Raw genomic sequence first — 133695 nt, 5'->3', positions numbered from 1 at the left:
GGGGTGAACACAACTAGAATAACTTGAAGTCAGCATGGTCACTTTCCCAAAACACTTGCAAAGCTATAGAGGCCCACCTCGTGGACAGTAGTTTGAAGGTCGACTGCATGTGGGATTCTCTTCCCCAGTACAAGATCTGTGAATGCTACTTTGAATTATAGATGTGATAACACTAACGTGCAAGGCAGGGTATAAGTACAAAGGGTGAGATGGTTCCTCTTGAAAAGGCCTATGAACCAAACAAAAAGAAGAACAGATCTGGTGATGTAGCAGTGCTCCAGGTTTTACTCAATCAGAGAAGTTTCTTCCAGAAAGGCAAATGCAGAACAAGAAAAGCCAGGAGAAAAACCAAAGTATGATAGGCAGAAAAATAAGGTAGAAATTAGGAGGAAGGGGCAGGGAGAGAGTGTAGGGGCTCTTTGGCAGTTACCTTTGCAAGACATGTTTTTTCCAGGCAATGTCACACACAGATCAGGGTATCGTACCCACAGGTGCCAGATCAAATGGATAAGTCAGGATGTGACTCTACCACCAGGTCAGGCAGTAAGGTTGCAGTTCACTCCACCGAACTCAGGCTGAGCGCAGAGGCACCTAACTTAAGATCTGGGCTTTGTTTCTCTTCAAAGGAGAGGCATGAGCACTTCCAACTTGCCTAAAACCTGAATTGCTCTCGGGATACTCCTGGCTCTACCCTTTATGTAGAGAGGCAGCAGCTATATTCCATGAGGAGGCACTTCAGGCAATTAGCTGCTCAAGCTAGGCAGGCAGATCGCCCCCACCAAGCGCCCTTCCTTGATTCCAGCAGGCTTTTCTTCAGACCCCGACCCAGCAGCTTGTCACTGGGTATTACTTAGTATTCATCCCAGAGGCGCAAATGAGCTTAGGGATGAAGTGGTTAAGCCGCTAACAAAAAGACTTTCACTATAATCCAATACTATACAAAAGGCATGGAGAAGCGCAAATATTACAGCTTTTTAAAAAAGACAAAACACCAAGAACCAGCAGGAGCTGGTTCTGTGCTTGAACTAAAATTCCTTCAAGTGAGGGAAATTAATTCAGCAGCATTTAGGAAAATGTTAAGAGACACCTGAATGCACATAGTGGGAGTTTACTGTCCAGGCTATGCTTCTCCAATCTACCAAAAGTCCCGCCAAAAGTAGAGGATGAAAGAATTAAATTTATCCTGAGAAAAGTGGTCATTAATTAGACACCAGCTAAGAGGAAGCAATAAATTACAGTAGTCCATTTTCATCTCAGCAATGGAAATTCCTACGGTTTGGTAATAGGGCCCTGAGTCCACTTCAGCATGGCTCTTTACTCCATCACTCCTCACTGAATTTGTTAAGGCAGGCTTAATTATAAACACAGATTTATGTCTTGGAGAAGAGAAGGCAACCTAAGCTGGTGTTTGCACTTAAGCATTCACATATCTGCTTAGCTAAGCTGGAACTTGAGACCGGTATTGCTCTCTGAAAATATTTATTGCTTGGGAAACACCCAGTGTAGTGATGCCAGGGGAAAATGAGGGATTAACTGGTGCCCCAGTTACCTGCTACCATTTCATCCTGCCTGCCTTCCCATCTATCTCCTTCCTACCTGCAGTGCTGACTTTCCCTTGCCTGATCATGCCCCCAGGAGAGCATGTTCCTGCCTCACTTTCCTCTCTTCCCCAAACAGTTTAAGATGAGTTTCCAGGTGTGCCTGAACTATGCACTCAGCATCAGATACCACCTTTTGATGCAGACCAATTAAAGCAAGATGCTTTCCTTTTCTGGTATTTCTTGTCATTTAGGAGATGCTTTAGATTTCAGGGGAGCCCTGTGCAGGCTGTGGATGGCAAGTCACTTAGGGAGAGTTGGCCTTTAAACAAAAGTGGCCGTGCTGACCTGTGTTAGGATCACAGGAGTAGGCACAGCTACGTCAAATCTTACACTGAGATAATGCATTTTCATTCTTTTTAGTCCTTAAAACAATCACCAATCACTAATACACAGCAAAGACATGATGACTTGACTTATCCTCTCTGAGCACACCGGTCTGTGATTGTTTCATCTGAAGGTTTCTTGCTCTTTCCTCCGAAGCCTCTGAGTTTCTCACTGGCAGGGCACCTGTAGGGGTGAGCCAGTGCAGCAGTTTCTGCGTCCCCCATCTCAGCAATGGGTTTCTCCTGTTTTTTTTTTTCATTCTGTTGACTGCAAGAACATTTAGGGGATGAGTGCATGAGTGCTGCTTGGCTGTTAGTCTTTAATGGTGTTCCAGGGCATCATTGTCACCTCCTCTCTGCTGAAGTCACCACAAAGCAATTTGACCTCTCCCTTCGCACCAGTGACAGGCCACTGTCAGGGTTGGCTTTCCCAACAAGATCATTTGCAGACAGAGTGAATTCTGCCATGATCTATTTGTAGTGGGGAGAAGAGCCAAAAGGAAGACAGAGAGCCCTGTCTTTAACTGTCTGTTCCCTGTGTCCAATTTGTCAGGAACTTCCCTTGGCAGGCAAAACCAATGCAAGACCTGTATTTCTCTAGCACTGGCTCAGCACAATCACAACAGTTCATCTGCGTGGTTTGACAGCAGGGCTCCTAGGAGCAACAAAATAGCAACAATGACAACAACAACAACCAAAAAAGCAAAAGCTCATTTGGCTCAAGTCGGCTAAGTTGTCACTGTGTTTGGAGCGAAAAGGTCTCGTGTCTATTCCTGCTGTTGCTTTGAAGTTCCCAAATCAACATGACAAGCTGCATAATGACACAGATGGCAGTCATAAATAACCACCGGCTGGTAACAGCCACTTCCCTTCTCCCTTGGCTTCTGTTTCCTAGTGCTCTACAGACAGATTAGTTTTAGACCACGCTATGTATAAAAAGCTGCAAAGCTCTACTTTATTTTCCCTAATTCTCCCTAAAGTGTTATTTCACAGCAATTCTTTGGAACCAGATCCCTTAGGATTGCCCCATTTGAGGTGTGTTTGAATCCTTGGTGGGATTTTCTATTTTGGATTATTGAGCCTGATGCCTGCAGCTGATGCTTTAGAGAAAGGATTGTCCAAAATGCAACCCATAGGAAACCTGTGTTCAGCAAAGCCATTGCATATGGCACACAGAAGGTGTGGCCATCCTCAAGGGAAACATCACCACATCAGCTGGAGTCCCTTCATGAAGGTCACCGCATGTGGCTGGCTAATGATTCTGCCTTTTCAGCCTATCTAATAAAAAGTGCAGCATTATCGGGCAGAGCTAGATTTAGCAAGAACCAGGAAAAGAGCATCATTCAGGAAGCTGAAAGAGCCAAAAGATCAAGCAGTAAATGAAGAGCTGCACTTCTTTGTTAGAATGCAAAATTAAAAGTTTATTTATTCCTTTTGTGTCTAGTACTGTGAATTCAGGTGCCCAAACCATCTTAATTATTTGCTACCTCTCACGGCTTGAGTATAATCTTTAAGGAACAGGTAGTCCTGAGTGGATGGTCCATAATCCAGTTTAAGAGACTGTGGGCTGGTAGCACACATATAGTTTTTAACAGTTGATGCTTACACTGAATTGCAGACGTCTGTGCCTAACTGTATTGATCTGACGTCAAACCGACACAATTACAAGATTATCCCATTGCAGCAGGGAAGGAGGGGGTGTTTTTCACCCTGTGGTGTGTGAACAATCGTAATACAAGTTCTCTGCAGATGAAGGACTTCAAGGTAAATGGGTTGTTGTTATGCAAGCCTCCAGGAGGTACTGAGCAGCTCTGTCTTGGTAAATCCAGGCCAGCTGGAAACCTTTACTGTGTTCTGTGTCCATGTAACCAGTGGACATTATACCAGGGAATGCCCTGAAAAGCCTGTTAGAAAACATGAGTGAAGTGTGTGCTGAGAATCCAAATTATACGTAGCCTGAATGACTACTGTCTTGGAGGACGGAGAGTTCGTAGCAAAAAAGGAAGATGATTAATGTGACCAGCCTTAAGGAGAAGCAGCTGGAGGGATGTGCCATCATGGGTTATCAAGACTGGTTAATTTTTTTTTCTGTGAAAATACAGATTTGACAAATGCTGTGGATGTACCAGAAATGTGTCTGCTTCAATGTTTTGTATTTCATAAAACCTGAACTGGAGCCCTCGTTAAACCTTTTCAAAACAGAAAATTTTAACATTATGTTTTTAAATACTGGTGATTCACAGGATCATTAAGGTTGGAAAAGACCTTTAAGATCATCAAGTCTAACCACCAACCCAACACCACCGTGCCTACTAAACGGTGTCCTGAAGTGCCACATCCATATGTTTTTTGAATACTTCCAGTGACGGTGACTCCACCACCTCCCTGGGCAGCCTGTTCCAGTGTTTGACCATTGACCATTCAGTTTTGATATGGTGCAATTTTTGGAAAATCAGCATTGAAACAGATGGTATGATTTTGGAAAATACAACCTAGCAGCCCCAAAAGGAATGTAAAAATATCATTCCATTAAAAAGTTTATCTTGTGGAATTTCCACCAAGTAGAAAATCCTGTGCCAGGTCACTTCACCTGATGCCAGGGACATGCCTTCTATTCATGGACCTCGCGCGTCTGAGAGCATGACAGATACTTGTAGTGGCAGTAAACATCAGTAATCAGCGATAATAATATGCTCTCCACCGGCCCTGCTCCTGGGCTTTGTGGGGCCTGTGTCCCCCCGACATTAACATGCAGATTTCACTCCCCGCCGCAGATGCTACTCATCCATTTCTGCAGAACAGCAGCTCCTTGCAGCAAGCAGCCACTATGTGGGTTTCACAGCTTCCACTGCTAGTGCTAATGTCTATTTATGGCACTAAAAATCTCCAGCACCTTCAAAACAGTGGGAGATGCTGTGCAGAGAGTGTGGTGGGGCTTTCATCCTTTGCTTCAAATAACAAGGAATAAATATTTACCCAAAGTGCAGGCCTAGAATCCCTGGAGAATGTCCAACAAGTCCCAGAGAAGTAAACGATACACAAAAACCACAGCAGCTTTTCCCTGAATTCTCTTGAGAAAATTAATCTTAACATCTTTAGAGAAAATGCAGCTGGGGGTAGATTTCCAGAGCAGCTCCAGGGATCTGACCTTGCCGCTCTGGCTGACGTAAACAGGAGTGGGACAGGCAGGGCCTGTGTGCTGCAGGATTGAGGAGGTCGGAAGCGGTCAGCTTTCTGATGCAAACCAGTGCTAAAGGTTGGTGCAGGAAGCAGTACAAGCAGAAACCAACACTTCTTAATGCAGTTACGGAGCTACCAAAGAACATAGCAGTTTCCTCAAGGTTCAAGAGACAAGAAGATACCATCTGCTGTTATGTCTTGGAAGTTGGCCTAGGATTGGTGGGCTGAGGTCTCAAGGACTTGACTTCAATTGCATTGGCCTTGCTGGTCTTCCTGCAGCCCACACCACCTTCTGAAGCCCACTATCTCGCTATGGGCATTTCAAATTCCCAGAGGACATCTTAGCACCATGTACCACCAAAGTGTAAAGTTTAGTCCTCACGCAGAATTAGGGAGTTTATGCAGGACTTTATGCAGTTATCATCATACCTCTGGAGTGACAGAAAGCCCTTCCCATGGCACACATGGAAAAATACTATTAACGTTGGAAAACACAGGGATTATGTGAGAATGGTTCAAGAGAAATGTACTTGGACGGAAGAAACACAGGGAAGAACTCCAGGGATGTTCAGGGAATGGTTGTTTAGTCTAGCAAAATGAAGGCACAAAGTGATGGAGTTGAGATCTGTATAAATACAGTGGGGTGGTAAACACCAGTGAAAAAGAAACATTCAAGCCAGAAAACAATGCTGTTGCAAGAATCAATGTACAGAAGAAGTCCATGAATAAATATGGGAAAATTCAAACAAGGTTACTACCTGTCAGAGGACGGATGACTTGGCAAGCATGCCATGGTTGAAGCAGGATCTCTTGTCACCTTCAAGGCTGGCCTGACCCGCATGCTTTGGCAGGGATTAGGTAACGTGGTGTTTGTGACAGCAGTGGGATGAATTTGATGACAAAGTTGTGTATGCTCCTGTCAAAATTGGTGACCACTGTCAAAGCAGATGCTTTCACTGACACCCAAAAGAATTAGTGTATACATCCCATCTGGAAATGTAGGTTCTTTGCTCCTAAATCTCTCCAGCACTTTGCAAGAGCTTCTGTCTCTTCTTTTGGTTTGGCATGGTGACTTGTGGAGAGGAGCTATTAGAAGATGTTAACACGTTGGGAGTCACAGACCAAAGCACCTATGCTTTCTTATGGCTACTTACTGAAGTGTAACAAGGCTGAACATAATTTAGGGTTCTGACTGGCAAGCTGTTGCCATTGTAAACATTGAAAACGGAGCTGCTCACCCTGTCTTGCAGCCTGTGGTTGTTGCTGTTACCGCAGAGCTGGCAGAAGGGAGCACGTGCCCCATACCACAGCCACCTGTGTTAACCCTCTTAATGTAAGCCGCAGATGAAAAGGAGTTAGAGATAAATGTACCACATTGTGGTCTGCCATGCAAGGAGCACGGGCACATCTTCCTTCTGCCAGCTCTGCTGTTGAGAAGGAATAGACAGACTGTAGAGAATGAGAATACCTTAAACCCCTCCAACAGGAATCTCCACCCAAGACTGTCTTTATTATCAAGGGTTGCAGTGGTAATTTTTCTACCAGTGGCAAATCTAGACAGAATTAGGGTTTGGTTTTTTTTTTGTCTTAAAGAAATCAGTCCTAATTCAAATGGGAATTAATTCAGGGGTGTCCAATGGTCTGTGCTAGGTAGAAGATACCTCATTATCTTACTGGTCTTGTTTCTGGCCTTACAGTGTGTGTTGGAACAGCTGATACATATATCTACTTTAAAAAAGCTAAGTGAGAAAATCTGGTATAATGATGTCTAACAGATGGTCCTTACACATTGTGTCTGAGTTTGCCTTGTGGTATTTCACGAGACTGTCTGAGTGGTCTACTAAGAACAAAATTGTCTCTGGGAACTCTGGACCTGCCCCAGGAGAGACCCAACAAAACTATGTCTTCCAACTCAAGCAGAGGATGAGATAGTGCTAATCTCAGCTGAAGGAAGAAGGGCCAAATAGCCAGACTTCATCAGCTATATTCAGCTGTAGTCCTCAGGGACTTCATGTACATCTGCCTCCATGACATGAGATTTAACTGGTAGGTCCTGCAATGGACTGTTGTTGGCTTGGCTGTGAAAGTCATACCAGTGATGTCCCACATGCCGTCAGGCTCCGTCAGGCCGGGAAATGGGAGGCAGATGGGGCCTTTGAGATAGACCACCAGCGACTGGCATTAATCCTCTCATGTGTCAGTGACACCATGAGTGAAATTTGGCACTGCATCCCTTTGCTGCTGATGGCAGAGTCAAAGGCAGCAAACAGCCACCTCACTCTCCTGAGCCCCGACTCACAACAGTCACGCCAGTGCGGAGCTTGCGAAATCTCTGACCGGCCCTTCAGTTATGCATGGAAAAGAGGATACAGTATGAAATGTGGGAAATGCTAATCACTATGTCTAATTACTAAGAGAAGTAATGACTTTAAAGCTCACCAGTGTCTTGGCTGTAAAGACTCACTCATGAACAGAAAGAAGGTGTCTGTATTGAAGGGATAATATTGCAAAACAGGAAAGAGAACTGTCAACCATCACTAATAGCACAGGACTGTCAAAGAGACTTTTGAAAACCTTAATAATAAAATATATTAACAATAAGCAGAGCTAGCTCTGGAGTCAGTTCAGACTTGTAAAACAGATTATTTTTCTATATTTGGACCACCAAGGACAACCCTGAAAATCTGCTTCCTGGCCCAATAGTGTTAAATCCCAGAAGCATGCTGCTGCAGCACTGAGCACCCCCCTCAGCAGCAGGATACGGCCAACCCCGTCCGTTGCACACATACAGGACAATGAAAAATGTCTCCAGCAAGGCTTAGAACCTCCTCTCAGGTGTACATAGCATCAATGATCTTAGTACCTCAGGTATGATTTCAATGCAGCCCCTTATTAGATATCTGTGACTGTGTCCTTAAACAATTCCTTTAGAGGTTTCCTTTTTTACACAAGCCAAGCTTACTCTCACCTCTCCTGCCTTCATGGTGTTTCATTTGTTCTTCTTGTATCTCCCGTCTGCCCTTTCTTCTGAGCTTTTGGTGCTGAAGTGTGCATCAGCAAAAAGCAGATCTGTGGATTTAAAGATGGATGCAGGAAAATGCCACGTCAGCAATTCTGAGCAGCAGCCAAGCATCTGGCAACTGCAGGGTCGGGGGAGGGGAGAGAAGCAAGCCTGCCTCTCCCAATTAAAATCAATATATCTAGGTCTGAAGGCAGCTACAGGACAGCAAGCTCCACTCACAGGTTAGCGTTTTCACTAGAGAAGAGCTGATACACTCTTCTGCCCTTGGTGAGCAAAAGTGCTGCAGCCCCAGCCCAGGTTGCACGAGAGGAACATAAAGCCCTACCCAAAATCAACCCCTGCTCTTGTTGCTCCAGGTGCTGTACAAGCACACATGAAAACATGTAAAGATTATTGGTCTTGAGACAAAAGGAGAGAGTGAAGTAGTCTTACCTAACCCAGAGGAAGACTGGGAGTGCGTTTCATCCAGACTCATATATTCAGTTTATCCCCCAGGCTGTGGAGCCCCCCCATTGCTCCCATTGGATTTGGCAGGTCGGTGGTGGCACCCCCCAAACAGCCCCAGCCATGCAGGAAGGTCAGCTTGAAGCTCAGCAGACATTTTTAATTTACTGCTCAGCAGTTCCCTGAAGACTGATAATCCCGCTGCTGTCTCTGCTCTTGTTTTGCCAGGATAACGTGCTGAAGGCGGTGGATGAGAAGAGGAGCACAAGCTTGTCCTCACTCTTTGACCTTCTATGAAACCAGCTTTCAGCACCTGCCCTGTGCCCTTCAGCACCCATTCACAACACGTGGGGTCCCCCATCACCATCTCCCACTCCCTGCTCATTTTTGGCATCACCCTTTCCTGTCCATGTACCAAAGGACAGGGAAGGCGACACATACTCCCAACCTACAAAGAAAACACCATCACTTACCTTTTGTATTTGTTTTGCCTATACTGCAGCTGTGTGGCAAGCCAATGAAATGTCTACTGGATGCACTTTATTTTATTTAATAACTAATTCTGTTTAAAGTTAAGATTTAGGTTTCTGGGCAGCCCACCCGTTTCCTCCCCGAGAGGCTGGCCCGGAGGACGGCAGGGGCTGCGCGAGCTCTCCCTTGCTGTTGGGCTGGGAGCAGGCAACTGGACAGAGCATTAGGAGATGTGGTGAGAGGCATTACGTTGTAGTTCAGTAGGTGGACTAAAAAGTAGTGTTCAGAGCAGCTCTTGTACTAGAGGTTTGTATGTGGTTGAAGTGTTGGCAGAGATGTACGGTAGTTGCACGGGTCATGGGGCACAAAGGGGATGGAGCATTGTTGAGTTACACCGTGGGGCACAAGTGCTTTTGACAACCGCACATCAACCACAGCATTTCATCCTTTAAAAGCTTGCTTTCTTCCTCCTGTTAGATGTTGTAGGGCACAAGCAGCAGAGGCCGAATCAGCACATCAGCAGACTGTGCTTTTTTTCTAAGGAAGGGGGTGGCTGGGTTGAGCAGGTATGTATGCAGCTCAGCAAAACACCCTGCCTAAGACCAGGAAGGCTACGGTAACTGGAGATACTTGCAGCTCTGTGTGCCGTGCAGGGCAAGGAGGAGGACAGCACAAATGCAATAACCTTCCTTCTCCACCACACTGCACAAAGGAATCTGCAGCAGAAGCCAGGCCAAATTAGAGCTGAAGGTCTAAGGATTCCTGTCAAATGCTTTCACCTTCCTGATTGTGCCTTTCATAGCCTTGCACTTGAATAAGAGGGCAGCAGTTCCCCTGGAAGCTGCCATGCAGACCTTCTGACCTGGCCTTAAAAGACACCTTTTCAATCAAGGATCTGGATGAGCATTTAAGAGCACAAACAAGCAAGAATGCCAGCTGCTTTTATTTCCAAGCAGTTAGGAGATTTACAGCAAACTAGGACCTAGCTGAAATATGACTACCAATTAAGAAGGCAGACACAAGGAATAACATAACATAATTTCCAACTTCCAAATGGCAGAGCAGAGAGGATATCACCCTTATTTTGAAGTGCTGCTCTAAAACTCAATGCAGGAGTAAATGTATGTGCAGACACATATGCGTGGAGATTTACTGGATTTCACTGCAGGATGCATTTGCTAACCAAAATGGCAGACTGTCTTGGTGATAAGGTTAGCATGTGTGGACTGAAATACTGTACGCTGTTTGAATAAACTAATATTTGCACAGATAAACATTTTGGTTTTCCACGTAACTTAGGTCCACAGTACCTATGTCATGAAGGACAAGCCTGGGAATTTCCTCTACATGCCAAATTCAGGAGAGTTTACTGGCTTCAGACCAGGTATTATCAAGAAACAGAGTGTGCAGCTTTCATGTCTATCAATAGAAACATCTTCACCTCGCCAAAGCCCAGACTGGGTTTATTTGGACTTATCCAACAGATAAGAGCTAGATGAAAGGCAGACTGTAAGACTGCTCCAGGTCCTGGAGATTCTCCATCACTGTTAAAGGCTGATTTTCCTTATCTGACTGGCTCAAAAACCTGCTTACAATTGTTTATTTTTTTAATTTATTATTATTTTTTACATCAGGTCACTGACCTCAATTCTGGTCCAGTCAGACTGAGTCATTACCCACATATACCAGGAACTGGCTTGTCTCGCACTCCATGCAAAATACAGTCTCAGACCAAGAGCTTGTTGCACCCCAGCAGCAGTCGGGCACACAGCCAGGTAGACAGAAACTTTTACATTGCCCCTGGTCTAGCGCTCAGTTGTAGAGATAAAAAACCCAACTGCAATTGTTGCTGTATCTCATCACCCTAGACTCCTTTTTGAAAGGAAAACTGTCACTTTTCTCCCATTCCCTCCTCCTTTTTCTCCTGCAAATCCAAGTAACATTGCATTTAATGATGCCTAGGAAGGACGGAGTCTGTACCAAGCTCCAGGGATAGGACTGTACAGATAGTGCCTGTTCTAAGTGTAATTTTTTCCTGCTCATTAACACTTTGCTCGAATGCACTTTGGTTGGTACCTGGATTGCAATTTTTCAGAAAACTGTGGCTAGCTGTTTCTTCTTTACAGTAAGAGAAAAGACTGAAGGGTTGAAAAATATGATGTAGAGGGATTATTTATATGAAATAAAAGTTGTAATGAGGAAAAAGCTCCAGTTTCTTAGTGTTTCTCAGTCCCGCAGGTAGACTTTCCTGAACTGAATCAGTAATCTCTGCTTTTTAGAGCAACAGCTCCAATACAGACTGCTTACCCTTTAGGAAAGCACTTAACTCTTGGGCTAGCTCAGCTAACTCACCTGCAAAGCTCAGTGCAGTGATGACAGCCTGCATTGTAACACAAGGCTCACTTTCATAGAGGCATTAAAGCCTTCTCATTGCCACAGCACATTTCTTGCAAGCAAATGTGATGGCAACTTGCAGAGTGCAGTCATCTGCCTGTAGAGGTACCCGTTTCCTCCCAGCAGTGGCTGGTAGCTCAGGGATTTTGTGAAAGTTATTCTAGCTCTTCCAGACAACAGGAAAGCAGCAGTGATTCTCAGGCAGAACATCTTTTTCTTTGAACCAAAGAGCAAGCTTGCCACCAGACACTCTTCTAGTTAGCAAAATTTATGATTGGTTTCAGCACAGCAACTCTGTAGCAACAACTGATAATCAAAATTTATTTCAGACTAGTGAATCAACTCCTGTAGAGAGAGATCAGTTTAAAAAAATCTCAAGCCAAGGACAAAAAGTACATCTGGATAAAGTTGGAGATACTTCAGTTTCCAAAGCGCTACCAAGCCAATCACTGCAGGAGGCGACAACATAAAAACCTGATAGCAGTTCCAGCTCTCCTTTCCTATCTCAACAAGTCTAATACCTACAGCAGAAGCATAACGCACAGATTACCAACAAGTAAAGCCCTGTACAGTGTCTAGAACTAGAAATAGCACTAACATTCACTGATTTTCCACACCAGCTCCCCTCCAGATAAATTGGTTGCACATGGCATAGGAGCCTAAAGCTAAACTGGCATTTAGTCAGAAATCTTTGTATTTAAAGTGCGTAATACAGTAGTCAGTGCTTTTTAAGTTACACAGAAAGCTTTTTAAGGCAGTCAGGCACAGGGCAGGAGCAGGGTACAGCACCGCTGTGAAGTTCAAAACATTGCCTGCTGCCTTCCCATGGAAAGGTGGTACAGCATCAGCTCAACCAGTTCACAGGCTGACTGCGCAGCTACTGGCAGGCAAAGCTAATGCACTGGGAAGTCCGCAGCCGTTTCCTAATCACACCAGCTTACTGCAGCGACACAGCAGATTGACCAGAGATGAGGCTCTCCCAAACCTGCCTCCAAACTCGTGTGGAATAGCCAGAAGCTTCACCTCCCTAGCTTTACCCTCCAGCTTGGGTACACCTGTTTCTTACACCATTCCCCTCTCCACACACCTCAGCACCTCCAGGACTCACAGCCAGCCATGGGCAACATGCACCCACCCATGCACCACCCTTTCCACAGCAGCCCACTGAGACTAGTTTGGCCTTCTCCGAAGGAGATCCCCAATGCCCAGAAGCAGCCACTGATTTTGTTAACACTACACCACAAGCCTGCTTTTCAGCTATACTCATAAATTAAGGCAACACCTGGAGTAAAAATAACACTATGTTCCTGGTCAGACATACAGCCCAGTCCCAGGAACCTGGGATTAAGATGGTACGCGTCACATCTGTTGAGATCACGAGAGAACATGCATAGGGAAAAGGTAGCTTTTCGAAGATGAAAATGTGAGCCAGCTGCTGGAGCGTATTACATGCTCCAGTAACTTTTTTTCCAGTTATTTCCCTTCCTTCTGGTTCTTCTGCACACGAGTTATATTGATGCACTCTCCTTGAACAAATTGAACACAATGGGACAAGACCAACATGTACAGGCAGAGGGCAAGTATTGTATGTCAATACATAGGTGTAAGCACAGAGGCACCTACATGCAAGGAAGGAACCAAGAAGGTTTGAAAAAAACATCCTCTGATCTAGATATACCGTTGACAAGACATCATTAATAATTCTTCACTTATTACTCCTCCTTTTAGGGAGTGCTTCCATTTGACAGAGCTTGCAGTTCAAATCCTTCTGCAAGGATCTAAGCAGAGGTGGCATTACCCAGTGCTGGAGGGTCACCATTGTCATGTGAGAATTGGACAAGGCAGTATTTGCAGAAATTTTCTCACAAGAAGTCCGATTCCTCCCCCATGAGACTCTTAGTCAGAAAGGAAAAGCAGAACATGGCCTGGTCTTCTCTCCATCCTCTTAAGCGATTACTGTGATTAGGAATTGGAAAATCAAAGCCACCATGGTATTTATCTTCCCTTGACACTTAACGACGCATTCTGTCACCACGCTTCAGAACAAGTTGCGCCTGAAGCACAAATGTATGGTGACTTCTGTGCTCTGTGACACAATTTTCAAAGGCTCTTAGAGGACAAATCTGGAACTCAGGCCTTAAATTATATAGAGACTCAAAGCTTGGAGGACAAGTTGGAATTACAGAATTATCAGCATGTTTAATCAATAAAAAACTGAAGTAAAAAAAATAGGACAGATGCCACTATTCCAGCCATATTCTTATAGCCATCATGCTTTTACAGGAGCATCCCACAATTCAAAGTTTTTAGACTCTTGTTAACTTCCTTATATCACTAAAGCAAAGGGCCCAAGACCCAACATTTCACTCGTGTTTGATTATCATCTTTGTCCAAACATCACTCAGACATTTCCAAGGTCACTTCAGACAACTCCCTTTCCCACTGATGCACACACACTGGAAATACAACACAGTTCTGTTTGCAAGTCATGTGCAGGACAGCATTTGTGTAAAGGGAATAACCCTTGCCAGCAATTCCAAGGAAATAACATTACAAATCATGAGGTTACAGCGATTTCTATCTAGAAAGCCACACAAAAGCTTGTGCCTTATCTTGCCTAATACAATTACACTAAGTGAACTGAACTTTTTTTTTTTTTTTTTTGAGGAGCAATGAAGGGAAAGACCGAATTGGAGCTCAAGTAATACAACACATAACAAGACAGTCTGCCTTTTAAACCTCAGTTTTACCTGAGACTGGTGACCGCATCATTTTAGGGAACTAAAAAATTACATTCAGATGCAGATGACTGCCTCAGTACAAAGATGGCAACATAACGCAAAAATTCACAGTCCAGCTGTTAGCTGTTGCAGCCAACATCCTTCCCAAGAAATCCCTAATACCCTGAATTTTAAAAAGTTAGCTTACACCTAGAAACCAGCCCAGAGGAGCCATTTTTGTTACCAGAAGTATTTGCAAAGTGCACTTAGTCACGGATTTCTTGGACAGTCTGCCATGAAGAGAGTAGCAAGCACAGAGACTGGCTCATCACAGGCTAGCAACAGTAGTATCTCAAGGGCAACATACCTTCCTCTGCAAGGACTATGATTCCTAGCTAGGGAAAGGATGTAAAGAGAGTTTAGCTGAAGAACCTAGGTACAAAAAGCCTTTGGGAAAACAAGGCTGCTCAAATCCCAAAAGCTCCCTGGCCGTTAGGCCAGCAGTCCGTGATCCTTCTGCATCTTTACAAGCCAGAGTTTCCCCCCCTTGCACGCTTAGTACAACAGCGGTGAAGTAACAAGATGCTCCAAAGACAGTTGTAACAAGTACAGAAATAGAAGCATTTCACTTAAATCTCATTTTGTCAGCAGAGACCATGCAAAAACACAGTCTGGGAACTCATCAAGCCTGCACTTTCATACAGGAATGAAGACAGCCACAACCATCTTCAAATGATGGCTCATCAACTATTTTTAGCACCAGAAAGGGAGGCAACCACCAGCAATGGGGCTATTCCCTTTGATAAAGCAGATCTAAACACTGTCACTGTACCAGAGGTCCTTTGCCACCAAAGCCACAAACCAGGTGAAGAGCTTTAAGTTGTTCCTGCTCCTGAATACGAGGCATCTCTCTGCAGTTACATGACGGGTTGGAAGAGGGCCATGAAGCCCATTTAATTCAATTCACTTCCTCTTCCATCTGCTCTATGCAGCCATGCTCTATTAGTCTTCTCAGAACAATTGTATTTAAAGTGAAAAATGCCAGAAGTCTGCATATATCCAGCATACACTGAGTGCACTGTTCAGAGCCACCAGTTCTGAGCTGCAGGCCAGGACCAGAGAAATCCCAGCATCTGTGTAATTCCACCCAGCTTTCATTTATCTTCAAACATTTTAAAAGTTAAACCCAAACTCCCTCCCAGAGACACTTCCGAACTGGTTCTGCATTTAGCACCAGAGTCGAGAAACTAGAAACTAAACTCCACCAGCACCAAGCAACTAGCCTTTTACTATTCCTCCCTTAGAGAGCTGCAGAAAGCCTTTCCCCCTGCAACCAGAGGTGTATACTAAGGAAGGCAAACAGCATCTTTACCACCAGGACCCAGAGCTACTGCATGCGTGTGGCAGCCCCATGAACAGGTATCAACATGCTGCCCACAGAACTGCCAAGGCAACAAAAATCACCTACTGCTATGGAACAGATACACACAGACTAAACCCAGCCAACTTGCTGGCCAAAGCTACAATCTGGTGCTGCTGCCAGGATACCATCAGTCCTGCCACAACAGTAGGGAAATTCGAGTTTTGAAGCAGCTCATGAGGTACCAGGGTGGCAGGGCAGCCACCTGCTACAACAGTGGCTTTGGGCTTTCAGCTCCTTCGCCAGCTCTTCTACCTGCACTGCAGAAAGGTGGCAATGATCACATGCACGTTTTTGGCTAAAATAAGCGTGCTCTTTTTTCCTTCTCACCAGTTAGCCTTCTTTTTTAGTGCATTAACAACATACAGACTTTCCTGTAAGCTCTCCAGAAAATGGAAAAGGAAGGTGGAAGATCACACTCAAACTGCTCCCTCCTTTTGCCTAATTTTATTCTGGGAGCCCTCTGCTCCTGGTTTCTACCTTTAACAGATGCTATAAAGAAAATGCCCAGCTGACGCAGGCTTAACGCAACACGACCCGTCTAAAGCACACCGATTTAGGTATGAAACAGCTATTCCTCCCCACTTTGAAAAAGTCCAGCGCTCTATTTTACAGTACCTTCATGATTTGCACAACTGAAAATGTACACATCAGAGCACATTTTTATCCCTCAACACAGGAATCCTGTGCTCCAGGGATCATTTCACAGGGATGCAGAAGAGCCTAGCAGCCTCGCAGTTAAGGCATTCAACCAAAATCATCAATCTGAAAAACAGCTCCTCAGAATGACACAGGTCTTACAGATTCCTCTTTCACAGCCCACATCCCACAACCACTAAAGGTCAGGGCTTTTTTTTTCTGCTATTCATCAAGGAATAGCACAGAACATTTCTGAAGACTACAGGGCAGGAAAACGTGCCCAGGGCACGTCGGGAGCTGGCCGGCACTGACCTACCTCCCGATGGCACCAGCTCCGGGGTGCCACCGAGGCACAGTGACCATCTGTAAGCTCAGCCATCCCTTGCAGGCAAGAGCACGTGTACAAGCCATGAAGCACCTCAGAGCACGCTGCACCGCACACAGCTGCGGCTGCCCATCGGCACCCACCGCAAGAGCTCCACCTGCTCCTGTCGGGAAAGATCAAACCTTCTTTCATCAACAATGCTTAGCTGCCGTGATTAGCGGGAGTTTGGCATGTATGGAGGTTTCTCCAGTCTCACCTAAGGAGACCAATAACAAATGAATCAACACCACAATATGACACAGTTGCCCATTACAGCCAGCAAACCATCTTGGCTACGCAGCATCCTTCCAGTTCAACATTCCTCCCAAATCCTCCTCCCACCACCAAAGAGAACATACTGTATTACAGAAACTTTCATATTGGGAAAATATTTTAATATAGTAAACAAGTCATTTTACCTTTCACGTTTTTAAATAATTTTATGCTTATTGTTAAACAAAACTGTTTTTACTTAAACAATGGATTACAGCCTCTAAATTCATATTGTTCCCAGCTGGTCCTGTAAATAGTGAGGAATTGCAGACACCAATATCCTTTTATAGGTAACAGACTGGCATAAATAGCACAGGAATTGAATGCGGGTTCGAAGGCAGAAGCTAGCCTCGGTGAGAAAAAAAACGAAGTCACAAAATCCCTTTTGAGGAAAATCGGGGTGTGGGGGGGAGACAGCGCAGTTCTACCGAGTAAAAATTCTTCCTCCTCCTCCTGCCGACCCCCGCGCCGGGTCAGTCTCCAGCCCGAGCTCTTCGGGGCTCGTCCGCGCCGGGGGTCGCGGTGCTGGCGCCCCCGCCCAGCGCCAGGAGCGGCCGATCGCGCCGAGGGCAGCCGTGCCGCCGGCCGCCATCCGCCGCCTCAGCGCAGTCCCCCGCGCTCCGCCGGGCCCGTCGTCCCAGCCGGCCAGGGGGCGGGGGCCGACGCCGCCTCAGGGGCTCCCGCGCAGCGCGGCGGCGCCCGCCTTGGCCCCGGGCGGCTCCGGCGACGCCTCCGGGCGGTCCGTCTCGGCGAGGCCGGGGCCCGTCCGCGGCAGCGCTGGCGGCGCCTCCCGCGTGGGGCCGGCGGGCGGCTGGCTGGCCGCGGGGCCTGGCGGCGGCGCGGCGCGGGGCGGCGAGGTGGCGGCGGCGGGGCCGCCGCCGGTGCCGCCGCCGCGCACCGGCTGCCAGATGAGGCTGTAGTAGACGGCGAGGACGATGGCGGCCAGCGAGACGGAGAGAACGTAGGCCAGCACGGTGGCCAGGCGCACCCACTTCTTGTTGGTCTTGGCCGCCATGCGTGCCTTCTTGTCCCCGGTGTAAGTGGCGGGCTTGCCCCGCTCCGCCCCCGCCTCCTTCTCCTTCATCGGGGCCCGGCCCTTGGCCCGCTGCTCCACCGACCCCTCCGTGGTGGGGCCCGGCTCCGCACCGCCGACCGCCGCCGCTCGCCTCAGGACATGCCGCTGTCCGGCTCGTGCTGCGGCCGCCTCGTGCCGCGACCCGCGCTGCTCCGGCAGCGCCGCGGGCGGGGGCGAGGGGCGGGACTTAAAGGGGCAACGCCGGCCCGGTGCGGGCGGTGAGGGTTGCGTTTAAAGGGGCAATGGCCCCACGCGCTGGGGCTGGGGTGTGGCCGCCGCGCGTGCGTGGCCGTTGGGCGCGCCTGAGGGGGCGCGCGCGCGCGGCGGCCGCCTGCCCGCCCGCCGCTGTCCGTGTGTGAGGCAAGGGGATGGAGCTCCGCGGCTGCAGCGTGGCCGTAGGTCCGGCGGTGTGCCGGCGCCCTTCCCCGGCGGGCCGGCACCCCCCGGAGCGCCCCTGCTCTCTGCCGCCGTGCGGGGGGCAGCGGTAGGTACAGCGGGTGAAGGCGTCTTGGGGTTCTGCCTGCTGCTGCTGGTAGCCCCCGGGGCCTGAGGGGCTGGGCGGCGTCCCACTGAGCCAGGCCGAAACGAAGGCTTGCTTTTAGGGCTCCGTGAGCACAGGGAGCGCCGCAAGGAGCAGTGAGTGTGAGGAAGGCTCCTGGCAGAGGCCTGGTGCAGGAGGAGGAGGAGGTCAGCAGTCTCCCCTTTGCTTTCTCTTCTCCATCGGGCATCCCTGCTCTCAGGTACGCGGTGCTGCCTGCAGCTCTTGTGAAGCTTGAGGGATGCTCTGGCTAAGCAGCAATGCTTTAGAGAGGGGCTGTTTCAGTTTCCTTCACGCTGGGCTGATCCAAACCTGTGGAGTTAGTCTAAAACTCTGTTATTGCTGGTAGGGTTTGAATTGGCCTTATTCCCTGTGTGCTAGTCCTTCACAAAAGCATTATATTGACTTAGTCTGAAGACAGCTGATACACGGTTCCAGGGTATAATTAGCCTTTTTTTTTTATTTATGGTGCAAGACATTTACTTTTGAGAGTGATTTACTGCTCCTTTTCAGTCATTTTTTCCCTCTCTTAAATCCTAGGCCAGTCAGGTGTGTTGCGTCAGAAAACCTCCTGTTTACAAGGAGCTGCAGTTCTGAGAGAGGCTAACAGCAGCTGGAGAAATTACCTTCGCCCAGAAAGGCATCAGAGGAAGTGAGTTTTGAGTTAACAGTAGCATTTTATTTTTACTCTCAATAGCAGGAAAAATGTGGAGCGTTGGGAGAGAGAGGGAAAGCTTTGGAGTTTTTGTAGAAGTATGGAGCTTGCAGTTCTAAGGAAGACTATTGGGGCAGCAGATATGTTAGGGAATAAAATGGAGTAACTTCAAAATAACTGTAATTCTTGGAAAAATGGTGGACTGTACTGACCAAAAGCTGTATGCATGTAGGAGGGTAGCACTGCAGTCCTAATCTGTGCACACTGACCTTCAGCTGGGCATGGCAGGGAGCTCCCAGTGCCCAGCAGCAAAGGGAGCCTTCCGCACTGAGCCCTCAATGAGGGGTGTCTGAGGGCTCTGGCTGATTGTTCTTACAAAGACAAAGGAATTTTGGGGACTAAACTTTTTTGGGGATTAGAGCAGCTGTGCAGACAGGGGATGTTGTGTATCCATCTTTTGCCTGGATGGAAGGGCTAAAGGGTCTGACATCCTGTGCCAGCTGCCTTTGGAGAGCCTCTGCCTTTTGGCCTCAGCACAAGTCCTATTCATCTCATTTATTCTACAGCTAATGGCATGCTCTATCCTCATGAAAGATTTAATTTTCATGAAATGTTGCTGTAACCCAGTATGTCCAGGAAACATTTGTTAGTAGGTGTTACAACTTTTCTGTGGGTTCCTTACCTATTTTACTCTGATTTATTACACCTGACTGCATTCTTCTTGAAGTCAAGTTTCATACACCTGAATAGCATGAGCTGATTGCAGCCTACTGGTAAAGTTTTCCTAAGGCACAGAAATGCATCTTCTATGTTGTTCTATAGATTCTGTACACAAATTCCCCTGGGCTGTATATGTTTTAAGTTATGCAGTACATTTGGATTTATAGCGATTCCTACAAAATGGATTTTCTATTTATTTTTCAGGGTATTTTCTCTCGATGATGTGTTTGCTCCAACCCCTTTTCCCCTTGCTTCTTGTATTTTGTTCAGCAGCTGTCTGCAGCTCCATCTTTTTTCTGCATTTAAAAGAAAAATCCTGTAACTCGATTGTGACTTCAGCACACCTTTCCTCTGCTTTATATGTGTTGCTCTGAGCTGCTTATCTTGAGGTCAGAGACTTTTTGGTTTCTATGCTACAGAGTATTTTAAGATTGAGTTTGGACCTTGTTGTCTAGCGTATTTCTTCAATCTTCAGCTTGTTTTTTAATCCATCCTCTCAGCTGCTGGTCTGTACTCACATTCTTGCTGGCCTTCTCCTGCTCTTGAATGCTGCAGAGTCAGAGCCTCACTGGGCTGCTGCCATCTGTGCCCACTCATAGTTCTTCCTCAAATGATCTGTGCAGAAATCTGTTCATTCCAAACACTTATGCTATCTGCAATATCTGTTGCCGCTGATACAATTTATCATTGCCTCTGGTGAAAGGATGATGAATTGCTGCCTCCCACAAGTCCTTTCCCTATGCTCTTCCTTAATTCCAGTTCTGGAATTTTGGGGGAGAGGATTGGCGTATACAGGCTGTTCCGCTGGGGCTGAATGAGGCCTTGACAGTTTTTGCCTGATGCTTGCCTAGTCCATGTTGTCTTCCTGCATTTTAAGTCAATCCTTGGAGGTGCTACATTCTCCTTTATTACTTAACTTGACTCTGTTGTAGTGTCTAAAAGTTGGTAGAGAGTTGCTAGGTATTCAAATGTATATTATGTTGAGTTTTATAAAGGATGTTTAAAAGAGTCAGCAGGTTGGTACAGGAAATGGGCACAGTGAGGTGGTAGGTATGAGTGTAATAAAAAGTAGTTATAGGTACATATCTTAATCCTATGTCCCCAAAATTAGTTTCCCCTCTCCTGGGAAGGAAACCATCCTCTGTGCAAGTGATTGCTACTCTTCCACTGGTCCTGCCTTTCTTTTTTCCTCTACTCACCAAAACTCTGTTTATAAATCCAGCACTTCTTTTTCCATCAGTAGAGATCTTGGCAGACTGGATTTGTTAAGGACATGCAGTGGAGTCATCGAAGCAGTCCCAGCAAAGGTGGAGAGTGTGGTGTGGTTGAGATCCCACTGTGCCTCATAGCACTTGAATGTAAACTCTAGGAGCAAGTAAAGCTGCTCCAGCTAGAAAATGTGGCAATAATTCAGCACAAGTTACACTCCTTCCTGCCTTCCCAACTCTCTTGCTCCCCTCCCCTTCGCACCTCAGACTACAGCTCTGTAGTTGTCTTAAAACTGAACTGTGTCATTCTAGAGACGTTCTGCCTTCAGCCTAATGTCTTCATCTCCCCATTGCACTTATTCATTGCTTATTCAGGCTGCAGTGTAGACTTACCCTTCACAGAAGACAACAAACGGTTCTACCACATTACTAAAGAAATTCAGTGTTTTAAGGCGCTCTCCTCTATGCCAAGCTCTCTGCTGTCTCAGCTTTGTATAAGACAAGACTTGCCTTCATTAAATACTAGGTCTTGTTGGCTGTTGGCAAAGTCAGGTGTAAGCTTTTCTTTTTACTGTGAATGAATAAATGGGTGTGAGTTTCTCTCTGGGTCCTTTTGTTCAAGTACAGGCAGCTGCCAGAAGGCGTGTGCCTTCTGCTCCTAAACTTAGTTCCTTGCTAACAACTGCCTTTAAACGCAAATGAGAGCCAGGAAGCCAGAGCTGCAATAATGATATTTTCTTTTTGTCCTCTGGGTTTTAGTAGAAATACCAAGCTGTGCGTTGAGCAGCCTCCCTGTGGTGTGGAAAGAGCTCTGGGGTGCAGAGCTCAGAGGTCTTGTAAAGTCAGTGAATGTGTCAGACGCTAGGCAAAGCTTGCAAATTTGTCCTTTCTGAGATTTTTGCCTAAAGAACACAAAAGAGGTCGCTCACCCGAGACAGAGTCAAGGGCACGTGGTCCCACCTGGGATTGGCCCTGCCAACAAAGGAGAGCTGTATAGCTCTGGAACATCTAGTCTTTCTCCCACAAGAGTCCAAACACCATACTCTTCAGGGTCCTTTTGTTTATAAGCTTCTCTGTTTTTTTTACTTCTCTTGTCTAAAGGTCTCCACTAGGAAATTTGCTTACTTATGAGCCTGCTACTTACTGCCTTACACCTGTGTTTAGTTGAAAACCAAAGTGCTGAGAGAGATTGTTGAAGATTTGGTGGTCTACCTACCTGCTTGAATTTTGCTGCTACCTGTTGCAATGGGATGTTTGTTTTCTCTCCCAGGGCCCCTGAAGGATGTAGCTAAATAAACTTGTATTATTGATTTTCCCATGTGCAGAGTCAGTGGATAGTATCTAGTGCTTCAGGACAGAGAAGACTTAATTAAGAGAAGATTATTGGTCTAAGGTATTACCTCTGTACAGACCTTGCTTCTGAGAATAGTGAAACGCTGGACTGGGTTGCCTGGGAGGGAGTTGAGCCTCCATTTTTAACGGAGGCTTCCTGAAGTTCTCTGGACTAATGTCTGTCAGCTGAGCAGTGTCACAGCTGATCCTGCCCTGGGACAAGCGATGGGCTGGATAGTTTCCCACAGTCCCGTCACTCCTCTGCTTTTGATACAGCAAAGGCAGCTACTCTGCCTTTCCTTCCTGTGGCCTGTCATTAGGAGGTGATCTGATGTGACACCCTACAAATGATCAGCTTATTCTGTGAGGTGCGCAGCTTGATTATTCCACTTAAGCTAGCTTGTGTAATTCTAAAATTATAATTCACTACCGTGATTGTATACTCCCATGTCTGAGCTCTGGCCCTTGGTTTTTGTTCTTGGTGTCTGCCGCAGCAGCGTGACTTCTACAAGCAGATTATAGGCTTCTAAAGAATTGTAACTCACTGTATTGGCTCTGTGTTGCTTTTTAAACTCTAAACTGTGGCCTTGGTCCCATTTGTGAGCTGGGGAGGGGAGAGATGGTTGAGGTCTTTCTACAAGCCTCCTAATGTCTAAAGGATGGAAGAGGTATGTTTAAATTAATCTCTCTTGTCTGAAGTCCTTGAGCAAATACTTTGTTAGGCTTGAGCCCTCTGTCACAGGGAACGTCTCTGCTCTGACAGGGGATAATCTCTCAAGCTCTGCTGTCCACTCTTCTAAAGGAAACATGCCTTATTTCACGCTGTTGTTCCAGTCTTCCGTTTGGAGTCTTGCAGGGAATCAGATTCTGTTCTTTGGCATTTTCCTCTCACACTTCAAAATCTCCTGTGTCTTATGTGGGAAGGTGCTGTCTCTCTTGTTAATCCAATAACAGATGGGAGGAGGTTGGGGATGTTCTTTTAATTCCTTCAGCTTCTGATTTAGCTGTGGTAAGTGAAGTTTGCACAACCCACTGTCTTGCGCAGACTTGGAAAGTGATCTGTAGAGGTTATAGGGTGGGTGGGGAAGATAGTAAAAGCGATGCTGAATTTGAGATACAACAGCAAGACATTGGGTTTTGCTCTGTTGGATAGAGGCCTTGGGCAGAAAGCTGGTAGCTCAAGGTAGCATGCATCAGCAGCTCCAACCTTGCATCATCAACTTGGTGAGTCCCATTTTGAGCCATTTTATTATCTTGTCATCTGCACAGTACAAGGAGTATCTCCTACTTGCAGGGGAGCCTTGGACAGTGAATGTTTCCTTGGTGGGAAGACTCAGAGAGTGAAAAGTATGTCTGAAAAGGATTTATTGTTTTGTTTTTAATGTTTAGAAACTTGTGTAAGTAGATGATGGTTCAGACTCTGGAGTGGGGAGAGCCACTTGGCTAGCTTTATAGCAGAGGTGTTCACAACATTTCGGAAGCTCTGTTTTTATTTGGTGTAATTTGAGGTTTAGTGTACTGCTGAGTAGAGACAGATCTCAGTCACCTTTCTGGAGGCAGGGAGTTCTCCCAGATAACATGAATTGTCTTTGCCCTGTTGTTTCCATGACACATTTCTGAAACTGAGAAAAGGCTGACAAGGGTGGCTTGATAGTGCCCTGGGTGTTCACTGAAATAAGAAACCTTGCCATTTGCTGGAATGTGAAGCTCTAGTCCCAGGGGTTCCCAAGTGCTCTGAGCTGTAGGTTTCACACATCAGTTTGTGGAGAGAAAAGTTGCACTCATTTCACTAAGTGCAGGACTTCAAGAGGGTGAATGGTGGGGGTTTTAAATAAAAAAAGTTTCTCTTTGGGTGTGAACCTGTGCTATCTGTGTTCGTTGTGACTCTAAACACGCTCTCTGTGCAGGAATCTAGAGTCAAAAATCGGCTCTTCATTGTTCATTTTGCAAGGAGGAAATGTGCATGTACACACACCCACACACACTTAACATCTGAACACAGTTCTGACGGCTGTATTTCGAAAATAACCACCACTTGTCAAGCAATAGGACAGTGATGATTAATGGCCACGTAATCTGACTGTGCATCTTTGCCTCTGGTTTTTATGGTCTGAAGAAGCTGAACTCACCCACCTTTGTGTGGAGGATGAATGTGTATGAGTTGTCCTTCTCCCTGGTGCACACAGATATATGTGGAGATATATATAGTATTTGTTCACGTGTAAGTGTGTAAGAACACTGACATAGCTTGTCTGAAAATACAACCTATAATGATTGCAGAATGATGACACTTTAATCAGAGTTGCACCAACTTGTGATTGCCCCTACAAGCACTGGAACAGGATTTCTTGGAAAACTTTATCCACAATCTCATGATGCAGCCCTGAAGCTAAACTGGTCCTGGTTTAGCCTGGGTTACTGCTGTTTCAGTCTGGGATAGCTGTCAGGAATTTTTTTTCCCCAGGATGGACAAGGGTGCTTTTTCAGTAGTTCATGTGTGTGTGATTGCTCCAGCCCTCTTTGGGGCCAGCCCTTAATGCAGCCAAGCTCTTGGTTAAACCAAACAGCTTGTCCATTCTTCAAAGTTGGCTTGACTTAGCTTTAGTTTGGGTCCTTGCTGGGTTACACTAACGCAACATCAAGTTTTAACTGCTTTAAAGAGCCAAGTTTATATGTGGGGTTAGCATGAGTTTTCACCCTAGTTAAAATAATGTAACTTTGAATGTGATAACGCTCCCTGATCTCACAGTAGTTCTTCCTTGCAGAAAAAAATCAAAAGCGGCTGTTACTTTTTGACTTTCGCCATTTCTGTGTGCTTGGCTTTAGCAGCTGAAGGAGGAAAATGTGCTGGACTGAGGCTGATAACCCTGTGCAAGGGAGTTATTTAACTGAATTAAAATAGCAGCCTGAAACCTCTCCTAGTTCTGCTGGAGCTGATTCTTACTTGTTACATCTTACTGTTTTCCCACTTCTGTCATCCTGGTTCAGGCTGTGGCTGGAAATGGAGCTGTAGATTCCTAGGTGAGGGGCTGTTCTGATGCTTCCAGGAGCAGAAAGCATGGAAAAATGTCAAAAAATTCAGTCCTGCTATGTTGTACACCTGTGAAAAGGGGGGAGATTTGTTTGCTATGAGCTTAAGTGGGATTCCTTGTTAATGCTGTGTTGTCTTTAGATAATCTTGTATTACAAGCCATGGGCCATTCTGCTCAGGCAAATATTTCTTCCAGATCCAGTAGTTTGATAATCATCCACTCTTCTGGATGTGTACATTCCCAGCAGAGGTGTCCAAACACTTTTGGTTATGTAGCAGTATTATTTCTCAATTTTCTGTGGACCACAGTGCATGTGTCATTGTCAACTGAAAAATACGATGAGGGTCATGGGGACCAACTGCACTTGTTTACTGGGATCCTAAAGACCACCAGTTGTGAACTGCAGAACAAAATCAAACCTGACATCTAACCCAGTTGTGTGTGCCCTGAGTACTAACAAGGCGGCACATGTCAGAGCTGGTGTTTATATCTGGGAAGCTGTGCTGCTTTTTGTGAACATGCCTCATGAGACAGAAGCCTCCTTTGATACACCTTCTTGAGCCTTCACTGTTCCCACCAGTACACCCAGCCTTATATTTGTCAGTGTATCTCATGGACGTGCTGCTGCCTTTGGCCACTCGTACACCATGGGTGCCACAGAACGACCTTCCTTACGCTCTCATCATCATTTTCATTGCATTTGCTGCTTTTTCCTGTTCCCATGTTTATCTGTTCCCATGTTTATCTGTTCCCAAGAAAGCGTGGCTGGAGTTGCACAGTGTTGAATGTTTCCTAGAGAGCTCTTTTCCAAGAAATCTGTAGTCATTTTGTGTGTTTGCCTGTTGTTTGTTCCCTGGTTGATAATGTGATGAAATAAAAATTAATTTTCAAGATCTAATTTTGACTTCTGGAAAGACAGGAGATGATTTAAAATATACTGCACTGATTCCACTCATCAGGGCTAGAAAAGCTATGTAAAAAGCACAAAGAACAATAAATGAGGTAAAAAGAAGGGCATTTCCTGGAAAGGCAGCGAGATGAGTCTCACGGAGAGCAGTGACGGAAAGAAGCGCTGGCCATGCCATGTAAGTTAATGGCACCGGGCTGAGTTGGTACTCTGCCTGTGTACACAGCGGTGTTGTGGGCAGCAGTGATGTGTCAAGAGAGCAAACCTTTCTGCAAAAGTGAACAGAAGTGGGTTTCATCATCTCTTCAGGGTCTGATGTAAAACCCTTGTCCCATCCACAGGTGATTAGCAAAGGACAATGCCCGGGTGAGGTCTTGCCCCTTTAGCTTCAGACACCTTTAGTGTCATTTTCCAGTTGCTGGGGCAATCAGCTGGTGTAAATACCTTCATCTGATAGTTTCCATGGGCTGTGGAGCCACTGAGCCTTTTGAGATTTTTCTTTTTTTTTCCCCCCACAATGACATAGGTAAAAGTTAGTGAAAAAGCTGTGGGGGCTGAAAGTGGTCCTTAGCCTGAAAAGCTTGTGAATCTCTTATTTTGCACTATTTACTTAAAACAGTGGAGGTTGTAGACCTACCTGCAAACTTACCTGACTTTTCCCTTACAGCCTCTGATGGAAAATGCATTCTTTTTTGAAGGACTGAACCTGAATATGTCATTGCTTCACAAGCGTATTTCGCCTCAAGGAGGTGAAGGGTTTGGAATATAGTGTGCAAAGGCCTTTGTAGTGAGGAGGGGAATCCTGGAAGGCTGAGGCTGGATATTGCAAAAGCAGATTTTTGGTCTAGCATGTAGAGAACTGAAGTTTATGGAAGGGTCAGGGAAGACCATGGCTGAAACCTATTCAGCTCCATTAGCTGAGCAGGCAGAGTGGTTCCTGGGTAGCAGTCTGAGGCTGCTTTAACTTGGAATCAGCTGCTAGGGGCAGTGCAAAGAAGGTTTATAGCCTTTTTTTATTTTTATTGTTCTTTCATCCCTGACTCTGAATACTGCTGCACCAGGGTGTAGTCTGAAATGGGAGCCTCTGTTTCTTGAATGGGATTCATTGGGATGCTTTGCCTTTCAAAGTCAGTGCATTGGGGCTTATGTATATGGACACAGGTGTCTAAAGCCACGTAGAAAACTTGGTGCATTTGTGCTGACAAAAAGCTAGCCATGGGCTGAAGGCCACATAACCTGCCTTAGCTTGATGATGGAACCAAGCTGATATCCTTTGCTTCTCAGCCAAAAGATCTCATCTTTCTGGACCCACACGTGCAGACATGCCTACTCTCAGGGAAGTATGGATTCAATCCTGCCCTGAAGAGTGGACTAATCTGCTACTTTATCCTGGAAATCCTGTATCAAGAGGCTGCCTCAGAGCTCTCTGAAGGGGAAGAGTCAAAGCATGCTCAGTACCCGAGTCTGCGTGCAGGCCCTTGGCTGGGCTCTTGTCTGGATGGGGCAAGAAGCATGCCTCTTTCCAGTGGATCTTGTCTGCTGGTTTGGACCTTCCACAGGAGATTGTACTTGTAAAATATGCTTTGGGACGTAACCTTCTCACAGGTGGAAAAAATTACGCTGAACCAAGGGAAGTAGAGTGAGTCAAGTCCAGGTTCTAGGACTAATAGACTGACTGTGAAAAGCAGAAGCAGTGAGGCTGTGAGTATGACAGAAGTGCTACAACAATACTAAAGTCTCAACTAGGATTGGGAATCTGCTGTGGCAGGCAGCAAATACTCCACAGAAAGGGGCAGCTTGCAATTGAAATAAGTTGGGCTGGTAGAGTAGGAAGAAAAAAGGAGCAGCAGGATGAGCTCGGTTTTGCTTAGCTGTGGATTTATTACTGGTGTTTGAAGGAAATGTGTGTGCAATATCACAGCTGTTCACTAGAGGACAGTATTACACATTGTAAAGTGTAATTATAATGGCACAGTGCTGGAAGAGATTTCTTCCAGATTTTGTGTGTGCTAGGAATAGGTCGGGATTGAGGTTACAAAATGATTTGCTAGAACTTGTGAGCCATCCAGTCAAGGTGGTTTAATAGACACTGTGGCTTAAATCACTGTCTACAGACCCTATCTTGTAAAATCTCTGAAGGGTAATGCTGACTATCTTGCCTCTGTGTGCACTTTGTGGAGGTGGAGGCTGCTGAATAGGTAGGACAAGGGAGATAAGGGAGAGTCTCCAGCAAAAAGAAAAAAAGGGAAATTTTTGCATATCAAAACTCTTGCAGTGGGTGGTGGGATGCACAGCAGTGAAGGGAGGAAAGCAAAGGAGGCACAGGGCCCTGAACAGAGGGGATGTAGGATGAGTATACACTGGGTGATGGGCCTTGCAGGAGAAAGAAGCTAAAGGTCAGTTTTAATAAATGCTGCTGAAAGTGCTGCTGCTTCTGCCTGCTCTGATATCAGAACTTTCAGCAGAGGGCAGGACTGTTGCTTTATTCTATCGCTGCTCTATCAGCCATCGCTTCATGCAAGGGACAGAAGCTCCCACGTAGAGCAAGGAGTGTGAAATGTAAGATAAGGAGGCTGGGTTATGCAAAAGGAAGTAAGCTTCAGCTTTTGTGACCATCTTTATGCAAGTGGGGATCTTGGCAGTTGATGTTGTGTGGTGCAGCCTCACAGGACAGCTGCTAGCTTGGTTGCTGCTCTTCATGGGTTTTTTGAATTATTATTTCATCCCTCAGGGAAAGCTGACCTTGAGTGATAAGCAAGTAAAGCTGTGGCAGGGTTCTTGCTTACTTTAGGTTTGTTGGTGAGACAGAGAATCCTGTTGACTATCCAGGTCGGAGAGAATGCAGGACAGAAGCAGCCTTTCCGTGAGGCCCTGCTTCTGGTGGGAAGCAGACATGGCTCATGAAGCTATGATGATAACTGTGGTAAATACTAGATGGGCCACTGGAACCAGTAGCTGTGACTGACTGATCTCACCTGCATTCCCTCTTCTCTTGGCAGTACCAGGTACCAAAACTCATCCCGCTTTTCACTTCACAGCTGTGACCTCCAAGGCCTTCCTTTAGTGCTCTCTGTTGCAGAGGATGCACTACTGAGCAAGGCCAGTGCTCTTTATCCTTTTCCCAGCTGCTCCCTAAGTTAAAGTTAAGCAGCCCTGAAATTGCTCTGGCCTTGCAGAAGGGATCAGGTGAGGGTAAAGAAAACTTTCAGTCCTCACTTGCAGCCTCCTGTGCTCCCATGGCCTTTCTCTATACACACCTAGGCCTCAGGGTCTGCTCCTAAGCTGCTTACAAGAATAGCACAGAGAACAAAACCTGCCCAGCCATGCCTGGTGTTTCACTGGCATTTATGCCAAGTGCCAGGCTGTTGCTGATGTCCCTGAGCGCTTCCAGCTCAGCCTCTGAGATCTGGGCAGACACTGTCTTCTGCTGCTTTGCTGCTTGGGAGTAACAGCATTCTCTGAGAGGGGTGGTCCTGGTGATGCTGTTTTGGGTGGGCTTGGAGCACCCCAGTGCTCTGTTAGCTGGCTGCCTGAGAAGCATGTGTCACTTTGACACATGTGCAAAGGAAGCTTAATACCATGGGCGTGGCTTGGTTATGGGACAAGGGGTGATGGATTGCCATGTCCCTAGTCTCAGCCCTGATACTGAGCAACCACAGCTACGGGTAAGCCACCTCAGTTTGCTGCCGTAATAAAATAGACCTAACAGCCTTAGCTTGGATAGTCAATTCTTAGAAAGTACAGTGCCTTGCAAAATATGTTGGTAAGTACAGAAAACTCAGTGGTAGCTGGAAACGTAGAAGCTCTCTCCCTCACAGTTTGTCAGGCAGATAAACCCTTGAAAGAAACGTACAAAGGATGTTAGGTTTGTTCAGGGTTCTCTGTTTCTGCAGCAGGCATCTCTCCAATATCTGCTGCCATCTTTGTTCTTTACAGCTAGGGCACTTGCTACAGGTCCACTTAATCTCTCCTCCCTCATGCCACTAACATCTGAGAATGCCCTTAGGATTCTTTCAGTCAGCCTTCCCCCAGCTGTCCAATCTGCTGTAGAGTTTAAGAGCTATCTGCTTGATAGCCTTATAAAACTGGGTGAGTCAGGGGTGGGAAAGAAGCAACAAAACCATGCAGCCAGCTCCCTTTGCGCAATGGGAGTTTTTGTCCACCCTCCTCACAGAATCTGCACTACTTTTGACAGCATCTTGTCCTTCTTGGGCAATGGCAAATGCCTCACCTTGACTTTCGTAGGAGACAACGAGGATAAGAGCTTATCGTGTGGCTGGGAATCCTATTACAGCAAGTGTAGCACAGTTATCTCCACTTCTAATTAGCTGTAGGGCTCTGCCTTTTTGACTAAACTTAACCTTGCCCATGTCAGTCCTTTTCACAACTCGCTCCCCTTCTACCACCAGAGGTCCTTTTCTCCTCTGCTGTCCACACGCAATTCCTTCGTTCCAAAGTCAGGAGCAGGGACTCTGTTTTGCCCTGTTTGCCATTAACCTTCTGTTCTGCTTTCTGTCACTTCCCTGCAGCTTCATCATTATAATCCCCACCTTACATGTCTCTCCCACTCCATGTTCCCACAGTATCTGCAGTAGACCCAAGTGAATCTGGAGAATATTGCAGTTCCTAGGGCCTCTTGTGAATGTTTCATGTAATCTGTCTGTGGAATTTCCATCTGCTCTGCTGGTCTGTCTCACTTTTCAGGTTGACATTCAGAAGAACCCATATGAGAAAGGAAAAAAGTTAGACTGGACAGTGCAGCAAGTGGCCCCAGAAATGGAGTCTGTACGGAGCAAAGAATAAGTTTATTTTACGTGATATTTGGCCCGTTGCATGAAGGGGGCAGTCTCCTTGTAGCCAAAGCCTGAGCTGTTCTGTAATCACATCTGCTGAAATAGTTTGAGTGTCAGCTGGCAATGCCTGCACTTTGTCAAAGAGAACATTTAAGGAAGTTCAGTTGCGGAAGCGCTACGAACTGTGCGCTTCACAAGTACAGCTCCAAGGAGTAGGTCCCTCCTGGAGAGACGGCGTGCATGCATGACTGCCCACGCGGGCATCTCAACCCATCGCAAGCTTTCCTCTAGGTGACCTTGGGCTGAGTTTCTCCTGTTTGCTTGGAGTGCTGTTGATTTACAATGCAGATTCATTGGTCCTTGCCTGTCTGCCCCTCCTAAATTTGGCTGGGATATAAGAGGCAGTTTGCTTTCTGATGCCAACAGTGGCAATGGCAGAGAGCCCTGCCATGTGAGAGGCAGAGATAGAGGAGAGGGGGCCAAGAAGGAGCAAACTGTGTGGCTGCTATTGCTTCTGGCAGCTGAGGAGCACATCTGCGGGACAGAATGTCAATGCTTACCCCTGTCCTGCAGCCCCCGGAGGTGAAGGAGTATCTATCCAAGGGTGAGCGCTTCATCAAATGGGATGATGTGAGTACCGGGGTTTTTGCTTTGCTGGGTTGTGTGCATGGTGGCAGGGCAGATACCATGTTTTGGTTGGGGTTTCTGGGGAGACTGGGAGCTTGTACTCAGTGGAGGGGATGGGACATCGTGTGTCGTACCTGGGAGCAGCGATGTCTGGATAGGGAGAGTGAACTGAAAAGAACAGGAGGGCTAAGGGCTAAAAACAGAGGGCATACATGTTTGGGGCTGGTGATGAGGCTTCTGCACCTTTTGTTATTGTGAAGGCTGGAAGTAAATGGAGTGTGCCACTGGGTTTGTGTTGCAGCTTCTCTGGTGTAGGACCCAAGGGTCCTGTCTGTGTTTGGGAACCCGCCCTCAGGAAGGCAGTCACTGCTGGGAGTCTCCTTGGAGTGAGGCATGTGCTGCTTTCAGACATGTCCGGAGGAGCGTGAGGAGTAGGATTTACTCCAGAGCTGAGCAGACTCTCTGTGCTTTGCAGATAGAAAGGAAATTGGGCTCCGAGTTGCTTCCTCTTATGGCCTTGTTGCTGGAGTGGATTAGAGGGTGAGCCATGTCCTCCCACACCTGCCCAGCTTGCAGGTCTGTGAGCTACCAGGTGTGCAGTGACCGAGCAGCGAGGGGCCTGTGCTTTAACTGTGCCGGAGCCTTGGAGGGTGCTGCAAAAAGCTGCTTCTCTCTTCAAAACACATGGTTTGCAGTTTCTGTTTGCCTTTCATTGTGAGGGGGAGAAAATGTGGAACAGCAGAAGAGAAGTTAATTTGAATGTAATAATCCCCCTCCTCACTTCAAGACAGCAAAAGAGTACTTCCCCTAATACCCACGTACCTGACCAAGGGGATAGCAGCTGCCCATCCATTTTGCCTGGAGTACAAATTGTCTGCTATTGAGCATGAATGTTGATAAAATGGGGGGCAGGCCAGGTTATGATTATTCATCAAGATCTGGGGGAAACATCTGATGTGGTATTGCAAACGAGACGCATTAGAAGAAGCCTCCAGCAGCAGTGCAGGAGGGATTTGTGCTTACTCTTGTGGGCGTAAAGCTGGAATGGAGTTTTTAGTCCCAAGGCAGCATGTGCGGGGGAGGTAGATCACTTGTGTGCAGCATGAGCAGGGGTGGTCCAGCGGCACTGAGAAATGAGAAAGCAATGTAATACACAGCTGACAGAAAGGATGGATGCTGAGGAATGCAGGTTGGAATATCACTGGGCAGTTATTGCACTAGCTGTACAGAAACAGGAGGATGACACCAGGCTACGGTGGAAAGCGCAGCCTTCCCTTTCTTTCCAGTGGGGCCACTGCCTGCGGAATGCTCTTGTGGCTTTGAATTTGAAGAGGGATTTGGTTTCTGAGAATAACAGTAGCCAAACTTGTCTAAAATTGCTGCTGACTTTCTACGCTCAGTCCTTGGGGACCACTTTTCCAAAAACTTGAAACTGTTAAGTACTTCACTGGGAATTCCTGGGATAGTTAGGCTCCCTCGACACCCAAGGTGAGTCAAGTTGGGCTTCTCCAAGACCCACCAAGTGTTTATTTGCTGCTGCAACCGTGGGAGTTAGGGACCTCAAGTCCTGTGTGGATTTTTCCTGAAGGTTTACAGACTTGTAAACATTTCCAAAAGGTTGCCTCTAACTATTAAGTGGTTTACAGACTTGAACTCCAACAATAATGAAAGCCCTCTCCGCAAGTGAGCTGTTCTGGTCACGTTGCTCCACCTCATTGTGCTTTCCCACTCCACAGTTAGAGCAGGCTGCGAAGGATGATGGCAAGAGCTCCAGGCTGCTGCAGGATTGCTAGTGGAGGGTCAGGATAAAAGCAGCTCTTCAGAGGTCTTGGGCCTGTGGGGTTTTTTGTCTCACTCTTTGAATTGACTTGGCCACGCTGTTGGTAACAGTTTTGAACTCCTTCTGCAATATCTGAGGCAAAGGAGTGAAGGTAGATCAGTTTGGGGCTGGACTGGAGCCTTCACTGTACCCAGCAGTTTCTCAAGTAAAGCAAAGTCACACTTCTGTTGATGCCTACATCTTGTCCAGCATTTGTAATGTATTCTCTAGAGGAAGGTGCAGTAGGATCTCTGACAGGTGGGACTGTTCTGACCTGTCCCATTGTGTGAGTTACAACATCTTGGGGTAAGGAGCAACTCTCTGCTGTGCTTTGTTTAGCATCCAGCAAGCTGGGGCTGCCAGCCAGACTAAGGAGGCTAAGTCATACTTCAGGGATGGTAATTTATTTCAAGAACTGGCTTGGGAACCTTTTCAGAACCTCAGGTAGGTCACAATGTAGTAGCTGACCTCTGAAGCCGAGCAGACGTACATGGATTGGCTCTCTGCTGAGTCTTAGCCCTCTAAGCGCAAGCAAAAATGTTTGCTATCCTTAAAAGATGATGTATTACAGGATTTTACCAGACAACGCGTGCTTTCTGCCCTCGAGTTGAACTCCACAGTGTGAGCAGCAGCCAGTTTGGCTGCCAGGTGGTCTTGAATTCACCATTTCCTTTGTTGCAAGGAGTCACCCCTTTGGAAAGTCTGCCTGCACCCCATGGCCATCCATGTGCCTGATCAGGAGGCCAGAGGTCAGTGGTCCTTAACGCAGCCTCAGCTAGCTTTCAAGAATGCTGCTTTGCAGGAGATAAAGTTAATCTAGAAACATGGCACAGTACTCAGTTCTTAGCACTACAGTGCCTGTTCTGCTCATCGTGGCTTGTGGCCATGTGTTCAAGGAGCTAACCAAGAGAACATGGGCATGATGCTGTGCAGATCAGCATTGTCCCTAGTACAGTGTGAGTAAAAGGAGAACATACGGTGCACTGTGGCATGGGCAGAGGACCCTGGAAACAGATACACTCTGGAGTGAAGAACGAGTTCAATAACAGACTGAAGAACCCAAGTCCAAGTGACAAATACAACTTCCAATATCCATTACTTGTTTCATCTTGGTAGCTGGGTATTTCAGCTTCCTGAATCAAATTTGAAGACTTCCTAGAAATGGCCAATAGGCCTTATGATCCTATCTTCTGCGACCGCAGAGGTGAAATGCAGCCAGGAGTCATCTAGGCTGAATGAGCAAATAGGCTGGGGCCCAAGCAGAGGCACCAAGTGTTCCTTGTCTGTCTCCAAAGAGCTCACACTAATTCAACTCTTAGCACAGGCTTGCATGTGAGATGGGAATGGATGTTGCCTGCTACGTGTCTGTGAAGTTGCCCTTAACTGAAAATGCAGAAGCAGCATAAGTAGTCAGAGGCAAAGTGAACAACCTCACAGCAGCCTGTCTCCTTTGCAGTATATGCTTTTGTTGTGATCTGGAGGGCCCCCTGTTACATGGGGTTCAGAATCAGCCCTGAATAATTTAATCTAATTCTGTGCCTGTACTGTGGGTGTTTAAATAGCTGCTTCTGTTTATGGTCTGCATAGAGCAAGTCTATGGAGTTTAAGAATCACCACCTAAAGCAGACTCTTCTGCTGTATCAGATGGATCCCTCCTTGAACTCTTCCTGACTAGGCCCCATTCTCTATAAAGAGAGCCCAGATAACTAGCATGAGCACCAAATGGTAGATGCCACAGGTGAATGCTATCTCTACTTGGCCTAGACTCCTTCTGGAGCTCGTAGCATGAAGTAGGTGCCTTGGAGGGAAGGCAGTTCAAATGAAACAACTAATTGCATCTTCAGGTACTTTCTTCTCTTAATTCATTGTATAGAAAGCTCCAAGAGAGTTGTTCTAGCTAAATGCATAGTGTTAGGTGAGACCCAGGTTTCAGCAGAGATCAGCTTCCATAGCATCATGCTGTTGCTCTGGAGATGTACTAAAATCATCTGGTTCATTTCCATAAATCACAGCGGATGATTGACCCGACTGGGTCTATATTTGAACTGGGAACCTTACGTCCCATGATGGATTCTCCAGGTCATGTAAGGTCCTAACCTTCTTTTGTTTTGTTTGTTTGGGTTTTTCTTGTCAGGAAACAGCAAGTGCTTCTCCTGTGATTCTTCGGGTGGATCCAAAGGGCTTTTACTTATACTGGACTTACCAGAATAAGGTAAGTGCTAAGACTTCACAGCTTGGTCTCCAAATAGCCAGTTGAAGTTTGTGGGAGATTAAAACACCATAGGTGCTTGAGTTCTGCACTCAGGGAGCAAACCACCACACTCATTCCACTTAGCAGGAAACCCCCAACAAAGGACTTGGGAGTCTCGTGCTTATTCAATGGCAGGTTTGTCTTCAGAGTTCCAGAAAAGAGGAGGAAATTAAGCTACGAACATGCCAGAGAGATGAGCACGGCCTTTTAGTGCTTGTCAACACTGGCATCTTATGCCTGCAAAGCTCTTTAGATGTGCTTTGAAGCACTTTGCAGAGAACAGTAGTATTGATATCCCTGTTAACCAGCATGCTAAAGGATTCTCCCAACCAGTACAATGGTGCAGTTGGAAAGAAAATGGCTAGACATATGCAATTAAATGTATGCAGCTTCAGCTAATGTGTACCTCATGTGCAGCCTGCGTAGTAATTAACTGACTTGGTGTTTTAGGAATTTTAATTTTTAAAAAAAGTGACCATAGTGATGTAAGGACTACATCAAATCTGGAGAGTGCGTTGTGCTCCTCTCAGGCCAGGGTGGTGTGTGCACACTGCCAGAAGTAAGCCACAGGATGCTGGCAGCTGGAGGAGAGAGCGGGACTACAAATTTAGGAAAGAAAATTCAGTTCTTTGCTGATGAGTAGCAATGAGGGGTGGAGAGATCTGGCTGACTGAAGGTGGAAAGCTGGCCTTACTTCTGCTTTCCAGAGCAGAGCTGTGGTTCAGCTCTACTTCCTCCTCGTGACCTACATGCTGAAGAGGCATGGTAGATAAAGAGACAGAGACAGTAGTCTTCCACAGCACCCTGGCCAAGAGACCTGATGTGTTCTGGTGAGCTCTGCCTTCTCAGAAGATTGTACCCCAGTGCCAGTGGGGGCAAGGCACTGCTGCACAGCCGTATCCTCCGAGAACAGTGTTGTGAGGCTGGGGACTGTCGCACCCCTCTAGAAGGTGTGCTCTCCTTTCAGCCATCTCTGTCATTCCCATTCCCCTCTCAAGGTCCGCTCCTGGTGGTAGAATTTTTGCTGTAAGGGTTCCAGCCAGACAGCAGGAAGAAGTAGTAGCACTGGAGGAGGTGCACAAAATGGGGCAAGGGGAGCTGTTGGCACCCATCAAAAGTGAGATACTTCACTGCCTTAGTGGTATGAGGGATTTAAGTACCTGGGAAAGGGGCTGGGGTAAGGAAGCATAGCTGACATGAGGAAACCCAGATGGGAGGTGTCTCGTATTCCTGGAAAATGCCATTGATTAGCACCTAAAATAAACTGTAAACAAATTTGTGAGCAACAGCCTGTTTTACATCCTTGGGGAAGCACTTGTCTGGCATCTTTCCTATTCTTTGAGGCAATCTGCAGACAGTGTGAGTTAGCAACAAGGGTGGTGGGCAAATGCTGGCTGTCAGAGGGAGCTGGGGCAGGGGCTGTGAAGGTCATGTGCAGGCTGGCATGAGCACTGTGACCAGGGACAGGAGATGGGCTGATACAGAGCATGGTGTGGTATGGTCAATAGTTTGTCGGTTGAATTCGTGTGGCTTCTTATTCTTTGGCTGACTTCTCTTAAGATCTGCTTGTCGTGAACAGCAAGGAAGAAAAATTGCACCACTTTTGCAGTAGGGATTCAGAAAGTAGTGGGATTAGGAGTAAAATTTCCATCTCTCTTGACAATAAAATGGGAATACAGCCAGAAGACATGGTATCCACATTGTTCCTTATTGTGATCTTGGAAAATAATATTATCTGCTGCAACAAGTATAACTTGTTCTCCAGATCCATGGTGAGCAGACAAATTAGTAACAGAGGAAGGAAATTCAGGTTGGATATTAAAAGAACAAACAAAATAAACATGACAACTAGCCAGTAGTGAGGACATGGAGTGGGCTGCCTAGGGAAGATTGTGGAATGTTCTCCCTGGGAATTGCGTCAGAACAGATTAGGTGAAGGTCTGCTGGGAGTAACCTGGGAGGAGGTGGTCCTACCTGCCTTCCAGCTCAGCTGCTCCATGTTGAGTGTGTGGAGGTAAAAGACAGGCTGAGAACATTAGTGGGCTGTGTTAACACATGGACTGTAACTGGGATAGAGTTTCCTCACGTAAACCTGGATGCATGTCATACACTCCCTCTCGTGGTAATCTGCAGCGAGCCTCTGGCCTCACCTTGAAGAGGACGGTGCTGCAGACCACCGCTGCCTCCACGCTAGCTAGCCTGCCAGCTTGGCATATCAGCAGCCGATGTTTCCCTGGTGGGAAGGCTGTTCCCCAGTGAAGGGCACTGGCTGAGACCTGCTTTGCAGCTTCTGGGGGCTCTGTAATGAATTTCTTTCCTTGCTCCTTTGTCTTTCCTTTATCTTCCTTGTCCTTATTCTGTTGTAGGAAATGGAAATTCTGGATATAACCAGCATCCGAGATACCCGAGTAGGGCGATTTGCCAAAATCCCCAAGGTGAGTGCATAGCTTCGTTTCTGCTGGTTGTTCATATGGGAAAGGCAGGGCTGCACCAGGGCTTTGGCATACGCTGAGGCAGTTAACCCTGGCTTTCCATTACAAGAAGGTGGAGAGGACCTTGTCTCCTTACATCACAACTATGTAAATATAGAAAAGACGTCTTTACTCTTGTCCCTGAACTTCCCAGTGGTCCTCTGTGCACCCAGAAGAAAGGCAAATGCAGACTATGGTGTATGAGCTCGTTAGAGGGAATATGCCGGAAAGCTAGGAAAACAATTACCCTTCCAAGTGCCTCTCAAAAGAGCCGTTTTCTGTTGTGCACAGCAGCTGTGTTCTCCCCACCGCCATGCATCTGGCTAGCTTTAATCTTGGCCTGGCCTTTATGTTCACTGAGCTACGCTGAGGAGTCCTGCAGGAGACTTGTGATGCTTCTGTATTGAGTCACCAGAGCTGCTCTCTTGTGCAAAGATGCACAGGCTGGGTCAAGGCAGCTACAGACTTGTAGTTACAGTGAGATTCCAATGTGGGGGGGGGTGGGGGGGGTTCCCCTTTAAAGGAAAGAAAATGTACTTTCAGAAACACGAGCATTTCTTTCTTTTCTCCCCCCCCAATAATTTTAAATTGTCTGCTTGCAGGGTGGCAGACTAAGGGAAGCACATGATTTTGGCTTTGTTCTTGGTTTCAGTTATAATTTAAGCTTCCTGCAGCAAAGCTGTCCTTGTTAGGACTTTTTTTCTGGGTCTAGGTTTTTTTGTTTGTTTGTTTTTAACTTTTCCATGTATGGAAAAGGCAAGCAGAAAATTGAAGTAAGGCTAGAATGTGAAAAGGAAGCAAAGCAGTAAAGATAATGGCTCCATGTGGTAACATAGGTGATTCCCAGTCTAACGCAAAAGGGGAAGATTTTGCAATATATACTGAGAGACTTGAGCAGCCTCTTTGTGTAAGTAGTACACTGTTTTCTTAATACTGCTCTGAAAATGTCTATTCAGAGCTCCCAGAGACTGGTGTTTCTCCAAAGACCATAATGAGGAGTGTGCGCACAGAGAGCTCAAGAACAGTACCTATCTTACACAATTCTTAAAAATCATAAATCCTTCTGAGAAACTGTGTTACTTCTTGGAAATTCATTAGAATGAAACATATCTGAGTTTTCAACAAGCCTTAAACTTTGACTGCAACTTGTTTTGTGGGAATAATGTTTGGAAAAAAGCTCTGAGAAGTTTTTGTTTCATTTGAGAGAATAAAATATTTGGAGCTGGTAGAGCTAGGTACTACATTCCAGGCAGAATGCACTAAGGAAAAGGCCAGCTTAAGGGAGAGGCATGAGATACTGTTTGCTAGGGTGTTAAACTTTCAGGAACAACCTGTTTACATAATTAATTCAACTTTGATAGAGATCATAAATTGATGGTGTAAGTACTGAGGCCATAGGTGGATGTCCCTCTGGTGGCAGCAGCCAGGCGGGAGAAAAATGTCCTAGATTTTAGCAATTGGTTAAGGAGGACTAATTGGAGATTACTAGGAGGAGAATGCTGGCACAAGTGCAGTGTCAGAATTGCCTTTAGACAGAGGGAATTTCTACTCAAACACCATCTTTCTGTAATGAGCCCCTACTCACAAACAAGGAATTGCCCTGGAAACAAAACCAGCCCCAGTTTTTTAAGAGTAATTCACAGTACAGTTTTGGGATGACCATATTCCATATCCAGAGAAAAACTAAAATGGCCTTTTAAAAAGGACTTTTAATAAAAGGACAAAGTAGTTTGTAAAAAGAATGAGGAAATTCATGAGCAGTACCAGGGTAGCAAAAGAGGAGGGGGAAGCAGTGGCTGTGTTCCATAGTTAGCTCAAAATCTTTTCAATAAAACCAGAAAGAGGCCTGTGTGATTCCCATCATAAGCAAGGGCTCTTAAAGAACAGAATAAGAGAGGACATCTTTGCATGGAAAAATTACTGCCGGAGAATAAGGACTCTTGAGAGGAGTGACAGAACCAGCAGACTCCCAGAAAGATCAGTGCTTGGGCCTGAGACACTCTGTTCATACATGATCTGCAAAAGGTGTATAGAGACAAGGCAAAGTTTGCCAGTGGTACCAGGTTATTTGGGGTAATAAAATGAGGGCTGATCTGTAGAAAGACCTTGAATTGCTGATTGACTGGATGGTCTAATAAGCGATAAAATTTAGTACAGATAAAAATCAGGCAATGCACCCAAGAGAAAAAGAAACCCTAATCCTAACCTTCTGGAATGGTTCTGAGTTGACTATTGCTACTCAGAAACAAGATCTTGAGGGTACGGTAAATCTGTAAAAATATCAACTCTGTGTTCAGTAGTATTTGCTAAAAAAAGTTGTATGTTAGGCATTACAAGGAAAGCATTAGGAAATCATGCCACCGTGTATATCCTGAATGCACCCATGTTTCTGTGCGTTTCTGGTGTCCTCATCTCAAATGAGACAAAGAACTGGAAAAGGTAGAGAAGAGCAGCAAGATTAATAAAAGAATGAAACAGCTGCTGTAGAAATAGCATCTGAGTAGGCAGGGACTGTGGTCTGGGAAAAAAACATGATGGGATGTGGAGGAGTATTGTGGAGTGCTATAAAATCGGGAGTTGAATGGAGAAGGTGAGCATGAAGCAGTCACTCAGTGTTTCTTCCAGTGTTAGCGCTTACACATCAAGTGGAATTTTCCGAAGGCAGGTTCAGCACAAGCAGAGGGAGGTGCTGCTGTTTTACACCTCGTGTCGCTGCTCTGTGAGATGTCTTCCTGCACAAGCCATGAAAATGTACGCATGTTTAAAAAGTCAGGACAAGAAGGAAATGCCCTTTGAGGGTTATTCAATGCAAGATAATGCCTCTGGTTTAGGAAGCTGCTGAATCATAAATTGCTGGAAGCTGCAGAAATATGTCAGGGAAGTATCATTGCGTTTGCCCTGTTCTTATACTTTTTCCCAGGCATCTGGATGGATCTCTGGTCTGACCTGGTGTAGCTGTTGTATTCTAGCCATTGTAATAGGCCAGAGGCAGTATTTTACAGTCCTGGGAGCTGCCTACAGCTCATTTTTTGCAAACGAAGAAACAAAGGTCAAGCACCAAGCGATTTATTAAGTATTCTCAATAGGTAAAGTGATGAACTTGAATGACAACCTCTGCTGTGAAAGTCCCAAGTGCTTTTTGAATTTTGCATTTCACAGAGACCCATTTAAAATAAGTACCCTTTTTATTTCAGGCGATTTTCTGGCATTTCTATGACAGCATGTAGTTAAATGCACTAGGCTGGCTCCTTGTCCACCCTTCTCTCTTGGGATTATGGGAGGTCTTGTGTGGGCACTGAAATGGCCATTGAACCAAAATGGTGGGAGAGATGTGCCATCCAGTCCTGGAATTTGTCATTTACACGTGGCTGTACTATCTGCAATGCTTCTGCAGGGCTTGCTTAAAGCCCTCAGTTGTGTATTCAGTCAGCTTTCCTGAGAACGGAGATTGCTTAAAGGAATGCAGAAAGCGGTGAAAATTTCTTAACCTGAGTCACCACACCCTCCACATAGGGCAGCTACGTCTGGTGCGTCATCACAGAAAGGTATAAATATGAAAAACTGGTATGACGGAGCGAACAAAGATCTGCTAGAGGTGAAGGGTGGAAGAACGAAAAAGGCTGCTGTCTCCATTGTTACAGAGTGGTGGGTTGGCATGGTTGTGGGATATAACTGCTGAAATTAATTCAAATGGTTACTTGTTTCATTGGCTAAAAGTGGAGAAGGAGGTAATGGGTGGTATTTAAGGCAAGGGGAACAAGACCACAGCTGTTGGAAGAGCTTTCGATAGTTCCCGTAAAAAGCCAAGCATCCTTTTCCCCTCCTCTCCCCTTCCTTGCAAGTGATGCCATAGTAAACCCACAGCCTCTGTGAGGCAAAGCTTCTGATCTGCTTTTCCTACTGAATCGTGGCTGAAGGAATTTACAGGGAAGGAAAGCACATTGCTGCGAGCGTGTGCACTATCGCTTTCCTCTGCAAGGTGCCGTGCACTCTGGCTGTGGCTCAAGCTGCTTTTCAGACTGATGCAGGTGAAGTCAGTCTCCCCGCGAACGGTGATTGTACTGTGGATGGGGGGAGTCACCTGCTTTCAGTAACGCTTTCCCGCTGCTGTGAAGCAAGAGGTTTGGGTTTTTTCTTTGTAACCTCCCCATACACAGCAAGAAGAATAACACCAAAGCGCCCATGCAGAAAACCGCTTCTGAAAAGACCTGCTGTCATACACACTCCCTCGCCAGTACAAGTCCCTGCAAGCTGGGAGGCAGGGACTGGTGGGACCCCCTTCCTGACGCTGCAAGTGTTTAGGGAGTAGATGGTCAGCCTGTAGTGCCCAGCAGAGTAAGTGTGGCATTGAAAAAGGGACAAGTCACTCATAGGAGCCACCTCCAAATGAGGAGGGCCACTGCTGTGTGCCCTGAAGGAAACAATTCCTGGAACTGAACCTGCCTGCAGCTGAGGGACAGCCGTGCTCTCCTTGAGCAAAGACTCTCCTCTCTCCCTGCCGCCTCCCGAGCCCTCGAGACCTCCCATGACCTCTTCTGTGCATGTGCAGGTGTCCCCTCCTCACCCCCTTTGCTTTATTTTCTTTGAGAGCTACTCAGTGTTCTGCAGTGTTTTTCTCTGTGGAAATTTTTTTTTGAGAGACAGGGCAGAATGAACTTTGGCGCGTGTTCAAGAGTAATAAAGATAAGAATTAGCAGGGACTTTGAACATAAATGAGACAAGATAAAAAGCTATTGAATGTAGTTCAGCAGTGTGCCGAAGCAGATCAAGATGTTATTTACAATGCAATTCTGTGTTTTCCTTTCAGTAACAAGCAACGATAATGGCTGCTCTGTTTTGTTTTTTCTGATGCACCAAGACCCCAGAACACTGGCAGAGAATGTAATAATTAGGACCAAAATACATGATGTTTTAGGCCAGACTGCTGGGCTGTCGGCTTCATCTTGGGTTTTGTTTAGACATTTCAGCAGGCATTGGCTTTGAAACAAGCATCATTTTTCATAAAAAACTAAGTTATATTTTCTGACTGTCATGATTATAAAACAGTTTCATCCTCCATACACATTTTGTTGTCACTGAACCCAGAGATGCGGACTCTGAACTGAACATGTACAAGGGAGAAAATTATACCAAGGTATTTCACCCATCATATTTTGAGATGATAAAGTAGGAACAAGTAGTGTTGGGAACCACCGATGCAGGGAAGCGCTCACGTTGCGCTCGGGCCTGAGCCGTGGCCTATAACGTGTTGTGGGTAGTCAGTCGTTCCGCTGCATCGCAGGGGGATTGAGCAGCATCTCAGTGCTGTGCTGTGGATTCAGCAATGGGCGCGAGCAAGGGCGGAACTACACGATGTCTGACGTTCAGGCCTCCAAATGAACGAGTGATCAGAAGAAGCCATATGGAGACAAACTGATACATGCGCATGCAAGAGAAAAGTGGGTAGCGGCCTGTGGCTTGCAAAGGATTTATAAATAGTGGAGCAGGGGCCAAGCAAGGAAACAGTCACACCTGAATAATGGCCTTTTGCCATGCTCGGCCCTTTTTCTGCCTCTTCCATCTTTCCACTGTGCAAGCGCTTAGACCACAGGGACAGAAGTTACTGAGGGTGCACAGTCTGCATCTCTCCCTTGCAGTCTGTTCCTGCTCAGTTCCAGAATGCTATGGGTTATTTTGTGCCATGTGAATCTGTGTGCTGCTGCATTTTCCAGTTCCTTTAGATAGGACAGCAATGAGAGCCAAGGGTGCTTCATCTGCGTAGTTTTTTTCCTGGCTCGCTGAGCTGCTTAGCGCGGAGGCAGGCTGGCCCCCGCGGCGCAGGCGGTGGCAGGACAGCCCTCCCCGCTTCGCAGCGATCGGTCTTGTCGCTGAATCCTGTGATGGAGCAGTGCTGCTAACAAGGACGTGAGCATTACTTGCAGAGGCAAGTGCCAAAGGCATTTGAATAATCCTGGTGTTCCATTTCCCTTCTGGCAACCAAACAGGACCTTTCTTCTCCAAAAGAGAAGACTTGCTGTCAAGTCCTGTCTTCTAATACCACAAGCACTGCATCATATAGCACGTTTCATGAGATACCGCATTGTCAGGGTGCAGCGAGTGCGTGCAGCTGTGGCAGATCCCAGCTATGTCCCGTTTCAGGTAGAGAAAGGACTGTCTCTCTCTTGCATTAGGCATGGCTCTTTGTTTATATTTGCATGAGAATTTGCTTGTCTCTGGACTATGAATCTGGTTTGTACAGATGAGGATTTTAGGGAAATCAAGAGGATGGGAAGTGAAATGCAAGCTGAATTTCAGCCACTCTGCTGGCGGGTTGCTTTCCGTTTGTTTTTTGGTTTTTTTAAGTGGATTTGCTAAGCAGGTTTCCTTTCTGATTTGCATGGCTAATAAGGTTGTCCTGCTTTTCATGTAGCAATTCCTCTTTTTCCTTTATGGTCACCTGCACCATGACACGAAGTAGTTACGTAGTGAAGCTGCAGTACGAGGTGCTAAAGGAGTTACAGGTTATGAAAGAGCCAAGGCGTGGCATCAGGGTCGGTGCTCTTGGACACAGTCTCTGGTCCTCTCCCACCATCTTCATTCAGTGGACTTACCCCATGAGGGAGCTAATCCCCCTGTAAAGTAGGCAGCACAAAGTAAGCGGTTACATCATGCTTAAGGGAAGTCGGTCGCTGGGAGAATATGACCCAATTTAGATCCCTAACAGGATCGTCCTTTTCTCTCCCTGCTGCAGTTTGCTTCTCATAAAATGAAGCTGTCAACTTCACCGAAGTGATAGGAGGTTCGCAAGTTGCCTGATAAAGGGCTTGGCATATAAAAAGCTGCACAGGCTAGGGCTAACCGCGAACACCAGCTTTGAGGAGGTGGTCAGCTCTCGGGCCGTCTCCGCACGCGGCATGTGTCAGGCTGGTCTGGCACGCACAGCGAGATAAAGGCAGAAGCTCTGGTGCGGCGTTCAGCTTGCGAGGGACGCGGCGTGAGGCGAGGCGGCGGCCGCCGGGCTGAGCAGCGCCAGCGGGCAGGGGAGGAAGGGCTGGGAGGAGCCGGTTTGTAACAAATACAGGAAATGAGTTCAGCACAAACCACAAGTTCTCTATTGTCTTAGCTTCGTATAATTTACAACGCTAGAGGTAAGGAAGCTGAACAAATGCCAGTGGGTTTGCAAGATGAAGTTAAACTTGGAGTTAAAATCCTAACGCTTTGACGCTTCTAATAGAAAGTTAAGCTCCATCGGGAAGTCGCTAAGAGCGCGGGAAGGAGGTGTGGGCATGTGGGTGCTGTTCACTTCTGCAAAGGAAAATTGCTCACAGAGCAAGAATGAGGCGTTTTAGAAATTCCCTTACTATTAGAAAATAGGCAAATCTGGGTGGATGACTGCTTTCCCCCTTCTCCAAACGCTCTTGGGTTATACAGGTTTCAGAGTTATCCCTGCGGAGAGTCGCTTTTATGAAGCGAGACAGCAGTCAGATGATCCTGAATTATAATCCAGGCCATCCTGTTTTTCCTAAAGCTACCTGTTTGCTACAGATGTATGAAAATTGCAAATGCTCCAGAAACTTGGAAAAATGCAGTGGAATAAATCTGCAGAGTTCCTTATAAAATACATATGCAGCTCTGTGTGTGACATGGTGCAGATGCAGAAGAATGTCTGAAGCTGAGCTGTTTCAGAGTTTCTGCTCTTACAGTCCAAATGTAAAGAGAAAATGCTGTGGCAGAAGTGGAATTGCTTCCATTTGAATCACAGTGTGATGTAAACAGATGGTTGCATATAGGGGTTTATAGTTGGTTTGGTCTAAATTGAGGTCCATGGAAGCCTAAAGTTGGGAAATTCGCTTTCTTCAACTTGGAAAGATTCAGACATTGTCCAGTTGGTAGCAGCTTAACAAGCCACTAAATATGAGCTGAACTGCAGCAACTGATTTAGTACGTGCTCTAAGTTTATGGCAAACACAAAGGTAAAGCCATTTAGCTAAAACCTGTCTTACTGAAGTTAATGTGATACCTAATGTGTTAAGGTGTTACTGATGTTTTAACTTGTTGAAATGCAGTAACTCGGCCACGTGTCTGACTGTGCGTATGTGCATACAGTGAGAGCTCAGATTCCAGCTCCTGCTAAGCTTCCGAGTCTGACCTGCTCTGCTGACAATCCCTGATCATGAATTTTACCCTTAGTTTCTGAAGGAGCAGGTGCTCTGACAGCCTCCCTGTTTGCTTTGATACGGGTTTATCCTGCACTTTGGATAATGAATTGCTGTGCTTTATTCTAGGACATGGAAATTGTATCCTTTCATTATAAACAGTGACCATCAGTACAACTCCAGAATATTTTGGCTTAGTGACACCTTATGTAGGAATGCATAAAATGCTAAATAATTTAAAGGGATTCTATAAATACTTTCATATGGTGATGAAATCCCAGTATGACTAATCGGATGAGCCTTATACTTAACAGAACAAATCTCTGGTGAGCCATCGCTGTAGAATACTGCAATTGCTATGGAAAAAAACACTTCTAGCAGCTGACAACTGCAGAAAATGTGATGTGGAGGGAGAGAACGCACCTCTCCAGTGACCAGGTCTAAAGGTGGTAGACCTTCCAGGTCCCAAACAGCGTCTTCCTTGTGGTGAAGGGAGGTTACAGCAAAAGGTATCCCACTAATCTAAAAGACTTTCTTAGCGTGTGTTTTGACAAATGGCTGTCTGCCATAACCTGGTTATGCACCTCTGGTATGAGGCGGCCAAATAACTCCTCTGCTTGTCTGCAAGTTCAGGATGAAGCTTCAGAAGGAATTTCTTTAAGAATAGTCTCCAACTTTTACTTTTTCAGACCAAAACACCATGTTTGTGCAGTGATGTTAGTCACAATGTTTTGTTCCATGGAGGATCCAGAATAAAAGTGAAAAATAAGGAAAGGAACATTACATTAAACAATTTTGCAACCCTTGAAAAGCTTGTTGTGAATGTGAGTCAATGTTTGGATTGGGTCCTGTTTTTTTCAGGTGCAATTTGCCTCATTCTCCGTTCATCCCCATCTGTTCTGTTTCTTTTGCAGTGCCAGAAGCTCCGAGAGGTTTTTAACTTGGATTACCCTCACAGCACCTTCCTGCTTAAGACTCTGACTATTGTATCTGGCCCAGACATGGTTGACCTCACTTTCCATAACTTTGTATCCTACAAGGAGAATGTCGGCAAGGTATTGGGTCCTGAGGGCAAGGAAGCACTGGGAAACACTAGGGATTGGGGCATTAAGTGGGGAGCAGGAAAGGAGAGGGGAAGACAGGGAACCTAAACGCTGTCCATGTTACTGGCAAGGTTATAAACAAACAGGTTTATGTTCCAGTAAGGTGTAGTACATCCACAGTTCTAGAAACTTCCACCCTGAGTGGAGAAAGATTAGCAGAAGAAATTTAGTATATCATTTTTGTCCTTCATGTGCTTTGTATGGATAAACAGACAGCTGAGAAAACTCAGTGGAAAGGTTTCAGCTGCTAATATATATAGGTGATAGGAAGGTGATATAGCCAAGCCCAGGGCACAGTTGTTAGGATCTGGAGCGCAGAAGTATCGGGACAGGCCTTTTTACCAAGGTGTGTAGTGACAGGACAAGGGGTAACAGTTTTAAACTGAAAAAGGGGAGACTTGGAGTGGACAGAAGGAAGAAATTTTTAACTGTGGGGGTGGTGAGGCACTGGAACAGGTTGCTTAGAGAAGCTGTGGGTGCCCCATTGCTGGAAGTGTTCAAGGCCAGGCTGGATGGGGCTTTGAGCAACGTGGTCTAGTGAAAGATGTCCCTGCCCATGGCAGGGAGGTTGGACTAGGTGATCTTTAAAAGTCCCTTCAAACCCAAATCGTTCTATGGTTCTGTGCCTTTTCCATGTTTGTTGCTGTGTATTTCTTGGTGCAGTTCCATAATGCCCACTGCCTCTGCCTTGTGTGTGTGTGTTCGTTCCCAGAGCTGGGCTGAGGATATTATGGCCATCGTTCGGAATCCCCTCACATACAACGCTTCTCGGTACACCTTCCTAGAGAAAATGTAAGTGATTTCTGACAAACGCTGTTCTCTGAAACATTTGTGTACTTCCCTTTCTGTCTGTACTAGAAAGAAAAGGCTTCTTAGCATCCAGGTCCTTTGGCAGCTTCCAAAACAAGTCCTGTGTCAGCTCAGGAGCCCCAAGGCACAGGTAGTTGGGCCATATGTTGCATGACAACTGACTGGCACAGAAGTGCTTGAACTAGTCAAACACACACGTGGTATTAGATAAACTGAAATTCTGAGTCTTCCGATGCAGTCACAGCACTCACCCCCACAAAGTGCTGCCTCTTTTTCTCTGTTCTGTAATACTGTTTGGTTGGCAACCTGGGATCACTGAGGAACACTAAATAATAGGAGATATCTCATATCTGTATCTTATGTTTTAGAGGAATCTTTCTGATATCTAAGCTCTTATAATTTGCCTGTTTCTCCTTCCCAAGAAACAGGAACAGGTTGTCTGAGGTTAAGCTGACGGCCTGCAGGACCCTGGTTTTCAGTCAACTTTTCAATTGTTTTCCCAATTGCGTACTTTTTCTTTCTCCTTACTTAATAGGACCTCTAAGATTGTACGAGTCCATTTTCATAATCTTGGGGTTTTTTTCAGCCTGGTGAAGCTGAAGATGCAGCTTAATGCAGAGGGGAAGATTCCTGTCAGGAAGTGAGTATGCATATTTGTTTTATTGTGTGTTCAGTCAGGCTAAAGGCAGAGCAGCTGGTAAGAGGAGGGTTGCCCAATGGCTTCAGCTGCCTGCTCTTTCTGCATCTAAGAGGTAGAGAGCATTCACTCTGGATTCAGGCCATGAAAAGACTCCAGCTGCACCTAGGTTCCTCCCAAAGAAGGGCCTGGGACATAATTTGAGTCTGGAAAGGAGACTTTTTGTGACTTTTATCTACAGCAAGAAATTGCCTTAAACATCCATGGATTTCATTTCCTGGCTGTTGCCAAGAAATAATCGACAAAATGAAGCAACTTCGGTAAAATCCGATCACAGATTGTTTTGCAAACCTGAGTTGAAAGGTGGATGAGGCATAGGACTCATTTTTCCTTTCCTAGCAGGAGTTCTGTGTTTGGAGAACTTTTTGCTTGACTCCCCAGCTAGCCTGAAATAGGGGTCCATTGCTTTCGCTTGCCTCCTTTCTTCATGTGTGACTGCTACAGCTGTTCTCCACTGGTGTAATTCCGCTGCCCTCAGTCTTTACTCTGGATGTGCATGAAAGAGAAACAGCCTTTGAGGGCACACCTCTGGGCCAATGTTATTGCTGGTTCAAGTACAGAACAGTGGAGATTTGTACTTCGCTGTCCCCAGGATTGGCTTTGTGCATCAGGATAGGACTGCCATTAGACTAAGTCAAGGCTGTTTTGCTGAAGCAAAGACCAGCCTACTACTTCTTCCCTGCACTGCATGGCATAAATCTAGAATTGATTCTGTGCCACTCAGTGTCTTCCCTAGTAAAATCCACGGCTGATCCTATGGCTCCTCCATTTGATTCCACTCATGAATGAGTGACAAAAGGCTGCGCTGCCATGTTGGATTCCCTTTTGTGTGCATAAATTATCTTCTATTTTAAGAATAAGGACCTGCTGATAGTGCATTTGTGGGTATTCACTGAGAAGTTTTGAACCACTCTGCTTCTAGGTTTGTGCTGTGTTACAGCATCACAAGAGGCAAGCGCTAATCACCCGTAATAAATACGCTACCTACTGCTTATCATGTTGCATAACGATTCTAGATTAAGTCTATGCTGGCTAAATGGGCTCCTGGGTGGTTGATCATTATTCAACAATAAACATTTTTTGTTGTTTGTTTTCTAAACCACCAACCAGTAGAATTTCATTCTGTCAGAAACCAGTGTATTCATCAAAGAGCTTTTAAAAATGTAGGGGTCTGTAATGAATAACTCACACTAGGGAAGAGTACTTTGAATTGATCTTTAAAACGCAAGCCAGGTAGCATTATTGCAGAGAGAAAACAGCTTATTCTTCTTAAATAAGCTAGAAAAAATATCTGGTACAGGCTGTACCTCTCTTTAATGCCCTGGTCTGTCTTCCTTGCAGAGTGGTAAAAATGCTACCACTTTTTACTACATAAAGCATTAGACCATTAAACAGTCCAGATTGAGCCAGATTTGTAAAAAAATATTCAGTATCTCCAGGTGCAGGTATATGTAAGGCTTTCAAAACTCCATGTCTGAATCCTTCTGAAAATTCCACTGAGCATCTGCCTTTCTCTTTAGAAATTTAAATCCCTTTTGAATCATAACAAGGGTGCTGCAATTTTTGCCTTGCAAAGGGCAGCTTGGGAACTGATATGCACTGAGTTTGCATAAGCCTGCTGCAGCTCCCGCTGAACACTATTCCATCTGTCAACACCTTTGGCACCTTTTGTTCCCCTTTCTGGCTGTGAGCACCTGTGATGCCAGGAGCTTAGCAGACCTGATATCTAAATTTATCCACAGAGGAGACCTTATTGCTGCTGACTGGGATATTCTGAAAGTAGGGAGTGTTCAGCTATTGCTACTATTCCATAGTGCAGCAAAGGGGCTGCTTTAAGCTGAAGGCTTGACCAAGTGAATTCTGCCCTGCAGACCAGTACCCAGCTTTCCAAATTGGAGGTGAGCTTTGGTTTCTGCAGCGGCAGACTCTGTACCTCCACCATGTAGTATACCAGCTTCTTTGCCTGTATAATGAGTTTGTTCCTTGAATTCATGGAAAGCCTTTGGTTCCAGAAAATTTTGCCTGCTTTCAAAGCATCAACATATTTGTTTGCTTTGTTGGAATGTTGTCATGACTACAAAGTTATTCCTTGCTAATGCCAGCTACCACGTGGGACAACGTCTTGAAGGGAAGTGTGTCCTGGGGAATTTGTGGCACAAGGCCTGCTACCACAGGGGGCACCTCCAAGAGGGGCAGGGAAGGACAGTGAAGAGGGATTCTGAGAGTAAGCTGATGCGGTTTAGTGATGGGGCTCTTACAGAGTCTGTAGCAGAAATATAGAACCACACAGTAGTTTGGGTGGGAAGGGACCTTCAAAGCTCATCTAGTCCAACTCCCTGCCATGAGCAGGGACATCTTCAACTCGAGCAGGTTCCTCAGAGCCCCGTCCAACCTGACCTGGGATGTTTCCAGGGATGGGGCATCTACCACCTCTCTGGGCAACCTGGGCCAGGGTTTCACCACCCTCGGTGGGAAAAATTTCTTTCTTACATCTAGTCTAAATCTACCCTCATTTAGTTTAAAACCATTACCCCTTGTCTTATTGCAACAGGCCCTGATAAAATGTCTGTCCCCATCTTTCTTATAAGCCTCCTTTAAGTATTAAGACAGGGGTCAAAAAATCCACTGTAGTTATAAGACCTGGTACATCAGTTACTCGCCTGGAGAAACAGTGTCTTTTTTTCGTCTGTTTCATGTTTACAGTCTTCCTGTCAGTCTCCCTTGCTGTGCATTTTGAGTGTCTGGCACTCTGGCTGCAGCTCCCAGCCACCCAAGCCCAGGCTTTCTGACTTCACTCCTGCTGCACTGTGGTGATTTCTTTTTTCCCTGTCTGGTCAGTATTTTTCAGATGTTTCCCGCAGACAGGAAGAGGGTGGAAGCAGCATTAAGTGCTTGTCATCTTCCAAAGGGCAAGGTAAGGGTTTCACTAGGTAGCCAAAGGTCTAGCTAGTTTTAGAATAATCTTTTTGCCTACACTGACTGTGATGCCTTGACTATGAAAAAATCATCAGCCCAGATGCTCTTAGTTGCTGCGAAACCTTTTCCTTACCATTAGCTGCCGTGCCCTACCTGCAAGCCTGCTAGAGTCAGTGCTTACTGTTTGTATTGCAGTAATGCTTGTGACTCCATCACTTGCAGTATGTGGCACAAGAAGCAGCACCTTCCCTTCCACCTGTTTCACTGTCTGCTCTTTGAAGCAACAAATCTGACAATCTTGGCGCTTCTACCAACCCGCAGAGTACAATCCAGGCCTCTGACAGCTCCTACCACTGCATCAAGGTTTAGCTTTATATCATCACACACCAGGTACTGAGGGACAGTTTAAGTAACTGTCTGTTCTGAAATAGGGCATTATGGTGCTTCTCCACTCCATCTGTCCTTTCCTCAACACCTTGCCAGATGTTCCAGTTGCTTACTTGTGTTGCCACAAACAAATGCTGGACTGTGGGTGTTAATGGAGAGGTGGGATCCGTCATGGGTTTGCGATACTGACGTGTTTTTATTGCCTTCTCAGAATGATGCCATCAACCCAGAGGACTTCCCTGAGACCGTGTACAAAACTTTCCTCATGAATCTGTGTCCACGGCCTGAGATTGATGAGATATTTACCTCACAGTAAGCTTCCCTCAAGTCACAGCAGAGAACTTGATCTCTTGTGGAAAAAGATAAGCAAAAAGGAGGGTTGAGGGGATTTTATGCTATGTGGTTTGTCTGGTCTCAAGCCTTAGAAGGGCGGGAAGCCACGTCACAAAACAGTGCTAATGCACTTAACACTTTCACTCACAGCCTGAATAAAAAGGATGAGACCTCACTGTGCTGCATGGCCTCTTAACTGTCTCCATCAGAAGGGTTGATTTCAGGTCAATACTAGATCATGCAAATGTGATACTGCTTGTGGCTAGCCCCACACAAGGCCATGTACAGCGTGAGAACCATAGATCCTCACAAATAGACAGTGACTTTTTTTTCAAGTGGCTAAATCTGTGACTTCTTAAATGAACTTGATTTCATAGGGCAAGCAATTCAGTGTGCTCTGAAATTTAGAGTTCGAGTCAGAGGCTCAAAATATGCTTTGTGCTCCCCTCAGCACAACCTCTTCACAGTATTGAATTAGTGAGGAAGAAGACAGACCACAGTGGGAAGCATCATTTACAGGAAGAAATGTAGAGAAAACAGAAATTTGTGGGCCGAGGGAGGCGGACACCCATTGCTAACCTGAGGGAGGACCAACCTCTCTTTTGTGAAAAGGTTTTGTGGGTAATGCACAGGCCTCACCTCTGCTCCTCTGTCATTCTCTCACCTTAGCCATTTAAAAGCAAAGCCCTACATGACCAAAGAGCACTTGGCAAAGTTTATCAACAAGAAGCAGCGAGACTCTCGCCTCAATGACATTCTTTTCCCACCAGCCAAGCCCGAGCAGGTGCAGAGCCTGATAGAGAAGTATGAGCCTAGTGGGATTAACATCCAGAGAGGTGAGTCTTGTTCAGCCCAAAAGTCTTGCTATATAGGTAGCATGAAAATAACAGAGGATCTCACACCTTCTGCTGCCCTGACTTTCCCAGGGAAGCAATCGGCCTGATTCTCAGGAGTCCCTGTGTTGCAACGCACCGGCAAGGAGGTGCCAGAACCGTTTTGTCTGGATACTGTTAACAGCTTTGTTTCCCGTGTAGGGCAGTTGTCTCCAGAGGGGATGGTCTGGTTTCTCTGTGGCCCTGAGAACAATGTGATAGCACTGGACAAATTGGTGCTGTACCAGGACATGACCCAGCCGCTCTCACACTACTTCATCAATTCATCACACAACACATATTTAACAGGTATGGGCAGTTCCAGAGTCTGCCTCAGCTCCAGTGCGTATGCACCACCACCCGGGATGGCTGACAATCAGCCGGGCAGGTGTACCTGCCCTGAAGTTTGGAGGGCTGAGGGCTGTAATGCACTCTGAGGGACTTGGTACTTAAATGCTGTGTAAGAAGAAGAAATGTCACCCTGTAACCGAAAACATCTCGTCAGTCTGCCATGTACACCTGCTCAAGGATGGCAGAGAGTTCCGTTGCTCCAGTTTATGCAGAAACTGTCCCATGTGACTAGCTAATGTCGAGCCTCCCTCCTTCTGCTCCCCTCCAGCTGGTCAGTTTTCTGGTATCTCGTCTCCTGAAATGTATCGCCAGACGCTGCTGGCTGGCTGCCGCTGCGTGGAGCTGGATTGCTGGAAGGGCCGTCCCCCAGATGAGGAGCCGATCATCACTCATGGCTTCACCATGACAACTGAGATCCTCTTCAAGGTACAGGAAGAGTTTTCTTCATAGATGCTTTCCCCTGCTTGGTTTTAGTCTGATCTCTCTTTGAGGAGGCTGGCTGAGGGAACTGTCAAATGGATGGGCTGAGGGCAAAGGTGTTTGAGAGGAAAAGATTGATGGCAAGATGACAAGTGAACGAATGTGTCGATAGAAAGAAAGCTAAACAAATATGCAATGGGTTGGAGTTTGTGTATATATTTGGAGTGGGAGGACCAGAAGAGAGGTTGTCACGCGGGCAGTCAGGTAGAAGTGATGGAGAGATGGTTGAGCAGATGTGCCTGCATACATAGGGCTGTGTAGCAAGATGGATGCATGGACAGAAAGTTGCATGAGGATGGTGGATTTATGGATAGATGCACATCAGAGAAACAACAAGATGGCTTTTAGAAAACAAACAGTTAAAATGAGTTTATCTTCTAACTGGTGTACAGCAGGTTTCTGTGGCTTACAGCCTCACACAGTGGTGCTTTGGAGGAATAGGTTTCAATTACTTCCTAATTACATGAGTTTGTGGAACGTGTTCAGTGGAGCAACTGCCCTCTAGCATGCTGGGCAGATGGCTTCCCTGAGGATTCAGCTCCCAGGCTTCAGAAGCACAGTGCAAAGCCTGCTTCTCACTGGGAAACACAGGGCACTTAACCACAGAAGTTACAAACAGCTTGCAGGTTAAAAATCATTGCATCATGCTTATTTTTACTGCAGTCCTTTACACAGCTGCTGCCAACAGGCAAAGGCACTTTAGATTCCTTTTAAAGCTATTTATTCTTATTCCATATCTTCCCTCTAGTTCCCACACTTCACTATTACTAAAATATTTACTGGGGAGTGAACCAACAATCCTTAAGACCAGAGGTATTGTCATATTCAGCAGTGTCAGTAATTTCCCAAATCCTGTAGTACCACTGCTGCTTTTTGCACAGCAGTTTACTACAGATAGGAGAAATAATGACAGCTGTAGCTGCTGTAATTGCAGAGTTCTGCTAAAGCCTGTGACCATACCTCAAGGAAATTATGACCTGTTAATACAGCATGTGCCCAAATTTTAGTTTTACATAATACATAGATCCTTCCCTCCACACCTCTCTCCCTTTTCTACCATTGTCTGTGGCCTTTCAGTAGCTTTTTCTGTAGCTTCTCCTCCTCTGAACCTTGCAGGTTTCTGTGATAGAAGGTCCAAGTGGTTCATGCGGGAGCAGCTGTAGCAGCCTCCCTCAGTGCTAAGATCATGGCTGAACCAGGATTTTTTGAGAATTAGGGAATGGTAATTGCAAAGGAGCAAATGGCAGTCCTTTACCATGTCAATTAGCAGCACCAGAAAAGAAAATAGTGGAAAGTTTGTGGCAGTTTAACAGGGGCTTGGGGAAAATATGATTATTTTTTCTCACATCATTAATGCTGAGAACGTTTCCATGGTATTTGCATTTGAAATGTCAGCACTGCTGGTTACTGAACATTCCAGTTTTCTCTGCTGCTAGACAGAAGGATTTTATAAGCGGTTGAAATGATAGAAAATTGGCCAGGTTCAGAGGTAAGTATAAATAGGGTTTGAAGCAGTTTAATCTGCTGCATACACCTTTCTCTCACTCACACAATTCCAAGTGCACATGGCAGTGGCTTGCCTCTCTGGCAAGACACTTTCACATTCATTTATGTATACACTGTGCTGTGTCACAAAAATAAAAACTCAGATTCTTACATCTTCAGCTTTGTTTTTTATGCAAGCTATTGAGTTTAGCTGCATGTTGTATCCTCTGGAGCTGGAAATGGGGGTGGGTATGAAAAAGACAGCACTTCTTACCTTCTTACTGGGAGAAGTTTAGTTACTCCAGAGCTCCTGGCAATGGTCAGTTTGGAGTCCATTCAGTGGGAGGTAAGCTACATGTCTGTTATTAATGAGTGATGATCTTTTCTCTGACCATTGCCTCTCATTTAGGATGCCATTGAGGCCATTGCAGAAAGTGCTTTTAAAACATCTCTCTACCCTGTCATCCTGTCCTTTGAGAACCATGTGGACTCGTGAGTATCTAGAGATGGGGAGAATTGTGTTCTCTGTTGTCCAGAGCAGAAAGTATACAGGCAAGGCCTGCTGGGTTTTAAGTCAGTGCCTGAGCTGAAATGAAACATCGATTGAGATTTCTGAAGCAACCGGGGGTGGGTCAGAGCTGAAAGATAAGCCATAAGCTGCAGAGCCATAAGCCACAATTGTGCAGCCTTTTAGCCTGGGATGGCAGAGTATGAATAAATGGGAATTGGCCTGGGAAGGGACTTCAAGATCTGCGTAGCTGTCTGAGTGAAGGCAAGAGATGGTTTTCTGGGTAGAGTACATGGATCTTGAGATGGTTGTTCACACTAAGCTCGGGATTTGGGCATCTGTTTTCCTGTTCACTCCTGGTTGATCTCTTTGTTCATTAGGCCCAAGCAGCAGGCGAAGATGGCCGAGTACTGCCGAACTATATTTGGAGATATGCTGCTGACAGAGCCGCTGGAAAAATACCCGGTAAGTGGAAGCCGGGCAAGGAGGCTAGGGGAGAGGTGTCTCTGAAAAAATTGGTCTCTCCTGGTGCTAGGAGATGCTGCAACAGATACAAGGACAGTGAAAGAGAAAACGATGCCATGGACAAATAAGGTCTGGTTCATAAGGGTGAGCAACACAGCAAGTGGATGGAAGACCTCTCAGTCACAGAGGTTTTCCTGAGCACTTGCCTGACTCTGCTCTTATTTAACACTTTGACTTGAGTGCCTTTTGGAAACTGAGCTCTAGGTAGCCAAGTCATACCAGTTATACCAAGGTGAATCAGTGTATTTTTGTACATGGTACTGTTTTGAATCTGTCTGCCAGCACTTGCTTTGGAAAGAAACAGGAACAAGGGCTTAGTAGCATTTCAGGCTCTTCCCACCAATGCTTCTCAGTTCCTGCTTCCAACCTGGAAATATTCCCTTCCAGGCATAGATGGGCAGGTCAGTGACATGCATAGCTTTGTGCTCAGAATAGCTGAGTAAAGCTCTTCATCTATTTGACCCTAGTCTTCAGCTTACTTGTAGAAGCATGTATTTTTGTGGACACAGTGACATCTGTGGTGATCCCCATGCACACTGCTACTTCAGCTGCCTTGCGAATGGACACTGATTTACAAATAATGGGCAGTGCCTGTGTTCTGCAAAGCATGAGGCAGTTCCTTGGGATATGTAGTGGAGAGGGGAGCTGAGACACCTAGCCCAAGCATCCATTTTAAAGCACTGAGATCAAAAGATGAGCTGAAAAGCAGCAGTGAGCAAATCAGCAGTTGCCCACTGTCCAGACCCATGTCCTTGTCCAGGCAATAGGGAGAAACAGGGTGTGTGTCTGGGGAGAAACAGTTCGGGGTATTAGCTAAATTATTAACACGCCTGTTGCTATCTGTACAGGGAGTGTAGGTCTAGAAGCACAGAGTCACACATCCTTGTCTTAAGCCACCTAGTCTGGGATCTTTTTTTCAAATCTGCTGCAGGCAGAGTGTTTAAATATGGCCAGAGTGCTGATCTAGGACTGAGGCTCTGGGATAATGAGACAAGTAGGTGGAATGTGAAAGCCAGAGGTGTATGGATGCCTTCAGGCCATGTAGATGTTTTTTTAGCTGTGGTGCAGGATAGGTGGCTGGGAACAGCCTGGCATTTGCAGGCAGCAGAACATGAGAGGGCTGAGAGGTGCAAAATGCTGGTCCGAAATCAAAAGTGAAGTTTTAGAAAAAATCTGCATAGATTTAGTGGTATATGCCAGCAGATGGAGAAATTAAAGTATACAGTGGACGAGAGGTGTGTCCATGTACCAGTAAGTGGCCAGAGGAATGGTACTGGGAGGGACAGGAGAGATGAGTGTGTGAATTCTGTCTTTGTGATGAAAATTGAGTATGAAGTTTATTTGTTGCAGCTGAAGCCAGGAGTTCCTCTGCCAAGTCCTAAGGATCTCTTGGGGAAAATCTTGATTAAGAACAAAAAGAACCAATCTGTATCTGGGAAGAGGCAGAACTCCTTGAAGAAAGGGAGGAATGTGGAACCAGAAATCATCGAGCATCCAACCCCTATGGATGCTGAAGATAGTGGTATGTCTGAAGGGAAAATGGGACTAGTATAGCTAGATGAGCAAGCCTGGCCCACTGGAGACCTTCCAAATCACCCAATACGAGCTTGAAGCAAGCCAGTACTAGTCATTAATTCAGTTATCTCAAGAAGCAGCATAAGCTCGGAAGAGAAATTAAAGCCTCATAGTATTTTCAAACATTTCATTCCAACCAAAAGTGACAATAAGCTTATGCCCTGCCCAGCAGTCAAGGCTTCTCCCTACTCTGAGGTATATGGCTGCATGAGTTAGTAATTCATTGATACAAACTGGCTTTGTTTGATGGAAGTGTGGATAATTTTTTACTGCATGTAGCTCTCTGATAACGACAAATTCACCATGGCCTGGTTCGTTACCCTGAAGTTTTTGAAGGCTTATAGAACCTTCAGCCCCACTCTGCTCCTTCCTCCAGTCTCAAGGCTGTCACCTCTTGGGCTCAGGGAACCTATGGTTGAACAGTGAATTTTCAGTCCCTGTCATGGTGAGAACACATGAAGTCATATGAAGATGAGGTGACCACCACTACAGAGCTCCTAGAAATGGACAGTTATTCCCATGAATGTTCACGACCTCGGTGGGGAAAACAGCATTGTGACTGTCACATTGTGATTGTCATTGTGATTGGGGTTTGAGGGAAGCCTACAGGAGGAATGATTTGGTCTCTTGAGTGAGCTAGTCCAGAGTGTGCTAGATCGTATTTGGATTTGGCTAGTAAAATTGTATGGTTCTTCCACTTACTGTTCCTGCGTGACTTGATTGTGAGGTTTTGCAGAGCTTTCCATTGCTAGCAATCTGCAATGTCTTGTCTCAGTGTGCTACAGATATGTAATACTGATGTGGGCTCTGTGTGCTTAGTCTGGGCAGGTGATGTGGCTGAAGAGGAACCAGAGGAAGAGGATGAACATCACGGAAACCTTGATGAAGAGGAAATTAAAAAGATGCAGTCAGATGAGGTACTGTCACTGTTGTTTCTGTTCCTTTCCTGTTTTGTTGGGGTTTTTTTCTGGCCTTTAGTTTTCTCTGGGGCCTCACCGTATTGAATAGAGATGAGCCCAAACTGCAAAGGGGAATGAACAGTGTTATGACCAGTTGGGGGCTTTCCTTCCCCCATGCAACACAACTTTTGCAAGAGAAACTGAGTAAGAGAAATGATGTTGCAAGCATAGGGAATATGGCAGAAGAGTTGTTATTTCTGACTCTGATATTCCGCATGATTTGGAGATAACTGTCTGCCTTCAGGGTGTTTGGAGAGGCTTGGCCTTAGTCCGATAAAATTTGTTACCAAAAGATGAAGTGCTGCTGCTGAAGGGGGAAGGAGGATATCAGCATTTCCTTGGATTAAAAAAACCAAACACACACATTTTCCATTTCTGTCTCCCTAGTATCACCCAGAGAAGAGGGAAAAACAATGTCTGCAGTTTGTCTCAGGCTCTGTGCTTTGACAGGTTAAAGAGGTCCAGGGCTTCTTACATACTGACTGATACCTCTCCATATGCCTCAGTTTCAGTTTTTTCCAAGCTACCTAGAAACTCTGTGCCCCTGACTACACTGCCCACAGTGTGCTCTGGTCAGCGCAGCCACCAGAGTTCTGTGATTGTGAAGCTCAGGTGTGGTTTGTTTCATTTTTAGGAAAGGTCTCTTCATCTGTCTTCTCTTGCATTTTGTTTTCTGCTCAGGGCACTGCTGGTTTGGAAGTAACAGCGTATGAGGAAATGTCCAGCCTAGTTAATTACATACAGCCTATCAAATTTGACTCCTTTGCAGTCTCTGCCCGTAAGTCCAACTCAGTCCTTTAACGATCCCAAGTGTTTCCATTAAACCAGGAGAGTAGAGCTTTCAGATGCTGCTGTTCTCCACCTGCCTTTGTGACTTGCTTTCACCCATTTTCTGTTGTGTTCCCTCTCCCACAACATGCGCACAGTCACAAGCACTTCCTTTCTGCCCTCCTCCTCCTCCTCCCTGTAGTAAGGAATCGGTAAGGAGAAGACAGAGAGATGTCAGATACGGCTTCCAGTTATACGAGTGAGGATGAAAAGAAACAGCCTAGAGGCCAGTGACATCTCTGGGCTTGCTTTGCTGCTTCTGAGGGCAGGGTTGAGCCCCGTGTTTCTTAATGTATGTGACTGGCCTTCCTCTTCTGTGGTGACTGGACAGAGAAGTGTCTGAAACACTGAAAATGCACGCAATTTCTTTATACATAATAGGCTCCTCTAAACAGTTTCCACATTTGGGTCTAGCTTTGAGTGAGCTAGTTTGATGAAAGAAAGAAAAGTAGGGGAGTGAAGAAGGGGAAGCTTTACAAAGTAAAGAACTTTGTGCAAGACTTTGAACATTTGGATTTACTTGGAACTCTAAGCAGGAGCTATTCTCTAAATGTCACTGAAATCCAGGAAGAGACAGGCAAAACTATTGCCATTTAAGCTTTGTGAGCCAATCCTGTCTGTAGTCCATGAAGTTCCTGTCCTGTAGTGCACAGCCATTGTCTCCCTGGAAAACACAGGTCATCTTTTGTGGGGTATTATTCTTCAGTCCCTTTTCAAGGGACCAGAGAAAGGCAAATTGCCTTGACAGAAAATGGTACCTGGTAGAAAGTGAGACTAAACAGGTCGAGTGCTTCTTGGGTCCATCAGTCCCCACACACAGGATGGGGGCTGGGCATGCCTTTCTTCTGAATGCTTTCTTATCTCCTGTTTCTAGAGAAGAACCGGAGTTACGTCATCTCTTCCTTCACAGAGTTGAAGGCTTACGATCTGCTAACCAAGTTCCCTGTGCAGTTTGTAGAGTATCCTTTTGGTAACTGTTGTCTAGCGCAGTTGGTTGTATGGAGTAGGAGAGCTAATCTGAAGCTTGGGTAAGGCTGGGGCATATCCAACAGGCTTCTGGTTTCAGGACCTGGTAAACTCTTCATCAAAGATATAAAGTGGGCATGTGGGACATGGGATCTTCGAGGGTGGCTTGGGGGCTGTTCACAGAGATTCTTGAGAGGATGCATGCTGCTGTAGTGAACGCCAAGGCTGCCAGATGCTTGTCCTTAAGTGGAAAGGGTAAGGGAAAGGAGCCTGTTGTTGCCAGGGCCTCTCTTACTTCTTATCTGGAAGGCTCTTGAGCATTTGGTAGTAGAAGTTAAAACAATTTTCATAATCTGCATACATGAGCTAGCCCCAGGGTACACAAGGAGTCCTCCAAACTTGTTTCCAATAGAGCAACTGTAGATACAACAAGCGGCAGATGAGCCGGATTTACCCCAAAGGCACCCGGATGGACTCCTCTAATTACATGCCTCAGATGTTCTGGAATGTCGGCTGTCAGATGGTGGCACTCAACTTCCAGACCATGGGTGAGTGTCACATTGTCCTCCAGCCTCTTGAGTCGTTGAGGCTGTGTGCTTGTGTTCACTGTCTCTTCCTTCACTACTACATCCTACCACTGCCATTTCCCTGAATGCGTTTATCCTGTGTGCCTTCTCCCAAAGTGTTGTTGTTCTTTGTCTGCATCTCTCGTAGGCCAAAAGCACTTTTCTAGGCCCAGCACAAACCTGGCACACAGTGTCTGGGATGCCGGTCCTACACACTTGTGTATACACACATACAGGGACTTGCTGTCATCCAGTGTCTGGGTACTGTCTCTGGCTGTCCTGTAACGTGATGTCAGACTAAATAATGTGCATGAATGCATCAGAAGTTCCCACTTCTCCTAAGCTGCGTCCTCTTTTGCGAGGCAGCAGGCAGAGCCCCATCTGGCTACAGGACTGGCCTGTCTATGCTATTATTTCCGGTATTTTGACCTGCACAGGGAAGAAGGGCCTTTCCTTGCTGCATAACCAGCATGGGGAGGAGACAAAGAAAAGCCTCCAGAGAAAGCTATTATTTAGCCCTCTTCCTTCTTCAGAGGAGTATTTTCTGTATAGAGGTTGTAGGAGACTAGCTGTAGGATCAGTAGGAGAAAAAAGAAGCAACTTTAAAAGGGAGAGGTGAGAGATTGGTTATGAAGAGGATATAATACTGAACACAGGTGCAGAAACCACAAGACAGTGTTCTCAAGAGAAGTGGCAGAGGAGAAGATGGACTGAGAGGAGGCCCAAAATGAAAGGGGGAAGGAGTAGAGGGGTTCACACAACTATTTACTTCACACCCAAAAATAGTGGGTACTTCTTAAAGCAGGTTTTAATTTAGTTCTACCCATGAGTTATGGTGCAATCATAAGCAAACCACTTACCTTTCTTATAACAGCTGCTGTAATATTTTTCCCTGTAGGGTGCTGAGAGGCTTAATTAGTTTCTGAAATGGCTTTGTGAGCCTTTGGCTAGCAGGGGCTGTAAAAGTACAGCATCTTTCAGCGCACTTGTAGCACAAAAGCCACCTGATGAGGTCCCACAGAAATTTTTCTCACTGTGTTCCTCTGTATCTCAGATGTGCCCATGCAGCAGAACATGGCTCTGTTTGAGTTCAATGGCCAGTGTGGCTATCTGCTCAAGCATGAATTCATGCGGCGTCCAGACAAGCAGTTTGACCCCTTCTCTGTGGACCGCATTGACGTGGTGGTGGCAAGTACCCTGTCTGTCACGGCAAGTACAAACCATGGTGCTGTTCCTCCCCTGACAGTCAGTTCCTGGCACCACATATATAAGTGGCATCCATGTCCCCGCTATTTATTACCCAGTAGGGTTCTTAGTGGCAAATGAACCCAGAGAGTCCTGTGGGAGAGTGTTACCATGGCAACTCCCTGTCTTTTCACTATTTTAAATTAATCGTAATTGCATGAAAATGGAAAATTAGCATCTGCCACACAGAAGAAGCCAAGGCTGTGATGATGGGGAGGGAGGAGGTGGGAGGAAGTGCTGAAGCAAGAAACATGGGTGGAGGTAAAAGAAAAGCCTATTGTAGATGGGAAGCTGCAGCAGAAAAGGTGTTTTGGGGCGGGATAGTGACTTTGGGGTGAAGATATGGGTGGGTTCTTCTGTTTTAATCTTTCCAGCTGTTGCTAATTATGTTTGTGCTGCTTCATAGATACTCTCTGGTCAGTTCCTCTCAGACCGCAGTGTGAAGACATATGTGGAAGTAGAGCTGTTTGGGTTGCCAAGGGACACAAAACGCAAATACAGAACCAAACTGACCTCCACTGCCAATTCCATTAACCCTGTATGGAAAGAGGAGGCTTTTGTTTTTGAAAAGGTAATAACATTTGATATTAATTCAGACAGAGAATCCTTAAAGACTCTGTTGGCCACAAGCACTGCCTCTTGAGAGGTCAGGGACAACAGAAGGGACTCCCTTCTGGAGACCCCAGCCATGGCTTTAGACACACAAGGAGTTATGTGTTGCGCTCGCAGATAATATCCAACTACTATGTCCGAAACAGCTCTCTATCAGTATTCCCCTGTACAGGCAAGGGGTAGCTGGGAACATTTCTGGGAATAACAGGCATCAAAAGTCTCCTGTTTGTGATGCACTTCAGACTGAATTGACTAATCAGCTTGGACAACTTCAAGCACTAGGAAGCAGAAAGGACCTGAATGTCTGTGGTTAAACTGTAAATGAGAGAGAAACAGGCAAACTGGAGAAGTGATGGGACCAGAGGGACATTCTCAGTTGTGCCAGAATGCGGAAAGCTGCCCTGTTTATCCACAAGAATTCAGCGGTCACTAATCCAGCTACAGGGTACGGGGAAGTTAAGTCAAAGGTGATAGTAACGCTTGGCTTTCTGCAGTAAGTTACAAAGGCAAAATACATGTTACACAATTTACCTCTGTCAAGCACGCTGTGAAATAGCAGGTATTTTCAGCCTACTTGGGATGCAGTAGATAAATATTACCCTCATTTCAGAAAGCACTTCTCAGGCTTCAGATCTGGCAGAATAATTTTTGGTTCACTTTATGGCAGAAGAAAATGGGAGAGGAGGGAGGCAAGAGCCCTTACGGCAAAGTTACCATGCTTGCTAAATTATCCTTCCAAGTTCATTCCCTTCTCTGGTGAATTGCTTCATGGCAGCTGTGGTTTGGAGGGTTTGTTGCACCATTTTTTCTTTAGGTAAACTGCCCTCCTTTGATCCTGTGCAGTCTCTCCTCCGAGAAGCCTGTGTTTTGTGGAGTTCCTGTGAATTTAGTTATGTCTGTGATAAACTGTAGCCATAAATTACAAGATGCAGAAATAGGCAGCGACTTCCTTGGAGAGGTGGCATTGTTTTGGTGGAAAGACGAGAGAGTAAAGTTCTACTTAGTGAAGCCAGTATGCTGTTAGGAGTTAGAGATCAGGACATTCATGCCTTACTCTGTTTTTTCCTTAGATCATGTTGCCTGAGTTGGCATCTCTCAAAATCGTGGCTTGGGAGGAAGGAGGAAAATTCATCGGTCATCGTGTCATTCCTGTTATTGCAGTGCATTCAGGTAAATTTTGTGGAAATTCCTTCAGCTTTTGTGCCCTTGAGACCTATGCACCAGAAGCTGTAAAGAAGATATGAACATCTGGATATTTTGCTACTTAATCTCCATTCCTGTAGGCAGTGGAGCCTTCAAATTCATCCTGTTACAGCCTTGGCTTAATTCTGTAGTATGTTCACCATGCCCCTCTGTAAAGGAGGTTTTACTGTTGGAGCACATAGACAAGAAGGGACAGAGATTCTGTTATCTTACCTCTTCTCCTTTCTGTTTTCAGGCTACCACCACGTTTGCCTCCGCAGTGAAAGTAACATGCCACTCACCCTGCCGTCTCTATTTGTGTACCTGGAAATAAAGGACTACGTTCCTGATGCTTGGGCAGGTAGTAGGTGTTAGAACGCGTGTGGCGGGGTGCTCTGGCTTTGTCCAAACTGTGGTCCAGATGCGTTTTTCCAGCCAGGTGCTTTCCTGCTCCACCTCTAATTCCATGTCGGGGTGGGACCTAAGCACATGCCAGCATCCAGTCATACCCTTGCTTTCATCAGAAGAGAGTGGATGCTTGCCCTGCAACTGTGACTGTTCCCAGTATGGGCCGATGCACGCACCCCTGATGTGCAGTGCAGATGTCACCCCGTCTCTCTGGTTTGGAATGGGTCGGTCTCTTTACTACTTTTATTCAGTGTCAGGGAGAGGTTTCCTAGAGCGCAGAGGTGGTAACTCAGGGATGGGCAGCAACAGGGTTTTAGCACAGGAGTGTTGCTCTTCCCTTTCTGAAGAGAGGGAGGTTGTTGCTGGTACGGGGATACAGTGATCTTCCTTTAAAGAGGGTATGGTCAAACAGCAAGAGATGAATCAGGAAAGAAGGCCCCTGGAGGTAATAACAGCAAAACTCTTAACCATGAACAGAGCCATGCAGAATGTAACAGCCACAGAAGTTCTTGTGAATACTTCTCATGTTTACTTTCTCTTCACCTGTGTTCATACAAATGAACCTTTTTCATGGGGGAAATCCTTTGAAATTGATGGTTTTAACACATATTTGTAAAAAAGACCAGGTTTATACAGTATTGGACTGGAATTGGAGCAGGGAGCTGTGCAGGTTAGGAAAGTCTTAATATTGGCTTTGGATTTTGGGAGCAGTATGCTCTTTGTGGCCTCACAGAGCTGCTCTAAACATCAGCTGTGAGCCATCACCTCAGAAAGTGACTGAGGCGAAGTCGGCCCCTTCCTTTGTGCTGTCAGGGAGAAGCTTGTTCCAAGCAGAGTGTACGAAATACGCCTTCTCCAAAGTTTCCTGTCATGAGGCCAGAAAGGGAGCCAGAAGGCAAGGACAATCAGAATACAATGAGTTATTTGATAATCCGAGCAAAGACCTCCTCTTTGTTTCTAGATCTGACTATTGCTCTCTCCAACCCCATTAAGTTCTTCAGTCTGCAAGACAAGAGATCAGTTAAGCTAAAAGATGGCTCAGTGGAGGTAAGTTTTTCCAAGTGCTGTCACTGTCTCTAAAATACCTTGCATGGATTCAGCCTGAAATAATAGAGCTTTGATTTACCTCTGATGTTCGTTTTAGAGGCTTGGCACCCAGAGGAACTTCCAATCTGCTGAAACTAATGGAATACCAGACTCTACTGGGAAGTTCAGCACTCCTGGTTCTAATGGGCCTGCAGGTAAAGCTGTGGATGTGGGGTCGGCTAAAAGTAGAAGGGACACTCAAAAGGCTGGAAAGAGACAGTGCTGGAGGGTGAAGATCCTTGGTAATGGGGTCAGAAACTCTCAGGCCAAGTCACCAACTTAAATTCTGGTGCTTGTCATTAATGGCAAAAGTTGTAGGTATCCCCCGATGCTTGGGCTGGAGCGAGTGTGACGTGCATACTTGCTTTCACTCCACAACAGAAAAGTAATCTCAGGTATCTACTGAAAATACCAGGAAACAAGCTGTAGGCCCAGCTGGCATGAACATCGTCTTTCCCCTCCGAGGCAGCACTAACATATTGGGGTACTACTGCTGTTTCCTGTGCTGTCCTGCACATATGCTGAGGACTCAAATAGAGGAATGGAGTTTTCCAGGTTCAGCACAGAGTGCCCTGGGAGATAACTACATTAACAGGGAACCACTGTCCAAGGAAGAAGTGGCCCATGGCAGAGATGTAGCCTTTCATTTTAAAAGTGAAATTGGAGGTTGGACATAGATTTTGAGCAAAGACATGATAATTCTGGATGTTTCTGAGACAAAGCTTTTAAGATCTGGCTTGGATTTATCCCATAATACCTCACTGCTTTTCACCTCTTTGTTGTTCTTTGCAAGGGTCTCTTTCTATAGATTACTGTTGATTTCTGAAATTATGTTTAGATCCCCCCGAAAACTCTTATCTTGTGAAACTGCACTTGCACCAGAGTCCAGTTGTATAATACTTTGGAGCTTGAAAGACTAATTTTATTGATCAGTTCAGATGAACACCAAGCTTTTTATAAGATCCATTATAAGTTCGGAGTGAACAGATCCCATAGCTGGCATTCTGCAAGAGTGGAAATGGAGCACGTCCTGTGTTTTGACCACTAGATTAAATGGGGACCCGTTAACATAATAAAGGCAAAAACTACTTCACTCTGACCAGTCAGATGAGTTGGAAAAAAGTTACAGATTTGCTTTCATAGAAATCAAAAGACAAAGTCAGCATTTATTACTAGGTTTAAAGAAACTGTAGCAGATAAAGATCTTCCTAACAGTATGTTTGTTCCTTTCATACTGGCACCTCTTGGCCTTACAAAACAAAATAGCCAACAAACATTAAAGGTGTAGTATTGGTGAAAGTGCCAGAAGGGATGTTCCTCAAACATGCTTCTAATCCAAACCAATTGACAGAGTAATTGCAGGTTAGGTAAGAACATGTCCCCTACTGTACACTTAACTACCTAATTCTGTTCTATTCTGTTTTATAGTAATTGACAGCTAATGAATATTTCTTCCATATTAACTGTATCAGCGTGATTAGTGTCCTTTCAAATATGTTGGTGTCAAAGCAATCATTTTTCTCAAATTTCAGACCAGAACATCCTTCTCACCTAATCAGAAGTTTACATGTGTCAAATCATCACTAGCAATATTCAGCTAATAGAAAGCAAATGCCCTTTTTCTCTGGCAAGGCAGAGAATCCTGTTCCCTTTCTGCTGTGCTTGTTAACAAAGTTCTCAAGTGCCTAAGCATCTCAGCAGCTTCATTAATTCCTTTGTATTCACACCCAACACCCTTCATGTGGCCTATGTTCTTGATGAGCTCTCCATTGCCCGTTTTCAACCCGAAGATCCAAGATAGAACATAAACAGGAACCTTTTTTATGATTGCAGGAGCAGCAGCATTTGCCAAGGATGAAAGTGTGATAGAAGTGATGCAGATTGCAGGTGACTCCTCTCGCGCTGTTCACACGGGCTGAGGCCCTGTCAGTCATCTTACATTCCCTCTCTGCCCAATTTCTGACTGGGACAGAGATGAAGCCTGTTTTGCAAAACCTGAACCAACCCTGCCCGTTGTAGCCAGCACTAAAGACAAACCACGTGAATCTTTGGGCTCGGGGACCTGGTTTCCCTGCCTGTGGCACCGTTTGCCCAATTTGACAACTGCCATGGTGCGTGGCAAGTTCTCAGGCTGGGACTGAGCTCACAGCAGGTCTCAAGGAGAAAAGAGGCTTGAAGTTGCCATGGTCCATGCCTTACACAAGCTGGGCCTCTGTCATCTGCACAGGTAGGTCAGAAGAGCTTCAGACCGCTCCAGCTTTAGTCCTCTGTGGCCACTGGCTGCAGCAACACTGCAGCAAGTCAACGTTATAGCAAGGTAGGAGCTGTCACTTGAGTTCTGCTCTACCAGATTCGATGGTTCCTTTACCCTGGCTAAAGCAGAGGTTATGTGGCTGCAGGGAGTCTTCAGCATGTGTGCACCCTCTATAATAATGTATTGTTCACCTGCTTTTCTGTTCATGCAGTGTGATACTAATAATACAAATCACAAGTAACCAGTGTGCCTATTTGTGCCACAAAACTGAACTGAAGGCACAAGAGTAAACCTTGAGTAAATCCTGAGTTGTAGTCAGGATATGTTGCCAAATAGGTTTTGTTTTTAAAAGTTATTCCCGAAGAAAAATGTTCCCCTGGACAGAACTATGATTACATTAAATATGTACTCTGGTAAAAAGCATCACTTAATATGGAAGCGTAGCAGGCTCTGGTTTGTTGACTAGACTTGGTGACTGAGAGACTCGCATTTAAGCTGTACCCTTGAGTTTCCTCAATATGAGCCTTTTAGATGGAGTTGACCCTGCACAGCACAACATTGTGTTGCAGACACACCCACAAGTTCTGTTAATTTTTACATATTCCAAGCAAAAAAAAAATTTACTTCCCCTGAGAAGATAACTTGCTGTGGCCTTTCTGACACAGATAACCACATCTGACTGACTTGCTACTGCCAGATAACAGGTTCTCCGACAGTTCACAGGCATCCTTCCCCTCTCATTTTCATTTGCCTCAAAAGCCCTTTCATTTATTCCTCACAACTGAAGAAATGCCAGGCATTAAAATTGGAAGGGATGAAAGCACCTGTCATTGTAACTCCATTTTGCAAAAACATGAGTAATGAATAAGCTTTTCCCTTATAATTAGGGCTGCCAAGTAGCTTAACAATTGTGCTATCTTTGGGATGCTTAGAATTGTGGAAAAGGGTGCAAGGCACAAGACAGACAGACTGGCATGTCATCACCAGTGTGTTCCTCTGGCAAAAATACCAAAAGGCAGCAATTCTTCTGGCCATTCCCATGCCATGCATCCACCAGATGGTGAACTGAGCTGCACGCAATGCTGAAAAGAGAGAGGAAAAGCTGAATGAAGGCGGTGCTGAAAAAACCCTGTCTGACCCCAAAAAGCATTGCAGCAGGTTGAGAAATGCTGGGTGAGAGAAAACAGCCTCTCTTTATTGTGTATTTCAGAGCCTCAGACAGCCAGCCTCGCAGAACTGCAGCAGATGAAGCTCTTTCTGAAGCTGCTGAAGAAGCAGGAGAAAGAATTGAGGGATCTGGAGAGGAAAGGAAGTAAGCGGAGGGAGGAGCTGCTGCAGAAATATTCTGTACTCTTTTCGGAGCCTGTCTGCTACAGAGGCAAGAAAAGGATGATACACACTAGGAAAACCCAGAAGAAGAGGTAAATACAACACAGGGTCTCCAGCAGGGCCTGGCTTGTGGGCCACCTCCCCAAACCAAAGCAGAGAGATCCCCAAGAGAAACATGGGCTCCCCTTCTCTAAAGGAAGCATGGAGTGGTGTGGGCATCCACATCTCCCTGGGCTTGTAGTGCCAGATGTTCCACCGAGGGGAGGTAGGAAGGTCAGGATTGTATTGGCATCTCTAGGGGCAGCACAGCTGCTGTATCTGTCCTGCAGGAGTTTGACAGCAGGTGATGTTGGTACATGTGCAAATCCTGTAGAAATGGCAGAAAGCATTGATAGCCGAGTTTTGGAACTGAGGGAGAGGCTGGAGATGGACCTCATCCAACTGGGGGAGGAACACCACGATGGGATTCGAAGAAAAAAGGAGCAGCATGCCACAGAGGTAAGGACTGCGAGCGTCAACAGAAAATGTAACCTAGGAGAGCCCCTGCAAGGACAGCCTGAAAAACAAAGTTCTCCACTAAAATGTAAGCTTGGAAATGTGGCCGTAGGGCAGAAATCACCTCCCAGAGCAATTGTTAGGTCCATACAAGATAATTGAGAATGTAGGCAGTGATGCTTATTTGTTAGAGGCTATAGAAATCCATCAGAAACATTTTTAAAGGTCTGCACTTTGAAAAAAAACTGAGCAGCGCTGCCCTGGAGCACATCAGGCTCCATCTGCTCAAACTCTTCTGGTAGTTTAGCCTGGGGTTGACATGGCATTGATTGGCTTCGTACACTGCCAGGTGCCAGCTCTCTAGCAGCATGGGGACATGAGGCTGTACCACACTTCTTATGGCTCCCTGCTGGACGCTGTACCCTCAGAGCTAGGGTGGCACACAGGTATGCGGACGCCCTGCAGGTTCACCAGTGGCAACCATCGTTACAGACGTGCCATAGGGGCAACCGCACTCACCACTGTCATTCAAGCAGGCCAGATGACATGTGGGAACAGAGCAGCCCCAGTGACGCATTCAGTGCTTGCCATTGCCACATCTGTGCTAATAAAATGAAAGCCTTGCAAGAGACAGTACTCTTAGGACCAGCCCTTAGCACTGACAGCAGGACTGGAGCTCTTTCTTCTTGAGCTCTGGAAAGTGTTTTGTTGTTTGACTTAGTAGAAGTCTCCAGTGAATCCTGAAAGTGCACCAGTGTTTCCCACACCCTCAGACCCCGCCACCTTAAGCAAACCCCAGCAAGAGGCAGAGCAATGCCTCGAGACAAAGTGTAGTCCACAGGATGGTGATGATAAATATGACATACGCCATCTGTTCCAATGAAAGGGGGATGATTCCATGGAGGCCTTTTCCTATCGTTATTTTCCAGAGGAGTTTGCATCATATGCCTTAAATCTTAGGTTCCCTGATGCCCTTTGGCTTGATCAGCACCTTGCAAGCTGTCTACAAGACTGGCTGGTCTAGCCTATATGAACCCTGAGGGGAAAAAAAACCCTCTTTGAAACTAGCTTACCTGGAAATCATGCTTATCACCAGAGAGAGAAGCCAAAGGAATAGAACATCCTTGTCTCACAACTCTGTCAAAGACTGTGAGATTTAGTGGGCAAGGCTACAAAAAGGAAATAAAAACCTTGAGTTCTCCCTGCACAGCACGTAGCCCAGCAGCCAGGGATTTTCCCTTCAGGCTGTCTCTCGGCAGGCAGCAGTGCAGGCAGGTCTGGCACTTACTTTGCTAGGAGCTTGCACAGAACTTTGTTCCCACAAGACAGAAGGCCCATCCTCTTGTTAGCCTATGTTGTTTAAAAGGTAAGCTCTACTGCCATTTCCCACCTACCCACAAGCACAGTGAATCTGGTGCTGCCTCCTGCACAAAGAGATGGGAAGCTGTCCATAAAGATAACCTAAAGGTGAGTGACATGGCTCAGAGAGCACCCTTTGGAGCCTTGGTGGAGCCTGTCCACTAGTATGTGCCATCTGTGTGCAAATCTGAATTCGCTGTTGTGTTGCACAGGTTTCCACAAAGCCTCGTGGATTAGCTGGCGCCTGGAATTCAGTGCAGGGAGGGCTAAAGCTAAATCATGTGGCAATTAGATACAGATGGTTTGCTGTGTCTCATCTTGGTTTGGTTTTGATCTTGTTTTCATCCCTTGAACAGCAAGTTACCAAGATAATAGAGCTAGCCAGAGAGAAGCAGACGGCTGAGCTGAAGGCACTGAAGGAGTCATTAGAAAGGTAAACTTAGTATTTGAATAACAAAGTAATAATGCATAGCTCTTATCTGGGGTGGCATTTTCTGCTAGATCTCAAAGCATTGTACTGCAGTGAGTGACTACAGAAGCATTTCTTGCACGTTGGTGAGAAACTGAGGCACAGTGATGTGACACGGGGTCTCACACAGTCACACAGTGGCAGTGGTGGGAAGACGGCTCTTGTCTTGTGATCTCCAGAACAGTGTCCATGCGCCAGACAGGGCACCAGCGTTCAAGCTGCAGTAAGTAGCCTTGACTGACTGATTCAGAAAGATAGGAAGTAAGACTGCTGGTCACTGGGTGTCATCGCTATCTGCTGTAGTCAGTACATCACATAACCCCTTCCAGGGACTGATCAGCTCAGTCTTCTAAGTGAATTGAGCATCTTGGCTCCAGTACTTAAATAAACTGCCAGAATCAATTCACCAGTTTCTAGCCAGGCATTTATCCACTTGTTCTTGCAATAACATTGTCCTGAAGCTAAAATCCTCACTCGTTCCTCCTTCCCATTAAATCCTCCCTCAGCCTTTAGTTGCTAAGTCAGGCAAAACTTCCTCTTTTTGTGTCCTCCATCAGGACAGATTCTCTGCTTCTCTCAGCTATTCAGCATATTCAGACAAGACTAAGAAAAACAGGTCAGGTAGCTAAGTAATGGCTTGTTAACAATATGATGTCATTTAGTACAGTCACATCTACAGCTGGCTGTGAGGAGCTCTGGAAATATTTAAGGTTCTTGAGCAACAGGCAATAAAATGGCAGTTAAATTCAGTATGAATAAATACAAAGTAATGTGAATGGAAAAAACTAACCATAGCTCAACCATACACAGCGGTGAGCTATTGTCACTTAGGAAAGAGATCTTCAGCTGCTGCAGGTACTTCTCTCAAACAGCTCTTCATTCACAGCCCTGCAGTGGCCAAAGTGGCAAATAAAATTTTTGGAATTATATGAAAAAAAATTATTCCAAGTCAGCATTATGCCACTACATCTATCTCCATAGTGCAGTCACCTTTTCAGTATGCCATCTTGAACAAAAAGCTTTGAAAGAGCAAGAAGGGGGTGGCAAGGATAATCAGCAGTGAGGAGTAATTTCTGCACAAAAAGAAATTAAATTGGACTCAGCCTGGAGAACAGATGATTGAGGGGGATGTGACAGAAGTGGCTAAAAATCATGAATGGTACGGAGAAGAAGAATAGGGAAGTGATTACTCACTGTTTCTCAGAAGAGAAGAAATGAAGGACAGCCAGTGAAGTTCTCAGGGAGTACTTCCATCACACAGCATCTAAATTGAGTTCTTTTCCCCTCAGGGCAAGGAGCTGTGACGTCCAAAAGTAAAGCTAAACTCCAAAGTATGAGACATATTCATGGGAGATAAATGCATAGAAGCTGGAGGATAGACTGGGAAGGTGCAGGAGGGAAGAATTACGCTGCACTTGTTCTTGGTCATATGCTTCTCTGAAGCACATGCTTCTTCCACTGCTGGAGGCAGGACACCAGACTGATGGGCCACAATCCAACGGCCATTCTTACATGCCCCTTTAGCAGCTGTCTTGTTGTAATCATTTTGTGTCAGCCATCTCTTGTGCTCTGATGCAAACACCTTCCTCCATCTGTCGTGTCGCATTCTCTGGCCCACAGTTAGCATTTCTGATGGCCACATGTGCCTCAGTCAGGGGCACAGACCTTTGGTTTTCTGGGGTTTGTTCTTTTCATCTTTCCTACTAGTTGATCAAATGCCTTTTAAGTGTTTATGGTTTCTGCTTTGCAAGTCACATCCCATAGTTTATGTGCCTTTCTGCTTGCTTCAAGTCTTCTTTTTAGCTCTGCTATACAGACTTGTAGTTCCTTTTTTTTTCTTTCACCTTTGTTTTTAATTTAGCAGTGTAAGTACTTTCAGCAAGGCTCCTGCTTCTCCAGAGGAACCCATTGTAGGTACACAATACAACTGTAATTGTCTAACGTGTTTTCTCCTGTCCCTCTCTTTTAAAAAAAGAAAAAGTTACAGGACTTACTTAAAATATCCTTAAGACTTAGGGCTTTCTGCTGCACAATCACTCAGACTTTGCTTTTCTGGACAGCAGAGCACTCCGGAGAGCAACTCTGGAGGGATGCTTCGGTCTCTGGGGTTTGTCACCAGTCCTGTCTCTCACAGCACTCTTTTCTCTCCACAGCAATATTAAAGACATTAAGAAGAAGCTGGAGGCAAAGAGAGTGGAGCGAATCCACACCATGATGAGGAATACTAGTGACAAGGCTGCTCAGGAGAGGTACTGGGGTAGATGTTGCTGGGCTTTGTCTATGCAGAACACTGGCTGTCCTGCTCCAGGCAGCGAACAGTCTCTCTCACCATCAGGGAAACTTTTAAAGCAGCCAGACAGGTAGTGGCAGAGCTGTAGGGGTCAGGGAAGGTGTGCTGGCCTGCCCTAGCTCCCAGCTTAGCATTCAGTACACAGGAACATACGCAGTGAAGCCAAACATCTGCTCCCTAGCTGCAGCAATAATGTCACTCCTGCAATCACTGCTGACAGTGACTTCCGGAGCTTTCTCCATATGCTTAATTTTTTGGTGTAAGGCAGTCAGCAAAATTGGTTTCACTTACTGGACTTCTGAATAGCCTGAGAGGAGTAGTGCCTTCGAAATGGCCCTCGCCCCTCTGCAGGGAGTAGGAGCTCATGTGGAAATGCAGAGGGAGGTCATTGCAGATGGAGAAGTTGTCCCTTAAGACGACCCTTCCTATGGCACGCACTGTCTCTTTGGCTGTCTTACGTGACACGTAAGCTCCTGTGACAATGCATGTTCCAGTCACTTCAGCTGAAGCCTAAGAGCACTTCCAAATACTTCCTGCCTACCCTCATGCCTCAGTGGGTATTTATCTCCCCCTGGAATCAAAGGCAGGTCTTCCCCAGCCTCTCTAGAATCTGTTTGTAATCAGTTTCAGCAGCCCTCTCAGTTAAGAGGTTGTGTTTGGGCATATAATGGCCTCAGCCTTCCTTCCCAGTTGTTGTTACAAAAATAACACTCTGCTACTGAGCCTGTGTTTTCAAGTACGGCATGACAGGAATCAGCTGTAACAGCTTCATGTGTTCAAGGGTACAGAAGAGGGTACGCTACCTCCTTTGCTTCTGGCTAATAGCAAGGTCCTTCTGCTGTCTGTTAAGCTGAAAAAATAGATTTTTGCATCCAATTATTGGGCTTCTGTCTCAGTCAAATTTGAATGGTGTTGTATTTGCCTTTCCTAAAATTACAGCAACCTCTCCATGTGGGAGGACACTTATAAGAATATAACACACCTGTCTTTCTGTGTGGGCACTAGCAGTCCTGTCTTACTGTATGACACTTCGTCAGTATTGATAAACAGGTTTTATATAAAGATAGCAGATGGATTATAGGTTTTTATACATCTCCTTTCTTTAAAGGTTGAAGAAAGAAATTAATAACTCTCACATTCAGGAAGTGGTGCAAACAATCAAACTGGTAAGTAAGTTCTCCTGTGACTGTCTGCCCAGCAGCTCTGTTTTCTGCAAAGTGGGGGTATCTCGTGTGCATCAGCAGCAGCAGCTCTCACAGACAGAGCGCAAGTTCTCAGGGGCATTTAAATCCCATGAAATTGAGTATGTACTTCAGACAGTCCAAGTGCAGCTGAAGACAGCTACTACCGTTACTAAAATACTGCAGGTCCGTGAGGGTCTGGTGAGGCCTCCCACCTGGTCAGAGATGCAGTGCAAATACAGCTGCCCAGGATAGCCCTCAGTTCTAATTCAGGGATTTTTCTGAAGCACAGCTAATTAGCAATGTAACCACACATCTATTTAATAATGTGCAAAGTTTTGCAGCAGGGAAGGAGACCCTAAGGATCTCATCTTTGCCCTTCAGAGACCCAGCCCTTTGTTGAGCAGAGCCCTTGTGCACACGCTCACACAGGTGCACGCTCTTGCAGGGCTTCCCTAGCCCTGGAGTTCAGGGGCTTGGGTACTCCACAAATAACTTGGAGCCAGCAGAAATTGTTCAGAATTGGGGATGGGGGGGGGGATACTGTGGCATGTGCCCTCTAACCCTTGCTGTTGTAAGCTGGGGATGGCTAAAGCATTTATTTATAAAAACTTAAATTTGACTGGTTGTTTTAACTTGTTCTTTTTAAAGGTGACAGAAAAGACAGCCAGGTATCAGCAGAAACTGGAGGAGAAGCAGGCAGATAATCTGAGAACAATCAAGGAGAAAGAAAGTCAGGTAAAGGCAAAGATGAAGCTCAGGGTTAATACTGTTAGTGCAGTAAATCCAAAACACGACAGGGGATCAGTGTTCCCTGCGCATTCCTTAATTAATGCTACACTCATCCTACACACACACTTCAGACACCCACTCCTCAGTATGCTGAGAAAATTAATGACTTAGATTGGTGTAGGCTCCTGTAGAACCACTTTCTAAGTCGGAGGTGCTGCACTCCTACACTCCCTATGCCAGCACTAGCATTCATCTGATCACACAAAAAAACCCTGAATTTAAAGTGTGATGGAAATGCATCTGTAGAGGAGATGAGTCTCAGCCCTGAGCTCCTCAAACTCTAAACACACATAAAACGCCTTCATGTCCTTTCAAGGTGGATGTGCAGCAAACATGCAGTCTCAATTCATCAAACTGTGGTGCAAACCAGAATAATGTAAATCAGCAATCCTCCGTGCTTTCATCTTCAGGGAAGCCAAAGATTGCCTGGGGGATGGAGACGAGTCATTCAATATAGGGTTGAGACGAAAAATCACAAAGTGCTAACATCTCAGCTATTGGTCTCTCTCAGAGCAGGTTTTTATACCATTCTCAGCCTGACATCCACTTAGCTGCAGTGTTTGGAGAATGATCTGAAGTCTCTGTTTGCAGCTCCAGCAGGAGGCACTGGCAGAGTACAAGGAGAAATTGAAGAGTCTGAATATGGAGGTGCAGGAGGTGGTGAAGAATTACACAAGAGCAGGCTTTTCTGGAGAGCCAGACACTCAGAAGGAAGCAGTTCAGAGCATTCCTGAGGGAGAACAAGGCTCCACAGAACAACTGGAAGAAAAGATCCCAGTGGCAGAGGTATCAAGGCTTAAAATAGTCATGGCTGAGCCCCCAGGAGCCAAAACAGATGTTGAGATTGAAGAAAGCGTATTCTGAGAGATGCTTCCCTTACTTACTGTTCCATTTCAAGAAGGTTTACAGAGGTATACAGTGAAGTTAAAGACCAGCTTGACAAACTACTACTATCCCTTTCTACCCTGGGGAACTCCTGAGACCCTTCAGGAATTTACTACTTTATTATATTAAATAGTGGAAGTAGTGTGAAGAGATCGCCCTTCAGAGTGCTTCGCTCTCCTCGTCTTCCACAGCCTTAGCACTAAGGTATTTAAGCAGCGTAAAAGGGCCTGTGGCTGGACAGGCTCGTTGTTGGCATTCACAGCAGCATCTACATTACTATTTTAGTCTGGATTCAGACTTCAGTTTTTAGAGTAAGTAAGTTCCCTCATCGCCTGTCACATGCAACTCCACATCAGAGTGATCTCAGAACTAGATCCCTTTGAACTAATTTGATGGAGAGGTGGCCCACCCCATATGCTCCTGCCAGCTGAGAGCTAGCCCAGAATAAAGCCTCCCAAAATACAGCTAAGCGTGGGTGGCAGGTGCTCAGCAAAAAACGGTGTCTTCTAAAGCGCCGTTCCTTCTGGCAGCACTACCTGCTAATATTTGTAGAAGGAAAGGTCAGTTTGATAGAACCTGATACCATTTTTCTTGCCAGCACACCACTTCCTTGCACAACCAGTGTTGGCTTTTTAATTGCCACGCCCCCCTCCCCCCATCAGCTGAGGACAGTTTTCAGTACATTGGTATCCACACAACATAAACCAGCATTTCCTTCTCTGGAAATGTGCATTACCAGCATAAGTAGCTTTTCTTCTTTCCTTCTTTCTAACTTCCCCTTATTCCCAGGGGCTGATTCTCACTCCTGATTCTAACTTTGACTCCCACAGGCCTTCAGGCAAGTTCTCAGATCTGGATCCGTATCTCCTGAAGACCCTGCCAGTCTTGAGCAGCCTCCTTGGGCAATTACAAGGCATACTATGAGGAGTCAAAGAGCCTCCTCATTTGTACCACAAGAACACTTGCAGAGTTCTCATCCACAGCCAAGTTGACATTTTTAGATTTTCACTGAAACTTTCTCTCACGAAGCCAAATTAGTTCCATATTATGGGCTTAGGATAACAACAGTTAACAACATTTCTAAACTGAAAAGAATGTTGTTGCTCAAATAAAGAGCCAGCCAGTTTATCGCCTGTAAGATTCCCTTACACAGAAAGCTGAGTATGGCTTATAAGAAGAGACATTGAATTACCCATTCAAGTTGCAGAAGGCAGTTCTCTGGAGCTTTTTTTACATGCTGCCATCCCAGTTAATGACAACAGAAGGCTCAGCAGTGATCTGTAGAATCTGTTCCTTGCTGCTGGGAAAACCAAACTCCTCAAGTATCCATGTTCTTTAGGGCCTTGGAGGGAAGAGTACACACTACGCCTGTTGTATGCTCTGCTTTTGCAAGAGTACTGCATACCTCTTCCCTCAGAGCTTTAGTCATTTCCCCTTTCCTCATGCAGTATGTGCACCTGTAACTAAAGTTCAGTTTCTCCCTTTTGGTGATGTAACAGCTAAGTCTCATTCCACAGCCTAACTCTGAATTAAAATGCCCAGCCATATGACTTCAAAGGACAAATTGTCCTCAGCCTCTTTTAGCCCTAGCCCCATCCTTGCTGCTGTCTGTCTTCACTAACACAAAACCTTCCAGCAGAACACACCTGGAGGTCTCACAACAGAAGGGTAGGTTCCTTTTCCCAATCTTTACACTTCCACTTTCTAGGACAGCTGAGCCTTATTTTGCAAATGCAGAACTTGCATCAATGCCCCTGCCTCCACACATACTTCTCTCACCTGTTTTATGTCCTTGTGCACTGAACAGCTTTGACACAGCAAGTTCTCACTCATCCAGCAGGAAGGAACTGGAAACATATGGTCCAACTCTTTTCCTAGCACCATTTAAGACAGACTTTGCTTATGGATCCTAAAAAAGCAGGAAATAGCAGTAATTCAGTACAGAGCAGCCATATCCCAGCCTTTCTCATGTCACGCCCTGAAACAGCATTAGCCCCAGAACTGGGGTTGGGCCTGCCAACATACACTTGCACCAGCTCACAGGGACCCTGCACATTTGGCACTTACTTGTGTTCACCAGATTTCATGAGTAGAGGCGGGGGGCAACTGAGCTGGCACCCCCCCCGTGCCCTCCAAAAAAAAAAAAAAAAGTCAACCCCTCTCCAGTCATAGATCTGTACAAAGCAAGACTTTAATTAACAGAGGGGGAAGAAGAGACAATTTATTTGGCCATTCAAGCCCCCTTTTACAGAGCCACAGAGGGGAGAGTGTCTTTAAACCCAGCCATAGAAGAGAAATGGGTGAGACCATGGTCTAAAAAAGGAGCTTCTCCCATCCTCTTGTTACTAAAATCTTTGCCCTTAATCTGGGACAGTACTAGAAGAGATGTGTGCACCTGACTGGAGCAGCAGTCTCTCTCCCCAAAGCTTTAAGTCAGTCCCATGGCTGCAGCGTAATCTATTAAAGTCCCCACTCACCCCTCAGCTTGTTCTTCGGGGTTTCTGTCTTTTCTGGAAAAGTAAGCAAAGTAAGTCATGGCAAAAGCTACAGCATGCAGTGGTTGTTAGATGAGAACAGCTACACCTCGAAACTGCATTGAGAAACGCATTGTGAAGTGCTGCTATTAAAAAAATAAAAAGCCCAAACAACAACAAACAGCTCAAGCAGGCATGAGAGACAAGATGTTCCAAGCCTGGTCTGACATCCAAGAAGAGACCATACCTCCCCTGTGGTGTTACCATAATACTGGAATTATGTATTGTAAATTTCTGACTTATTTATTAAAAAAAAAAAAAAATTGCATTTCTTAAAAAACTGAATCACCTTTTTTTTAATTGCAGTTAGTGGATATGGGAGCGAGTCCCAAATGTTCCCAGTGTACACACATGCTAACGGAGACATCAAGTGCCCAGAGTTTTCTGCCATCTGTGCTCACAGCTCTCAAATTCAACTCCTTCAGTTGTTAAATTTGCATTGAGGTTATTTTTTTAAACATAACATCCTTCTCACACACATTCTCCTCCATTCTTTATTGTACTTAATAACCAAGCGTAGCAAAGCAAAGCACTCACAGTCCAAATACCGCTCCTGCTTCTCCTACCGTTACAGGCGACCTTGCCTCACTCTAATACAGTGGCCTCCTCCTCCTCACAAGCACAGGTCAGAAGAGTATTTCAACAGGAGTCAAAACTCTTCTGGTGAGTTCATGGACGCACCAGGGCAGCAACACAAAGTCCCACACCTGGAGCTGGTTCTCTCCCACCCTGCAGCAACACTCACCCCTCACACACTCATGGCACGACGCTGTGGCCGCTCACTGGCTCTGACCGCCAGCAGAAGCATCTCCCAGGAGAGATGGGGCTCAGCGCAGAACCTGGGTTCACAAAACTCCAGCCAAGCGATGCCAGGGTACCACAGCATTGGCTCGGTTCCCTGCCTAGCTCATCCCGACAGCAGGTTGGGCTGCATGGGTGCCGTGGAGCTCTGGCATGGGTGTATGTTTTTGTGGCCATTTCCTTCTGCTGAGAACAGCTGCCTTCACTGTTCCAGAACTGAAGCTTTATTTCAGGAAGTGGTAAAATATTACTCCAGTTAGATCAATATTGTTGGCTTATAGAACAGCTTCTATCCCCAAAGTCTCACTCACGCTGTGAAGTTTGAGGGCCTGCAAAAACAGATGACAAACATCACAGCAAGGTAGGACTGCGTCCAGGAAGCAGTTCAATATTTTGACGTAAACCAGCTCGCAGTGTTGGCAGCTCCAAATTGGAGCCCACGTTCATTAGCCCCCCGCTTTCTAAACTGGGGCTGCTCATGGAGATCAAGGACGGTGTCCAAAATGGGATTAGCACAAGGGGAGGGGCTGCTTTCCTGGTAAGAGCACAGAGCCACGGCAATCGTAACAGCGAGGAGAGACTGCAAGCGGAGAAACACACCAAAACCGCACCCCGAAAAGCACTGGCCCTGCATGGGGGTCCCCAGCTAAGCACCGAGCATTTCCAGACCTGAGTAACAGCCAATCCGCATTTCCCAGCCACGCAACGGTGCCCGCAGTTACTCCCTGAGATCAGCCGCGCGTGGATGAAACTGGGAAAACAAGGCACTACCCTTAAGTACACGCAGACCTCTCATCTGTGTAAATACAAAGCCGCAGCGCTCACTGTTTTACAGCCTGAGACTGCTGATACCAAAAGTTGTTCAGAGTCGTTTCTAACTGTATTTTTAGGGGCACAACAGCCACCACCTGCTCTGTGTGTCATTACATGGCTTATGTTGCTCAACACCGAACAAGCTGTTTAGTGTTTATCCCACCCTTCTGCTGCACACATAGCATCCAACACAGCAGAAACACAGCTCTCATGCTGGCTACGTCGGGGTTTGTCACCAGCTTCAGCCACCCAGTCTATTCTGGCCATCCAGAACCCCTCCAGAGAAGTTTTCCAGGGGTTATTTTAAAGGACAATTCACCTCAGCTCTGTCTGGAGGGAACCCAGACATCTAGCTCAGAGCAAGATGCCAGGCACATTGCCAAGGCATCAGGGGTTACTTTTTTCCTTCAAACCCTTACAGTGAATGAACCCAACGGAATAAACCCGTGTTACAGAGACAGACATATAAAGCCGGGGTAGAAAAGCAGGGCCCGAATTAGTGGAAGTTTTCAGTCCTCTCTCCCCTGACACCACCACCTAAAGAACTCGATTCTGTTTCACAGGGACAGGGACAGCCCGAACTGCAGTTGCAGTGAAAAGGGGAAGGATGTGTTCTCTTCCTGCATACAGCACACGAGAGGACAAAGGCTCTAAACCAGGTCAGGCAGGTTCAATCTCACTTCAAAGGCTGCTTGGCACCTACCGCACTGGCACAAGCTACAGCCCATGTAACAGGGTTACCACCGCTACAGCCTCCAACCTGCGCCAATTTAGGCAGCGCTGCCTGTCAGAATTCCCCAATTGCTTCATTTTCCAGCCCAGAGACCTCTCATTACTGCATCGTGCCAACTCCTCAGCAACACCCTTCAGTGAGAGCTCGCACACTGCCTGTGAGCATTTTGAGGTCAATACAGCAGGCTGAACCCACTACTCTCCTAACCTTTTTCGCTCTTTTTGCCATCATCTCCAAGCAGAATATCAGCGCTCGGACAGCCTTTGAACGGCATAAATTGGTTGGCCAAAGCAAGGGCTGAAACAATGCCAGAGTGAAATGTTCTTCATAAGGCATTTTTAAAGGTGTGGACATTTCAAAAAACAATCATAGCTCAGCTACGCTATGAGACAGATGTAAGAAAACTTAACTTCAGCAGTTTGAATTCATGTTATTAATATCCTCTGCCGTTTGAAGCCTCAGGAAGAAAACACACCATGATGACTCGTACCCTTACACCACATCACAGTTTCTATTGTGCAAGCCTTCTGTTATTAAACAAAGCACTGGCAGAGCTCTATCAGGCGATTTATGCAGAATTTCATGAAAAGCAGGTGGAATGTTTTATGCAGATTACGCCTTACTGCTAAAAAAAAAAATCTTCTAAATGTACTTTTCAGAGAGTATACAGAAGAAACACTAACTGTAAGCAAAGCCACATCTCAGATGAAGTACAGACCACATTCTGCATCAACACCTTTCCCCACTGAAGCGAAGCAGTCTTCATGCCTCAGAGGCCAGGCGTGCCAGTGCTCCTCTAGAGAGAATACTGTCTCTAAACAAAATGGGATGAAATTGCTGCAAGATGAGAAATGGACAAGAGTAAGATAAAGCCCCCAAAACAAATGTGACTGTAGAGGTTTCACACAACACACGATGAATTCCGACCATCCCTCCAGCAGCACAACGGCTCAGAGAGTCACATCAGTGTTAGGTGATACTTGCTGACCACACACAGAGTGATATGGTAGTCGGATCAGATAGGTCTCTGTAATGAGGCTGTTACATACAGAAACCAAATTCAATGGTAATTAAGACAACAATAATGCCTGGTCAGACACTGAACAGCAGCAGGTTTAGGCACAATCTTAGATTCTTTCCACATTTTCATCTTTTATGTGGCATATTCTAAATCCCATTCTCTACCACTAAATTCTCTTGTCCAAAATACTTATTTTCATAAGACAAAACTTTGTACTATATTCTTGAAAAATTAAATAATGGGAATCCCTAAGCAAAGGAGGGCTCCAACCACATCAAGAGATACAAACACAAGACAATGTACCTGAAGGATTGGCACGGGGACTCTCTAAAACAAGAGCATTACTAACAAAAGAAACAGCAGCCAAACTCATCTCTTGGCCAACCCCTTTGCAGGCAGCTTCTCTAATGAGAATTCAGCACTAACATTTAGGGAAAAAAGAAAAAAAAAAAAACCCAAAAGAGTAACATGGGACACACTTTCAACTGAAAAGCCCAACCTAGGGGAAGGCTTCCCCTTGCTGTCTCTTCACTATCCAGTGGGAACTGGTGGTAGTGGGAAAGTTAAGGTGAGCGCAGCTCTCCTTGGCAGGCTGGCTTGTTATTAGCACCTTTGTTGTCACCATGCCCTTCACGTTTTCAGAGCACTTTACAGACACAAGTAAAAGCCTGAAGGTCATTGCTAAAGCAAATCAGTTTGCCATGGTGAATAGATGCAGATCCCCATGAATATGATGCTGTCAACCAAACACTTAGAAGCAAATAGCCAGAAAATGCACGTAGCTGGTTGCTTTAGCTATATTTCCATCATCAGTTCCTAGGCAGTCAGGGACCTAGAAGCCTTTGATGTCTCTTAGCAGCTCCAAACAAATTCCTGGCCATCCTCTCCTCCTTTGTAAGCAACAGTAACTCATTTCCTTCCAGTTTGCACAACTACGATGCCCCAGTTTTTAACTGAGGAATGGGCAGTGTGTACAGGCAGTTCTGTCTGCTCCCTTTCCTGCAATTACAGGAAGATTTGCCTTCAAAACTCTGCATACCACAAGCTGCTCTAGATATTCCTACAAACCGTGTCCAGTTGAGAGCCACAGTTCAGGCTCAGTTAGCACTGAATGATCCAAAATTATCTTCTACCTCCATAATAAGGATATAGTGCTGACATGACCATTGCTGACTACAGAAGGAAGTGCTGCACAGTAGCTGCTGTCTTTTAGTGACACTCTCCCTGCCCCACATGTATCCCCACGTGGTCAAGATTCACTGTGACTTATTATCCCCATTTATAGACTAGGACCTAGGCCACAGCAAAATGCTTTCTCCAGGCTACAGGGAGAAGCGTAGGATTCTTCTAACTAGACTGAATAAATCCTAAAATTTGGGAGCCTCATTTGATCTAGGGTCCTGCTGTAATCATTGGTTAAAAGATGGGGGCCTCTAGAGAAAGATTTGTCCCATTCTGAAATTAATGGGATAATAAGCTGCTTTATTTGATAGCACAGAGCCCTGTTTGAGGACAGGCACTATTATACATAAACAAGTGCAAATGGGAGATGACAGCAGTCACAGACTCCCCGTTTGATTCAGCAAATTGTTCATATAAACTCAGCGTGCCATCTTCAAAGGCCTACTATATGCTGATTGCTAGAGCTGTGGCAACATGGAAAAGACTCGATACTAACAAGGCTGACAGGAAGGAAAAATAAAAGGGAATGATTCAGGTGAAACATGACACAAAACAACATAAAATCCTGAGACGTAAGTATAACCTTGTTGAGTTACATATACGAAAACATATTCAGAGGAAACAACATCTCAAAGCATAATTACCCACTGAGTAGGCTATGAGCTATTCAGAGAAGAGGCTACATTTTGTTATATACTTAGATATCACTTAGCATACAAGAAATCTTGCTCCTGAATACAACTGCAATGCAAATTACAAACCTGCTCTGCTTATAATAATTCTCCCAACTGGTTGCCTGGTTCTTGGGGAAGGAGCTGGTGGCCCTGTAGACAGAGCTTCAATCTTCTCACTAATCTAGGTTTATCTTAGGACTTATATTTGATTCCACACTCATCTAAGTAATGGAGCAATTAATTGGTGATATGCCATGCATAAACTGTAAAGAGAGAAACACAAGAATCAGATATTTAATTCTATATTGGACAGGAAGATGGATACTTTCTGCATTCTTCACAAATATGGTAATGATCTTTTAAAATTTTATAAGATACTTGAATGGAAATCTTTCAAGTGCCTTCCCTCACTGTGTTTAGTCAGACTTGGGCCAAAGTATTAAATGAGGTTCAATCTTAAACCTGTCGCCCCTTTCCCCAAGAAACATTTGTTTCAGGATCCAGGCTTCTGCTATAGTCTCTTCTTGTTTTAGAAGCCACGTAGCCACAGAACAGGTAAGTTAGACCAGACTTCAAGGCTCACACTTCCCTTACCTCTCCGAACTACAGACATATTTTAAAGTATCTCAGCACTGCAACAGGCTTATGAATAAATCAAGATCTACTTTAATTTAAAACACAAGTGCAAAGGATTCACAACTACAGACGAGCTGGATCGTTTGTTTCAAATTATAAATCTTTTTAAAGCCCTGCTCTTTTGCATTAAAAAAAGCAGTATATCCAGAATACAGAAACATTTTACATCAAAAATTTTCCAGTGCAGCTAAGGAGGAGCTAAATGAATTCATTTCAACCAATTTCATCAGCCTCAAACTTAGACATCCAGTCTAGGCAAACCACCTACGATCCCTCTACTGGCCACAGGCAGAGCGGTATCAAGAGACAGCGATTTCATCCTTCAGCAGGTATCTGAGATAATGAAGATGAATCACCCTTTGGAGGTGTTCCTCTCACCATGGTCTACAGAGCCAACCCATATGCTTCGCAGACTGGGTGCCCACCATTTAGATGGCTGGCATCAGTGCAGATGAATTCCATCCTAAATTACTTCAAGTAATCAACTGTGGCTTCGATTTTGAAGCAGGATCTGTAACTGGAGTAAATAGCAGAGGATAGAGATTATTAACATCTTCTGAAGAAAATGCAATTATGAGGTTAGTTTCTGAGACAGTAGGACTGTCCCAAGAATAATGTAAATTCCAACCAATTTGTATCTAGAGTTTCAAAATAGGATCCCAGTTCCACATATATGAGTATATTCTTGAGACCTCACAACAATACACACCATTACTGTACAATGTTACATCCTGACCTAGAGTCCAATTACCTGGACTATCTCACTGATCAGAAAGTGTATCATACAAAATACTTACATCTCTTAAAATAGCTGAAAGAGCTGTTTAGACAACCAGTAACCTTCCAAATGTATCAGCAAAGGGATGGTGGGGAAGGGCATACCAATAACAAAACATACATCAAAAGTTTCTCTTCTCCCCATGTTCTGCAGTAGCAAGCAGGGGAGATAGAAGATCAACAAACCACCTCACATGAACACAAAAATCTCTCCTGGGATATGCAGGACAGCTGAAACTTTTTCTTTCAGTCTCCTAGAGCATCTCCAAAGCGCTACCCAACAATTGTCCCAGGGCAGCATTTCTCAGCCTCTCTTGGGAAAAAGGACTTGGAAAGAAAGGTGCCCGGAAACAAAACATAGGAACAAGCTTTCACAGACTCTCCATTCCAACAAGCACTGGAGGTGTTGCATATTGTGAATTTTCAACCATGAGATCCTGGTGGCAAGAACACCTGTCTTCACAGAGCCTGTTGTGAGGCCTGTATCCAAGGGTTTCCCCCCTCCAAAAGTTTAAGATCATGAAATGGATTCAAGATTGACCACTAAACCATACATATTCCTCAGCAAAAGAGAAGCATGTTGATGCAAGAGAGCCATTTAGAAACAAATATATACATATCACATGTGCTCCCTAGGAAAATACGTACAGTTTTCTAGGTCCACATTTAACTGAAGGAAATTAAAATCATCTGTGAAAAAGTCCCAGAGGAAAAAATTGTCAAGTCTTTGTGCATTGTTTGAGAGTTTAAAGGGGTCTGTGCCCCAAAATGTACATTTGAGTCAGCTCAAGACTCCAGTGTACAACTAAGGAAACAAAGATCACATTTCTCATTGGGAAATATTGTTCCAGTTCAGTAGTCAGCAGCCAAGGTTTGCAGGAACTTGCAGACATTCAGAGACGCAACTTCAGACTCCACTTTAAAATGCCATTCTTCAGAAGAAGTGATCCACAAGCCATGAAATACCTGCTTTATTCTTGAAACATACTTGGTCTTATTTGGATCTAGTATGTATTGATTGTCTTCAGCAAAAGAGAAGCCACAAAAGGCTGAGAATGCAAGGACAGTATTCACATTCATCCTCTAAAAAGATTGCTGACAAGTTCCAAGCACCATTCAAAGGACAAGGCTGCCTGGTTTCTTGATTATTACTTTTTTTAATATATAAACATGATTTTTTCCTGGCATTTCCCCTTATGTAAAATCAGCAGGTAGAGGTACGCTTTCTGTATTGTTGGATAAGGGGGACCAGGCATTCTGGAAGTCCTGTCTGGAGCAAAAAGGGGTGATCCAGAAGTTCTTGTGCTGTTGCTCTTTCTAGCGGATCCCGTGTCAACATCCTTTCCAAGAAGTCTCTCAGAACTGGGGAGGTCTGTGAAAAAGCAACCAACCAAGTCAACCTTGTAAAGGAACCAGGCAAGAGTGCATGTGACAACAGGTTGCTGAGGTAGGTTTGATTAAAAAGGGTCCTGTACATTACAACTTTGTAATGCTGCTTTTACACAGAAATGTAACATGAGATAGCATGCTCCTTGTACTGCAGTAATAACTTTCTGTCACCAGCACACACAACATTTACACAGGCTATTTTCTTTTTCATGGGGCACAGCAAATTAAGACAAGACTGCCTGTCATATCCTTCCATCTAAGTCAATTTTATTTCCATTTTGTTATTAATCTCTTCTGCATTTCAGCTCAAAAATTCAACAGAAATCCTGCTACCCGAGGCACATCACTTGGATGTGAAGGGTTGACCAATTCATTCTTTTACTGGCCACAGATTGTGGAAAAGTAGTTAAACAGGATTCCCAAATAGGTTTTGAGGGTCTGGAAACCTGGTGCTGCCAGTACAAGAAGATGAAGAAACTGCAGAACAGTATACCGAAAAGCTAAATGACCTCAGCAGGTTTGTCCGTTGAAAGATGTGGAAAAGCCTGTTGAGTAGGCGGACCCAAGAACCACTTAAAGGCACTGCACATCTCTTGCTGGTGGTAATCCTCTGCATCATTAAAACCAAATAAAAGATTAACTTGGTATATATTTATTTATTTTAATGCTGCTAATTACATCCATTTTAGACTGGGGGCATTTTCCCAGCTCTGGTTAACTTAGAAGTAGATCATGAAACACCGTTCACTCTGAGCTACTGCTTATTTCATGAGTACTTTGAACAACTTCACTGTGATTGCGAGAGGGAGAAGGCACAACACAGCTAAGTACGAGTGCCAGGATCCAGCCTTTATCCTCTGTCAATAAATCTAGTTACGCTTCAGCAAAGCAGTGGAGATTTAGGGGCAGGAGGGCATCCATTTAACCTGTTGCACCCAGTACTACAGGGATTGACCACAGTGAGCCATTAACTGTCATCGGAATGGAGGGCTGGATCCACTGCTGGTGCTGAGCTCCACTCAGACAGCACGGAGATGGGGTAGGATGGCCACCAGTGCGGCAATCCAGAGGTCTGCTGGAAACCAGTTTGCATCCCGGGACAAAGTGGAGCACAGCAAGGCTATAAATGGCTCTGGCTTTCATGGCCCATGGTAGGGCCATCTCACCAAGCAAAGTGTGCAATCCGGAACAGAACTGGCTTTATGCTGCCTAAGGAGCACAAGCACTGGGTCCAGAACGTGACCTTGAAATTTTAATTAGTGTTGCAAAGGCAAAGAGGAAAGTGCAGCTGTTGATGTTTGAGTGTATGCTGTTAGTTCAGCAGTCTACTCTGTTAAATAATTCAGTTTCAGCAGCTGCAGATATTCTGATTAATTGGAAAGGCCAGATAGCTCAGAATGCTGCAGAAGCTATTTGATCTCAGAGGCTTGGGCTGAAATGAAAGGAGGACTGCTCTAAGTGGTGACTAAAAGGTAATCACTGTATTTCTTATGTCACTGCTACTTTTTTTACAAGAAACCATGAAGCTGAGTTCATCTTCAAACAGCTGCAGTGTCTCCATGAGCTACTGTCTCTGCTAAGCTCTCCTGCTCCGACCATAATGCAGTCTTTGCAGTGTTGAAAGCCGCAAAGCCAGAAACTCTCAAGAGCAAGGATCCTCCTATTTGCTTCCCTAGAAGATGAGCTACTCTATCGACATCAGAAGATGTTAACTGCTGGGTCCACCTGAAGCAGCTTTGATTTGCATTATCAGGTTTATGCCCAAATGACCTTACATTATTAGGGCTATTTCCCAACCAGCCACTAGCTGTCAGCAGCAGCTTGCATCCACTGAAGCACCAGAGCCAACAAAGTTGCCCAAGAAACATGTCCTAGCAAGATCACTTTCACAGCCAGCTTTACCGGGAACGGCTAATACAGATGTGTCCCCACAATATTCATCAGGTTTACGAGTGTTTGCCAGTATGCTCACCCTGTGGAAGTTTTTCAGTTTGGGAGGAGGACTGTCACGGAGTCTCTTCATTGCCTGGACTGGAGAATCACTAAAATAGGGGGGTTCTCCATCCACCATCTCTATCACCATGATCCCCAGAGACCAGATATCCACCTGTGGGAGCCAATGTCACATCAATACACACAGTTCAGAGCAACAGGTCCTTGCTTTGTTGCCTTCACAAAGACTGCAACACCCCACCCATGACAAACGTTACTGTGAAGAGTAGAACATTAACCCACTTGATGCTACTGGACTCCTTACCACAGTTTAACCAAGACAGCTTTCCACCTAGAACTGAGCCACACTGGTGTTGCAACATGTAAAGGTCTGCAAGTAACTGCTTGTGCTACACCTGGTTGGTTGGTAAACAGAACTAATCAGTCTGCTGCCACCTGCCCATAATTTCAGATCTTCCATCTGTGCCTTCCCTCTTCTCCTCCTCTCCCTTTATGGCATTGATTGATTTACTGATCCATATCATGTCACAGGCTGCTCCTTGCTAACACCTGTCCACACTACAGCAGATACAAGCCTATGCCGAGCTTCAGGTTTAAGAATGAAGTTTACACCCTCTTCCTGGAAGCAGAAGAACTTGTTTTTCTACACTTTTAGGAAATATTGATATCATAATCAAATCTGTAGTCATAGATGTCTTTATACTTTAAATAGACTCTAGAGACTCTTCCTAGAAGACCCAATACTAATTTTCCTGTGACACTTCAGAATATTTATATACCTCTTCTGATATTAGGGAAGTGGTCCCTTACCTCAGTGGTGTATGGTATCCTTGCAATAACTTCTGGAGCCATCCAGTAGGGAGTACCTACTAGAGACTTTCTTTTAGGTACATCTTTACTGATCTGAGCACAGAAGCCAAAATCTGAGAGCTTGACCTGTACAAAGAGAAAAGCAACCAGCCTTAAAAATAATTTTTAAACAACATGGAAGGAAACACCGAAGACAAAGGGAGTAAGAGGATGAGGTACAAACAAGAGATTGAGAACAGAAAGAAAGGACACAGGCTAAGACTACAGCAGCAGAAGACAGGAAACAATTTGTCTGAGGAAACATACCCTTCCATCCAGTGTCAAAAGAATGGAGTCGCTCTTGATGTCTCGGTGAATGACCCCCTGAGAGTGAAGATACGACAGAGCCTGCAGCACTGATTCACACACTGTTGCAATTTGCTCTTCATTTAGCCTGAAATTAAAGACACAGGAGTTTAACTGCATTGTACTGGGCAGTGGCTAGTGCATATTCACAGGTCCTCTTCAAAGGCACAGTGCAATTTCAAAGTTGAGTTGCAGATGATTATTTTGGTTCCCCATGACCATTACTATCTCACTTTTACTGTTCCTCTACGACTGTTTGTTACTGTTGAAAACATTTCTGTCTTGACAGTTAGCAATTTTAAGTTTTTGTAAGTCTAATACAGAGAAAGTGCATTTTAAATCTTGTATCTAAAAACATTCTGCATGATGGATGCTGTTTCAAGCAATTATGATAGGCAAGACTGCTCCTTCATGCCAAGGTGCCACTGTAACTGTTGATATAGCTTTTTTTTTTAAAGCAAATATAGTAAAGCTATTGTTCACAAGGCATATTGTGCAACTTTATCCAGAAAGCATCCAAACACGTAATTTGATAGAGAAAATAGGGATCTTTTACAGGTTTCATGCAGCTAGACACTTTGGATACTCTTATACCTAACTAAAAGGTAGCACAGGTTACAAGCAGGGAAGACACTCCTGAATTTTACCACACTCTCTGTTAGCACACTGAGTATAAGCACCAAGAACTTCTTTAGAAGCTCTTGCTGTTTGAAATACCAACACAAGAACCTTCATGACCAAGAAAAAGTGAAAATGGTAGAAATGAAAATTAACTCCTTTAACTGGGGACAGTGACAGTGTTCTCTGCACGTTTATACTGAGCATTGCTGTAAGTATTTCAAAGAATAGCCCAAGTACTCAATTTGAATACTTTTGATTCTCAGCCTGTCTCTAGCAGTTGTTTCAAACAACTCTCAGTTGAGGGCACACAAATGATACCTCCTCAAATCCATGTCTGCAAGTAACACTGAGGAGGAGAGAGAGCCCAGAAGCTAGAACTTTGCACAGTGCACCAGTACCTTCTAAATACACAAGAGCCATTTCTACACATTCATGAAGGAGGTTGCACCACCAGCTGAAAAATTTATACCTCCATTGCTTGTTTGGTATTCCATATCTTCCTGTACCAAATCGACCATCTGACCAGGACACTGCATGTTGTGGCTGCCCTGTGCCATGCTGATGGTGGAAATGTATCAGAAAGAGAGCAGAGGGCTACTTCTGCCATTATGATTTAACCGCTAATAGAAGAGGGACTTCTCCAATACAGAACCTAACCTATTTAGAAACAGTGCTTTTCATTTCATAGTGCATGAGCTGTAAGAAAAGCTGATACAGTTCTGAGCTCTGTGGTTCTAGAAGATAACAAGAGGGGTACTTTCAGCTTGTCACATACAGAATTTGGTTTCAATCAAGTGAATGCATAGTGTAAACCAGATTACTAGAGGATTAGCTCACTGCTGGAGATGCAAATCAGTTATCACCTTCAGCAAATGTTTAACGAGTGGAATGAGGGTATTTTCTTTCCTGTGAAAAGCTGATAAAGGCTCACAGCTTACTTTTGATAAATGTTATCATTATAACAGATCCTGTTTCCACTATGTAGAAAAACAAGCATTCATTAAAAGGTTCAAAGGAAGGCTTTGTAAAATAACTCAAATCTAGGCTGAGGTCCCCCAATGGAATTCAGTCTCACTGGTGGGTATCAACTACACAGCCCCTTCATAAACCTCTTCAGAATATTTTTTTTTATCTGTAGTTCCATTGGTTCTAATACCAGCTAAAAGCTACAAGAGCTTCACTGGCTCTGCAATGCCCTAACTCAGCATTCTTCAGGACTAAATGTTCTTTTTCCTGTCCAGGAGCAGGTACATGACTTACAATGAAACCCTAGGTCTCAGACCCTGAGATGTGCCTCTGAACTCAATCCCGGAGGGCCTGGCCATCTAAGTGTTTCCAAGACATTCCTTACAGGCGGGGTTCTAGAGGCTACAAAACACAATGTGTCTTTTTTATGCCTCCCAAACACATCATAGATGTGCTTCCAAAACAGAGAACCCAACAGAGCAAGATACATGCCTTAAATCCACCACAGGATCAGTAAAGGCTCGTAAAAGCACGTAAGTGAATTAAAAGCATACTATGATTAAAAAATAAAAGTAAATACAATTAGTGTTAGCAATACTGCCTAATTGTAATCCAATTAAGATTCTGAGTCTTCAAAAAAGGAAAGCTCATCCTACGGCCTTTCTTGGTCAGTCTTTTCATTGGCGTTCCCTGCACCAGTTTACAGCCTCGCAGGACTGCTCGGAAGCAGGAGGGTGCTCCAGGGTCATGGGTAAGACACGATCATCACCAGAACACCTTAGAGGCCGTTTGAGAACAACTTCTTTTCCCTCCAAGAATGCTTTGGGCATTAATGAATACGAAGTGGTGTGGATAAGAAAACAAATTTAGGAGAGTGTCCAGTAGTTGCTATCTTTAGGCAATGAAATTTGGGAAGGACTCCCAGATCTCAAGGCTCTGGCTGCACTCCTCAGAGGAGTTAGCCACAAATACAATCTCACTAAGGTTGCACCACTGAAAACTATTTCTGCACGCTCTTTAATACTCATTCAATGAGCTTCCTGGCCAGAACACAACAGATAGAGTAAACAATACTTTTTATGAGTACTGTGTTTTACAGGGAAGGTCATCAAGTCGATGACTAATGGATATCTAAAGGGATCAGTACTGTAAATGAGGTCCCTTCTACATCAGAAGTATTATTACATACTTCAAATGGATGACAGTTTTAAAGTGTAGTAGTTTCAGGGCACTGAAAACACAAGATCTCCGAGAGAAACTATTCTTCCCAGAAATCTCCACTCTACTGTTCTTGCCTGTCAGGTGGGAACACAAACATTGATGTTTTGGATTTCACTTCGTACCTGATCTGAGACACAATGTCTGTGAGGGCTCCCCCCTGCAGGAACTCCATCAGCACCCAGAGCTCCTCTCCCACTAGATAGCTCTTGTACATCTCCACTACGTTGACATGTTGATAGTCCCTCATTATCACCACCTGTAAAAACACAGTGGACAACTGACCACCACAAAACTTAATCTTATCCAACAAAGCAAGCATATACAACCCTACAAGTACAATGCAGTAGCCTCCATCCCACCATCACCTTCCTTCTTGGTACCAGCATAATTCTATTAAAAGGAAGATGTCTCCTGCTCTTCCCTTCTTTTTACCACAATGACTGTTCCCATGGCTTTATGGTGAAGAGCAAAACCCCACCGCTCTCACTATACTCACCTCATTAAAAAGGAGCTCCCGACGCTGCTGCTTTCTCAGATCCATCATTTTCACTGCCACCTGCCGCCCTGAGTGCTTCTCTCGAGCAATACAGACGATACCTGTGGACCCTTCACCAATCTTTACGTAATTCTCCAGCAATGTCCGGGGATCCCCCTGGTCCACTACCATCCTAAGGGCAGCTTTGAACTGCTCATGAGTCACAACCACTGGGTCCTCACTGGCCAGCTGCCCTTTCACAGAAGAGTCTTGGGGAAGGTGGAGGTTGCTAGAACTAGTCTGAGTCTGCCGGTTCCTGGGAGACCCTGCCGGTGACGGCCTGCCTTGTGGCAGTGCAATTGCTTTCTCCACTGTTGGTGACTTCTGGGGAGTCCCAGCTTCTGAGATCATCCTGGGGAAATCGGATGCAGGCTGATCTGATGGAAGAGACTGGGCTTTGGCTGCAGGGCTGCATGGTGAACCCCACTGCTGGGGCCTGAAGAAAGCATTAGGCTTTGCGAAGAACAAATAAGAAAGTGGAAGAAAGAAAAAGTCATGGTTAGATTAGCAAGAGAAAGAAGCGGCAGGAATCAGCTGCATGTTATGCCACTCTGGCCTAGCACATTTTGTAGCTGACTGGAGTCAAGCGCTGCTGGAGGTTCTTGTCTCTGGGTCTGCCCAACATACGCTGCATGACTAGGGGAAGCCACAGGGATGCAGATTTTCAAGAATCAGTTCCAGGATGGGTGCTATGCTTTAAGGATCTCCTAATTAAGGCAGTTTAAGAGGGACCTTTTAAAGCATATGCTTAAAAAAAACAAAACAAAACAAAACAAAAAAAACCCCAAAAACCAAAACCCACAGGAAAAAAACCCAGCTGATAAAATGCATTCCAACCTTGCCACCAAAACTCAGGGGCAACCTGTGTTGCAGAGAATTTGAAAATCCTTTATCCCTCTGTGCCTCTGATCTTCCTATATATAAAAGGAAAGAAGATTCATGCCAAAGCTGTAAATCACTTTGATGTCTTGGCCTAATTCCCTTTGGGTAATTACATACTGCCTACTGAAAACTCTCTCTGCACTTTCCACTTGTACCTGCAGTGCATTTCTGTCAATCAGACACAGAATTTGCACTCTCTTTTGGGAAAAGCATCATTAACCGGGACAGCTGTGGGTGGCCAGCATGACACTTCAGCTACACAGAGCCACCTGCCACTTTGCCATCTTACTGGCTCAAAACTGTCCTACAATTAATTTGGATTAGCAGTGCTCTTTCCCGAAGCTCTCAAGGCTTTCGCAGACCTCCCACTCAAGTGCCAAGGAGGCCCAACCCTGTTTAGTTTGTGAGTTCTCGTAAGATCACAGCCTGCGGTAGCATGGCTTCAGGATACATATTCCCATGCTAGCACTAAGCATAGGTCTCCCAAGAAGGATAAATCTTGAAGTGCTAATACTCACCCTGGAAATGTTGACTAATTAAAATTCAACAATATCTAGCAGGTTAGGTATAAAATACATTATATACATAGTTATATGTAAAATAATAGTGGATCTGACAAAGTAGCAGCTTCAGAAAGAGCAAGCCAATCATTTATATTATAGGGCAAAATAAAAACTTCAAAGCAACAAGCTTTTTCTCTCTCACAATTCAGGCAATTATTAATAAAGTTAATAATATGGGTATGGGAACCAAAAACCGCCAATTTTTAAAAGGGCACTCATTTTCTCTGTCTCAGACAGAAAATAATTGTATAGAATTTAATTCTATGCACTTTGGTTTTTAATCAAGGATTTTTGTCAACAGTAAAATCTGCATAAGCCTAACACATACAGCTCATTTTCACACACACACCGGCCCTGAAAGTATGATTTAGTAGCTCCTGGCTTTGGGGTGCAGGAGTGCGCAAACACAAACCGCCTGTCAGAAGTTACTTCCTCCTCATTTACCAGCTCCACCCCTGCAGTCCTGTAGAGACATGCTCATGGCAACGAAGTATTTATTTCCCAACTCTTGTTTTGTCTCAGGAGAGAAAAAAAAAAAAGTTTTATATAACCTAGAGCATGCAAAAGGGCACACAACACACATGCAAGCTCACACATGCTTGCCTAACCACATGTAAGTATTATTTCCTGCTCCTGTCATTTGACAGCCCCTGTATACGCGTTTTCAGTCTCTGGACATTTTGAGATGTCACTGGTTCTCCCACTCCTTCCCCCCGTACTAGGGTGAAAGGAAAGAGCACTTGACCTTCCCATGGTGACTACAGGCAGCCTATCAAGGCACCCACATCCCCATTTTCAGCCAATTATTTCCCCTTTCCATTTCATCTGCAATTATGCATTTCTTACACGTCACAATTAGACATCATCATCTCCATTTGAAAGGGAGACTACGGTTTTAATCATTGGGGGCTGCTAAGAACAGCTTAGATAAACAATTAGTGATGGCACAGATCCTTCACTGGAGCAGGGAGATGGACTAGATATCCTCAAGGTCTTTCCTACTCCCCTCCTCTCACAAGCAGCTCGAGTTCAAACACACCCAAGCATATCCATGCACACATGCCATTTAACTGGTAACCTCTGCTCCTCCTGGTGAAAGTGCTGGGGCATGGCAAAGGCAATCTTGCTAGAGAAAAAAGAAGTGGCCAGTTCCCCTAAGTACTCAGGGATAGGCCTCCAGCCAGTATAGATCAGCCCAGAGTCAGAGACAGCAATAAGTGTAGTTTGTACTACACAAGAACTGCATTCCTTTAAAATCCTGCTCGCCGGTAAAGCGAATCAGCGTGGAGAAGGCTGTGTCTGAAAGCCTTGAGCCTGATCCTTGTGCAAACTGCAAGAAGCTGCATCAGAGAGAGCCCCACCCTGCAATACACTTTGGAGCCGTCAGTTTTGTTGGGCCAGTGGCTCCTGTCGTCTTCCTCTGAGATCAGGGACTCCACGCCTGCTAGAAATTAGCCTGGCCTTGCACCAGCCCAGCGCAGCCTTTGAAACCACTGTTGAAACCACTGAGCAGCTGTGCAAGGACAATGAGTGCTGGGTTACCCTGGGATGAATTAGAAGCAGTGGCCTGAAGGGCTACATTTCCTATCCAGTAACATGAGCCAGGAGTTTTTCTCCTAGTTTAATAAGAAGGGAGTCATTCACTCAGGGTAGTTTTCCTGGGGGAGATGTAGCTATGAGCTGTCCCATCCTTACCAAAAACCAAGTCAGATTTTCTGTTTTACAGTACTGTGGGTGCTGATGGAAACGTTCCTGTTGTAGGCAGGTTGGCAGATACAGCTATAACCTAGAAGCTCTCCTGAGTTGTTCTATTTTGCACAGGCAAAAGAATACATTACTAAGGTAAATTACAGCAATTTCCTAAATGGCAAAAGCACATTTACGCTAGTATAATGTCATTTAAGTTATGACTTTACTACTACAGAAGGGCAAAAATGACTAAGTCCTCTACCTTATTCCCAACCTACACCCCTGCAAGCACAGTTCCACTAACAAGCCTTTCTCATGTAGATCTGGCTGCCATTTTGAGCTATGCCTAGCAGTATATTCTGTGAAGCTTAGGCAGACTACACATTTCCCCTATCCAGGACTATTTTCATTCCAGCATTAATCATAACAAGAACAGATGGTTGCATGATGTTTGCAATTAAATTTGTTCAGCTGTGTAAGTAACCTCTGGAACTTAAAGTCAACATTGCACTCACTCAAAAATACCTAATAACTATACCTTTATCTGCAGGGAAGGGCCTGACTTGTTTGAGCTGCTGGATGAGGCGAACACACTGCGTAACAGCCTCCTCTTCAAGCTGTTCTCCCTCGATTTGGAGCTAGGGCTGCCCTCCCCTGAGGGCCTGGAGTTTGATTGTCGTGCGAGACAAGGCTGAGGCCAGCACTCTTCTGAGCTCTTTACTCCCGTCTTCTCACTCTCCCCTGGTAGAGTTGGCATATGCTGCAAACCAGAGGCACGCTGGAGGCAGCTGCCGTCGGCGCCCTGGAACTCCGAAGGCCCAAGGGACTGTGCTTTCATTACCATACCATTGGGATGAGACTGTCCGTCCAATCGGGGTTTATAATCTGGCCACATAGTCTGCCTCCGGGTCACCTTGGTCCCACCATTGCAATTGAGGTAGTTTCCATATTTGTCTGCCCAGTCTGCTTCAGGAGTCTGAAGATACATGTCTGGGGGTCTGTCTTCCCCCAGGAGCCCAAGGGACTGAGCTCTCCTCCTGCTGGTGGGGCTCCTTCCCCTCAGAGTGTTTGAACTGATGGCAGAAAGCTTCTGGATGTCATTGAGTAGCCCAGAGATATAGCCTTCCACTTCCACAGTGCTGCCCCTCACCACTGTCTGTGAAACATAGGGAAGGGGGTGAAAAAGTTAGAGTTATAAAAATTGAGGCTCAGTTTATCTTGACAGAGATTTGGTTTTGTCTGTTTAGCCAAAGATTACTCAGGGAATTTAGGAAAAATGAGAAATGTTTCTTACTGTCTTTTTTTTTCATCCTTTACTGAAGAAAAAAACACAGGAATCATTGGGTTACCTCCTTCTGTCAGAGGCAGCAGTGCTTTCAGCCAGAACAGTGAATTCTGCTGCTGCACTCACATTCTGAAGGACAACATTATAGCAAAAATGGGATGTTTTTAGCACTCCTAACTCTCTTGTGCTGAAATTGTGCTACACTACATCACTAACTTAGGCTCAACAAGCTCCTGAGAGCATTAGTTCTCAGACGTTACAGCATGTCCTAAGCTCTATCTGCAAAAATCACCTTGCTATTCCAATACAAGGTTCATCTCTCCCCTGTAGCACTCTCAATAGCTTTGTAATCATCCCCCCTTAGTCTGGTTTTTGCTAATGCATCTTAATCCTGACCAGTAAAGACCACACGGTTCCAACAATGCATCCCTCCTCTGTTCTTCCAAGCTATTATAATTAAAAATGATGAACAAAGGGTCACAACAGCTCACAACTGCCTTGTAAGCAAACAATGAAGAACAAGGCTTCCATCCAAACAAGCAACAGCACTATACAAGTAGGACACTTGAAGCTGTTGGTATATTATGTAGTGCTCTACCTTGCTTATTCTGGAACTGAAAAGCTTACAGACGCTTTTTTAGTGCTGGGAACCAGAACGTTTCATTTCTTCACAGAAATTCACAGCATAGGATCACTCCTACACTTTCATGAATCTCTGCCTGAGGAAAATCTTTCCCTGGAGTGATGGCAATCTCCTGTTTGCTAACTGAACTCCAGGGATCTTCTAAAGATGCTGGATTAATTACACCGAGCCTAATATTTAGTTGGTGCAAAACAGCCGTTCCAGTAATTTCAACAGAATGCCACCACAGTGCACAAAATGAGCACCTGGTTTGCTCAGTGTCGGAGAATGAAAGGCAGAATCGAAGATTTTGTCAAACAAGGTGAAGAAAGGATAATCTGACTCATACCATTGCATACCTGCGTCACCTGCAGCAGGAAATTCTGCTTTTCAGTCCTATTGCAGCAATACACCTTCCTCACCACATACATGCATCCTTCTCTGTGGCCCCAGCTGCTGTCAAGTAAACAACACGCCAGGGACATAGATCCTCAAACGGTTTCTACCACTTCTGCACCAAACTCGATAGGGGAAAAAAATACAAAAAGTAAATTGGTCAGAAACCCAGTCTCTGAAATCTGTCAGTGGGATAGGAAGTCTCTTCTGTCCATTCTAATTCATCCATTAGAAATGGCAGACATATCAGTTTACCTCAGCAATGCATTCAATTAAGAGCACTAGTTCATAAATGAGTCTGAGCAGGGACAGATGTAATATGCACACCAAGTCACAGAGCACTTGGCAAGATGCCTCCACACCCTTGCTCATGCTTCCACAGGCAGATGGGAGATGCTCACTGATGGTTCAGTGTTTCTACAAACTGGGAAAAAGAATTACTCAGAATAAAGTTGGCAGAAATCTCAAGAGGCCAGCTAGTCCAAAGTAGATGGTCAAAAATAATTCCAGAAAGACTTGTATCTAACATGTTCTCAAAATGAGAAATCTCCAAGAACAGATGCTATAGCCTCTCTAGAAAATCCATTCCAGTGCTCACCTCATCTCCTAGTTAAAAACTTCCTAAAATTAGACTCAAGTCACTACTGTTGCACTTCTAGTCTATTAAGTGAGTAGTCTCCCCAGTGGACAGAGAAGATGGGAGTTAGTTGTACTTCGCAGCTGTGTTTGAAGACTGCATCAGATTAATGCAGAAACATCCAAATTTGAGCCAAATCTATATGGATAGCTCTTACAAAGATCTTGCCTTGCTGGCCGAAATTTAGAAATTATCATTTTAAAAAGAAAAGCAACACTTTACAAGCTACAGACAGTATATGTCAAAAAAAGAAAAAACTGTGATAGTTGAATACAGGACTCTATGTATAAGGGCTTGGCCTAATAGGGCCAATTAGCACTTAAAAAAAAAAAACCAAACCAAAATCTTACTGTTGACTGGTATCACTGAACAGGAATTTGTTCAAATGAAGTTTACCAGAAATAATCAACTATGTCATGCAGCCTAAGAGAGTATTTGTACTTGGACTTACAGGGGTAAAAAAAGACAGTTTAAGATTCTTCTCTAGTTTTTAAAGGCTATTTGGCATTCTAGCCTTGTTCTTTAAAAGATTTGCACTTCCTTTCAGCTTTTACCATCTACAGGTTTAATAAGTCATAGATGAAAGTACTGACCAGTATTAAATTCAAGACAAACTCCAGTAAATCTCTTCATGCACATTTCTATTTTGACAGTGATGCCTCATGCTATTGTTTTGAGTATGCTTTTCCTAATACTGGAGAAAATTTGCTCAGTTTGCTCTTGGAATGCCATAGGTACAGTGCAAGAGCCTAACTGAAGTCACGATATAAGAGAGAGCCATCATTTCTCCCTGACCCAAAGCCTGAGACCCTGTGATTGATGGAAATTGGGTTGCTTGACATAATTTGTTCTTGATAAATCAATGCTGGCTGCTAGCTATTACCCTGCTATCTCCTAGGAACTGGTTGCAAATAGATTACTTGCTTATTTGTTCCAGTCTTTTTCTGGGAATTGAAATTATTCTGACTGATCTCCAATTCCTTGAATTTCATTAGGCCCAGCTGACTTGAAAATATGTAACTTATCTAAGAAGTTACATTTCTGGTCATGTTCTTTCTTATTCTAGCCTGCGTTCTTATCCCTTCATGCTTGTGTTAATTGTGTTAGCCCACTGATCACAGTTAACCTTTTCAATAAAGGCTTAAGAAAAATCATTAAACATTTACAAATTCTCAGTGTCATCGTTATTAACTTTCTTCCAAAATGAGTAGTGAACAAATTTTTCCCTTCATCCTCCTTCTCCTCCTCAGTGTACTTATGATGTCTCCTTAGTGCCCTTTCTGTTCTTTGAGAATAACATCTTTTTTTGTGCCTTGGCCTTCCAGTTTTGTCCCTACATAAATTTCTTTTCTATTTGCCCTTTATAACTTGACATAGTTTCCACCCTTCTGAGCAATCCTCCTGCAGTTTAAGCTCATTAGAGAGTTCCTGGTCTAACCAACTCGGTCTCTTATTGCACATTTTATCTCTTCTGTGGATTGCAGTCCTATCTCCTACTACATTTTGAACCTCAAAGCACATTCAGGACACCATAAAACAGAAGGCAATACCTCCTCCCTTTTTCTTTTACCTGTTCTTCCTGAGCAAGTTTTTCCTTTCTAAATTAGCATTCTGCTCAAAGTTGCTGATGTGCCATTTAAATTGGAGGTTTGATTTTGCATTGATACTTGCATTATACTGAAATGTAGTCCCATTTACTCCCTGCGTTTTAAGCATCTGTACACAAAAAGCTAAATTCATCAGATAGACAACTATTTTCTTTTATGTCCTTTCCTAAAATCCAAGTAGTAACGTCTCTATTTTAGAATTTACCTTTCAGGTTTTAGGCCCCTGTAGGGTTTTTTTAACTGGGAACAAAAACTTCCCACAAGCTAGCAAGACTTTAAACACAATAATTCTGTAACCATCTTTCATTTCCTTTTCCAAGAGGTCATCGTGAATCTGCCTCTCTTCACACAGCAGGTCCCTGCCGTCACATCAACACACAGTCTCCAGATGCCATTATCAACAGCCATCCAAGCAAGACAGCCATTTAAACGCACCCATCTACAAGGATCGGTAACTTGTTTCTCCTTACTGAAGGAGAAGTTGCTTTAAGGACATTCTCCTGTTTACTGTGTCCCACTTTCTGATAAACTGCTGTTTTATAAACCCTTTTAGCCTAAAACGTAGTTAAGTCCTGCTCCCTATTGTCTTTCATTCACTTAGCCATCCATGAACAGCAAGCTAGCGCTACCCCACTCTCTCCCACTCAGGCTTCCCTGTCAACTTAATTACCAGCCAAATTTGCTCACCCACGAGAATGACAAACTTGCTAAAACAGGTCTCTCCACGAATTTTCCTCTTCTCTTCCCCGTACAACAGCCGAACACATCCTAGGCCCTGTCAGCTACCACAGGAACTTTCACAGGTCCTTGTTAAGGTGACAGGCAGCCAGCTGGTTGTAACAGTGACACTACTGCAGTTAAGGATACTACTGTCCTTATTTCTGATGAAGTTACTATGGCCTTAAAAAAGGAAAGTGTTAAGAAAGTCCAGACCCTGCTATTCACCGAGTTCCTTGCAGACGTCACCCTTACCTCCATTTAAATATATATGGGGCACTGCAAACACTGCCTCAGCTTGGGCCTCCCTGCTAGCCAAGGGAACAGGAAAGAGTAGTCTTCCTTTCTTACCTTCATAGGCTGGAGTTGCATCCTTGTGATCCTTGAAGGGTCTACCACTGGCTTGGGGCGCCTCAGCGTTTCTAGAATATTCTGCCATTGAGGTGGCAGGCCCACAAATTTGCCCTCCTTTGGGTCAAATGAAGTGTGGACACGGTGCTCAAAGTTCTGCGGAGCTGAAATCTCTGGGCGTTTCTTCTTCTTCTTGCGGAACATGATGCCTGAATCAGAGAAGGCAATACCATTAGTGCTCAATTATATTACTTAATTACATTGTATTAAGAACATTCTCCAGTGACAAGCACTTTAACGATGGAGTTGATCATCTGCTTTTACGGATGAGGAAACAGAGGCAACGAGAGCAATGACATGCTCCAGACCACCTGGCAGGTCAGCGGCTGAGCTGAGATTTCCAGTGACTGTTCTAGTGCCCTGCTCACTGTGAAACAGTGCTCCTGTTTCAGAAAAGAGACAGACACCTGTGACATCTACAGCTGAACTCCTACCACTTGGCTTCCTTTTTTTCTACTCATATTGCCTGATATAAACATTTTAAATATATATATATATATATATATATATATGAGATACATACTTATATTTTACAGGTTAAATGGCTTTGGAGTCCAGCCAGTTAAGACAGTGTTGATTCCACTACAAACCTGGAATGAAAGGTAGTTATGAACAGGGCTCAAGCTGCCTTCTCAAGTAAGTAACATACATTCAATTCCTATTTAAAGATGACAGAGTTGTTGCCAAAGGAAGAGCTGCCCAAGACTGATTTTGGATGTCGGGTTTTTTAGCTTAGACAGAGAGGAGGCAGTAGGTGGAAATCAAACTTTGTCAGCAGGTAGCTGAAGAAGCTAAAATTAAAAACTAAGAATCCTTTCCCTTGGGGGCTGAGAGAAACAGTTTCTGTGAACAGCCATTACAACAAGCCAAAACCAGCTAACACTTAAATATACCCAAACACAAGAGACATTCAAAATCTGATTTTAGACTTTATAGCCAAAAAAAAAACATAGATAGATAAAAAGTCAGAAGTTCTAGACCTTTTTGAAATTGGGAACATAGGAAGCAAAAAGAAGAACCAGAGCTCCACATACAGTCAACAGATGTGGGAAAGCTTGAATAACTGGAGGACTGAGATGGATGGACACAACCCCTTCACAAAAGACAGGCAGGGAAGATGGGGTGAGAGAGCAGTTACCCTTTCCATGGAGAAACACCTCAGAGGTAGGGAGATTTTCTGTGGAGAGCCAGACTTTTCACAGTGGAGAGTGGTGGGAATCCGAGGCGACAGAGAAGGCCGGACTGGATAGAAGGAAAAACTTTGTCATGACCAGGCAAGTCCAGCATTGGAGCAGGTTGCCCCAACAGGCTGTGCAGTCTCCATCCTCAGAGGTTTCCAAGAGCAAGTTTGCTCTTGAAGACAAAGCCCTGTGCAACATGGTCTGACCCTCAGAGCAGACCCTGCTTTGAGCAGGGGGTTGGACTACAGATCTCTTGAGGTCCCTTCTCCCCTGAATTGTTCTATGACTCTATTGACTGGTTTGATGGCTTTAAAGTTAAAAGTATTCGAAGTTACATTTTCCTATTTGCTGTTGGAGAAACATGTTTAATGGGCAGATTACTGTTGTAATTGTTACTGGATGCAATGGAATTGGCATGCTCCAGAACTCATCTCCTCTCCAAGATGCTTTCTGTCAATGCACGGAATGAACTGTGCAACAAGAGCCACAAAAGAGGTGAAACAAAGCAGAGACCCAGTGGCAAAACTTTCTAAGTAGTTCAGTGCTAAAGCTCTCTAGCTTAGGAAAAAGTTATACAGGTTTCTTTAAGGCAATTAATATCCACCAGTAGAAAATAAAAAAATGTTTTGATACTGCTCCTTTTTTACTGACAACTTTAATACTAGCATTTGCCTCTCACTAATATTGCTTATAAAGTGATGAACGCTACCTCTTCGTTGACATCAGATAGAGGATTTTTGCCACTTGATCTTCAACTTTGTAGTGATCACTCTTCCCCTGTACAGGACCTCAGGTTCCAACTATTTGTGCTGAATAAATATTTTCAAGGGTCAGAGACACAGAACACATACAGAGATAACATGTTGTGGTGTAGACATGAACACACTTCTAGAGGGCACTGGTCTCAAAAATCAGCACACCTCATGCTTTTTTCCCCTCTCAGTGAAATATATGTCAAACATTTTCCAGGTTGTTCCACTTAAAACTTGTTTAGGGAGCAAAGTGCAGCCACCAGGTGAACAATGACTTTGCTTCCTAGTGCTAGACTGAGATCCTGAAAAAGCATACACACTGGTTTAAAATTTGGTTACCATGATCTGTAGTCACTGGGATGGGAAGCGCTGGTATGTTGCAGAAGGATCTTTACACTATCTAAAACCCCAATCATGTAATCCATCCTTGGTGAAATACAGACTTCACACACTGACAATAACCATTGCAATACTGTGTCCAGAAGCCTACTAAAGATACCTTCCAGTTGAAAAAGAAAGCAAAAGGCTAAGCAACTAAAAAAAACACTTACAAAAGAGGTTGGAAGCAACTGCTCTGCCTAGAAGAGGTTTCACAGCCAGAATAATCTTTTCTTAGAAAATATTCCAATGAAAACCCAAATACATCTTAATGGAGAGCTTATGGGAAGAGCATCTGCACTCCAGGACTGTATTGCAACTAGTCATAGTGATTCATCTCTAAAGCCCCTTAGGTGCTGCATATTAACTAATAATCAAGACTAAAGTCATAGGGCAATTCTTTAAGGAAAAAAGTGCAGACAATCCTGGAAAGGAAAGATATTCTAATAGCTCATGGTGTTAGTACTTTTCAAACCAACAGCTGGTGCTACTGAGGAGCTTTCACAGCCTCCAAAGAAAGCAGGAAGTATACCTGTAGTGTTATATCAAGTGCTTCAGTTCTGAATCGTTGGCTACATGTCAGTCACGTTCACCAGAACAGAGACATTTCCAGACAGAGTAATTTTACTATTTTAACCAGTATCTTTCCTTCTCCTGTTTCTACTCTTTCCTTCTCCTGTTTCTACTCTCACAGCTTCATTCCTCATCTCGTCTTTTAATGTGAAGATATTGTGAACATAGCACACAGTGTTTTTCAAGTTTGCTCTTTAGCTGCTTCAGGTGGCAAGGGGTCCTGTAAAATGTGGTGTTATAAATGCCACAACCATCAGCAGTTGTAGTATCAATTGTTTTCTGAACATTTCAGTCATTTCCCCATAAGGAGAATGATTCTAGCTAAACTACTTCAAAATGCAAATTTTTAAAGCCTGGGTGATATTTTTGCCCCAAACAGAACAGTGGCTCTATGCCAGCATATCAGTGTGCATAAGCATAAACACTACATTTGTATATTTACATTATATCACTATACCTGTCAATCAACACCTCGATCCCATATACAAAAGCACGCTTCCTAAACCCAGAAAGAAGCACCTACTAAGTTCATGGTCAGTTTTAGGGTGACTCGCTGCCACGGCCTGTATGTACCTTATTGGCTTATAATAGACATCTTAAAAACAACAAAATGTAATCAACTCTAAATACAATATACCCCTGGGTATCCAATGACATTTGCTTTATATGGTCAGCATCAATCTTTGGTTATGAAGACATTGCCATATCAGACAGGTGGTTTAAAGGTACAGTGCATTAAGATCAAATGAAATTCATACACTAAAAATAGTTATTTGAAATCCAGTGGATTGTAATAGTCTGTGTAGGTTTTGCATTTCACTGAGAAGGTCTGTATTTAACCAGTCTCCTTTCGCTTTGTCGTTTTCATGCAAGAGCTATTTACTTGTATTTCCAATACCCAGCTAAAGAATGTTTAAATAAAATACATAAAACAGGCCTTTTCTAATTCAGTAAGAAATTCATAAGAACATTTTATGCATAGAAGATTTTGTAAATCAAGCCAAACCTGTATTTAAACGTAGACAGCCTCCCTTTAATATAATAATACAAATACTGTGACACTGATTTTATAATAATCTACTAGACTTCAGTCTTTCATTCACTGCTGACAACTGTACTGTAAGAAATGTCACAAACATAAATAATAAAAGTCACTACCACAAGACAAAAGCAGTCGGAGATTGAAATTCTCTCAGCGATCCATTCCTGCTGCCTGGGAAACCACGTTAGATTTTTCAACTCCAGATATAGCTGTTTCCTAGATGATACACTTCCAAAAGCTGTCACATCTGCCAGCGAGCATGAGAAAAAATCCCACAGCCAGCAGATCCAGAGCAGGGGGAGGGATCGGCTGGGAAGGAGGGGCAAGGAGAGAGAAGGGTCAGGCTCAGATGAGAGGAAGGGGTGGGAAGATTAAGGATGGAAGAGGGAAAGAGGAGCGAGAGTTAGGAAGGGAAAGAGGAATGGCTGGGAGACAGGCAACCCGAGGAGCAGGGAACAGAAAAGAATCAACCCCACTGAAAAAAAGTAGTAGATAAATGTTATCAGGAATTGCTGATTACAACACAGGAGTTCAAACACTCAGACAAAGAAGCTAGCATGCACTGTCATTTCATCCGACTTGCCTCCACCCTATACACATGCAATTACATGCTCCATTAGTATATATGCACTGTACTTAACTATGTTCATACGCTCATTCACTCACACATACACTTGATGACAGCGAGACAGCAGAGAGCTACTTCAGTCTGACTTGTATAGTTTCCAGTTAAAAATAAGCTTTCCCTCCCCCTCCCTGCTGCAGCAACCGAACTCACTCATCAGCACTTATTGCGCTGCTATCACAGATCTGGACGCAGCTTCCTACATTCCTCCCGCCTCGGACAAGAGATAAGGCTTCGTCCCTGGGCTGAGGAAAGCAATTCCATCATTTCTAAGTGCTCCCTCAGCTGATACGCCAAACTACTCTGGCCAGCTACAAGAGGAGGGGGAGAGGAGCGGGAGAACTCTTCCTAGAGGACCTGAGGAACTGCAATATGCAGATTGAGTTTGGAGTAAGAAGATGAAGAAGATGCCTGAGACCCCATTAATTATAAGGAAAACTGTATTTCCATACTCTGCTATACAGGTCACTGTCATGTAATACATTTCAAATGCAATGCAAGTTAAATTGGCCACTGTCAACGCATGTTGTACCCATCTATGCATGTGTTCACACATATGTGTGTCTGAATATGCACACATGGTATTTCACTGTATTCCATACCTTCTAAAATCCTAATGTTTACCCTCCCGAGGTTTCTGACATGATTGTTATTTACAACAAGCCATAAACGTTCATATAGGTTTGCAGACAAAGAAAAATGACAGGTTACTTCCCAGAGGAGCTTACAAATCTAAATGTGACATCACACAGCAAGAAATTACAACAAAGGGTGGGTGAAAGGGGGAAAGAAAAGCAACATGGTCTGAAATCTGAAATGGGATCTAAGAGCACCGAGCCTTGTCGTGATGACATCCTCCACATTTGTCTGCAATTCTAGTTTTGGAAATACTGGTTTAGGTACTTTTTTTTCTCCTAAAGGAAGAGTGGATATTTGCTTGCTGTGCTATCACTTCCCCTAGTTCAAGTCCTTTCCTTCCACTCCTCTCTCTCACCCACCAGACCCCAAAAGCAAAGCTGTGTGTCGGAGTGAACTAACAGCACAGCAAACTGATGTAATGCTCTAAATCCTGCCCAAACACACACATGAGCACACAGATTAAAATTACATTAGAAATATGTCTCTCCCTAAGCTTATTTGTTATATTGGTGGGTTTATTTTTGACACATGAGAAAAAGAACACAACTGCCTGACATTTTTTGCCGTGCCTCCACTGAATAGAGTCTATGGGCTGTGGTGCTGCCTCCTTCTCCCTGCTCCATTTCCTTGCTCATAAATTAGGACTAAAACCTGATACACAGTGAATGCCTATTTGCTAAGCTTGTTTTGGACGTTGCTCAGTGACATACTTTTAGGTGTGTTTTAGCTATACCAGACCAAATTCATTCTGGGACATATAAAAGCACTTGCAAAGACCTCTTGAACTTTCTGAAACCAGTACAGGCATGTCCCAAATGCTAATGGGCTTTTTCCCTTGACAAATAATAAATTTTTCCATTATTTACAGTCCCCTAGAAATCCCAGCTAAAGTCACTGTCCCATTGTGCCAGTCTCTGAAGTCAGGCCCCACCCTCCAGAAGTTTCATCTAAACAGACGAAAGGTAAGGAAAAAGAATTATTATCCTCATTTGCAGACGAGACAGAAAAAAGAAAAAAAAAAAAGACTAGCTCAGTTTCTTCCCAGCTATGTCTAGATTAGCAAACCTGAAAGAGCTTCCAGGTATGTCTCCTGGCTGCTTTTTAACTCCGTATCAAGGCCAGATCCAGGCCCAACACACCCTGGCTCCCATGGAGAGAAAACATGGGTGCTCAGCACTGGTGGGAGCCAAGACATGCTCTGACAACGTTTGATCTTGACACCAGTACATAGGTCTAGACACCATGGCAGAAACCAGCAGCACAGACAGAAATCACACCCAAACCTCAACTGCAATCCAGTGCCTTCATTACAAGATTAGCCTTTTCGCATCTGTATTTGGTTTCTAAGAGGGTTACAGGTAGCAAATACCACTGCAGCACCAGGAGAAGGCTGCAACTCATCGCATCTCTTCACCCAAAGCCAGTGAGATGCATGCTGCAGGTCGTAAGGCTAAGACGTAAGCCTCTATAACAACTATGACCCTTTTTCCCCACCTTTGAAACACTTGATGTGGCTGTGTCCTGTTCTGGATATACAAAACCACACAGCACTGCATCTCTTTGACACCTGTGTTACATGTGCACACTTCACTGTTCCATGGCCAAAGAGTAACCGCATTGTTTCAGATGGGTTTACTGTCATTATTTTGCCATGAAGGATGCATCAGGGTTAAAAACAAGTGGCTGTATTTTGCTGTTAATCCAGAATACTAAAGAACTTCAAGACAGGAAAGGATATGGGGCTTCACTCTCCACTGTCTTGTGTGATAGATCCATTCAAAATGAGCATAAATATACTACTGAGATTAGAATAAGAACATTTAAGATTCCGTTTCCAAAAATTCACATGAATAGCAACATCTTACATATCAGATAGGAGGTTATGTTGGGACAAGTGCAAGGGGCCCCATCTGGCATGCCAGGTCACATGACACATGAAGGAGCCAAGGCACTCGGCTGCATCTGGGGAACACGCTACTTCCAGCACAGCACTTTGAAACACTGGGTGCCGTGTCCCGCGGCTCTCCATCTGAGCGCTGTAACCTCACTGTGCTCCTCCATGCCACGTCGCGGATCGCAGATCCAGCTGCCTCTGGCACACTGGGTTATGAAAGGGAAGCAAATGTGCACGATACAGACTTTACTGTAGGGAAGCACCAGGCAGGAGCCAAGCAAGAGTCACACATTCGGTGAGCATGGCCGATTGCTTGCAAGCAGACCTGTTCTAGCAGAGGCACTGGCAATCACACACATCCTGGACCACATTCCTCACTCCAGCAGCATGGCAAAGGGCTGGCAGAGACACCACAGTGATTCTCCAGACCACCCAAATACAGAGATGCAAGAGTTAAACTTCCTTCGACATAATGCTAAACAATCTTAATCCCTATTTATGATCACCACATTCTCACAAAATGAAATACATGCATATTTAATTGCTGTCAACAGCCTGCAAGGCAGTTCACTTGTGTTATCCCCATGGGATAACTGCTGGGAAAACTGCAGCCTAGGCAGTGTGCCCCAAAATATGGAGGAGACAGACTGGCTTAAACCCCACAACCTGGCTGACTCTTGAGTGCCTTCCAGCTCACTACTGCCGACAGCGATCCAGAAATTTAAATCATAACAGACAAGTCTTCTCCTAGGGAATATCAGTTATTCTTCTCTGTTTGGAAAGGAAAAAACACATGCCATAAGTATGGATGTACACACAGCACTCCAGATGTTAAAAGCTGAGGTGCACTCATAACACAAGTAAAGATAAATAACTGTTATTGTCTATAGCTACACTCTATTCATCAATTAATTACAAAATAATCTAATTACTAATACTACAAGTTAAAATGGCTCATCCCTAGGGTGAATGTAATTTCCTGAGATTTTTTGAGGGAAAAAGGTTTGAACTTTTAGTCTATCATCATCCTACATTCACATTGCTCTCTTATGCCAGACAAATGGAAGATCAGTCTCAAAACAACACTATCATCACTAATGACCAAATCTCAGCACATTAGTCCTCAAGTCACATGGTACTCCTCCTGCAACTTTAGAAATCATACTGAAAAAAACCAAGACCTATATCGGCCAAGTCCTGATTCAGAACTACATTGCACTGAGTCTACACAACTATAACTCAGAAGCCAATGAGACTGGTGCAGGAGCAAGGTTAGTACCACAGGCAAGAAAACTGGTCCCCTAGTCCAGAGCCTCCCTCGGTAAGATCCAAAAGTTTGCTGTACTCTCTCCAGCTATCAGTGCTGTGCAGCACAACATACTGGTAAGCCTTCATCTGCTCTTGCTAACTTCAGAGCCGATGTTCTGTTCATGTACAGAACTGACGTGCAGCTCTGAACGTGATGAAACTTCAGCATGGTACCTCTATTGGTACCCTAAAGAAAACACAATGTTCAATGCAGAACTCAGAACCTGTCTGAGTTTTTACTTGCAGTTGGAGTAGGCTAGTCCAAGCTGTTTTAAGCAATTTGCACAAAATATTTAGCTCTTTCCTCTGCTTGTGAATCTCCCTAAGCACATTAGAGAAGTAGGTTAAAAAGTGCTCTTTTTTCCTGATTGGAGGCAGGACAGCCAAACTTTTATAGTGCTTCTCCTTCAGAATGAAAATCATTTTTTGACCAAGCAAGAGTTACATTTCTCACTTTTGCAAGCCTTGACAGTAGGACCCAAGGTATTCTTTCCAGGTACATACATACTCGCACCCATCTAGACAGAAACAACCCCTGTACCGGGAACAGACTGTCCATCTGGAAGCACAGTTACTAATCCAGCAAACTATTTTCCAACAGCTCTTTCCAGTATTTGATCAGCTTTTCTACTAGATACATAAACCATTGCTCACATTTAGCACACAGGATGTACGTACCAAGGCAGTGTAGAACATTAAAATCAATATACAGCTTCATCACGCCATCAAGAATGAGGCTTTTCAGTGGGACAGGACTTGAGAGAGCGCCACGCAGCAGCGTTCCTTTCCCCAGCAGCAGTGTAGGGGCTCAGCTGACCCAAATTTTACCCAAGCGCAAAACTCAGAAAAGCAGAGGAAAACTGAGCACACTCACCAGCCACAAATTTCTCTTCTGTTTTTTCAGTACTCTGTCCCCAAATACATTAAGGCATTAATGTCCTGGGCAAAGAAGAAAGCAAATGCATCAGCAAAGATTAATGGACAGAACTGTTTTCTGTAGCTGTAAATACCTGGCTGGATATGTTCGTTACCACCTCACAAAAATAATTAAGTACAAATGCCCAACAGAATTTTAGATTGTAATAAGTGGGAGAAGATTAGCCAGCTTTCAGATAGCCAAAATACACTCACACACATACAGACACACAAGTAGTACAACGTGGTTTCAGTGGGTATGCTGAAAGGATCTTGGCTAGCATGGCAGCCAGGTCAGGAATACAGGTGTGAGGGGTTTTAACTGATGAGTCAATTAGACCTCTTCATAAGATATGGTGAGGGTCCTTGCAGATACAAGAGACTTAAGAGGAGATATTGCTATGTCTCGCATAAAGTCAATGAGCATGCATGTTCCTGACATGCTGTCTGCTTTCTCAAGCATCATCCAGAGTAATTTTTAACCCCTTATTCACCCCAATGTTTTAAGAACATCACCCTGCAAGATTCAACAATGCATATTCCTCTCCACATTCCCCATCATCCCGAGTGCCAATAGGCTAAATCGCTAGACCCCAGACACCACAGACCCATACACTGGCCCACCTGAAAGACACTGGAAAGCAAAAAATGCAAGATCTTACTGGCAGTTCTGCTGCAACAGTGCTGGTAGAGGACAATTCCAAGTGAGAGGAGAAAGAAGGGTCTGGAGGGAACGTCTCCCACTGTCATGCAGCAAAGCCGATTGGAGGATGGTGTTGCTGGGCTATAGGAGTAAAGATGAAGTAAACTCCTTCCCAAAGGAATCCAGCTCCTGGTTTTTCTTCCCTTTCAGAACCATCCCTTGAGAGAAGAAAACTTTATGACCCCCCCGAACCATTCTCCTCTCACTTTGCCCTAGGCTGGCACTGCCAACACACGTGTGATCATTACGCTAATTCTTGGCAGCGGCAAGGCTTAGCTCCGAAGGGAAGGGGTTAAGCCATAGTAGCAGCACAGCCACTGGGGAGTGAAGATGTTAGTTTAAACTGACAAACCTAGCCCTCTGTAAACAGAGGAAACAAATCGCATGAAACAGCAGCCATTAGGATGGTGTTGTTATTGCTTTAAAGCAAGCAAGCAAATGTTGATCCCCAAATCTGCAGGAGGGAGCTTACCCCTGACTCCTCATTGCTCCGTAACCAGAGGTGAGGTGGGAATGCTCTGCCACTGGAATCCGCTGACACGCCGATAAACTTGAGAGAGAAAGACGGTAGGAGAAAGCGGGAGAAGAAAAAGGGGTGGAGGCAAGTCTGACATGTTTGTACAGTGCCTGGTTCACCTAAGCTGCTGAGTTTGATTTCAGGGTGTGGTAGTAGATGGGACACAGAAGCACTCAGCGCCGAGAAGCCTCCGATTCCTGTTCCAAGGAAAATGACACACACCGACAGCAGAGCCTCTTGGGACCATCTTGCTTTCTCCTCACTGTCTCCTCCTTTTGGTCCCTAGAGGGGATGAGAGAGAGAAAGAGCTCAGAGTCACACCTGGGCACCAAGGTTTGCTTGGTCTCAGGCAAGAACCTTAGGGAGATCATCTCTCATTCCCCTCCACCCTTTTTACCCCCCCACTTCACTGCTGACCTATTAAAGCTCCGACTTGCTTGTTAGCTCTTCTCTCTCAGCTCCACAGCCTCGGGGCCTAGAGCTGCTGCAGTTTCTAACGAATCCTGACATCTCTGCCTGTGTCGCCTGGCTGCAGATTTCAAGACCTGCCACCAAATCCTTGTCATTCCCAGCAAGAAAGCTTTGCTTGCTTGCTATATGTCTGCCTATAGAAGAATTCACCAATTTATTTGCATTGCAGATGAGCAGCACATGACCTGGTGCTTTTACTTTTCCCTCGTCACTCGGCATGAGTCAGTGCTGCGAGGTCTGGAGTCTAGTATCACCCTGTAATCCTGCTGCGCTGCCTGTGCCGTGCCTCAGGGTTTCCTGACTCCTGGAAACAGACATTTCCACAAGCGACTCGTGTTCAGGAGGACACCAGCTCCACCACTGCTTGGCGGTGGCAGATGGGCATAGGTGGAAGGGGGCATCATTAGAGGACACTTTGGGGATTACAGCCTGGGAGAGGTCAGAGTTCATGTCAGCAAACCCATCAGCTGGTCTTTCTCCACTGCAAATAAAGAGGATTCTTGGCCTCTCCAAACCACTAACAATGCTGGCTTAACCCTAAGATATTTTTAGGTCCAAAGAGCGGAGATAAAAGCCTTAAAAATCCACCCCCATGATTTTTTTAGATTTTTTTAAATGCTGGTTTTGTTGAACCACCCTTAAAATAAATACATGAATGACATGCTACAAATAATCATGAGGCTGTCATCATTTCTGCTGGGAGTGGTTTGTCCAGCAGACGTGGGCCAGCCCAGTGACCTTTTAGACACGTTCCTCCATTCCTTTTTTCCTTCGTACCTATTCGTCCCACCTAACTAGGCTGCAGTATCTTTGTACAACAACCAGAGTGACAGATCTAGTTGGAATGCACAAGATCTACAGTAATATTATGAAGAAGGAACAGAACTGGGGTTCATATCGAGAATGCAAAGGAAACCCTAGCATTATAGCTGGTGGTCTGAGGTTCATAATCCTCACTTCCAGACCTGCTAGCTAAGTTGTGGAAGGCTGCTTCCTGAAGGTGCAGTCGCTGCTTCTACATTACACTTCAGGTCCTTGCATGCCAGAGCCTGCCAAAGAGACTGAGGTTTCCTGCCTGTTACCTCACAGCAGCATCCCTAGGGTATAGGAAATAAAGTTAGCCAGGTTCCTTTCTGTCTGGGGATTAGCTTGTCTCGTCCTACAGGACAGGCCCCATACACAGATGTAATCAAAGAAAGGAAAGTTCATGTTAATAGTAGTAAACGACAAACTACAATCAGGAATGGGGGACAGCATTTTGTCTCCAGAAGACTGGAACTTGCAAGGCAGAAGCAGTGCGGTGGAGGATCGGAGATGAGGAACAGAGCATAATCCTGCTAGGTGTGGAGGAAACACGACAATGAGTGCAAACAGTGATTGTCATCTGTTGCATCTGTGCTTGGCTGATGTGCCAATCAGTGAGGAGTTGTCTACACAATGATAGCTTGGGAGCATCACAAAGAAACGTCATTTATATTCTGCAAGGAGTCACCCAGGCTCAGAACTGGCTTCAGATTTGCATAAGTATTATGTTTCATGGGCTTACATGCTAAGACAGTCTTCTAGAACAAGATGCAAGTTCTTTATAAATGGAAGAGCCTGATTTTACTTGTCAAGACACAAGCTTGGATGAAACCAAGGCAGCTTTGAGTTGTGAACTTCTGCTGCCTACAATCTTAATGAAAAATTAGAGCATTTTCCAGTCCTTCTATTCACAAGTTCAGTCCCAGAAGTCCTATACACTTTGAAGAAATATTTCCCAGTAAAAGTGATGCATCTCTAATTTTCCCCTTTAGCAATTGTCCCTTTATGAAATATTTCACTGCTCCCTCCATGCCCACTGCTCCCTTCTTACCTAGAGAATTGCACAAGATAATATAAATAATTATACTCACACATTTATATAAACACATGCATACACACCCCACTCCTCCTACGGTTGCTATACTCTATGTTGTTCATTCTGGTCCTGTCTGTCTTAGTTATGGCAGCCATAACTGGCAAGCAAGAAGTGCTGCAGGGTGCATTGACTAAATGCTTGCATCGCAAACTGCCTGATTTATCTACACAGCAAAGGCCATTCCATACTCCATGTCCCCTCCCAAGACACAAAGCGTAGCAAATTTCAGATCAAAACTGCTGATCTTGCCTCTTTTTTCACCCTGCCCATCCACGTCACTGCGTCAGGAAAGCACCAGTACCTCAAATCCTGCGCTGTCGCTGCAATACATTCCATTTAAGCCCATTTCATCTCTACTGGAGCAGAATTTTTTGAGAGAAGAAAAACTTTTCAACGTTTTACTATGGGCAAGACTGGGCACTTCTAATCTTAAAAAAAAAAAGTTAGACACACCAAGGCCAAGTCTACCATATACAGTGGCTTTCTTTTACATCAGCCAGGAGGAACATACTTGGCCACATGTTTGGAGCTTGAAGCTTGTGAGAACCAGGCAAGCTCTTAAGAAAAATTTATCTTGCTTCAGCAAAGGTTCCAGGAGAAGTCTAATATCAAGGCACAGTAAATCCGATGGAGTCAGGAAATCCCAGTAAGAACTAAGGCAATTCCACCCATGGAGTTAGGCTGTGGTTCAGAGGTAGACCTTCTAGCAGGGCTCCTCTGAGCTCTGATTTGCCAGGAGGCACAAATGAACTTCCATCAAAGTGTGGTCCCTTTTCTCTTTCATGGTTCTTGAAATCCAGAGTAACTTGGCCAGGGAAGTTAAAAACTACGCCAACAATTGGGACAAAGGGGTCACTAGGAAAAAGGGTGTGTTGCAAATTCACAAAGCATCAGCATCAACTGGTGCAAGGAAGCACAAGATAGGAATCAAGTCTGTGAGTCTCATAATCAACACATGACATTAGCCAGGACTGGAGATAAGGAGGGAGCAAGCCAGAGGCAGTTTCGCTTTAAATAAGTGCTTACAGTTTAGCTACCTTTCCCCAAGGCTATTGCATTCAGAGGTGGGCAGAAAATTTCAAGAGAGCACTATTTCAATTGCTAGCTTTAATGTTAGGGTTATCCTCCTGCTTACTATGCATTCCTGACATTATAAAGGTAGTGTCCTGGAGATCCCAGCAGGACAAAGCCTTATCTGCACTCCCACTTCATGAGCTCATTCAGTGTGCTTGTTAAGTGTCTCCAAGGTTTACAGTCTAATCCAGTTTCCATTTTTTTGGCCCAGTTCAAAACAAAAACCAAATGTGCCAGAGCTGAAGAACTGGAAGTTGGTTTAGGAAGTCCATCACCTCTGCCAGAGCAGTGCATGCTGCTACAGATCAGGACACATCCCCATGCTCAAATCTGGCAGGGCAGCATGGTGCTTGGGGTCCCTCTTCACCATATGCACACCACCAAATACAATGCACACTGGGTCACATGAAAGAGGAAAAGCTGCTTCAGGCTCTCATCAGCACTAGGGCAGAATCACAGCCAGGCTCTCTTGGGCCAGGCAAGTCCAATGGTGGAGCAAAGCAAAGCCAGTAAGGAAGTAGCACAGGCACCTGCAAATTCTGACAGACAGAACATTAGGCTGGAGCAGCGAGAGCTGACAACATAAGCAAGAAAGCAGATTAAGCTTAAAGAGAGTAATAAAACAGCAGACTCTCTTCAAAAAGTTTAACTCCCACTCTGATGAGAAGTTGAAACTAAAGCTGAAGAGGATCACCTGAACACAGCACACGCTGTTTTGCTACTGGTTAAATTCCTGTGGCTTGGTAGACATTCCCTGCAGATAATATCAATACAGTTTGGATCACAGCCATCTCACACTTCTTCCACATCTTTTACTTGCAAAAATTCACAGACATATTAGATTATAACAGAAGTAATGTCATGCTCCACCAGACAAGTCTGTGCCACCTTTTACAAAAGGTGTATCTGCTGCTTCCCAGAAGAGTCAGGATGATCAGTCCTGCAATGGCAACATTGCAGCAGAAAGTCAGTGTAGCATACCTTTTCCACAGATTTGCCAGGTCACCTTGGGAAAGTCATTTTGCACACTGGTAAAATGACTGTGATAACGCTTAACTCCCACAGAACAGAGGCGGCTTAATCTGTTGTTTTTTCAAGCATGCTGCGATCCTTAAACATGCTATAGAAATGCAGATTGAAATCCCTGGCTGACATAAAAGGAATACAGACTACAGCTTCTGTTCAGAATAACTAGGTCAGCCAGCTATTGCAAAAATATTAACCAGAATTCAGAGAATTCCTAGTGGCTAAAATAACGGTAGCAAAAGTCTAACACCATTTACTGTTATTAGTCACCCTCTACCTCTGGGTACATTCAAACCCAACTCTCAAGAGCCTAGAATAATTTGAGGGCTGGAGCTCATGCTTGTCCAAATCCAGCCACGTGGCTCTGTGCAGCACAGGAGGCTCCCATCCCACTTGCTGCCTTGTGGAGGCAGGGAAAAACTGCCCTCACAGACAGTACAGCATTAAGCAGCCAAATGCATGCTGCCCATCTCAGAGAGCTGCACTGTTAATCCTGTGCCAGGGAATGGGTGTCACAGTCACCCTCCCAGCAGCAGCCACCCTATAGCAAGTGCAGCAGGGTGCTTTGTACTACACTGGTGTATGGGTAGCTTATTTTGGGGGAAGGCTGGTAGAGCCAGTGAGCAGCTGTTTGAATGGAATCCGGAGAAGAGGGGACGGGTTGACCATTGCGATGGGGATGAGTATCCAGAATTTATCTCAACCCCCTTCAGTCGCTGAGGCTGGACCGAGCATTTGCTTTCCTCTCACTGTTTAGCACTGCTGCATGCCACTCACTCATACTTTTATACTGCAGCTCATTTCCCCTAATTGTGCCACTACAACTGTACAGCTGCCTGCGGATTGTACCATGCAGTTATTCAATACAAGTATATGCATCAAAAAAATGTTGGTTTTCGGATAGGAGGCAGGTGAAGCATTAGACCTGGAGACCTGATTATTTAATTTTTTTAATTAATATTTAATTTATTTGTAAACTCAGATTGTTTCAGCAGTCTGGCATACAGCTCAGCCATGCAGCCATGCCACCATAACCCAGAAGCCAGCAACCTGCAATGCAGGAACTGGACCTTCTTGTTTTGCCACTGAAACAAGCATGTCATAATACCGTACCCTCAGTTTCCCTGTCTCCCTGAGCCATGAATGCACTGGAGTCCACAGAACTGTTTGCAAAGAATTCATTGGTTATAGTCACCACTTCAAGATTTATTTATGTAATGTAAAAAAATACGTTAGCTGTGACATCATTGTCTTGCGTAGTGGCTGCTACAACAAAGGAAAGAGGGGAGGCAGCAATTAACAACTTCTAAGAGGGATTTTTGGTCTTCTAATAGTTAGAGAAGCCTTTTACATTCTTTATCCTCAGCTCTCTCCTCTAGTTTTCATTCAGGCTGCAATTTATAATAGCCTATATAGTAGCATAAAACAGACTAAGATGCTGGTTGCCCTGGGGCATGGTGTTTCAGCAGAACACAGTGGGCACACGATAAAGCTTCCAGCCACCATTCTCCATTAAAAAAAACAAATTCAAAACTACCCAAAACATTTGTGCAACTATTAATGCTGTCAGATTCCACAATAAGAAACTAAAATGTGCACACAGTCAGGTGATGTGTGTTACAAAGGATTGAAACATGCTGGCTGGCTGTTTCTGGTATCATAAGAGCATTTTTATACCAAAACCCTACCACATGATTAAGGAGAATCCAAATTGAACACACTCACACAGTCTACCCAAATACATGGACCTGCTGGCATTTGGCTGCAATCATAACAAATGTCCTTTCTTTGGAACAAGTCTAGGTCCTGCTGGCTGCAGTAAGGAGTGAAACCATAGTGGAATGACCAAACCAGAATCATCTTCAAGATAACACCAGACACTAATCCATTGATATAGATATATATAGTTAAAGGAAATGTCCAGATTCTGAATAATAATAATTAAAGAAGTTAAGAAAGGAGCAACATCAGAAATAGCTATTTAAGCTGTAATAAAATGGTATGTCTCCTATTCTGCAGATCTGGAGATTCTGAAGATGGCATTGTAAAAATAAGTGGAAAAAATGCTGTTAACATTCTACTTAATCATCATTCATCAAACTACTAATTCAAAAACACATTTCTTGCTCATGTGCTTTCTGGAGTGCCAAATAAATTCTATAAATAAATGAATTCAGCTAAATGTGTTCAAATAAAAGAAGTATTAACTTAGTTCATTTCCACATGTGACCTTTCAAAACAAATGCTTGTTAAGATTCATAGCGAGCATTTGCTTGTTTTGTTCTGCAGAACTTTGATGAAAACTGAAAGCCTGGATAACAGTTATGCCCAAGTGCTTAAGCAAAGATTCCACACAGAAATACTTGGGTAGTTATCTGGAAAATTCTTTCATTTCCTTCTTTCGACAAATAGCAATCTCAGTCCAACAACGGCCACAACCCATTATGAAGGTGATCACAGGCCACAAATTAGAAGCAGCCAGATAATTTAGGTGACCCTAGGTTCTAAGAGAATGTTTTAAAAACGTGCCTTTAAATGACAGAGAAATAAATGGCAATGTTCTTTAAATAAGTTATTGGCTCAGCTTTACATCACTCAGGCTGCTATTTTGCAGAAGCTTAAGGAGAACATATTTAGAACTTGGAAGAGAACAGAAAAGCCCAAAGAGCTTTGCAAGTTCCTGATTTAGGAGCAAACAGCAGAATTAGTATTTTCTTCTGTATTATAAAATATGCACTGTTTGGTGTTAACAAAGTCTCAGAAATCAGGAAGTTTCCTCAGTAGCAGTCGCAAACAGGAGCATCTTGTCTACTAACATCACCTACGGTTGACAAGGTAGTACAAGACCTAAACTACTTGTGGCATTATACATTTAGGTTTCTAATGAAATAAACACAGCACACATTTTTCATTTTGTGGCCCAAATATTCCATAACAACATCTAAGTTTGCAATCTGATTTTCCACACCTTTCACTACACACTCAGGAGGTCCGATTTCTGCAAATTAATTATGTGTGTACGCAAACTGGACAGCTTGCTGTAGCATGAACAGCTCAAAGATGACTTGCCCAGAGAGACTTCTTTCCAGAGTCAGCTGTAACATCTGTTATTCAGATCTAACCCAAAGTCCCTTGAAACCAGATTTTTTTCACTCACTTCCACAAGTGCTAGAAAGATTCTTATTCTAAGCTGGATGTTACAGGAAAGAAGTTAATTTCTAACATTGTTGTATACTTTCTTGGACAAGGCCCAAAGTACTCATTATGAAGCGCAACACCCTGCTTAATTCTTCCAGAAGCCAATCATAAGGCTACTATGAATTTTAATGAGCACTGAACTGAGCCCCAGATGGTTTTTAAAGCCAAATTATCCTGATCTTGGTTATTTTAAGCTCTGTGTAGTGCCTTCTGGCCGCTACACATATTAACCCCTCTGCTCCTGGTCCAGATTAAGGAAAGAATTTCATACCTGTTCTCCCCACCTAAACACAGCTCCTCAGCTCTGTTGTAAAAGACCCTCAGCTCGTGTTATGCCTTGAAGAGTCACAGCTTTGAAAGAAGACTCAAAGGTTGACACAGGTAAGGAAAAAAGCCATACCCACAACACCACAGGAAGGACAATGGCCTGATCCGTACTCTTTCAGTAACACAAGCAAGGCTCTGGAGCCTATTTAGTACTGTCTTCTGGACACAGTAACACGAATACAAACAAATTTACAAGAGATTAGTAAATGAGATCAATGAAGATTTTCACCTCAATGAAAAAGGCAACAGAGTATAAGAAAAATAAAATATAGTTGTTTATAAGGCATTGTGCATTGCAGAGAGGAAAGTCAGAAAACTGGAACGCCATCAGTAAGATAACACTGACACTACAGACAGTCTAATTTAACCAGATTCTCAGGGGAAAAATAATTGAGCTGAGAGCCATCAAGTTGACATTATCAGTTCATAGAGACACTTGTCTTGGCTGAAACTGCCAAGTAGGTTTGCTTTCTATTTTGAATTGGTATGTTTCATTTTAAGAACTAAAACATCTTTTTCATACAATGGTCTTTCAAGTATCTCCACATCACATTGGCAGGATACCTGTCCCTGGCCAGTAGATGCTGACTGCAGTGCCTCACCTGGGTCTCCACTAGAAAGGACACTGCTCAGAGCTGTAGTTTGGCTACAGCCTGATTCTTCAAGCAGACTATGAATTACCTTCCATATCTACCACAAACCACTATTATCTTACTCTTTCCTTTGACTAAATTTGTATTTATTGGGCTGTGCTCGTTTCCCGCAAAGCACTGCTGCTACAAATGGTAACCTGAGCATCGCAGAGATACACAAAGCCTTCTCCCTTCCCCTTGGCAACCTGCAGGAGAAAAAACTACATCACTCAACTGTTTACAAAGTGCACTTTGGTTGGAGCATTGTTATTCTTTGCTAGACTTTAAGCAAGTCCAGAGGAACATTAATTCTTCACAGAGACTTTTTTTTTTTTTTTTTTAGGAAATTCTGTGACCGATGACTGACTACAGCAATGTATGCCAGTTTTGGAAACAAGGCAACCAGAATGCCAGCTATTTCAGGGTGGTCTTTTGTTGTGGTGTTTGGTTTTTTTTTGGGGGGGGGGGGGGGAAATGTCGGGGAACGGATAGGTGGTTGAGTTCTTTTTCCAGGTTTGGGTAAGGGGGGAAGAAAGAAGAAAGAAAATAAAAAGGTTCTACTACCTGCTTACTACCTGCTTTTCTGGTCCCCAGGTATCCAGGATCTTCTCTTACTTTCCTGCCTTAAGCAAGAACAGTTCTCATTCCAGTGTCCCAATACCTCTGTTCTTTGTTAAATCCCCTTTACACTCACTTGTGTGTTTTTTTCTTTTTGTATTCCAGGATTTTTTTTTTTTCTTCCCAATTTTTTCTAAATCTTGTCTGGTAAACAGATGGACATCAAAGAAAGGAAAAGGATGAAATGGAAAGAGTAAGAACAACTGAAGAGCAGCATTATGAAAAGGAATTATGTTATGTCACTGTATATTACTCAGTTGAAAATTGTTAATGAGTTTATGCTATTTAACCACCCTACCAGAATGGGCATCACAGCTTGAGGAATGCAGACAGAGCTCTGAAATGATTTCACAATTAGAAATGAGGGGTGGGAGGGAAATGAGGAAGCAAAAGATGGTTTAATGTCCTTTCTTGCCTCAAGATGCATGACACATGGCCCAGTCATCCTAGGTCTGTGCGTGAAATACTTATTTTTAATTCATTGAAAACACACTGAGTGAGCAGCAGGAGTGCAAGCGACACATTTAACTTGCCATCATTTGCTAAAGCAGAGAACAAGCTCAATCTCCCGCCTCTCTGCTGGGATTGCCAAGTAAAGCATCAACAGCAGGTTCAGTAACTCAGACAATTCTGCCTTCTGAAATGGCCCAAGAACCCTGAGGAGTTGTGCTATAGCAGGTTTCAGTCCCTTTTGATTTGAACCACATTTGAACTTCTTAGCAGTGAAAAATCCTTCTATCTTGTTACTATTCCTCTGAGCAATTGCACACACGCCCCTTTTATTATTACATTAGTGTAATTTTGTCTCTGACATTCCCCCAAGAGAAATTACTCATGTCCTGCCATTATTTATTTTACTACCAAGAGCCTGGTTTTTAGCAGCAGTTTTAATTAAATACCAATCCTCCTCCTCAATTAGGATCACCTTTATCTAGCTTGCTATGCTTTGTGTTCCCCAGCAGTATCATTTGCTTCCTCTTCTCCTATTTACCCCTCTGTCCACAGTTCTCTCAGGAACTGCAAAAAGCCCCAATCCCACCAAACCCTATCAGCAAAAAGAAACACAAGATTTTATTAAAGATCATGGAAGATGATATGGTTCTTAGCACTGGTTATGCAGAATTCCAGTTTAAATTGATGTCAAGTGACGCTGCCAAAAGCAGCAGCATCTTCCGTACTGCCCAAAGCCATAATGTCTTCTGCTCTGTCCCATGCAGCAGCCCACAGCACGTTGTTACTACTGTCCCTCTTTGGTTTCTCTGCTTCTCTCTAGCCTTGCTTGCACATCCATTGCTCCCGTACCCTCTGATGTTGTGCCCATCCTCTCCAAATACACTACTGAAAGTTGCCAAGGCAGGTTTTCTTTGGGAGTTTGAAGTTCAGTATGTCCACACACTGGGTAAACACCTCTTCAAAGTCTTTGCTGTCCCTGGATAATGAATCAGATCACAATGTATTCTAGACTTCAGTACACAGGATTCTTGGAAGCTGCCCTAGATTAATGTTTTAAGAGTTATTCATTCATGGTCCCCAAGTGTCAAAGGCAGAACTGATGACTCCTGACTGTGAAGTTGGCAGGAATTTCCTCATCTCAACTATTTGTACAAAGTGGAATCAAACTGCAGCAACAGCATCCAACTGCATTAACTGCTCCAGCGCCTGGCAAAGCCAGCTGCGAAGACAGCATAAAGTTACGCAATGACTGCTGGCACCAAACACCCTCCTAGCCATCATTCCCTGCCTAAATATTGGGCACAAGTACCCTTCCCCAGGCAATCTCACCTAACCACTCCACAACCTTCACAGAGCGTAACTTCCCCTCTAGGCACCACTCCACTCCTTACCTTGCATAGGGAAGGGAAGAGCAGGCAACAAGTCAGAGATCAGTTTGATTTCACTTCTCACAGACTTGAGAAGGCTTTCTCCTCCTTCTCAGTTCTAGGTGCAGAAGTTTACTAACTACACTTACTTTCCTAAACATAATATGGTTTTGCTTTTATAAACACATTTTATTTCTTTTGCAAGCACAAAATGGAACTGCATACAAGTATTGGATCACTTGGCATGCAAAGAGAAAGTGTAGACTCACGCCTACACTCTCCCCTGCACTTCCAGGCTCAGCAAGTGCATTCCTTAATGGCTCCAGCACCTTTATAAGATTCGTGCTCTGCTGTACTTTAATCATGGACTATAATTTATACACCGCAACCTAAGCATACAATTCTCAGTCTGGAGGGTTCCCAACTAGGAGGAGTTTCAGGTTTTGGTTTATACTGGGGAGGAGAGGATAGTGATCATAAAAGATTTTTTACATGTTACTCACCATTTTTTTCCAGACCCATCTCTGTACAGTCAAGGTATTTTTTTCCTACCTTAAATAAGGCTTTTCAAACAAGTTGCCTGCAGCTGGGACAAGGAGCACTCTACTACTTTCTGGCCCCTCCACAAATAGTTTTCAACAGTGATAAACTGGTTGTTCAGGTGTAATTCAAATAGGATTTTTTTTTAAAGCATCTATCTCCTTGCTCTTGTTTCAATAGCATTTCTTCAGACCAAGCCTATTAAAAACCTTTGAGCTCAAATTCCCAAGACAGGAACCATCTTCATTTTGTCTCCTACAGAACAAGTACTCTATCAATGTTTAAAAGCACTAAATTAAGTTAATAAACCGTAAGCATATGTCTATTTACTAAATTTTACTTTCATTCACCCACTGTTCCTACAACGCCCATCATTCTACTATTTAAGTACATGACTTAAAAGTACAGTCAATGGTATTTATTCACCACTAGAATACAGGCAGGCAAAAGGCAGTGTTAAAAACCTCTCCTCCCCCCACCCCCCTTTTTTATGGCTTCAGACCTCAGAAAATTAGTTCTTATTTGCTGCTTTAAATTTCCAGACTAAAAAGGAAGAGCCAGAGACATCAGGCACTTATCTCAGTTCTACAGCTTAGGAAAGTAAAAAAATTTTAGAAGTCATCTCAATTTTAGTGTTCAGAACATTGGACCCTGTTGCCCCATCTACTTCCAACAATAGGAGTCTTACCTTGAAAAAAAGATCTCTGAGAAATACTTCTGGAGTGAATTCGGTCCCTTCTTCCTTCTGACTGCAGGTTGCTGCTTGTCTTAAACACGGGAAACATCCCTTGCTTCAGGCAAAAATTCTCAGCAATTTCATCTTAAAGCTTCTTCAGAAAGATCCTGGTTCAGTCTCATACACATGCAAACACATCGAGCTCGCAGCTGCTTACTCATCAGCGCTACCCCAATGCCAGCTGCTGTGGAGGAGTGTTCCAGAGTGCCACACGCCCCCTCTTCTCTGGCAGTCAGCAGAGGTGTTAAAAGAATTCACTGAAGGTAAAATATCCTCACAACTGGAGGACAGAGGAGACCACAATGACAAACTCCAATTAAAACCTTGCAGTTAAAACTGTTGAGATGTCATTGTAGACACATACCACTATCAAGATTCTGTAATGCATTGAGTCAATGTTTTCTGGGACCTTTTTTATCATGGGCTGGTGCTGTGATCTCAGCAAAGAGGATGGGATTGTGTGTTGAGTGACATTGTGCACAAAAGGCAAGAGCAAGATACTAATCAAGATTCTAGTGTATAAAGACTATACATGCATTTCCTCTCAACTAAGCCTTGACATCACAGGATGGCTGACTTACACTTCACTCCGGGGTGGGGAGGTAGTTAACAGACATTACAAAGCCTCACACTTTGAGAATCTGTGATTAAAGACTCCTGTGCCCTATAGAGGTATAAACTGCAGACCATGAGTGGCAAATACAGCGTTATTCCATCGCTCAGGCAAACCAAAGTGTTACTTATCAATCTGGTAAAGCATTGCCACATCCCTTTCTGGGTATAAGAACTCTGTGTGCATTGTGCTGATCTTGCATAACTTGCCTGCGTCCATGTCATGCAATTTCAAAAATGCGAAATATAATACCAAGCTGACATTTTTGCAGGCTAAATTTCAGCAACAGATCTCATGGCACCCTGCAGAAGAAGGAAGGTAAATTGTTCCAAGGCTTTAGACTTCATAGGGATGTAAATTAGGGCAGATTTATTAAGCCGATTGAAGCGGTGACAGTTTACACTCGCTGAAACTCTGCAGATGTAACCATTATGTTCCTGCTACTTGAGTCCCAAATGGAACCCAGCAGAATCCAATTCTGTAATCAAGACAGCAAGTGACACTTCCCCCCACTGCAGTTCGTTTAGAAATCAAGTCAAAGTCAGCAGGGCTGCCAGTGAGGCAATTAGGTATTTTCCATAGGTAGTCTGATAAAGAAGCCAGTTATTTACAGTTTCCTGGTGTGTCAGTTACTTTAGTATTTCCTGGACAACATTCAGAAAGGAGAAGCACTTTTTTTTTTTTTTAAGATAGAGGCGTTGTATCCAATAGACAATTCATTTTTCTTCCTTTTAGAGTTGGCTTTTATTTTCTCACCTGGATAACCACAAGCACATTTTTGTTAGGTAACAAGAAAGCCTGCTGCTAATTCTTTCTCATCAGAGCCTGGGGAAAAATACAAGTTGTTGGGCAAAAGCTAAAAAACAAACAGGAAAGATCAGAAGGGGGAGAGAAGGGGAGTGAGAAAATAACTCAGGAGTGAATCAGTCATGCTACTCCTGTTTAGTCACCTGTAGTGCTTCTCTCCAGACACACCGGAGATAGAGAATAAGATGCCTGCCTGCCTTCCACCTACCTCGTCCTCCTGACAAGGACTTACAGAAAGAGATGGGGCAGAGTTTTAGCAGACGATCATTACAGATGCAAGCTTTCCAGAGAAGCAGAGCTGACAGTAGCCTGTTTGCTCATGTTTCCCACCCCCTCCTGTCACCCCTACACTATTTCTCAATTAAATCATCCTGAATCAACCTGTTCATTTGCTGGTTTAAGTTTCTCTGATGGTGCCCTGCAGTTTTGACATCGTAGAGAGTTGCCATGGAGAAGAGAGTGATGTCATTGACACAAAAAGCACTGAATTTACAAATACGACAGGAACAGAGCTATTTATAAAGAGCTGCTTTTCTCCCCACACTCTTTGCTGGGGTTGGTGGAGGCAAAGGCAGCATTTCCATTCTTAATGTTTCTGTCAACAAGTCTCAGAAATGAATTTTTTTGTTAGAAAATATCCTGAGCCTGTGAAACTGCTGAATGCTGTCAGCTTTCGGACTTCATTCATTAGAGCTGGATTTAGCTTTCCAGCTCATAGCTATTTTTGAGGTCATATAACACTCATGTTCGTATAGTAACTTCTATCCTGAAAAATCTATGCAGTATTACCAAAATACAGCCACTTCCAAAAGGAAAGACATGTCACAAAAAGAGAGGGGACACATACCCTGTTTTATGTAAAGGCTTTGTACTGTTTATAATCACTTTGAATAGTAACTGTTGGTTTTGCCTTGACTATGTGGGGTGCCATTGCACATTAGTGCAATCTTATATAATGAAACATTTACTGCATATAAAAATTGCAAAACACAGCAGAGACAGAAAAGGGAAGATAATAACTTAGACATGAGCACACAAAAAATTTAGAAGCATTTGGAATAAATTGGGAGGAATAAAGGGTGGTTTAAGAACATGACAGGGAAGCTATCATAGATGTCAAAAGAGTATTATTTACATGTACGGCACCTAAACTAAACATGCAACCATCTATCACACCGAAAACTGACAGGACAGTGACATTCCTAAAAGCTGGATGCTATGAAGAATTATTTCACCAAGATACACAGGTCAATGTCCAAAATTCAGGTTTGAGTTTAAAAAATAGCTTAGTTTTCAAAGAAAACAGCTTGGATCTTAACAGCTGGTAGAACTACTACATTCCGGCTTAAACCATATCACCAGTCAGAGCAACGGTTCCCCTATTTTACTCTCTGGATACTAATACCAAAACCTATTTTGGTGAAATGTTACTGGTTGCATTGTACAGTTCATCTGCCTGGAAGCACTACAGTGATATGGAGCAACAGAAAATACTAATCCAAATGCAGGTTTGGAAACCAATAACTAAATGTATCAAAGTGTTACCTTGTTTTTATGAACCATTTCTCCTCCACAAATGTGAAATGTTTATAAATATGTATATTTAGATATGAAAATATACATAAAAGTACAATATCAGTTTTATAAACAAGAAAACCCCAGGACTTAATTGTCCAGTATCATGTGCAAAGCCAGGAGCAATGCTGACAGTAGAAGGCAGGTCTTCAGTCTGAAACCCCATTTGTCTCAGTAACAGAAGTTTAACAAAACTATAAATGCTACAAAGGGCATTTACAGGGCTTTGCCAAGACATCCACAACTTCTGCAGCACAATACTCAACGGCTTGGCTTTTACCGTAATGAAATAGTAAGAAGATTCAGGCGAAGCACAGTTTTTTTACCTCTCTTTTACAAGTCCAACTACTCCAACACCATTTCCAAATTTGCTGTCTCCCATTTTAAGAGGACCAGTGTGAATTTACTAGGGAAGCAAGGAAAACTCTAACTTCCTTCCCTGAGCCTCATCCAATGCAACTGTGCGTTCCTCGTCACATGGCAGTTGTTCTGCCTTTCTGCCTCCAGCCGTATTGCTATGCATCCATTTCTGGAAAGCATATTGATACATCAGGAAAGATCACTGTGGAAACCACAATAAAGGTTAAGAAAGTGAAGAATATGCCATATAGTGAAAGATCACAGAAGCATCAGCTTGTAATTGAGAAAGTTATGAAGCAATTTGCGGACAGTCTAAAAGTATATCTATATACTGCTCACTTTGATAAAAATCTCCTCAGTTTAGCTGTTAGAAAGCAAAAAACCATTTTGATCTTGGTGCATGGAGCATGTGTAGCAAAAATGAATGCTTATACCCAAGAAGCAACAAAGATGGCTCCAATGTTCAGTTGTGTGGGAATTTCTCTGTTGAAAGAACTGAGAAGAGGATCACAGTGAATTTTGCATTGCTGTCTAGCTCACCAAGTGAAAAATACGCTTTCCCAGGAGATGAGGAGGAATAATAACTTTTTTAATTGCATAAAAATGGACTATTCCTGTTACACATTCCCCATATGTTAAGCAAATGAGAGACTATCTTTACAGCTGCCCATACCAGTTGCCAGTAACGTTTTCTGTTTCAGGCTAGGCAAGACTACTTTCAGCTGACACTTAGGTTTTAGATCTTGATATAAAAACCGCTGCTTTTACTTGTACAGGACCTAAGCAATAGTTTCCAAGATACGAGAATATGGCACACTCCACTAAAGCTGTATGAAGAAAAGTCTTCCATGGTTCCCCTACAAACATAGCAGGAACAGATGATGTGCCTCTAAAACAATAGGTGCCTACTTACAGCTGGATTTAATCCCTGATGTGCTTATCTTTTCAAACAGGATATCAGCAGATCTGGACTGTGAAGCCATGGGAAAAGACTAACAAAAGGACAAGTTGTAGCCAGTTCAGTTCATAGTACAGGTAAAATATGAATCTAGGTTGGCTGTTTAGGAGTAAATGCAGATCTAATGGTGTGGCAGAACAATACAGAATGCCACTAATTCAGTGGTGGCTGGATCGGACCGGCTGTTGAGAAAATGTACCAAGCAGCCACATCCAGCCACCACTGAATTTTTGCAATACTCCAACACTTTTTTCCCCCCTATGAAATGATTCCTGAGTGAATGATTACTTGAAGTATTACACTACATCAAAATACATTACTAGTTTATCCTCAAGAAAGGAGCTATGCAATTCAAGAGATACTGAAGAACTGTGCATCAAAAGAATCCAAAGCATTGGAAAAACAAATGTAAGCTCAGGCACAAAAACTGAACAGAGGACTAACGTTTGTCTTTTGTCAGCATTGTGTCACTTAGCTGCTGATCCTGCTTGGTAAATCACACTTCCGTATCAGCTGGAGCCACGGGATCAATAATTAAATAGCTTTGGATGGTACTTATTACAAAAGGAGAGCAGGGAACAAATATTTCTAGAACCAACAAAAGGAACAGCGTTCTTCCCTGGTCTTACTAAGTGACTTCAATATTCACATGCTTGTTTAATAATTTAAAATACTCTATCAGATAAAGAATGAATGGAAATGAAACCTCCTTATTTCTAAGTTTCTAAACATGGCATTCTGCTAGATTAACCAAGCAGAGGAGCAATGAGTGTAAAATAGTAAGAACCAAGAGAACGAAACTGTTAAAAGAGCTTCAGTCTTCCTTCAGCAATCTTTTAAGGGCAATCTTTTTAAGCAAATGCACACTAATGTAACTGCAGTGCCTATAGCCCAAGGCTAAATGAGAGACTCTAACCACCAATTCTCAAGACCACAGTCAAATAACTCATGTAGAATAAGAACACTAAGCTTTTGTACACCGAAGCATCGCTGGGGAAATCACTAGTGCACAGCACGGAGCACACCACCTTAGAAGTTACAGTTTAGCCCAAAGCCATTTTGGAATATTTATTATTTGGGAAATCAGCAGCAGCACAGAGGAAAGATTTAGAATTATTTGCTGATACACATGCAGGAGGTTTAATTTGTCTGCTTTTAAAAGTATTCCTAAATTCCATGAACTAAAAAACAGTTGGATCTGATTTATAGTAGGTTTGGTAGAATTAATTAATGTATGGAATCCACAGTCTGGTAGGTCAGTCAGAATGACACAAAATGTGAAGTGATAGTGTCCTTCATAAAAAATAATTAGGATTTTTTTCTTCTATAATTCTTTCAATTTTAAACTAAAGTTAGGACAGATGGCTCACCGAAGCCTTTTTCAAATTTTCTTTTCAAACGTGATTATACTGACTCTTCTCAACTCGGCAAAACTTCAGTGAGGTTGATGAACAGACTATTTTCTTATGTAAGACCATATTACACTGTAGTGAGGAAAGTGACACATCAAATAGGTAGAAAATAATGGAAGTCAATTTTCAAATTAATATGAAGATATTAGAAACTGGAATAATTCAGCTTATTGAAATAGTTCAAAACCTTCCAAACATTCAGTTTCAAATCACACCAGTTGTCCACAGTATACAGAACGCAATTTTCTGAGAACAAGAATAAACCTACGCTTAGGAGAGCCATAAAAACAAAAATTCCTTGGCTGTGTCCAACCTGTGGGACTAGGGAGCATTCCCACTTACTGGGAGCACACTCTGTTTGTGTCCTGACTGTAGGAGTAAAATCTGTGTGTCTACTCTTTATGCCTTGCTGTCTTATCAGATGGAAGAAGAGCGCCGAGATTTGCTGGTGTGGAAGACTAGCGGACAAATACTGCTGTACAGGCAAGATGTAGCCCTCAAGATTCAGGTTCTGTATGTATCTAAGACTTGGCAAGTTCTTAAACATTTTGCAGAATAAAAGCCTGACAAGAGTCATAAACATAACAGTTTTGCTTAGTCTTGAAATTAGTGACTAACTAGTGTCCCATGTAAATTTAAGGCTACTGATGTAATCCAATGTAATTACACTTATGTGTTGCCAAATTCTTGTTATTTTAAGAATTCCTAAATTTATATGAATCTATAACATAGACTATAATCAAAATATTATATAATTGTATGATTTCATATCAAAAGCTGTAAATAGAAGTGTGGGATTTCATTCACCAGCCACATGAAATGCATTTGCCTTACTCATCAGTTAAATTTATACAGAAACACCTAATTTAAGTATTACAGGGGACATACATCAAGGTAGAGTTCAAGATACTGTTTCTAATTCATTCAGGAAGTCTTCTGTGAAGTAATCTCACCTGCTAGCACAAGTACAAGCTTACACCTCCGACAATGTATCAGTCAAAAGGTGCATGTTTCTATCATGTGGTTTTCATAAGCTTTCTGTTTAACACCGAGCCTAGGCTAGTAGAAGTCTCAGATATGAATGCATTTGGAATATATCTGTCTGAGCTGATAAATACTTTTACCAATTATCTCAGTTTTAGGATTTTGAATCTCCTACAAATTAAATACCTTTTTAGGACAGCAGGTGATGAGCACTACTAGCTGACACATTTCCTTAAAACGATCTCTTAAGATGCAAAGTATTAGCTAGTTAGTTTCAGTGCTTGCAACAGTTTTGTAAATATCTGTAGCTATACTTTAAAAAGTAAGTTCTGTTCTAGTATTATTGTTTTAGAGCTCCGATTCATGTCCTTGCCTTCTGCAGCTTATTTTAATCACTTTTCTGTTCTTCACTGTCAAGATCTGCTTTTTCTTATCATTTGCACCAACGAAGTCAAGGAGAAGAAAGAAGGTTATGTAATATTGGTGGGCATTACACTACATAAATATTAATGAGGTAACCTGTACCAGCTGTATTTCACAGGTATAGACAGTGATCATGATGAGCCCTGGAAACCCTGGAAGCAGCTCCTTTGAACCCAGATGCAGCTACCAGAGCTTAATGAGCAGGAAATGACTCAGACCTGTGGGTTTTGCCCCACTCACACAGTATATGTACATCTCATGTACATTTGATCAGCCTAGATTTTTTTATCGGTAACATTTGTTGGGGCTTAATGAATTTTTGCCATTATTTCTAAACCCCTTTCCACTTTGTATAACCGAGTGGACAACATTACTGACTTAGGTCTTTTACTGTTTCTGAACCAAAGCAGACAGTTTATATGAATGCAGAGGAAAGGGGGGCCCCTATGAATACCAACAAATTGTTTCAAAGAACAAACACTCCAGAGTCTTAGCAGCAGACAACCAGACCA

At 44.4% G+C, this 133695-nt stretch overlaps 3 protein-coding genes across 4 annotated transcripts; 1 reads left to right on the top strand and 2 right to left on the bottom strand.

Annotated features, from left to right (window-relative positions):
* Positions 1–17521: 17521 nt before the first annotated feature.
* Positions 17522–17935, bottom strand: INAFM2 (InaF motif containing 2; the record flags this gene model as incomplete). Its single annotated transcript, XM_082000236.1, has 1 exon — positions 17522–17935. One exon carries the CDS (start codon positions 17933–17935, stop codon positions 17522–17524), a length of 414 nt encoding a protein of 137 aa, XP_081856362.1.
* Positions 17936–31657: 13722 nt separating this feature from the next.
* PLCB2 (phospholipase C beta 2) lies at positions 31658–77341 on the top strand (the record flags this gene model as incomplete). Its single annotated transcript, XM_082000061.1, has 32 exons — positions 31658–31741; positions 35692–35769; positions 38175–38243; positions 47329–47469; positions 48230–48309; positions 48914–48967; positions 51863–51938; positions 52539–52639; positions 53330–53496; positions 53695–53841; positions 54152–54309; positions 56258–56340; positions 56737–56821; positions 58232–58403; positions 59276–59373; positions 60097–60193; positions 61118–61202; positions 61633–61757; positions 62830–62984; positions 63427–63591; positions 64703–64802; positions 65071–65175; positions 66184–66269; positions 66367–66463; positions 68142–68195; positions 69773–69983; positions 70221–70389; positions 72102–72178; positions 74368–74463; positions 75613–75670; positions 76337–76423; positions 77069–77341. The coding sequence occupies 32 exons, from the start codon at positions 31658–31660 to the stop codon at positions 77339–77341; spliced, it is 3633 nt and encodes a 1210-aa protein (XP_081856187.1).
* A 10396-nt stretch (positions 77342–87737) lies between these two features.
* PAK6 (p21 (RAC1) activated kinase 6) lies at positions 87738–103331 on the bottom strand (the record flags this gene model as incomplete). 2 transcript variants are annotated; one of them, XM_082000410.1, is made up of 8 exons in its annotated part: positions 87738–87905; positions 89895–90029; positions 90686–90811; positions 90992–91118; positions 93961–94094; positions 94335–94826; positions 98046–98663; positions 103123–103331. In XM_082000410.1, the coding sequence occupies 8 exons, from the start codon at positions 103324–103326 to the stop codon at positions 87738–87740; spliced, it is 2004 nt and encodes a 667-aa protein (XP_081856536.1). The 2 variants fall into 2 exon arrangements, with proteins under 2 accessions (XP_081856536.1, XP_081856537.1); XM_082000411.1 differs by lacking the exon at positions 89895–90029 and having other exon boundaries at positions 103123–103326.
* Between the last annotated feature and the right edge of the window lie 30364 nt (positions 103332–133695).

The sequence above is a fragment of the Phaethon aethereus genome (genome assembly GCF_964289735.1).
Source record: "Phaethon aethereus genome assembly, chromosome: 5".
Classification (NCBI taxonomy): domain Eukaryota; kingdom Metazoa; phylum Chordata; class Aves; order Phaethontiformes; family Phaethontidae; genus Phaethon; species Phaethon aethereus.
This window is presented reverse-complemented; position numbering and strand designations above follow the sequence as displayed.